The sequence below is a fragment of the Maniola hyperantus genome, chromosome 24, assembly GCF_902806685.2.
Source record: "Maniola hyperantus chromosome 24, iAphHyp1.2, whole genome shotgun sequence".
In the NCBI taxonomy this organism is placed as follows: Eukaryota; Metazoa; Arthropoda; class Insecta; order Lepidoptera; family Nymphalidae; genus Maniola; species Maniola hyperantus.
The window spans coordinates 4,260,866-4,391,639 of record NC_048559.1 but is presented as its reverse complement, the minus strand read 5'-3'; the positions used below and the strand labels follow the sequence as shown (position 1 = coordinate 4,391,639).

Sequence of the window (130,774 nt, the reverse complement as noted above, 5' to 3'; positions counted from 1 at the left end):
TGATATTAATTTTAGTAACTAATAATGGTGGTATCAGATGGCGGCTAATTTCTGTCTTTCATTCGGCATCTTTCACTCAAACGAAACGTTTGGAATTAGAATGCCTATTATAGTTCCTTAATCTAAGACGGAGGTTACAGCCAACGGGACGCTAATCCCGTTGGCACCCTTGGATTACGGAGCCCTAAAAATGATCCTGATGACATTCCGCCACGAAAAATGAAGTTTGTTCCGTAGAAAAATTTCAAAAATTGTTCTATGGAACAAATTAGGATAAAATTCTCATTTTTCCGAGGACGTCAAGTTCTATAGAACAAAACAAAATAAACAAACTTTTCTTTTTTCGTGGCGGAATGTCATCATATAAATTGCTTTGGTAAAGTAAAGTATATATCATTGAGTGGCAAAGTTGGCTAGTTTGACGGTAACTATACCATTTAGGACATCTTATTTAGGAAGATGTAATAAGCTTTTAACCCTAAAAATGTAATCCAAGCGAAGTCGCGGGCACAAGCTAGTAAAGCTATAAAATAAAACCAAATTGCTTTTATTATTACGTTTATTAAACTTGTTTACAATTTTATAGTGCGATTTAAATGCCGCTTGAAGTGATTCACTATTGTTTTATACTGGAATGAAAGTTACTGTTAGTGTAGGACTTACAAATCTCCGAGTTTCCGATATAAATACAAACTAGACAATACAAGATACAACTATTATAAATTAAAATTAACCGGCAATCCCAGCGATGGCTTCCGAAGCGAAATATTTAACATCAACATCCGGATCTACATTCAGTTTCTCCAAAATGGGTTTGACTTGTGGCTGGATTACAGCTGGGTCGAGGAATGGTGCCATTTTTTGTAAAGTTTTGGCAACATTGAACCGTACGTTGGCAACATTGTCATCAGCCATAGACAAAACTGTCGGCAGAAGTACTCGAGTAGTTATATCCTTTCCACAAACTTCAGATAGCACGTTAATGCAGAACAGGTACGTCATTCGGTGTAGGTAATTTTGTTCACGGGACATGGCTAATACTTTGGGTATGACATTCGTTTCTGCCCAGGGTGCTCCGTACTGTTCCACGAGCTTCTTCAAATTCAACGTAGCCGCTTCACGGATGGCATAAACGTGGTCAATTAACCAGGACATGCATAGCCCTGTGAGTTTCTCGTCGAAGAATTCCTGGCCCAATTGTCCGGCTAGTAAAGGCATGTGTTCGATAATGGCAAGGCGCACTCGCCATTTTGTGTCTTCAGCTAATTCCACAATGGCCGGGAGAAGAGATTGTACTAATTGTTGGATTCCGATCACTTCGTTCACGCATTCCAGGTTGGAAATAATGTTTAGGCGGACTTCAGGGCACTCGTCTTTGAGTTGTGTCAGAAATAATGGCAGGAGGTGTTCGATAGTGTTCTGTCGTCCAACAATGGGGCTGAGTCCCATAATAACGGATGCAAGGGCGGATTTGACGTGTTGGTTGGGATCACACACTAGATCTTTGATTTGGGGTAGAATCATGTTCATGATTATGTGCTCTTGGTGTGCTTTGTCCAAATTCATGCAGAAGTCTTTCACCTGTAAACAAAGTAATGATTTGGTTAATGTTTTTAGGGTCCTGTAACTCTAGACAAGAAAAGGATCTCTTATAGGATCACCTTATAGGAACACTTCTAAAAAGATGGCGGGAGCGGCGGCTAGAAATTTGACATGCAAAATTTAAAAGCATTTTTATTGCACTTATTGATCGAATAATTTTTTTGTAATTTTTTTGTAGTTTATTATCGATAACTTTAGGATCAAATTAAGACATTTCAAAAAAGGGTGAAATACCCTATTGACTGTTTTTCGTTCAAACATAAATTACTTATTTTTAGTTTCAAAAACTAAAAGGTCTTTTTTGTAGCCGATACCATTTGCGCGCCACCTACTGTACTTTGATGGTACTGTGTCCGAAATCTTAATGCAAGTGGCAACACCAACTGCACAAATTTTCAACTTGAAGTCCGAGCTTAGGTTAGGTAACAAATTAGCAGACATTATTTTTTATTTTTATCTTCTTTCTTTTCTTATTTTAGTTGTTTATAGTCACCATGTTGGTTTTGTCAACTCACCTTACCAGCTGCAGCGGCGCGTACTTCCGCCTCAGTGTCCTTTAGAAGTGCTTGGAAGATTTGTGCGAGGTCAGAACGAGCCAGCTCTGGACCCACAGCTTGCTGAAGCTCAACAAATCTGTAAACAAAGAAATTGACAATTGAAATGATTGTATCGTTACATGCAAAAGGTAATGGTACTGATTCTGAGTACAACTCAATTCTTAAGTATTCGCAATTCGCATCCTCTTCTTACTAAGGTAATATGAAAAGGACTACTGAGATGCCTGAGAGTTCTCCATTAATGTTCACAAAGGTGTGTGAAATCTGCCAATTCACATTTGGCCAGCTTGGTAGACTGTGTGAAGTGGTAGGTGGCCTGCAAACCCCTGCTAATTCTAAGTAGTAAGCTGGCAATGGGCTGTCATGATGATGACTCACTTGTCAGCAACCATGTATCGCACTCGCCACGAGGTGTCTCCAACTCGGGCGCGTACTGTGGGCATCACAAGATGTTCCATATCTTCAGATTAGATTAGATATAGATTAATCTTTCTCATCCTGGAAAAGTAGATAGTACTCACTTGTCAGCAACCATGTATCGCACTCGCCAGGAGGTGTCTCCGGCTCGGGCGTGTACTGTGGGCATCACAAGATGTTCCATATCTTCAGATTAGATTAGATATAGATTAATCTTTCTCATCCTGGAAAAGTAGATAGTACTCACTTGTCAGCAACCATGTATCGCACTCGCCAGGAGGTGTCTCCGGCTCGGGCGCGTACTGTGGGCATCACAAGTTGCTCCATATCCTCAGGCGGTAGCAGCGCGGCCACCGCGGCACATGCCTCCGCCGCCAGAAGACGTACTGAATCTTGCTCATCCTGGAAAAATTATAACACAACTTTATTTTGAGTAAAAACGAATATAACGCAAGTAATATGTAAAGGGGTATGATTAGGGGTATGAAATAAGGGTACTGATTTGTAACCACATATTCACGGTTTTCGGATTTTTCCCCTTGCGTGTGCTATAAAACCTACCTATCTGCCAAATTTCATGATTCTAGGTCAACGGGAAGTACCCTATAGCTTTCTTGACAGACAGACAGACAGTACGGACAGATGAACGGATGGACAACAAAATGAAGTTTACCTGTGCCAAGTTAACGAACATGGGTATGAGGTCACTCTTGACGTACTCCACCTCGACGACGCGCGCGAACTCGCCCAGCTTGAAGGCGGCCGCGCGCCGCACCATGGGAGTGTCATCTTGACACAGCGAGCGGAAGTGTTCCCGCAGTTCTGCCTTCACCGGGGCCGACACGCGCGGGTAGCACACGCTGAAACAAATTATTACAATTTTTCTTAAAAAATACTAGCTTATGGTCGCGACTCCGTCCGTGTGGATTACACAAATTTCAAATCCCTATTTCACCCCCTTAGGGGTTGAATTTTCAAAAATCCTTTCTTAGCGGATGCCTACGTCATAATAGCTATATGCATGCCAAATTTCAGCCCGATCCATCCAGTAGTTTGAGCTGTGCATTGATAGATCAGTCAGTCAGTCAGTCAGTCACCTTGATTTATATATTTAGATCTATAATATACTAACCTGAATAGCCCACACGCAGACGCCCTAGATGTAAACCAGTCGCCTCCAGCAAGACGCTGCACTAATGGCACAAAATGCTGTTCCAACGCTTGGGGAGAATGATGTGCAGCCACTGCCCGGAGGGATGCCACAGCTTTGTCCCTTACTACCGTCTCCTCAACTGTGGCCAGGGACTCCAGGGGTGGGAGCAGGCAGTGTGCGTATTCACCACCACCAACCAGATTGATGAAGTTACCTGTAGGTTTAATCAGTACCCTTATTATAAATGCGAAAGTGTGTTTGTTTGTTGGTTTGTTGGTTTATTGGTTTGTCCTTCAATCACGTCGCAACGGTGCAACAGATTGACGTGATTTTTTATAGATAAAAACTACTACTACTATTTTAATACTATTTTACTTTGACCTTATTTTTATTTTGAACTAATCTTGCTTTATAAAAAAATTCTAGTCTACATTCTCATAATATAATATATGTATAAGCATGAATAATATTTAATATGTAGTAATAATAATTTAATAATTTTAATCCTATTCTTATTGTATTCTAAATTGTAACCTTTTATTGTTTCTTTAATATTTATCATTTTATTGTAAGTACCTAAAATTATATTTGCAATACCCTGACAGGGTCTCATGTACTGCTTATATTTAGCTTTAAGCACCCACCATCAATTAATGTAAATGTACATGAAAGCAAATAAATAAATCTTATCTTATCTTATCTTAAAGACCTGGAGAGTGACATTGGCTTCTTTTTATCCCAGAAAATCAAAGAGTTCCCACGGGATTTTTAAAAACTTAATTCCACGCGGACGAAGTCACAGGCATCAGCTAGTAAATAAATAAACAAAAATATTTTTATTCAACTAAAAATTTTACAAGAACTTTTGAATCGTCAAATGCATCTACCACTGGTTCTGAATGCCTTTCCTACTGAGAAGAACCAACAAGAAACTCGGCGGTTGCTCTTTTCAAAGGTTTTATATACTATACTAGCAGTTGCCCGAAACTTCGTTCACGTAAAATTTCTGGTTTCTCATGAGACCTGAAATTTTCCCCATGCCTACGTCATAATAGCTATCTGCATACCAAATTTAAGCCCAATCCGTCCAGTAGTTTGAGCTGTGCATTGATAGATCAGTCGACTGACTGATCAGTCAGTCAGTCACCATTTCCTTTTATATGTTTAGGTTACTATGGAGTTAGCAGTAGCTTATGCTCTTAATTTCATTCATGTGGTTTTGTTTTTGCAAATTCCAAGTATAAAACCAATACCTTCAGCAAAGGTTACCTCAATTTTTTACCTATCAATTTAGTATGTGTACACAACTGAATTACAATCACTAAGTGGAAATTAGCTTCTTATATTAGTACAAAATCTGATCCAATAATTAATAGAATATAATGGCCTAAACATGCTACAGATTTTTAGTTTTTAGCTCTAACACTATTTTAATAAAGACTTAAGCCTGAAAATGATATGATGATAAAGACTTAAGTCTGAAACTAGCTACAAAGACAACACAGTAGGCTAGGCTTATTTTTAGCCTGTAGCTATATTATGAGCTAATTTCATTAACTGGTCCAATAGCATTTCATTTGCAATAAATCTATTACTAAATCAGAATATTAATCTTAGTTCCGTATTTTGGGACCAATTCGTCATCGACATTCGTTCAGGGAAAATATCCACAAGGCTCTTACCAAGTTGTTCAGCAAGTGCAAGCAACACTTCATCTTCATCGTAAATCGTTTCCGTCAAGAAGGGAATAAGCTCAGAGCGGGTTCTCTCGACACCTAAAGCCAGCGCAATAGTCGATAGCTTCTTGATGGAAATCAACCTTAGCTGAACATCCTCATTCTTTAGCTCGTCGATGAGTACCGCAATGGGGTACAATGACTCATCCGTCCCGGAGTCGCTGGCTGCCATCCTTAACTATTTACTGCGTGTCTCACGAATTTACCAAATAATCACGTTTTACACCACAATTTTGTCTAATTTTTGTAAATTCATACGCATTTAACAGCAAAATGGAAGCCTTTTTGATGGTTCTTTAAGATTTGTCTATTGTCTATGGTAATAAGGTATAGTAAAGTGACACCTAATTTACTTACCTATTTCATATCGATATTAATTATCGATAAAACATCATTGACATTTTAAGTGGACGTTATACAGTAGCACCTTGATTCACATTTTCAATATTTTACAAACTTATTTCTGTTATTATTGTATTTTCAAAAGAATTGAACTCTGCAAACATAATAATTTATCATATTATTAATAGGGCAAGTGTTTAGTTTTACGGTATATAATAGTGACGTCAGCCGCACTAGACTGAAGTTTTGAGCTGATGGTATATTTTTATTTCGCTGACGTCAAAATGACGTCATTTCGATTTTAATGAGACATGGTTCCAGCATAATAGCAATTTGCGGAATTTATACCTACTTGATTTTTATAAAATAATGTTAAAATATAACAATCATTTCTATCAACCTAATGAAACTATTTATTTCTATAAATTATTTATAGTTCGTACAAAAGGACTCCTCACACAACTCCTCTACGGGTCTCTATGGGTCAATAACTATGTCAAAAGTGCGGTTTACCTTTAAAATTAGTTTTGTGATGAAAGACACAAAAAGTTAAAATACGCGTCATATTATATTGTTTCAACTTTAAATCGATGACTATCAATGTCAACATCGATTATTGAAATCGGTTACCAAAACTTTAGCAGCCACAGTGTTCTGTGGCTGTTTACTATAAGGTTACCATGAAGTATAGATCTATGGTATAGATTAGTATTAGTGTGACCAGTCATAAAATTTTAACACTAAGTCATTCTTTTTAGGGTTCCGTACCTCAAAAGGAAAAACGGAACCCTTATATGATCACTTTGTTGTCTGGTTGTCAGTCTGTCAAGAAACCTGCAGGGTTGGTACTTTCTGTTGACCTAGAATCATGAAATTTGGCAGGTAGGTAGGTCTTATAGCAGACATAAGGGGAAAAATCTGAAAACCGTGATTTTTTTATTACATCACACAAAAAAAATTAAATTGTGGTCATTTTTTTTTTTTTTTTATTTATTTATTAAATTAACTAACGGCTACTTACACTAATACATTTTTAAAAAAAATTAAATTCTGAAAATATTACTTACTAAGTGCAGTCGCCAATTATAAGTTAATACAACATTTACAAACATATGAGACAAAATAAAAAACAAACATCAATAAGATTACAGATAATACTTCCTACTCAAGAACTAATAATTAGTATTTTCAATTTTCAAAGTAAGATAGGTACTATATCAAGTGGGGTATTATATAAAAGGGCTTCGCCTGTGCATTCTACAGATTTGAACGGATTTTTATTTATTTTTATGCATCATAGTTTTTTGATTTATCGTGCAAAATGTCGAAAAAATACGACTGTAGTACGAAACCCTCGGTGTGCGAGCCTGACTCGCACTTGGCTGGTTTTTTTCTCAAACTCAAAGTCAAATTATTTATTCAGAATAGGTAAAATTTTACGCTTACTGATGGTCAAAATTTTAATTTGTAAGATGACAATTAATTTTAATTTGTAATGTGATAATTAAAACGTACTTAAAACTAAAGCTACGAGGGTTCCAAACGCGCCGTCTGGGAAGAGCCCACAGCAAACTTTTTACCGACAATGTTTTTACACAAGTTCAAAGTTGCATACAGAAATAAAGGCAAAAAGGTTTTATAATTTTGTCAAAGAATTATTATCGTTATCGCTTCTAATAACTATTGTATTTTTAATTATTTGACATAATTTATAGCTGTCAACACAAGAGAACTTTTTTACACAATTTTTTAATGTTTTATTTTGATTAGGGTTTTATTGTTTAAAAGTTTAATTGATGGGCGATAATGATGACCTTACCGCCGCTATTGCACATGTCGCGCTGTGCTGTGTGGCCGGGGATGGAATGGCCCGAACGCATGTTAAGAGTTTCACACATCCGGGCATGCACGCCAATTTCTTCATACACGGAATACTTGGGTTCTTGCACTATCAAAGTAAGACTAGAAAAAATACATTAGTTCTTCCTGTTTTGTGTGCCGCTAATTCTGCCTGCGTGTGTAGAATGTACCCATAGAATTCATCGTTATTTTGTTTTGCAGGCGGAAAATTCAACACAGATTTCAAGGGAGCCTACGTAATTAGTACTAACGCGACAAGATATCTAGCGTTGCCGTGTCTAATGGCGGATCTGTACCGCGGGGACCAAGGCGTGAGCTCGCTACATCTTGTCTCTGGTCTGATTCCATTCGCGATGTCATTGGCGGGGCACGAGCACCTGCAACTGGGCAATTTGATGATCGCTTGCAACATTGTCTCCCTGTGTGTGTACTCCCAACAACACGACAGGGTTTGGGGTTGGTATACAGCCGGTGCCGGGGTGCTAACGTATTTTTGCACCCCTGATGGGCCTAAGAAAGTTGTTTATCCATTATTGCTTATGTTGACGGAGTACTGTGCGTACAGATTGTTCCATGTAGACTTTAATGTGAGCAGTGGCCCTTCTGGCCCCAGGCGGTGAAATAAATATATTATTTTGAGTCGTTTTCTGTTGTATTATTTATCTAACTAGGTACCTAACGGTGCCTGTCCACTGAAGTGGAGTGGAGCAGACCAGAGCGGAGATGTGTTAAGCACGCCAATCAAATATATTTAAGGTTATAAATATAGGTGCAAGTTTCCGGCTGTACTGACGTAAACTCGGACGTAGGTATAAAGCCTGTGAAAAATAACCCCGGATGGGTTCGAAATAGTTGGGCTCACGTCGAATAACCACGTGAATACAGCCGGAAATTATATTTATAATGAAAATTACGATAATTTAAACGTTAAAATTATCAAGATAATTAGATTGATTGCATTTTCCCAGTAGGTAGTTGCAGTTGCCTCGCTGGACTATATATAGGTATATTTAAGATTTAACTCTGATTGATCCACTGAACATGTCATTTCCGCTGCTCTACGTTTCAGTGGACAGGCACCCTAATAATAAAATTAGTCATTCTTGCATTGTATAATGAAAAAGCTAAGACCCTCCTTTCCCGTGGATAATACGTGCACAGGGTTAGGCATTTAGTGGCAGGTCATGACGTTATAGGTAGTAGGTACATTAATTTTGAATTACTACAACTAGACAAGCACTGCTTACTAAGCAGCGTGTTTTATGCCTTGGGTTATATCGTCGGAATGACTGTCTTGGAAAAAACTTACGAAAATACGACAGGTTGAGATGGCAATCGGGGACGTCCCGCACACCCGCACCTCGTCCGCACTGGGTTAGCACAGTGGGTGTAAGGGTGTACGGGGCGTTCCCTCCCCGATTGCAATCTCGATCTGTCGAGGTGTTTTTTTACCCACCTACCTATTAGGATAATTAAAAAATTATCTTATCTTACACTCCGGGTTTTGATATCTAAAATTACGCGTCGCGCGCCCACGCATTTTTCCAATTTGAAAAAACTTAATATTGAAAATGGTCTAAGATTTGAATTTAAAATATTAGATATCTATCTCAACGGAAATACACGGAAGTATTTTTCCTACAAGCGTTTAATATAGCTAAGCATTGGCTTTATTGGTGAACCCTGCAACACAGCGCGATATTGTTTCCGTCAGCTGCAGTTTATAGTTAATCTAGTTGCACTAACCGACATTTTCCGAGTGGTATGCTCGTGCAGTTGTAACAAGTTTGCTTTATAACTTGTAAAATAAATGTTTTATGTTCTCTCATAACTACTAAAATTGGAAAAGAAAAAAAACACTTTTAAGCAGTGATTACACCTGTAAGTTTTACTCACGAATGTAGCTTACGTAATTATTTGACAACACATTTACTAAAGCAAATGTACATAATATGAGAGTGTTTACAGTTATATTAGTAGGTAAATCATAAGCTAACCATGTAAGTTACTTACGTGAGTAAAACTTACAGGTGTATCCGCGGCCTAAGCATCTATAAATATCATAAGGAGAATATCGTGAGCAAGCCTGCCTGCCTGAGAGTTCTCCACAATGTTCTCAAAGGTATATGAAGTCTGCCAATCTGAACTTGGCCATTCTGAAAATGAGTGGGCATGGAGCGCACTTCAATACACTACTCGAGGCGGACTGTATACAAGTTTCTTGTAAAAGGATCGAGAGTGCAAAATAAAGGCGTTTGTCTACAAAGACAGGATAACTAAATCCTGAAGACGAAAATTTCATTTAAGTTTTAGAATCTTCAATCAGACTGACGACATTCTAGACACAGTTAAGACTAATGCAGACTGTTGTAGCGCAATTAATACATCAAAGCTTTGAAGCTAGATTTAGACCGTACGTCTCTGTCCTTAGCTAAAAGAAAACGAGCTTAAGGTGGAAGTCACGGAATACTTAGATGACATGATAATTTTTTTCTTATAATCTGATGCTATGTCGGGCCTTAGTAAATGAATTTTCTTGTACTTACTAATTTTGATTTACTGAGTACTTAACCCATTTTATAAGTTTTAAACTACTTGTAAATTCACCTCTAAATAATTTTAAAAGTAATGGCATTTTTTCCTGTTCTATTTATTCGGTAGATGTCGTAAAGCTATTACTGTGCAGGCCGGATTAATTACGGATTTTCTCGCACTGTGAAAAGTAAAAAAAATTAAGGTACTGTTTGAAAAAATTCCAGCTGAAAATCCACACTTCCATAAATCCATACTAATATTATAAATGAATAAGTTTGTCTGTCTGTCTGTCTGCTAGATTTTCACGGTCAATCCATTTAAACGATTTTGACGTGGAACAGAGATAGCTTGGGATGCAAGTATGGGCTACTTTTGTCCCGGAAAATCAACAATCACTTGTGTGGACCCTAACGGATGTCCCTTGTCTTTAATTAGCTACCTACCTACTTACATCAATTTTATCTCATAATTTTGTCTCTACAGTGCGTGCGTACCCTCGGTCAACGCTTGATCATTATTCTAATCCTAAACTCTATTTCGAAGTAGGCGTAATATGATAATTAACAAACCATACGTGCCACTTGCTTTATGTGCCATTCACGCATTAACCCTGATTCCTGCGGCTCTTTGGTTCTGGGGCGTGAATTTAAGGGTCTTGTTTACCCAAAACTTTCTAGCACAATATTTGGATCTTGGCTGAACTACGTAGTTCGCGTTAAGGCTGAAACAAATAGAACGTGCGACGGGAATGTGTAAAAAGTGCCTTCTAGAAGTTTCTATCTAGGTATATTATCTTATCACTAAGTAGGTACATAATAATAATATTTTAAAGTCCCTCACCTTGCTGACATGTTTGTTCGGGCTAATCTCAGAAAATACTGTACAGATTTTTTCACGTTTTTACCAATACAAAGAGGGATTATCTAAATAAATATAGGCTATTTTAACTATTATTTACGGACATTTTGCGAATATGAGCTACCTGTAGGATGATAATTGTGAATTAAGTCGGAAAAAAATCGCTTCATCAGAGAGCTTCCGTAGCGTGCACTGCGTAAGTTATAGTTAAAGTTATACGAAAACAATGATCTGTAGTGGAATAGTTCCACAATAGATCTTTGTTTGTTAGTGAAGCCTTGTTATTTAGTTAGTGATGAGTGCTAGTTGTTACAATATTAACGATGCTTTATTTCTTGTCTACAATATTATAAGGAAACGTCTCTGCTTTCCGCTTTCCTGGACAAATACAGGATTCGGACTTCGGGCTAGACGTTAATGAATCAGTAAGTGAGTCAGGACTTTCCTTTTCATTGTACTTAACTGACTGACCTAGCTCTATAAAGTTAAGATTTTGCAAGTTAACATGGTAACTAAGTAATATGTAACATGTCTTTACAATGTAGACTCCCACTGAGAAAGGATTTTTAGAAATTCCACTCGACGTCTAGAATCTAAATGCGTCCAGCCATGCATTTCCAGGCGAGCGCCACTGCGTTGCCGAAACGCGATGTGTTTAACTCAGACTAGTGTAACGCATGTTTAGCGACAAGGGAAATGGGGCGTCATTTATTAGAGGTGCTTACAAATTACAATCAACCTAAAGAGCCACGACCTTAGTTGTGTAGTTAAATGGAGACTGCAAACAATACAGTTTATTTTGAATCTCTCCCTAGTCCCTATGTATGGAACACGTACACGTAGAACATATTATATGTTGAGGAAAGAAATCGGAGAAACGTCGTGATTTAACATAATATTAATTAAGGTACCTAATCCATACTAATATTATAAATGCAAAAGTGTGTCTATCTGCTAGCTTTTCACGGCCCAACAGTTTAACCGATTTTGATGGAATTTGGTACAGAGTTAGCTTACATCCCGGGGAAGAGTTCTCACGGGAATTTCAAAGGGCCTATCCGTTTGACCGATTTATATGAAATTTAGTACAGAGATGGATTGCATCCCGGATTGACATAGGTAACTTTTATCCCGGAAAATTAAAGAGTTCCCACGGGATTTTTAAAAAACCTTAGTCTATGCGGACAAAGTCGCGAGCATCTTCTAGTGATAATATAAGTCAAAGATTACTCCTGTAAGTTTTACTCACGAAAGTAGTTTACGTAATTATTTAACAATATATTTACTAAAGCAAATATACAAGTCGTCGGTTTGTAATTACATCGAAATCCTAACGCAATTTTTAGTCTGCGTGCCCGGATCTCCCGTAGAGCCTAGAAAAGTCCGACATCGTAACCACTAGGCTATCACCGCTCTAAATAATTGAGACTAGATTTAATAAAGACTCTTTCTGTAGTACTTAACAACGAGAAAAGCGAGCGGTGTCGCTTTCACCAGATGGCGCTACCCGTCGACCCATTACTGCACCCGATACTCTAGTTTTTTGCCGATATCAATTTCCGATATTGATTCTTGCGGTTTCAGCTCTTATGCTGGTTTTTTTTTGTAACTGGCTTTACGGTTCTATTTAGTAGTGCATTTGGAATTGTTGGTTATTTAAGAATTTAATTAAAAACTAATTATGTAGGTACCTACTTATTTATCATTATCATTATAAGCCGATAGACAACCACTGCTGAACATAGGTCTCTTGAAGGGACTTCCACACGCCACATCGTCTTGCGCTGCCTGAATCCAGCGGCTCCATACAACTAGTGTGATCTTGTACGTCCACATAATCGGGGGTCCTCCAACTCAAGTCTTCCAAGCAAGCTATCTCTGTACTCAGTATAGAGATGATACCCACAACTTCGTCCAAAATTAGGTTTTTTAAAAATTCCGTAGGAGCTCTTTTATTTTCCGGGATACAAAGTAGCCTATTGTGAAGACTTGCATCCCTGAGGGATGGCCTCCAGAGATAACTTATCTCTGTAATATAGGTTAAACGGATGGGCCGTGAAAAGCTAGCAGACAGGCAGACAAGTAGGTACTCTTTACTCGAATTATTTATTTACCTACCTACATTATGTCCCTTGATAGAGTTATAAGGGAGTGTTTCATTCAAAGGAACACTTAATGTATAAACAAAGCAATGGGGCCAACCAACCGTTTCGTGAGAGGTCCTAATGCACTCCGCGGGGAGCCCGTCGCGCCACGTGACACAATCACATTACGTAATGCTTTGTATATTGCTTTCAAATAAATGAAACTGGCGAAGAGAGCGGGGAACGTCGGAAAACGTATTCTGTATTTTGCAGAAAAGACGCAGGAAAAATCAGGAAGTTCTTGCAGTAGCCTTCCCGAGAGGTACGTGTAGGTAGGTAAGCTCTACGCATCGATATAAATGACAAGATATGCCCAAGCGAACAAAATTTTTCACGGTTTTAGAACCAAATAAATCAGCACCACCTCTTAAGAGGTTAAGGTTAACGGGTTGTTCATTAGTACCTATTTAAATAGGTACTAATGAACAACCCGTTTGAAAACCAAAAATCACTGAGGTTGCATTGGTGCTAAAGCACCACTGAGTCGGTACCATTCTATTTGTTCAATAGCCCTGTCCATACGAAGTAATATATAAGTCAATGTTTGTCTATAGTACACGACAGGTCGAGGTGGCAATCGGGGTAAGGACGCCCCGCACACCCGCACAGCCTCCGCGCTAACTCGCTGCGGGATAGCACAGGTGACGTGCGGATGTGCGGGGCGTCACCTCATACCCCGATTACCATTTCGACCTGTCGCGTATAAGTGATCAAATCAGAAATAAGGAGATCGGTATAACCAACATAGCTAAACGGGTTGCGAAGCTGAAGTGACAATGTGCAGGGCACATAGTTCGAAAAGCTGATAGACGTTGGCGTCCCAAGGTGCTGGATTGACAACAATGCGCCACATATAGTTTAACTGGTTTAACACTTGATGCGCGGCGTTGGCACTTGGCATGCCATTTCGTTATTCGTAGCGTAAGTCCGAAGTCGGTATAGTTATGTTCACACTACTTCACACACTACATTATTTTATAACGCTAGGCATGTGCGCCTATGGGTATTGATGTACTGACTTGACGGAGGTGCTGGACCTGTCGCCCGATTGTGTAAGAAAAACGTATTCATCGTAATCGTAATCGACAACAAATTCTGACACTTATTGGTTAAATTCGCTGTTCATACTTTTCCACAACCAATCAAGGGCCAAATTTTCTTAGCAGATGTCTATTGTCTAGGTCAAAATAGCTAGGTATTCTACGTGCTAAACAGCTCGATACGTCCAGTAATTTGAGCTATGCGTTGATAGATCAGTCAGTCATTTTAGTCTTTTCCTTTTACATTATTAAGATGATGTAAATACTAACCCAGGTTCGGATAGAAAGTTCTAGTGAGATGAGTTAGCAAGGGTCTCAGGAGCTGCGTTAAACCAGCTAGAGGTCGTCGCGCGTTCGATTTATTTCAGTCTTTACACTCAAACCCTTTCGATCATTTGTTATTCCTGACAGCCCATTAGGTGCAATATGCTCCGAGATGGGAAGCCATTATTTTTCAATCGATTGCTTCTTAGAGATTGACAATGCACGGCATAATATACAGTAGGCACCTACGCGGCCGAAAGTAATGTACATCGACCCTTAGAAGGAGATAGCAAATTTGTAGAGCAATGTCTCAGTCGTTGAGACCGACAAAACATCATACCTATAGGTATGAATGACAGAGACAACGCTCTACAAAGCCAAAATGTCATTCTAAAGGCCGATGTACATTACTGTAAGTCGGTATTACTGGATACTGTGATGTGACTCCAGTCTCCATCTGTAGGAAATTCTTGTACTTTGACATGGACGGTACAATGTCAGAAATGTTCACGTAAGTAGGCCGGCAAACGCATTGGCGGTTCTTCTTTCTGGTACTGCAAATCTTCATGGGCGGCGGTAATCACTTAAAATTCAGGTGACCCGCCTGCTTGTTTACTCGCTATTTTTATTTAAAAAAAAGTGTCAATAATACAGTTAAAATTCAGTCGAATCGCAAACGCATAGATAACGAATGAACGAACGAAAATACCTACAGATTACCTATAATGGTTTTAACGTTAAATATCAGAAGTGAGTTAAGATCAGAATACCTACCCACTCTTCTTCATAGTACATAAGGACGCATCTAAAACTACGCGACAGGTCGAGATGGCAATCGGGAAGAGAATGCCCTGCACACGCAGAAAACATCACCTCCAATCATTTCAAAAGCTTGACCCGGAATAATATGACGAGTATTTCTTTGTGCGGAACACAACAAAGAGTTGCGAAGAAAAATTCTATACGGTTGAGGAAATTTATTAGAAATATTCCTCGTCCTCTGGGCATCTTTATTAAAAACCATAAGAAGCCTTTGTTTAGACGCAAGGATAATATTGAAGTTATTGGCGCGCGGTCACTGAAGAAAGAATTTTCTACGCCGTAGTAGTTTCATGAAAGATTGTAGAATCCATACTTATTTTTATTTTTTATTTTTTTAATAGATATAGCGAGCAAACGAGCAGGCGGGTCACCTGATGTTAAGTGATTACCGCCGCCCATGAACATTTGCAGCACCAGAGGAGCCGCCGATGCGTTGCCGGCCTTTTAGGAATTTGTTGGTCCGCCCCTTGAATAACCCCATGTTATAATCTAGTGGGAACACCGCCGATACTCATACTACTCATATTATGTATACACGAAAATGTCTTTGTTTCTTAGTGTATTGGTTATTGGAAGTCCTTCGACAGAGCAACGGAATTCAACGGATCGAGGTGATATTTTGCATGACTATAGTTAAAGACCTGGAGCGTAACGTGGGCTACTTTTTATCCCGTAAAATCAGAGAGTTCCTACGTGATTTCAAAGCCTAAATCCCTGCACATGACTTCGTGGGCATCCACTAGTATTATAAATGCGAAAGTGTGTCTTCTGTTTGTCATAATTTATCATTTCACAGTCCCTCCTATTTTGTTTAAACGCAAGGATAATACTGAAGTTATTGGCGCGGTCACTGAAGAGTGAAGTTTCTACGTCCTAGTAGTTTCATGAAAGATTGTAGCAATCCAACCTTACTTAATATTATAAGTCTGCCTGTAAGTTTGTCAGTTACCTTTCACGGCTCATCCGATTTTGTTCAGACACAAACGTCAAACATAATATTGAAATCTTTGCCATTTGGCGTGATCATGATCACTGAAAAATGAATTTTCTACGTCCTAATAGTTTTAAAATAAAAGATATCGTAGGAATCTATCACACTTATCTACTTATCTAAATATATAAAAGGAAAAGGTGACTGACTGATCTATCAACGCACAGCTCAAACTACTGGACGGATCAGACTGCAATTTGGCATGCAGATAGCTATTATGACGTAGGCATCCGCTAAGAAAGGATTTTTGAAAATTCAATAATAAGGGGTTTGAAATTTGTGTAGTCCACGCGGACGAAGTGGATTTAGGTTTTTAAAAATCCTGTGGGAACTCTTTAATTTTCCGGGATAAAAAGTAGCCTATGTCCTTCCCCGGGATGCAAGCTACTTATCTCTGTACTAAATTTCGTCAAAATCGGTTAAACGGTTGAGCCGTGAAAAGCTTGCAGACAGACAGACAGACAGACAGACTGACAGACACACTTTCGCATTTATAATATTAGTATGGATTCCATACTAATTTATAAATGCGAAAGTGTGTCTGTCAGTCTGTCTGTCTTGGAATTATGGATGTACCTATACTGAACACAAAACCGTAATATCTATCATCAAAACTGTTTTTATTAAAAATCTATTACTATTCATAACTTTTCATTCCCAGTCGTGTTATGTCGACAAGTGAATCGTTAAACTCATGTGAATTGTGAACTATAAAATTCTTCTACAAATATTCGTGGAACCATTTATTGTTGTGGGGTCGTAAAACTACCGTGAAATGAGTTGTAAGTAAATTGTCTAGTTTAGAAGTACTTTAAATACTTCTACGTCGTAAATGTCTCGGCGAATTATGTGAGAATTGGCGAGCCTTTGAATCGTGATCATCGTTTTAAATCAGTTCGAATGGTATGGATGACTTTAGATAGACACGGAAAAACCCAAAGGATTTTTTTTTTGTTTAGACAGGATTTTGAAAACGGTCAAGAGCAACAATAAGTACGATAATATTATTTACTTAACAAATTATAGGCTTTTAAATTGAAAAATCGTAAATATCCAGCTTTTTCTATTTCTCTAAGAACCTTGCTTTTTTTACTGCATTTATTCCTTACAACATACCCAACACATAATTATATCGATACCTCACGTGCGTGGGCACCTATCATCCCTAAATCTGCAAGTATAGGAAAAGGTGACAAATAGGCAATTTAAAAAAGTCCCTGCCTCCAAGTTTAGAACTTCATACATAATAATTTGCAGATAACGAACAACGGTCATAAACATGTCACAAAAGATAACCTGCCCGGCATATCACCTGGAATTATGAAGAAACAGTGAAATGATTCTGTGCAAATATCAGATGTTGGTTCTGTAGAAAATTGCTTTGGGTAGTATGACGATAATACGTCACACACGTTCTGATCTCATCTACAGAGAGGTACGCGATCAAATCAGAAATGAGGAGATCCGTAGGAGAACTAGAGTAACCGACATAGTGGCAATGGGAGGTAGCTCAACGGGTTGCGAAGCTGAAGTAGCAATGGACAGGGCACATAGTTCGTAAAACCGATAGACGTTGGGGTCTCAAGGTGCTGGAATGGCGACCTTACACCGGAAGACGCAGCGTTGAAAGACCCCTCACTAGGTGGACGGACGACATCAGACGAGTCGCAGGGAGCTGCTGGATCCAGGCGGCGCAAGACCGTGGCGTGTGGAAGTTTCCTACAAGAGACCTATGTCCAACAGTGGACGTTTATCTGTTGATGACAAAATTACGTATGATTCAAGTTTTAATAAATGGCTCTACCTACGCTAGGTCTTAGAAAATAAGTTGAATTGACTCGAGACACAAACTTATTTATTTTACGCGGGGAATCCTAATATGAGAGAAAAAGGTAAATCCAAGGTAATTGCCCTAAGAAATGATAAGTTACGCTATATTCATTTCAATTTTAATCAAAACTCACACAATGTATGCGTTCTTTCACTCGTCTTTTTGATAAAAACAGCATTTTAGCCAAAGACGAATTTTTCAATAAAGATAATGGTGAAATTTTCGAAAAGTTGGTTAGGTAGGTTGGTACTTATAAATTAGGTGATCTTCTAATATGAGATCGATAGCAAATTACCTATATCAAAGGTTTTCAAATATTGTAGACTCTTTCTACTGATTTTACTTTCTAGCTCTTACTAAAACACGATTTTACAATGATGTTCATGTCTAGTTTGTTTGTTTTTGATTTCAATCTTATTTTATCTGGTACCTACCGAAATAGTTATAGATAAACAGTTAATATAGGCCTATACACAGTCAGTTATAGAACATAGAATTCGCTAGCTCGCTAGCTATTATTATAATGAATATCATGAGTTTATTACAAAGGATAGAGTATATCATGACCTACGTCCTACGCAGAAAACTAATATGCATCTATGTGTCTATATGAACGTTACAAGGTTTCGTACCGGAACGCTATGACATACTGAATTTCATACTAGCTGATGCCCGCGATTTCGTACGCGTGGATTTAGGTTTTCAAAAATCCCGTGGGAACTCTTTGATTTCCCGGGATAAAAAGTACGTCACCCTCCAGGTCTTTAATGTAAAAATCACGTCGATCCGTTGCTCCGTTGCGACGTGATTGAAGGGCAAACCAACAAACAAAAACATTTCCGCATTTATAATGAGGGTACTGATTCATCATAATAGGTAATCAGACTCTATAAAAAAACTTGGTAGTGCAGTGCTCTCTAAATGGTAAATATTCAAAATTCATGTTTGCACTGAAGTGGTAATGAGAGAAAACCGCATCAATTTTTGTATAGTATTTTTGAGATGTATGAGTAGATTTTAGAATGTAATAGTAAAGCCCTTTCATTATGATACACCACTTAGTATAGTAATCTTACTTTAAAAGTTTAAAATACCAATATTTGTTCATGAACACATTTTAATTTTTTTCTTGTGATATAACCGCAAATTAACGATTTTCGGATTTTACTTGACGTGCTATATAAGACCTACGTAACTGCCAAATTTCACGATTCTATGTCAACAGGACCCTATAGGTTTTCTTGACAGACTCGACAGATAGACGGACAGACAGACGACGAAGTGATCCTATAAGGGTTTCTTTTTTCCTTTTGAGGTACGGAACCCTAAAAAGAAAATATAAGTAGGTATCTACATAACTATCTATCTATTATTATAGTAAGAACCAGATCAAGTCTAATGAATCGGATCTAAAACTGTCTATCAAAGGAACTGTCTACGACCACAATCACAAACACCATTGAGCCAAATCTGTGTTTGAACTAAATCGGGAAACTAGAATAATATGAAAGAACGTCTATTAAGGAATTCCGAACCCATTAAAGACACAAAGAAAACGGTAACAAAGCTCCATAAACATTATCATGCTTATCGAAAGAAGAGTTATAAACGCGGATACGTCATTACTTGTCGACGCCAACGCGGAACGCCAACGGCCAAATGAATAATTCAATCCGTCCACTATAGCAATTACCGCGAAACGTTTTGTAAACGATAACATAAGTACAAGATTTAGGGAATATCATCACAGAATTCTGAATCATATTTAAAACCAAGCGTTGTTTATATCAAACTAGATTATTCCCGCGACTTCGTTTGCGTGGATTACATAAATTTCAAACCCCTGTTTTACCCCCTTAGGGGTTGAATTTTCAAAAATCTTTTCTTAGCGGATGTCTACGTTACAAATAGCTATCTGCATGCCAAATTTCAGCTCAATCCGTCCCACTAAGTAGAAAAGTGATCCGTCCAGTAGGTACATTGAGCTGTGCGTTGATAGATCTGTCAGTCAGTCAGTCAGCTTTTGCTTTTATATACCTATAATATAGATATAGATTATATCACAAAATTCAATTATAAGTCCGTAAAAAGATGAATAAATTAAGCGTAAAAGTTAGGTATTTCATGAGAAAAATGCTGATTTATGTTCAAGTGATTACTTTAGAGTTTAGACGAGTGATTGATTTAAGGTAGGCAAGTAAAAGTTTTGGAATTGATACAGCGAGTTACCAAACTGAAAGTTTGCTGTTATAAAAGGGTGAAATTTAAGGAATAGGTACCTAAGTAACAAGATTTCCGAACGAAAGTGGCGTAAGGCGAATAATATTATTTTAGAGATGGTTAAAATTATTATGTCACTGTAACAAGTATTTCCTGAATAGTAAAATCTAATATTATCTTGCTATGAGACACTTTTAATGATGAACTTAATGATTTGATATCACTACCCATATTATAAATGCGAAAGTGTGTTTGTTTGTTGGTTTGTCCTTCAAAGTTCAAACACGTCGCAACGGAGCAACGGATCGACGTGATTTTTTGCATGGGTATATTTTAAGACCTGGAGAGTGACATAGGCTACTTTTTATCCCGGAAAATCAGAGGGCTCCCCCGGGATTATTAAAAAACCTAATTCCACGCGGATGAAGTCGTGGGCATCAGCTAGTGATAAATAAATAAATAATAAGCAGACCGCCCGTGGGCAAACGACCACGATGGTCGATCTTATGCTCTGAAAAGTAATCTAAAGTCTTAGACTTTGACTTGTGAGTGATAAAGTTCCAAGGCACGGCACACATTACTGAACGTGGAAAACTCAGGTCTATAATAAGAGAGAAGAGAAGATAAGTGAGATCTATAAAGCACACTCTGACTTAGCTTAGACTTAAGACAGAGTTAAAACGAGACAGGGCTATATCACTCACATAAATCTGTTTCGTTTAACTCAATCTTAAGTCTGAGCAAAGTCAAAGTGCGCTCTATAGATCTCTGCCAGAAGTCTTCTAGTAGTAAAATTGGCGCCAAAAGGGAAGTTAAAGGTTACAAAATTGTTAAAGATGGTAGAAGTAATAAAAAAGTAGTTGTGCCATAGAATTAATTATACACGCCGATAAATTGTGTGACAATGACGAACTTCGGTAATAAAAGTAAGCGTAAATTCCAGTAAACGGGTTAAGAGTCTTCCTTGTTAAATTACTCGTAAAACTCTGCAACAATTAACAACTGTGTTGTGCTAGTTAGGTAAGAACATTTTATTTATTAATACATCAATTCTTAATTAGCGAAATAGTGATGAATTATTTTGGGAGTCCCGAAAAGTATATATATTTCTGCTTACATTATAACTTAACATGAGAAATGAGAATAGGTACTAATGTAATGTACCTTAAGCCCTAAATAAATTTTAATTGACGATTCAATAAATTTTAATGGAGAACCTAAAAGACAACAACAGAGCTGTTTATCTTTTAGTTTCGTTTTCCTTTGTTTTTACTCGTCTATGCCTATATCCTTCCCCAATGCTTATGTCCTTCCCCGGGATGTAAACTAACTCTGTACCAAATTTCATCAAAATCGGTTGAACTGTTGGGCCTTGAAAAGCTAGCAGACAGACAGACAGACACACTTTCGCATTTATAATATTAGTATGGATATGGAGGATCGACTCGTGAACCCATTATCCTTGTCAAAACGACATAAATATCGACAGAAAGTAGAGAATAAATCTACACATGAAATCAAAATTATTGGATTACCATCTGACCGTGGAACGTAGTTTGATTCCTTTTGAAAAACTGTCCATCTATCCCTCGAGACCCTTAAATAAAGTCCTAACTCAATAACAGTTGGCCCGTATTTTACTTACAAAATTTTCTATATTTCCACTTTTCTCGAGTTTACCAATTGATCTCTGCCACCTATTACAAAATTCGACGTCCCATACACAGAATTTAATGATGTGATGAGAGCCCGGCGGTCAATTAGGTCAGTAGGGTCCAGTTTTAGGTTAGTTTTGTGATAAAATATTATACAATTTTGCAAGGTACCTATATTAAATCTCTTATTAGAATATTTTTACACGACTGCGCAAAAAAGTAGTCTAATGTTTTCAGGGTTCAAGTATGTTGGTTTCTTTATTCCACCATAAATTCTAAACGTCTGAACAGATTTAATTTTAGATATACCTAGGGTTTTGTTAGAATCCTCATAATTATTATCCCGAGTGACACTGGCTATAAATTTAAAAAATTCTACTTAAATGGCGCCGTTTTCAAATGTGAAATATGTTACTTTTTAGTTGGTTTTTTGACAAGGCAGTCGTGTATTTTTATTTTTAATTTAAATACGACTCACGTAGACTTCAGCTTAGACTATGAGTTTCTAAATTGATGCGTGTTGGTCACTTTTCTCTAACCAGTTTTAGCTGTGTATTAAAAAGTTTGTGTGCTACTTAGGAATTTAACTGGAATAGAATAGGAGTTAGTGGAAAATGTTGCGGTGGTATCGGAGCAACTGCAATGTGCGATAGTATGGATATAGTAGATGTACAGTACGCGGCAGAAAACAATGTACATCGACCTTTAGAATGATGATATTTCAGCTTTGTAGGGCGTTGTATCTGTCACTCATACCTATATGACGTTTCGGTCTCAACGACAGAGACAATGCTCTACAAATCCGTAATCTCCTTGTAAAGGTCGATGTACATTATTTTGTGCCGCGTACTGTATGAGGATGTCTGACGTAGATGGCGGTCAATAAGCGCTGAGCTCTACAGTTAGCTTATTGTTACAAACAACGCGGTTTGCTTCAGACAGTACGATGGATGTGGTTGACAATTTATTGACTCAAAAATATAGAAATATACCTTTAGGTCTAATATCCCGCATTAGAAATATCTAACTTTATCTGTTATTTAATCGTGATAAAGAATATATGCTAGATAATTTATAGATTGATACATCGCGAACAAGTTGCCTAGCGAAATCACGACACGCACGATCCTTTGCGCAAAAAAATAAGCCAGCCTTTCGTCACCAGATGAGGCTATTAATGAAATTTTAAAAATATATGTATAGCAGACATTATATGCCGCATTTGATTTCCAAGTCACTTCGCACATCTCGTTCTAATAGTAGTATAGGGCCATTACTTTGGTCGTTCGAAACAACTGACGCACGGCGCGTCGATCAATGAAAGCTTAATTTATTGTAGCACTAGCAAATGCTAGAAGACTTTTTACGAACTTTGAACACTCTGTGAACTTAACCTCTATTTAAATTGCAAGATACAACAAGATTTCTACCAGTCAGGTAAATTAAATACCGCATTAGACTTAAGGGTCACTTCGCACATCTCGTTCTAAACAACCTAGTGGCACACAGTAGTATCGTGCCCCATTACTTTGATCGTTCGAAACAACTGACGCACGGCGCGTCGATCGATGAAAGCTTACTTTATTGCACTACCAACAGATGCTAGGGGCTTAGCGCGACAGTGTTCTGAATGAATAAGCCTGCCGATTCCTACATTTCCTACTATTCATTGAACAAAAGAAAAGCGATAGCGAATATTTTCCGCGTATTTTTCAGCTATGACACAGGCACTCTAAATGTGTGAAATAAGCTCTAAATGCTGTTTTTATGCACTTGTATCGTAACTAAGTAGGTACCTATAGCTATTCAGTAACAACAATTATTATTCATTTTATCAATATGAGGATATCCGTTGCGCTATTTGATAAAATAATTATTTATATATCTACTTATAGGTGGAATCCTATTATTCTAAAATTAAATTTACTAACTGTTGGTCTTTATCATTTCAATGTTTTTTTTACTATGGTTCGTCTTGACCTTCGCAAGAACTTCTCCAAAAACTAGGTGTCTATACAAAAAAAGTTCCGACATAAGTAAAAACTTAAAAAACTATGAAATAATAGTGGTTTTTTTGGATTCCTAAATTTATTATTTAAATTTTAATTAAACCAACATTAGGCTGGTTTCTAATATAGTTTTCGTCATCCTATTCAGATTAATAGGGACATGACGAGACGATGGTGTAGTATTAAAAGTGATTTTTTGTAGACTTTACAATTAAAATTATCTATGTTAGTGTCGAAACACTTTTACATTGCGACAAAATTGTCTAAAAGAAAAGATATTTGTTTTCGATAAGAAAAATAGCCCTAGTTCTAAAAAACCTTGCTGGTGTTCCTGCTTTACAGATGTAAAGCTGTAATTAAAGTAGGTATAGCTGTTTAAGTTCTGTATCTTATAGATATGCCAGTTGAATTAAGATTAGAAACAAAAGTAGAGTGAACTATTAGAGTGAGACGACTCGAGGCTTGTCTTTGAATCGACGTCCTATTAACGTAGACGCTTATACCTGAAATTTTGTAACGATGTAAGACAACAAGGTTTATCCCAATCGAGTTATTTTGACGCCTTGAAGCAGATCAAGCCTCGCATTTCGCGTGCTTTTTCAAATTTTTGTCCCAACTAGAAACTGTCATGAACTGTGACAAAAGCTAGTCGTAATGTAAACGCATTTCGAGTTCAAGGTCCCGGAAGATCAGATGTCGTCCATCATCCAGACAGATGGCTAAAAGGTTCATATCAAAGGGAAAACGATACGGGCCGAGTATACCTACTCCGGTTTTTCCTTTCCTACATTATTATGAATCACTCCTTGATGTTACTTATTTATTATGTTTAATGCTATTCTATTTGCTTAGGAAGTTGATATCCTACTTGGGTATCAAAGAAGAAAATAAATTATTTGGGACGTATGGTACACGATTGAGGCCATCCCTAATCTATATAATCGTAATCTAAATATATAAAAAGAAAAGGTGACTGACTGACTGATCTATCAACGCACAGCTCAAACTACTAAAGGGATCGGGCTGAAAGGCATGCAGATAGCTATTATGACGTAGGCATCCGCTAAGAAAGGATTTTTGAAAATTCAACCCTTAAGGGGGTGGAATATAGATTTGAAATTTGTGTAGTCCACGAAGATGAAGTCGCGTGTATAAGCTAGCAATATATAAAAGGAAAAGCTCAAAGGAGGATCTCAACGCACAACTCAAACCATTGGACGGATCAGGCTGAAATTTGGTATACAGATAACTGTAATAACGTAGACATCCGCTAAGAAAGGATTTTTGAAAATTCAGAAGTAGGAGGGGTAGGGGTTTGGCAATTGTTTAGTCCACGCGGACGAAGTCGCAGGCGTAAACTCGTACTTATTATAAAATTGTTAAAGTTTGTTTGTTCATTTATTTTGCAAGTATTGCCCAGAATACCACAGTATCAACAGAGATACAATTTTGCTAGTTATAAAGCTTACTGGATCTAACTTTGAACAAAATTGATCCACTTTTAGAATTCGAGATTACTAATAGGCTTGACTTGACTCAAACACGCAGAAGAAAAGCAAGAGAAAATCCTTATTATTTTCAATAATGAGTATTTATTACTAAGATATCTTTAAACAGAGGAAAAACGTAATTTAAGAGCCACTATCTTAATGTGAGCTTAAAACATTCAAAAGGTATTAAGTAGTTATACTAGCCAGTGCGTGCCAGACCTTCGTTATTTTATAAAAGCTGAAAGTTTCTCTGCGTATTGTCCCCAACACAGAGTGGAGACTATGGAGTTTGGATCATGGTCGCTTTGGGAGAAAACAATAAAATTTTAAACTTTAAGGGCGTCTGGCAAAGGGCGTGATTTCTAATACTATTCCGAAGAAACAAAAAAAAAAATAGACTTAATGCTTTGACGTAAGATTTTTTACACCTTTATTAACTGTTATCTCCCAAAGCCACCAAGATCCAAACTTCATAGTCGCTGATCGTTCCTACTTACCTGTGTTGGGGTCCAATGCGTAGATAAACTTTCAGCTTTTATAAAATAACGAAGGTCTGGCACGCGCTGGCTCTCTAGAACGCAAAGCTGCCTGGATTTAGATAAAGAGTAAGAGTTCAAACTCCTAGGAGATCTGATTGCATCCATCATTCGGACATGCGGTTAAAATGTTCATATCAAACAGACAGAAACGAGTGTATCAAAAGGAGGAACGATGCGGGCTTTGCCCCTACCTATTTCTTTACAACTGAATTATAAGAATGATTAATATTATCATGTAGGCAATGCAAGAGTAAGCAAGGCAAATTAGGCACGTAATAAGTACATCTAAACGACTCTCATAACATACACATAACGGCATAACGTCATAACTATATGACGTTATGCCGGTCTTCTGCCGCGTACTGTACTGAGGTATTAGTATTTTGGTTCTAATTTGTTAATATTGGATATTTACAACTTGATTTACGGTTTTGGCCTCATATGTATACTTAGGTACCTACTACGTCAGTTTCCAGTTTCCAGTGTTTGTTTACGTAAATCCGCAGTTCCTCATAAACAGTAGATAAATTATTTAATTACTATTGGAATAGGTAATATATCAAAAATATTTGACTTGAGCCTATAAATCATGATTATTTGGTGCAAAAATCCGATTAAAAAAAAACAAAAATATACTTTAAAGCCAACGCGAACGATTTTATGACATGTCAAGACCACCACCAGTATATAAACACTAGCTTATGCTCACGACTTCGTCCGTGTGGACTACATTTTCAAACCCCCATTTAACCCACTTATGAGTGGAATTTCGAAAAATCCTTTCTTAGTGGATACCTACTCTTTACAAAGAACTCACACTCCGAATTTCATGTCTCTAGGATAAGCGGTTTAGGCTGTACGTTGATATCTTAAGTCAGGACTTTGAACTATAAGAATATTTGATATATTGTAAAGTCAAGAATGCCCGTGTCTACACGCGTGTCTTCTCTTAGCTCTATGTAAAACCTCAAATAATATTAAAATTACTTTAACACTGGCAATAAATCGTTGCAGTATCTTAATAGATAAATCAGACATGTTTTTCAGTTAAGCTTTTAATCCTGCGGCTTGGATAGGTGCAGTAAATCAAATTAATATTAGGCGTAATAATATCATGAGGTCGAAAAGTTAGAAAAAGGCCGTTTTCTAAATAGTTTATCGTAGCTTTGGTGGAAATAGACAGTTTTATAGCTTAACCGCTTAGCTATATCCACGAATCTCCCAAACCCATAAATCTGATGGAAAGGCAGCTTAAGACTGACTGACTAACATAACGAGGTATACTGACACTGATAAGATCACTGGGTCTAAAAAGTTGAGATTTTGCTTTACGAAACTCTCCACTGAGAAAGGATTTTGGAAATTACTAAATAATAATATTAAATACATATCAAAAATTGCGTAACCGGCAGGAATCGAACCTGCATCTTCTGGGTTCGCGCCCGATGCCTTGACCACTCGGCCACGGTCTCGCTTACTGCCAGTGACGAAATTGGTGATATGTATCCTGCCGGTTACGCAATTTTTGAGATGTATTTAAAATTATTTAGTAATTTCCTTGAAGTGTAGGTAAAACACTAAAAATTTAAAAAATATGGATTTTGTAAAATTCAATTTGCAAAGCCCGGGAGAGATGGCTAACCAGTTTCCGATATAATAATTATACAAACTGTTGAAATACATTCGGCATTTAACGGATAGATGTAGGTAATAAAATCAATGCATATTGTATAATAGTAAGTAGATCATATAAACAGATAAATCAGCCGTGTTTCTTGATTCAGCTTTTAATCCCGCACACTAATAGTAAATAGAACGCCTGCTGTAAATTATGTTTTACGAGCACCGTTCATTATACCCGCGGTAATTTAGTGAAGCATAATGGTTGGATTATTTTTGGTAACATATTAGAGGTGCAGATAGGGTTGCCAGGCGTCCGGATAAAGCCGGACATAGGTAGGCTTTTTGATTGCGTGTCCGGCCAAAATAAACGGTGTCCGGCTTGTCCGGCTTTTGTTAGGCTTTTTACATTTCGCAAACGAGCGTAGCCGAGCGCAGGCGAGTCGACTGTCGGTCGCTCCCGCAGGCGGCAGTGCCGCCTGACAACAAGGTTTATGACAATAATAAAAAAAGCATGATTTTACATACAATTTTTTTGTCGTACCTATTAATTCTCAGACACAAAATCCTCAATAATGTAGGGTGTCCGGCCTTTCTACCCAAATGTCCGGCCAAACTGGCTGGTCTGTCCGGCTATTAGGTTTGGCGACCTGGCAACCCTAGGTGCAGACATAGTATGACAATTATTAAAAATATTACAATAAAATTTAAAGCTAGCCTTATCTAATTACTGGGTATACAAATCATGCAGTGCCAAGAATACTGGCTGCATTTCCGCACAGGACAGCCACGCTGATCCGTTGCGCAAAAATGAGTCAGCCCTTAATCGCGGGTAGCCCGCATCTATCTAAGATTGCATCATCACTTACCACCAGATGAAATTGCAGTCAAGGACTAACTTGTATCTGATTAAAAATAAATAAAAATCAAACAGGACAAAAATGTAACTCTCGATAAGACAGCCATACTTGCCCCGCGTGACGTTTTCAGCCATTTCTGACAATTTATATTTTTTGTAGTAGGTACCTAGTCCAAAGTATGACCTTAGGAATTTTCTCATACAGCGTGCTGCGTGTTTGCTAAATCATATAAGTAACATGACAAATGAGGTATCAATCAATCAATCAATCAGCCTGTTTGCACCCACTGCTGGACATAGGCCTTCCCAAGAGCGCGCCACCACACACGATCCGCTGCCTTCCTCATCCACCCACATCCCGCTACCTTCTTAATGTCCAGAGAGTATGAGGTCGTCCCACACTGCGCTTGCCGATACGCGGTCTCCACTCCAGAAGACGTCTGCCCCAGCGGCAGAATCGGACGAACTCCGCAACGAGGAAATCCGTCGGAGAACCAAAGTGACTGAGATAGCTCAACGAATTAGCCAGCTGAAGTAGCAATGGGCAGGCCACGTCTGCCGCAGAATGAGGTATATGAAGTCCCAAATAGTGCCAAATAAATATTATTTCATTATCACAAACGTTCAATTCAAACCGTCCTTCGAGTTCACAAAAGTTTTTTATGGGATTGAAATAAAAGTTAGTAGGCATGGTTTCGAAACGAATAGCTCATATTTACTTTGAACAGCCGATTGATTCCTGTTAGGCAATATTGATATTTGATTCAGCCAAGGTCTTGTGACGTTATCGTATTCCACCAACGGACCTAAGCACATACTTTGCCATATTTTTGGAAAGGATTAAAGGCTTGAACACATTCAAAGCGTGACGCCAACTGCAAGAAAAGAGTCCGAGTTCCGTCTTGTTAGTTATTTAAACTAACAAATGAAGACCTGATAGGCAGATCTTCTAATTTTGTTTGGTTCAGAGAAGGAACAATTAAAACAACGTACTTTTCAGCGGAGCGTGTGTGTGAGTAAGTGAGTTTCAGTAACTATTTCTGACCATAGATAATATTTAGGCACAATCTACATGATAGTTCCGATAGGCCGCGAACGCACTGTCAACTTAATAAGAAGCGTTGACACGTCTCAAAAGATGATTTTCTTGTGTAATTGGAAATGCAAAATTTTGCAATAAAATTGTGCATTCAAATTCAAAATCTGATTGAAATGAAAACTATTTTTTTTTCCTGTAGTATTAGGGCATCATGTGCTACTTATGATAATAATAAATATTATCAGGACAATAGTACCGGTCAGGAAAGCAGCTTCTACTGGGAAGAGCCGGCAAGAAACTCAGTAATTGCTCTTTTAGAAAAAAAAGCCAGCCAAGTGCGAGTCAGACTCGCGCACCAAGGGTTCCGTACTACAATCGTATTTTTAAATATTTTGCACGATAAATCGAAAAGTATTATGCATAAAAATAAATAAAAATCATATGATACGTACCTCACTTGGTATATCAAGGAATTACAGTCTAAACGCAGTACGTCTGTCTAGACCCTTAGGACGAAAGTTAGACACAGTGTCGGCGTTCGTTGGTATAAGGCATTCAAAATAAACTGGCGTGATTCCACTTGAGACCGTCATTAACAATAACAATAGGATTAAGTCGTGGCGGATGAATTCAAAAGTATCAACACTATGAGGTTGAAACGGCTCCTTTAAAAATGAATGGGCTCTATGAGCGTTTGGTTTATTACACCTATTGTTTACGTGGCATGTCGAATGTAACGTGTGTGTGGAAACACGCCAGTTTATTTTGAATGCACTATACAAGCGGACGTTATTGGATCAGTAAATAGTAGGCTAACCGGCAGACGTATTAAAATATAAGATTTCGTCATATTTGGATAGTGTCGCGTGGCCCTTTGATGGGCGAAGGTCTGTTTGTGTTGTTGGGAAATGAGATTTCAGTATCAGCTGTGTTTTTGATCTCTGTTTGAGTAAGTATTACTCAATGGCCGGGGAATTGGGGCAATCGTTACTTACTTAAGCTACAAAAGTATTAGGGCAGGAAATGGAATATAGCGAAGCTTTATATTTTGAAGCTACTTAGCTAATGTCTGATATTCGGCGTTCCGAACCAGTGGTAAATTAAAACTACCTGACTATTCATAAACACTTGTAAAAAGTTTACATGAATAAAAAAACATTCTATTCTATTCTATTCTATATGTATTGCAACGGAGGAATATACTCACTTAGTATCCCTTATCTATACAACGTTAGTTTTAGTATACGCAAAACCTGAAAGTTATTTGTTTAGAATCAGTAACCGAATCGATTGCAATCACTTTTACCGATTTAACCCGGGAAGTGTTTCCTTTCCACAAATACAAAGCGGAGTAGTAGTAGAGAAGTGTTCAGCTAATAACAATATCTCTACTTAATTAAAATGAAGTCGCTTCCCGCTCTGTCTGTATGCATGAACGCGTAGATCTTTTAAACTACGCAACGGATTTTAATGAGGTTTTCACCAATAGATAGAATGATTCAAGAGGAAGGTTTATAAGCATTGTTTGATTCTCAAAAAGTTAGAGATCCTTAGGGAAATTGAAATAATGTAAATTAGGTCGGAAAAAATTCTCTCATTTGAGTTTCCGAGGCGTGCGCTGCCTAAATGGTCAAAGTTACACGAAACATTATAGACTAAAATTGTTTCGTTTGATTTTATGATTTTCAAATGTGATCTAAAACAAAGCCTTACTTTCGAAGGTGTTTTTACTGGCATACTATTAATTCTTATAAAAATAAAATAGTTGATCATCTGAAGTATTCAATTAGGACCAAAATTGCCCTTTACATAATTTAATTTAGAATAATATCTTAGGAGATATCACAAAATTAAAATAATATGAAATATCGTAAAATTAAAACTAACGTGCAACGAAACGAGACGGAGGCAGCGGCGCGCGGCGCGGGCGGTGGTCGCATTTATAATATTAGTATGGAAGTATGGATTATTATTAATCATTCCTCACTGACACCACATTAGTATATCTACATTGCACCCATACGAAGCCGGGGCGGGTCGCTAGTGACGTTATAATTTTATAACGCATACGTATAAATATAACATTAGAATTTCCTCAAGAGCAATGAGAAATGTTTAAAGCGTCCACAAAAGAGCGCTTCTTTACAAGTTGTGGGCGAATTTCCCAGAAAAATAAAGCAATTTAGTGAACTCGGTTTTCGGGGTTTGTTCCTACAATAAAAGTCGACACACCGGGTTACTGGTATTATGAAATGACAAATAACACGACCTTACGAATACGCGGTTAGAATAAACATGGTTAAATATTTCTCTTCTCAGGAATATCTTTGTCGTGTTACTGTGTACAAACTACCTACTTACCTATAGTTACTTGCTCATAGATTCAGCTTAAGGTGCCATAACGAAACTGATTTTAGAAAAAACATCGGGCGAATCACGAATGGGCGGCGTATCCAACACATATTCGATTTTTAGTTAACTCTACCAAAATAATCATTACAAAGAGATTACAAAGATTTAGTCTTGAATGACATGACGGACAGACAGACAGACAGACATCGAAGTGATACGGAACCCTAAATATCTAGATATTTGGGGTAGTTTTCGAATTTTTTCTATGTCGTGTTTTTTGCGGGTTTTTTTAATACCCAAAAACACATATTCAAATCTCGAAGTTACTGTGGGTATGAAAACTTTCTAAATGAAAGCTTCCTGCTAAAGTTGTACAATTTTCAATATGACGCCTTAAATTCTCAGCAAGGAAATACCTATAGGTAGAACATAGATATTCCTACTTCAATGAGCTGGAATATAGCAAACATGGTTTATATAAAAAAAGGCTTTAATATTTAGGTTACGGTAGCGTTGAGCTATTTTTCCCATAAATTATAATTTGAGCCGTTCATAGAATGTTGGAGTCGAAAAAATTATCACGGAAATATATTATCTTACCCTGCTTAAAGCAGTTTTCATTGCGTTTTACTTATAGGGATACGAAAAAAAATTGTATTATTATAACGACTCGATTTATACCATTTTGTTCCTTAGAAAAGTTTCAGTGTAACATTCGGTGCGGTTTCTCCAGAAAATTCTCCCACGAAGATTGTCACAATAATTTCCTTGTAACACATCCATTGACGCTTCTACAAGCTTTATTATTATTCTTCACTATACCCACCCAGCAATAGTAGGGCAAATATAGTGTACTTTTTGTGGATATTAACATTATTATTATGATAATAGGAGCATATTATTGTGTATTGTCAGCGCACTTGTCGCTCGGTTTGACTTTATGGTTTGGGACTTATCTTATTTTATTTTAGGTAAACAGAACGAAGATATTTTGGGCTTTTTTATGTCGTTTTTACGAGAAAAAAGGGATATAAAGAAGTTAGGTAGATATTTTTCTGGTTAATGATGAGACATTTTCTTAATAAAACTGATGTAGGTAGTCTTTTCGATTTTGATGAAGTTTTCTTTGTACCGCTATTTGAATAAGTACCATTTCCTGTATAATCCATAATAGTAATATAAATCCGTGTGTCTGTCTGTCCGTCTGTCTCTGTCCGTTTGTCTGTCTGTCTGCTAGCCTTTCAAGGCCCATCTGTTCAACCGATTTTGACGAAATTTGGTACAGCGATAGCTTGCATCCCGGGGAAGGACATAAACATACTTTTTATCCCGGAATATCAAAGGGTTCCCACGGGATTTATAAAAAACTAAATCCACGTGGACGAAGTCGCGGGCATCATCTAGTAGGTATTTACATAAATTCAAATTAAAAACTCAATCACTCTGCTTAAATAAACTGTAATATTACAAACTTGATTATGGAAGTTTGGTGAAAAAAATGCCATTTGATTGGTTTTATTTTACTATAGATACCTATCCAGAAGCTAGATTATCTTTGAGAACATTATGGAGAACTTTCAGGCATGCAGGTTTCCTCACGATATTGTCCTTCACTGTTAAGGCAAGTGATACTAATGCACATAGCTCCGAAAAGTTAGAGGTGCGTGCCCGGGTTCGAACCCTGACCTATATATATATATATATATATATATTAGGAGGCGGACGTCCTAACCACTGGGCTTTTGGATTGGATTGACAATTGGAAGCATTACAAAGCATCAATCACAAGTGTCATAATCCAGGGACAGGTTATCAGTTAGTTTCCCGGCTCCTAATATCCTCGGTCGAACGAGAATAGCAAATCAAATCAGTATTTGTCACACGCCAGACTCGGAATATTAGATTTACATACAATCCGATATGGATCCCGGAAGCTAGCGAATCGAAAGGAAATTCGGCACATATGTTCAGTCTTCGGAATTTTGCTGAGATTACCAGTTGTAAAATTCCATAATTTAAGTTTCTTTGGCATTTTTTTTACATACCAGCGCTTGGCTGCAATCAGACCTGGTGGCAATGATGCAGCCTAAGATGGAGTGCTCATGCCAGAAGATGCCTATTCACTCTTGTCTTGAAGGTACCCATATTATAATTGAAAGGGAAAACTGATGCTGGAAGGGTGTTCCAAATCTTAGCGGTTCGAATTAGAAATGAGGAGGCAAATCGCTTATCCGTGTAATTTCACCTACGTACGGGTGCAGACCTTGGCGATGCCTTGCGGTACGATAGTAGAAAGGTGAAGGAGGAACCAGGTAAATGTGACATGGCCAAATGCTTTTGCTAGATTATTGTTACAGTTGGTTACTGTTAAAAGAACTACCGATTCCCTTATCTGTGTGTAACCTATATATAGGGTATTTTACTTTTTGTAACCTCACAGATAAGGTAATCTGTGAGGTTATAAAAAGTTCGCTAGAATTGACCCTCCCGACGAAAAGATGACCCTAAGCACGTCCATTACGACCTCGACGCGATCAAATCATGACCGACGACGTCTTCCTTCTTCTAGAGCAATATAAATATATAACCTCTGCACAGCGTCTTCACCGGCGAAAACGAGGTTTCTGATTTGTAAATTGTACCTTCACCCGGACGTGGACTACGCTACGGTCGTGGGGACGTACGGACTAATCAACGTCTCACCGTCATCCTAAGCCGTGGTCCACGGAATCACCTTTAGGAATACGTCGCCCCCGATCTCTATAACTATTTCTTCAAGCTCTAGGGCTCAACCCCAGGCAGATCTTCACGATCGCTGCCAAAAAACGTACATACATCTCAAACCGTTGGGTATAGACTCTCTAAACTTGTTTATAAAGTTGGTTTACTACTAAGAAAGTAATTTTAGAAATGCCACCTGAGCGAAGCCGGGACGGGTCAGCTAGTATTTAACATTTTACTTTATTCAGATACAAGCTAGCCCTTGACTGCAATCTCACCTGGTGATAAGTGATGATGCAGTCTAAGATGGAAGCGGACTAACCTGGAAGGGGTATGGCAGTTTTTATTAAATTCTTAACCCCTTTGTTTCTATACGGCATCGTACTGGAACGCTAAATCGTGGGTACTAGCCACGGCCGAAGCCTCCCAACGGACTAGAGAGAGAGAGATTTTTTTAAATAAAAATGGCGAGCAAACGAGCAGGCGGGTCACCTGATGTTAAGTGATTACCGCCGCTCATGAACATTTGCAGTACCAGAGGAACCACCAATGCGTTGCCGGCCTTTCACGAATTTGTTGGTCCGCCTCTTGAATAACCCCTTGAATGATTTAGGAATTATGAATTACAAACCCCTGCCGAGAATCGAACCTGGGTCCCACTGGGACCACTGCGCCAGGGAGGTCGTATGTAGCTAACATAGGAACTATAAATAGTTTGGCCACTTAGCCGACATCAAAGGCGGGCGGTTCTGCGTAGCGCACGTGCCGATGCGCAGTAAATGGAGTGTGGGATGCTGCATCTATTATCAAGAGTGCTCTACATGCTCCATGGCCCGTGGACAGACTCCGTGGTAGAAAATATGTTGGAAATTACTTAACAGATTTAAAAGCGGAACAGGCGGTCTTTTGAAAATCCCTTGGGAGCTATTTGATTTTTAAAAAGTATCCGGAATTTTAGCTATCTCTGTACCAAATTCAAATAGATACTCTTCGCGACTTTTTTGGAGTGCAGTTAGACTAAAAAATCCCGTGAAAATCCCCGAAATCCCGCTTTAAATTTTCGGGACAAAAAGTAGCCTAGATGTCCTTTCGTGGAATGCAAGCTATCCTTTTTAGCTAGCAGACAGACAGACATATTTTCGAATTTATAAAATTACTCTGGATAATAAAGTTTGCTTTTGTTTGTTTGTCCTTCTGTCTGTTCGTTACCTAGTTAGATATGAGAATAATTTGAAAATTAGTTTCATAGGTAGGGACATGCGGCTTAGTTGCGACAGCGTCAAGAGACCTATGTCCAGCAGTGGACGTATATCGGTTGATGATGATGATGATGATATGAACTCCATTATGTGATTATTGGAACAAGTGGTTGCAATAAGTGATTGCATGACGCAGAGAGAGAAACTCAGTTTCACATGCATTAACGTAATCGATTCCCATGTTCTGGTATTGAATACCTACCCTACATCAAACCCATATCAAATACAGTATTACAATGAATTCACGTGTTATGATGTGTGTGATATGTTACCGTGTGATTTTGCCTTCGTCTATATTCAGAACTATGCTTGGGAGTTTCTCTACGTGATCAAATCAAAAATGAGGAGATCCGTAGGAGAACTAGGGTAACCGACATAGCTCAACGGGTTACGAAGCTAAAGTGGCAGTGAGCAGGGCACATAGTTCGTAAAACCGATAGACGTTGGGGTCCCAAGGTGCTGGAATGGCGACCTCGCACCGCAAGCCGCAGCGTTGGAAGACCCCCCACTAGGTGGACGAACGACATCAGACGAGTCGCAGGGAGCCGCTGGATTCAGGCGGCGTAAGACCGTGGCGTGTGGAAGTCCCTGCAGGAGACCTATGTCCAGCAGTGGACGTCTATCGGTTGATGATGATGATGATGATATTCAGAACGTGGATTTGGGTTTTTAAAAACCCCGTCGGAATTTTTTATTTTCCAGGACAAAAAATAACCTATCCGTAGTAGCCCGTCCCCGTGATGCAAGATAAGTACCTAGGTATATCAGTACCAAATTTCGTAAAACCTTTAAACGCATGATTCTTTAAGAATCCCTAAAGATTTGAGAATGCAATTTCTTACAGCATCAGGGCTGAGGAGTTGGAATCCAATTTTTTTTGAAACAATGTCGCAAAGTTTCTCTATCTATTAAAAAAACTCAAATCGGTTCAGAAATCTCGGTGATTTCGGTGTATATAGGTAATTAGAAAAACTCCTCCTTTTTTGAAAGTCAGTTAATGATTGATTAATTGTTTACTTGTCTGTGAAAGTCCCGTCAAAATAGGTTCAGCCGTTCCGAAGATTAGCCCGTTCAAACAGACAGAATTTTAAAAACGTGTTCTGATTCAGATTTGGTACAGTTCAAATTACAATATTATCACGAGACGTCATAATAATATCTCCAGCTGTGGACGTCTATCAGTGAATTGATGACGCTGAAGACTTATAGGCACGTATGTCATATAGTCCGAGAGGTCGAGATGGCAATCGGGGTATGAGGCGGGGGGGACGCCCCGCACACCCGTACGTCACCGGTGCTCGCCCGCACCGGGTTAGCGCGGGGGCTGTGTGTGCGGGGCGTCGCCTCCCCGATTGCCACCTCGACCTGTCGCGTACTACACATAAATTATTGTGCCTCATATAAAGCTTTAGTTCCTCAAAGTTTGCAATATAAAAATGGTGGAAAGCTGTGCACAGATGTTTCCTAATGGGGTAGGCGCTATTAAAAAACTATTAACCTCAATACAGTTTGGGGACATTGTTCGGATATTTTGTTTGTTTGGGTAAAGTAATATTAAGATGTGGTACCTAACTACCTATATATAGTGTATACTTGTATTTAGTAGTTAGGTACCTAATGATGATGTATGGTAACTTAAATAAGAATTTATTAAATTTTATGAGTGTCTGGCAGGGGGTTGCCACGACACTAAGTATCTGGCAATGCATGACGTAATTTTCTAATACCTACTATTTCGAAGATAATATAAAAAAAAAAACTAGCTGATGCCTGTGACTTCGTCGGCGTAGATTTACATTTTTTCAAAATCCCGCGGGAACTCTTTGATTTTCCGGGATAAAAAGTAGCCTATGTGTTAATCCAGGGTATAATCTATCACCATTCCAAATTTCAGCCAAATCCGTCCAGTAGTTTTTGCGTGGTTGAGTAACAAACATCCAAACATCCACACTTTCACATTTATAATAGGTATTATTAGGAATTAGGATTACACTTTATAGTTTGACGAAAGTATTTAGACGTCTTTGTTACGTGTTATCTGCCAAAGCCACAATGGTCCAAACTTCATGGTCGCTGATCGTTCATCCCTGTGTTAGAGACAAAACACAGAGAAACTTTCAGCTTTTCTAAAATAACGAATGTCCGGCCCTCGTGGGCTTTTAGTCCGTAAGTAAAAATGTACCTACAACTAAATAAATATTATTTAAGTTACTTTACTACTTAAAACATAATAGGTACGGTATTGTGTCAAATTGTTTCATTCGCTGGCTTTCCTTGATTTGATTGGTTCCCTTGAACTACCCATCTTCTACTAGAAATACCTTCAGTACTGTAACGAACTAATCAATGTTGTTTACATGAACATACAACCATTTGCAATAGCAAACTCTTGTTTGTCTCGAAGCATCCCGTCCCGAAGTTTAGGCTTTAGCGTCCCTATTTTTTGTTTGTTTGCAACTTGTTAGTAGATGGTACTTGTTAGTTAAGGCTAAAACAAAAACACACCCAAGACCAAATGCGACATAATATCTTTCTCGTGGCTTTCGAAAAACGTCCGTGAGAAAGTTAATTCATCCTTGTGGACTAGGTACACAATTTCCAAACCTCTATTTTATCCCCTTTCTAAAAGCATGTCTATACTATGTCTATGTAAGTAAATGATTTTATTTATTAAGATAATGCCCCGTGAATCCCTTGAGAACTCTTTAATTTTCCGAGATAAAAAATTGTCTATGTCTCTGCGGTGCAAGCCTTGTGCAAGCTATCTCTGTACGTCAAAATATTGAAAAAGATGGGCCGTGAAAAGCTAGCAGATAGGCAGACATAGTTTCGCATTTATAATATGAATGAATATTTTTCACACAATAACTTACACTACGGCGCATGTTCATTGGGTTGTGTGGTCTCCTGTCGTCTCAGAATACATAATAGTGCTGTCGTGCAGTTGCTATCGTGTAACGCTTTCGTCGCACGGTCTGTTTCGGTCCTTAGCCTTGGTAGCACTGACTGGTAGCCTATAGGCATAGCTATTAAAAACAGATTAGCCTCCACGCTGTTGGGAACTGTTTAGGATCCTTTTTCGGATATTTGTTTTGCCAATGTCTTTTCTAGGTCAAATGTTGATTAAACACCTGGGAATCGTTCCAAAGGAAAAGGACCTCTATAGGCCTCTTCACGTCCTTGTTACGTCCGTAACGTTGTTGGTAACAACATATTATTGATACCCATACTAAAATAAACAAAATAAAAGCTTTTTACCTCATCATCAAGATCAACCCATTGCTGGCCCACTACTGAGTATGGCTCTCTTCTCAAAATGAGAAAGATTTAAGAAGAGTTCAAATAACCATATGAGCTTAATTTGAGGTAGTTATTTCGAAATTACAGACAGACACTTCAATTTTATTTATATAGATAGATAGTGACATAAAAAGTGTATCGGCCAGATTTATTAATAAACCTAATTTTATTTTCCTTGCCGCCCAATGTCGTGGGAATTCCGCTGGTTTCCTGAAACACTGATAAACTTCATACAATTAACATTGACCTATACTCAGAACGTTTAATGAATGGCGTGACTCATGTTAACGTCATGACGTTTCTTGGGTGATGATGCTGTTTTCCTACATTTCGACAACTTTTGGCAGATCACTTATTCCTAGAAAAAAATCGTCAATATCATCTCAACCGGCAGTTAAGGAAACTTGTAAGAAAACGTTAAAGCTTCACCTACACTGGCAGGCGTCAAATGTTACCTATATTTGACGCTAGGTAGGCTATGAAATAACTAGGTAGGGGTGACGTGAATCCAAAGGACTACACAAATTACAAACCCCTATTTTACCCCCTTAGGGGAGAAATTTTCAAAAATCCTTTCTTAGCGGGTATCTACGTCATAATAGCGATCTGCATGCCAAATTTCAGCCTAATCCGTCCAGTAGTTTGAGCTGTGCGTCTGCGTTGATACATCAGTCAGTCAGTCACGTTTTCCTATTATATATTTAGACAAACAATTTGGAACGTAGGACACTGAATTTATGACCTAGCGTAAACCTTTTCAAAAATTATTAAAAAACAAAACTTTTTTGGACAGCCCTGCTGTTTATCAGTACCATTAATTAGTTCGCGCCTGTTTTCGCGGTTGTGATCAAAGGAAACTACTGCAAACTGATGTCAAACTCTACTGTAAAATTGGCAATATGCGTGCAAATGAATAGTGAACTATTAGTATCTATTAGATATATTATCTCTCACCCGGCTATACGTCACGTGAGTATAGGCGAGATATTATAATGGAAATCATTCACGATAGTTTATACGCTAAAATACCTAGTAGATAGGCGGCAGATCGAGATGGCAATCGGGGTATGAGGCGGGGGACGCCCCGCACACCCGCATGTCACCCGCGCTCACACGCACCGGGGTTGTGCGGGCCTCCAAACTAGTGGTAATTTATGTATACCTAGATGACAGATGTAAATTATAGATGCGTCAAGGCAAAATTACACTTCGTTTGTCCTTAAAGCCAATAATATCAAATTATCTTTTATATATAAAATTCAAAGACCTGACTGACTGACTGACTGATTTATATATGCCTATAGCCTAAGCCGGTGGTCCTAAAGATATTCTTTGTAAAGAGTAAATATCCAGTAAGAAAGGATTTTTCGAAATCCCACCCCTAAGTGGGTTAAATCGGGGTTGTATGAAAGTCCGTCATTTTTTCAAGTTATTTCCATGAAATAATTTGGATTTTCGGTCACAAATGAAGAAATACGTGTTTCAGGATTTTTGAAAATTCAACCCTCACGTCGGTTTTCTGAATTCCACCCGAGCGAAGCCGGGGCGGGTCAGCTAGTAATTAGGTATTTATTAGATTATGAGTATAAATTGATTAACAATGAGCTGTTATAGGTACCTATTGTTATTACTATGGTTTTGTATCTAGTGTCTGTTCTGAATGACAACGGCTTTGTACTGTATCGGGTATATAATCTGCTGTATCTCCACTCGCCTATTGAGTGTAAATTGGATTAATTGGCAAATCCTATTTGCCAATCCAGATGTGATGCTTCAAATACATTGTCTGTGCTAAGGTCTGTAGATTGCATTATGTAAAACCAATGACATTGTCCTTACTAAGTAATATTATAAACTAGCTGCTGCCCGCGACTTCGTCTGCGGATCGCGGGAACCGTCTATTCCTGTCTTTTGATTTAGACAAAGATAAAGACTTTCATGTCTTATCGTATAGTATTCTTGATAAAAAAGTTCCTAAGCGATTTAAAAAAATCTAAATCAAGCCCCTTGTTGCTAATAGTACAACTTTGATAGGTACCTATAGTACGCGACAGGTCGAGATGGCAATCGAGGTATGAGGCGGTTGGACGCCCCGCTCACCCGCGCTGGCCCGCACCGGGTTAGCAAGGAGGCTGTACGAGTGTGCGGGGCGTTCCCTCCCCGATTGCTATCAATGCTATCTCGACCTGTTGCGTACTATGTATTAATAGGTGAGTTACGAAGTACAATACGCGGCCGAAAGTAATGTACATACATCTTTAGAAGGAGATAGCAGATTTGTAGAGCACTGTCACTGTCGTTCAGACCGACAAAACGTCATATAGGTATGAGTGACAGAGACAACGCTCTACAAAGCCGAAAGGCACATCACTTTCGGCCGCGTACAGCTGTTCTTACTTTGCGGATGTTCTTCTTAATTGAATTGCATATTCGCTACTTGTATCAGCACCCACATGCGAAACCAAGACATATTGTTATTAAGCTTATTTAAAAGTTTATCTTCTTACTAAACAAAAACATGCTAAGTTATTTGCTACCCAAACAATGCCATGGTTCGTTTATTGCTGCAGTTACGAAATAAATTCTTTGTTCTCTTCCACTGAAATTTAAATAAATATTTTATAGCTAGAGTAGTTCCCACAAAGGTCTAAAAAACCATAAAGGTGATTTAGATACCCTCCATCATATCTATTACACTATTTCATCTCGCGTTTTGTCTCCAGATTTTTTATTGCTGTTTTCAAACGACTTTATGAAGAAATTCTTGTGATAAATAAAAGTTGTATGCATGTTCACGCGAACAAAAAAGAGTAGGACACGGTACAACCCAGCACTTTGTAAACAACACTGAACTTTTAATCTATATCTATAGATTCTATACTATACTAATAAATAAAATAATTTGGCTGGTTTTTTCTGTATAAAATAACCAAATTACCCAGTGTAACTCCCGTAAATGATCTTTTGGCTTTTATTGTTTTCTTAATTGTACAAAATGATTTACGAAGTACATGTAAACGGCTGGATCAAATTGGCTTTCAGCCGTGGATTAAGGTAATGACCGAGAGTGGCTACAAATAGCCACAATTAATAACACTTAATCATGTCCGAGCCAGAACACCTACACTTTTGTGGAACGTGTCTTTTCACGCTTGACTCACAACAAAATCCAGAGGCCTACCGCTGTAGTTTGACAGCTACAATAGCTAGAGTTTCAGGATCGCAACCACTCACTAACTGACATTAGAGCCCGTTTCTATATTCAACCTATCTGTAGTCTCTCGATGTTACTTAGTAATTTATTAGAAACGTTATTAGGTCAAAAAATACCACACCTACAAGATGCCTAGCTATCTATGGTTTTATCGACAGATTATATATAGGAATCCGACGTTAGTCTGTAGGCACTAGTGACTATAGGAATCCGATGTTAGAGTAGGCACTAGGCGCACATAAACGGTTATATTATGATCGGCTATTAAATAACTGCCTCGATTCATTATACGGTATGATTATTTTCTACATGGGGTTATTAAAGGAGCGGATCAACGAATTCCTGAAAGGCCGGCAACGCATTTGTGGTTCCACTGGTGGTGCAAATGGTTATGGGCGGCTGTAATCACTTAACATTAGGTGACCCTTGCTCGTTTGTTCGATATTTTTTATTTAAAAAAATGTATGAGTGCGCGCACACAACAGTAAACTGCTGCACTTAAAGGTCCAAACGCACTTACGCTGCGCTACGCGACGCGGCAGCAGCGCCTTGCTTCATAAAAACTCATGGTTCATTATCACCGACATGAATTCACCACGCCGCGTCGCGCAGCATCGCTCAAGTGCGCTTTGCTTCATACAAACTCTTAGCAATTATATTTGACGTGCCGCGTCGCGTTGTGTACCACAGCATAAGTGCGTTCAGTTTTGCATGGAAAATCGAGGCGGCTGTTTGAGCAGCCGTCATTTTAACCGCCCGTGCGTGCCTCCTCCAAATCATGACAAGCAAGAGTTTATACAGTTCTACATTCTGGTGGGAACGTTTCATTTCACGCTTGACCGGCAATGGAATACATTCATTCCATTCTGATAAATAAAAAATATTTCTCCTTTTATGGTTGACAGCTGGTTTCCACTTCACTGCAACAATGACAGCTCACCGAGCCTTGACTTACGAGGGGTTTATACGTAGTGCACTCTATACAAACGTAGTTTGGCTCTCACCACTACCTTACTATAATATGAATGCGAAATTGTGTTTGTTTGTTGGTTTATTGGTTTGTCCTTGAATCACGTCGCAATGGTGCTCCATTGCGACGTGATTGAAGGACGGTTCGACGTGATTTCTTGCATAGGTGTAACTAGTCCCAGGGCTGCAAGCTATATCTGTATCAAATTTCGTCAAAATCGGATGAACGGATGGGCTGTGAAAGGCTAGCAGACAGACATACACATTTCCGCATTTAAAAAAATAATCTTTATTTAACAAAAACAAGTTATATTGGCGTCGTTTACTAATGGTCTCTACACTAGGTTAAACCTGTGACATGGATTATTATATTATTATGCATTAATTATATATAATAATATTTGATTTATAATATTAGTATGGATCTGAGCGGTGAAAATCTGGTACCTATGAAATAAGTACCATCTCCGTGTTCCTCTTGCTCATAAAAACAGCATACTTGGTAAATAATCGTTATACTTCATAGCATTTCCCTAAAGTAATTTATGAAAATGGCCACCAAATATAAGAACATCAATAAATAGCGATAATCGGGTTTCCAAAATTGGATTTCGTATTTACGTTTCGTTCCATACCATTGCGATTTAATTTACTATTCAATTATATAAAACCTCTTTGGTCTGCCACGAAGCCGACCGAGCAAAGAGATTGAATTTTTGTGGAAGAAAATTTAAAATGAGTTTAATATGTGGTTTAATATTAAAACAAGCGCCAAATAAAATAAAGAATTTTTATTTTACTTATTATTCTCGGTGTTCTTAAATCTCTAACGCTGAGTTGTTCGAATCAAATTCAAAAATTTAACTCGAGATTCAACTAATTTAATCACAAGAGTTCTATTGTCATTGGTCATGTCTACTGTCTAATGATTAAATTAGTTTTATCTCTACGAATTTGTTTGAATTTCTTTTGAACAATTTAGCGTACAAATAATAATACTGTACTCTAAAAACAACTAGAGACCCCATTGTTTTTTTAATTATTATTATTGACCACAATTACACCTGACGGTATAATTTGTAGGTAGGTATAATACTTTTCCTTAAGTATTTAATAGATATTTTACATTTGATCTACAAAAAGTAACTTTATATGTATTTTTTTTAAATTCATTATAGGCAAACGCTTGACCGCAATCACACCTGATGGAAAGTGATGATGCAGCCTAAGATGGGACGCGTTTACCTAGAAGATGCCTATTCACTCTTGTTTTAAAGATACCCGGGTTGTAGTTGGTAGGAAACACATATCGTGTAAGAGTATTCCAACCTTAGCCATGCGTATGATGAATGATGACGCAAAACGTTTTAAACGTTTTATTTATGTAGGTTCTTAATTTTGAAACAATAATACCTACTTAATATGTATTTGCATTCGATCTATAGAAACCAAAGAATAAGACGTGTATTACGCAGAATCGTAAAAACCTTTGCCCTTATTGAATAAATAAATAAATAAACTTAGGTACCGCATTTGTCACAGGACATGCGTCCATTCATAAACTCAGAAGCGCTTTCCTCCGCCCTCGAATCATGTCCGAAATATGAAAATTTGCTTTACAAGCCTTTTTTCAAGCAATTCAGTATTTCAATTTTCAGTAGCCGCGCGACGAGCGCCGAGTTAGGACGTGTTTTGAGATTATGCTTGACGCTGCTATTTTCCCGCGCTAAAGTTTCCGATCCAACATAAATGTTATAGTGACTTATAAAATTCTATTAAAGTTCTCTAATAAAGTGTTTATTTACTACAGACTTTTATAAGTGGCGTGTTTGAGTACCGCGTGGATTAATTTTTTATATGCGTAAGTAACCATTTTCTTTTCCTTAATTTTTTTTTCAAAGATAACAATAAAACTCGTATTGTCACATTACGAGAGATAAAAGAAAGGTTTTATTAATTGCAACATAATTTCAAACGGCTGAGAGAAATTTATGGCATATAAAATTTATTTATATGAGCTTTTGAGAACTTTTATGTCCGTCTATATCAATCGCGCTGTCAGCTTTAAGTTATAGGTATTAAATAAACCGATTTGTTTTGGAATATTTATGTCTTGTATGTTTCATCGGTTTATTTATTATGCTCTTATATTTTTCAGTTAATAATATACAAGCAAAGTCCCGCAATATTTCTCTCGTAATGACTAATGTCCCATGTAGTGTGTTTAAATGTAAAAGTTCGATAAAAATAATAATTTTAAGTAAAATTGCTTGGATGCCCGCGACTTTATCTGCGAGGATTTAGGTTGAAAAAATCCCGGGGGAAATCTTTGATTTTTCCGGGATAAAGGTAGTCTTTCCTGCCTGAGAGTTCTCCATATTCGTAATGTTCTCAAAGGTGTGTGAAGGCTGCCAATGCGCATTTGATCAGCGTGGTAGACTAGGGCCAAACCGCTTCTCATTCTGAGAGGAAACCCCTTGGCAGACTTCACACACCTTTGAGAACATCCTAACCATGTTTTCATCACGGTTAATAAAGCAAGTGATATTATAACTCCGAAAAGTTCGGCATTGAACCGCCGATCTCCCAAATAGAAAACCGACGTATTAGGCTATTAACCTAGTGGTTACCTACTTACTATACAATTACAGATAGTTAGTTACCTAGTTGTATAAGCTGTGATAGCCTAGTGGTTAGGACGTCCGCCTTCTAATCGGAGGTCGGGGTCTCGATCCCGGGCACGCCAACTCTAACTTTTCGGAGTTATGTGCGTTTTAATTAATTAAATATCACTTGCTTTAACGGTGAAGGAAAAAATCGTGAGGAAACCTGCATGCCTGAGACTTCTCCATAATGTTCTCAAAAGTGTGTGAAGTCTATCAATCCGCACATGGCCAGCGTGGTAGACTATGGCCAAGACCCTCCTCACTCTGAGAGGAGACCCGTGCTCTGTAGTGAGCCGGCGATGGGTTGATCATGCTGATGATGACCTAGTTGTAGGTAAGTAACCACATAATAGGCTACTTGACTCATATCTAATTTCGTCCAATAAATGATTATTTATTATAGTATTTTGCTTAAGACAACGAAATATATCAATAACAATTATTAAAAACGCAGGATGGATATATAAATCCAATTTAAAAAAATACAGTTTTTATTTTTATTTGAAACGCAGAAAACGCTGTCAGCCATGATGTGACGTCATTAAATATGTAAACAAAGAAATGTCATCCCGATGTGACGCAGGGACTAACGTAGTATCCATATTATATATAAAATTTAGAGTCGTGACTAACTTATATATCAACGCACAGCCTAAACATCTAAACAGCTGATCCTAGATACATGAAATTTGGTGGGTGTGTTCTTTGTAGGTAAAGAGAAGGTATCCACTAGGAAAGGATTTTTTGAAATTCCACCTCTGAGTGGGTTAAATGGAGGTTTGAAATTTATGAAGTCCACGCGGGCGAAGTCACGAGCATAAGCTAGTTTTTATATATTTCTAAAAACTCATAGTAAACGTAAAAAATTATCGTTTTCTCTTTATAAATTGAATAAGTTATTAAGTAAGACTTACAACAAAGTGATCTTTGCAAAAATAAATTTGGGTTGAAGTCGTTAGTCATATAGGATCCCTTTAAGCAAGTCTTCGCGTGTTACGTATATTTATTTCACTGGGCACTCTAATCCACAACTTTCCTGTGGTCTTTATCGATGCGTTTTTTACATTCTCGGATGATGCAATAACGATAATTACTATATTTTTCATGTAAACTAGTATAATAGAAGTCATGTTTATTAACTTTGGGAGGTTATGCTGTTGTTTACAAATGCATGACGTCAGAGCACAGATAATCTATCGGCCAAACATGGCCGACAGTGTTTTCACCTGTCTAAGAAAAATATATTTTTAAATTAAAGTTTTATGGTTTTTAGGGCGCAAAAAAATATAGTGTTAATTTTTTTGATATTATAGGACAAATATTAACCATTTAAGACCAACTTTAAAAAAGTGTCAACTAGCCTATTTACTTAATAAACCTTCAACCTTTAAATGTAATCTACTTACGTAGGTACCTACTTACTTTCTTCACTGTGATGGTCAGTGTGTGAATTGTATTTAGATATCCATAGTCCGTGACAGGTCGAGATGGCAATCGGGGTATGAGGCGGGGAGAGGGGGGGGGGGGCGCCCCGCACACCGCATGTCACCAGCACTTGCCCGCACCGGGCGTTCCCTCCCCGATTGCCATTTTAACCTGTTACGGTACTAGATAGATACTATAGTTTTAACTTTAATGTCAATGTCCTTGTATTATGACTACTTAGGCATTTGACCTCTATAAATAAACTTAGTTATACTTAAGTAAGGACTAGCGATCAAGTTATTAACATATAAACAGTTGTTTTTGGTCATAGGTTTATGTCACGGCCATAATATTACGAAACTAATATCAAATTCGCGATTCTCATAGATTTGGTAACAATATTACCAAATATTAGGTCGCGAGTGCCAAAGCGGTCTAACCCACACATTATTTATAATGGAGTTATGAACATTTATGTACGTGTCCTTGAATTCACTTATTTTGATGCGAAATAAGCTATCCTTTATAGCTTTTCTAGCCATTCTAAATACTATCTGTCCCGGCTTTACTCACGTGTGTAGTTGACGTTAGCCCGACTAGTTTCGAACCCATACGGGGTCCTTTTTCAAGGGAGTCAAAACCGCGGCGCGTGCGCGAACGGACTCCCTTGAAAAAGGACCCCGTATGGGTTCGAAACTAGTCGGGCTAACGTCGACTACACACGTGAGTAAAGCCGGGACAGATAGTATTTAGAATGGAAATCACTCACGGTAGTTTAAACGCTAAAATAGCTTCTCTAGCATATTCAACAGAGGTCTTACTACCAAAAGCTACTACTAGAGATCTACCTATGTATTTAACACGTTTTAATTTTTCTATGTGAAAAGTAACAAAAGTAGTTTTGGCACTAGTCTACCACGCTGACTAAGTGCGAATTGGCAGACTTCATACATCTTTGAGAACATTATGGAGAACTCTCAGGCATGCAGTTTCCCTCACGATGTTTTCTTTCAGCGTTAAGACAAGTGATATTTAATTGGGTCTTGGACTGAAGTAAAAAAATAGAGTTTTTTTGTATAGCGCTAGTTTATGGGGCTAGAAGAATTGTTAAAGAGAATAATTTAAAAAATCATAATTTTTATTTATTTTGAACAAGAACGTCACACTGTACTGAAGGTGAATAATGACGTTACAATCCGTAAACGACAATTTTTTTCAAATTTTTACATAAAATAGAGTAATTTCTTCGGTATTACTACAGTCCAAGACCATGTTGGTTAAAATGCACATAAGTCCGAAAACACAAAAATCTATACCTACTTATGATATTTCTAATAAAATATGCCAAAGCAATAATTAGAGTTAAACCACTTTAGCTACGAGTGTATTGCCATCATATTTAATGATAAATTAATTTATATGGTTTGGTAATAGCCACTTATAGTAATTTATCTATAAATTCAAATTCAAATTCAAATTCAAATTTCTTTATTGCGAATATGGGTAAACAGTGCAGATATTACAAAACAAAAAGGTACAGCCAAATTCTGCCTATTAGCATGCAATATGTTATGACTTATGATATACCGAACAACGTGTACATAGTTTTGATAAAATTAGTCAAATTAAATACTTAGTCACAAAAAAATACAAATTTAAATGATAATGTTACAAAATATGTGTTATACTTTTTAATACAAAAACAAAAATACCAAACTTATTCTAGAACATAAAAATTACAAATCGAAAATATCATCTAAACCACCGCAACGAGGCAGGGTGCCCAGAACGCTGGCAGCGTTACCTCGTTGAATGGCCAGACTAATATGCTGACCGAAGTAACTGCCAGCCCTCCGGTCCCCCGTGGATTCCGCGAGACGGGATGAAAGGTCCTTAAAAAAGGATCTAGCATCCTCGCCCCACGAACCCATGGTCTCCACCCCAAAAGGCACGAATATGAAACTATTTTCTATATTCTCATATTTGCGCCTCTTGGCCCTTTCTGCCTTAGTAGCCGCCGCTCCGGCCGCCACGGAGGTCGCCTGTACGTGTGACAGCGCCAGTGTATCCACACACGTGGCATCCCACACAAGCGACCTACCTTGCTTCCACGGGACAAGAGTCATACCGTCTCTTGCCATCGCTACGTGCCAAACCATTTGGTTCCAATACTGCAGGCACATTAGCCGTGACAAGAGACCTACGTATGACTCCGTTCAAGGAAGCATGACGGGAAAAACGACCGGCACTTTTGGCACAAGCAAGACCGTGGTGACCATATGCGTCCACTGCCTCGCCACAATGACAAAGATGTGGCTGTTGAATCCTAGCGCCAAGCCGAAGACCAACCGCGATAGTAAGTGTAAGGTGGTCTAAAAGAGTGCCTATATGTTTCGAAGGGAGAGCTTGAAGCCAATAGCTCGATTCTCTCGTAGACACTGCGAGGAGACGCGCGCGATCTCTTGCAGAAGTTGATGAATTTATCAACTCCTGCTAGAGATCTATATATTTATCTATACTTAAGTACTTATCCATGCCCATATCCATACATAAATGCGAAAGTGTAACTCTCTGTCTGTCTGCTAGCCTCTCACGGCTCATCCGTTCAACCGATTTTGATGAAATTTTGTATAGAGAGCTTGCATTTTGGAGAAGGACTTAGGTTAGATAAGTACTTTTTATCCCGGAAAGTCAAAGAGTTTCACGGGATTTTTAAAAACCCGAAACTCACGCAAAGTGGCGGGCATCATCGACCTAGGACGGTACCAAATAACTTTTTAAAATATCCAATATAGGTTATATACCACGATTAATTTTTGTTTTTATTTGTCGATATTTCAACCCAATTGCACGGGTCGTGGTCACGACCGACGGGACTGCGGTGCTGCGAGAAATGAAGTCAGTCCCGTCTTGACCACGACACGTGCAATTGGGTTGAAATATTGACAAATAAAAATAAAAATTAATGGTGGTGTGTACCCGTTATATACATTAAAACGAAATAAGCTTAAAATCATTAGTTATCCAATATAGGAATGTATATCTTGCAATAACTATTAAGTACTATTGAATATTCAGACTCACGCCATCTTAAACAAATTGTACTAAATAATATTATATTTGACTTTTATCAATTCACATTTCTCAGAGGAGCTGAAATTGTTGAGTATCAATATTTTTATATCGGCGTCTAAACGGCGAAAGAGATTTGTCATAACATAACTGTTATCTGACAAACGATATTGAGATCTTAAAACAGCGGTTCCCAAAGTTAGTTCACTGAAAGTGAGTTGTTGTAATGTAAACAACTGGTTGTATCTGGGCAAGGACAGGGAGAAGTGGAAGAGGTTGGAGGAGGCCTTTACCCGCAATGGGGCTCATGTTCCATAAATAAATACAAAAATTTGCGTTCACTTACTAACCATACTAATCTAGGAAAATAAGTAAAATGTACTAACTAACAAAACTAATCTACTATGTAATTAACTAAGGAACACGAGAATAAATGGCTTTTTTAAATATTTATTTTATCAAACAACTTTTCAAAAAATCAAAGCTAATGTATAGATAGTTCAATCCACGAAGACGCGCCGCACTATTTTTCGTGCGCATTAAAGCATTTGTAGCATTTGTCATGTTTTTCGAAAAGCAATCTTGAAACAAAGCAAATAAGTCCAAATTCTACTGTGTGACATAATATTATTATGGATCTCTTCACTCGTCCACCATCGGAGACGCTTAATTGTACCATAATCATATTATGTCATCCAAACCACAAAATGTCATGTAAAATTTCATCTCAATCGGACAGTTATTCGATAATTGATTATTGCGTTAAATATTAGGGTTACTGGAATTATTGGCCTAAAAATAAGTTATCAATTTCGACGGAACAACAACATACGAACAAAGTAAACTAATAAAAAGCTTTTGAAAATAGCTTTTTTACTACATGCCTTTGATTTTAATAGATGTCAGATAACTTTTCAGAACTGTTCTCTATAAAACCCATTTCATTCGATACCCATATCAAATGAAATTGCCAGAGCCTAAAGCCTTGAGGATAATTTACAAAAACGGATTTTATTAGAATTTTACAAAATTGTCAATTTGTGACAAAGCTATGTGAGACATCACCATCATGTTACAAAATACATATTTGGCGAAATTCGTTGTGTGATGGAACAATAAACAGAAAAGATGAATTTCTACTTTGTACGAGTACTTAGATTTTTTTTATTTTTGTCAATATTTAGGGAATCAAGCAGTAGGTACCTACTCGACCTTATTTATATATGAACTAAAACAGTATAAGATTTTATAGTAAAAGATTTCACGTTTTGCATCCTGGATGTGTTATTATAATATCTAGACGAGTTCTTATAAGTTTAATTTAAAATGTCTACGAAAATATATTTAGAGGTTGCTAAATCCAAAGGCGAAGTTTGAGAGCCGCTGTGTCAGACTAATAATATCGAGAATGTTGTTTGAGATAGGATGCTGCGTGAGACATCTCTGTGATTTACGTGTACAACTGTGGAAAATTCGCACGACTTTTAAGGCGTTGAACCTACAGTCGAAGGTCCAGAGTTCTGCATTTTGCATTCATTGTTTAATTTTTTTTTATCCATACTAAAATCCATACTTAATATTACAAATGCGAAAGTGTGTCTATCTGTCTGTTAGCCTTTCACGACCCATCCCTTCAACCGATTTTGACCAATTTGGTACAGAGATAGCTTGCATCCCGGGGCCCCGGAAAATTTTATCCCAAAAAATCAAAGTGTTCCCACGGGATTTTTAAAAACCTAAATCCACAGATCAAGTCGCGGGCATCATCTAGTATTTAATAAGTGTTCTCAAATATAGGTCTCCCGCTCAGCATCGGCAAGCTGCAGTGCTGGTATTCATTGGGCCCATAAAGTAACCTATAAGAAAGACTGCGGAACGCAGAGTTCTGAACTTTAGACCGCTGGCTGTGGGATCGACGCCTTAAGGCAATTCGCGCGATTTCCAACAACCCCTCCACATAATGCGCTTTTACTTTTGAGTGTAGTTTTTTGATAAATGTTTTTAGGGTTCCGTACCTCAAAAGGAAAAACGAACCATTATAGGATCACGTCGTTGTCTGTCTGTCTGTCCGTTTGTCCGTTTGTCATGTCTGTCAAGAAAACCTATAGGTTAATTCCCGTTGACCTAGAATCATGAAATTTGGCAGGTAGGTAGGTGTTATAGTACAAACCGAAAACCGGTCCCGTAATTTGTGATTACGTCACAAAAAAAAATTAAAATGTGTTTATGAACAAAATATAATTAGTATTTTCAGTTTTCATAGTAAGATAACTATACCAAGTGGGTTAATATGAAAGGGCTGTACCTGTACATTTTCAAACAGTTTTTTATTTGGTTTTATGCATAATAGTTTTTGATTTATCGTGCAAAATTTCGAAAAAATACGACTGTAATACGGAACCCCCGGGACGCGAGTCTTACTCTCACTTGGCCGGTTTTTATTATTTTTTCGGAACATTAGTCACAGAAAGCAAACACGATTGAATTTTGCAGAAACTGCACGACGGGGACGATTTACGAGTATTTATGTAAAATAATACTACATAGCTGTTTTTAAGAATGTATAATTCAATTCAATTCAATTCAACTCAATTTCTTTATTTTGCAGAAACATATTAATTTACATAAAGTATTTACATAAGGTCTTACAGAGTTAAACGGTAGATATGTTTCGCCTAGCAGAAGGCATGCAAAAGTTAAAAGTAAAAACAACACAATTCCTAAACCACCTACTCTAGTAAGAATATTAAAGAAAATTACAATAATCTATATATATAAAAGGAAAAGGTGACTGACTGACTGACTGACTGACTGACTGACTGACTGACTGACTGACTGACTGACTGATCTATCAACGCACAGCTCAAACTACTGGACGGATCGGGCTGAAATTCGGCATGCAGATAGCTATTATGACGTAGGCATCCGCTAAGAAAGGATTTTTGAAAATTCAACTCCTAAGGGGGTGAAATAGGGGTTTGAAATTTTGTAGTCCACGCGGACGAAGTCGCGAGCATAAGCTAGTTATACTTAAGTAAGATTGCATATTGTTAAAATAATCTAAAACAAGTCTGAAAAAATTACAATTTAGAAAATTTATTATGATTAATCATCAAAGTACTCGTTTATGGAATACATAATAGCATTTCGTCGGAATCTTTTTTTTACATGATGTGCTTCAATATATGCAGTTAGGTATACCACATATCCACACTCTGTGGTTATACTAAGAGATCTATCTGCGAGTTCTTTTGGTAACTTATTATAGATTCTAGGTGCCATAATTTATTATACTTTCCCAAATTTCGCATAAATTATTTTTGAGCATTGTATATTAAAACATTAAATATACAGATACCTACATTGTCTACTAGTTGACCCGCCACGGCTTCGTATGGGTGGGCTTACCTATTCTATAGACAAAATACTTATTATATGATTGTGTTACATAATATAAATGTTGTGTTATGTATGGTTAGTTTTTTTGGTGCCGTCAGCACTAGACTGAAATTTCGAGCTGATGGTATATTTTTACTTAAATATTCGTCAAATGACGTCATTTCGATGTTAATGAGACATGGTTCCCGCGCAATAGCAATTTGCGGGACTTATAAAGTATAGAATCTTAAGTTAATATGTAGGTATCCTATAATCCTACCAGAGCGTAGTAGGTAGATAGTAGATACATACTGACCGTATGAACTCTAGTCCAGCTCAATTGTGTGTATTTATAGGTGCAATAGACGCCGGCACGTCCTGTCGAGAACCACTATTAAATTCTAGGGAGATTTATTTATCGACATACTAACGTTACGCTCAATTGAGATGTATAGACTTTTAACTGAATAAAACTATCGCCAGTTATTTGCAACTCCTTCTCGCGTGCTCTCTAAACAATTTAGCTAGGTTTAATTCTTTGATTTTTCAGTATTAAAAGTAGTCACTAGGTCTTAAACAGTCTATTTATAACCACGCAAAACATCAAGTCGATCCGTTTGTCCGTTGCGAGGTGATTGAAGCACAAACCAACAAAGAAACACTTTCGCATTTATAATAATATGGGTAATAAATAATGATGTGCGAAATTTTAATTTTACAGGAGAACGTGACAAAGATAATTATATATTGTTTTAATTAAAACGTAAACAACTTATACCAGTATACGTTAGATTTCTATATGTATTTTTAGTTTTGTGACCTAAGCTGATAATAATTGAGGTAATTAATTATTAATTAATTCTTTATTATCAAATCCATCAAAAAGTCAAAATAGGTATCTAATTGTGAAATAACTCACTATACGTAGGAGTCATCGAAATAAAAGCTTGTCTTCACTACCCCTATTATAAATGTGATATTTACTAATCTATACTTCGATCGATAATCGATACTTTTTACCTATCCCGGAAAATCAAACCATGGAATTTTTAAAAACCTAATTCCACGCGGACGAAGTCGCGGACATCAGCTAGTAAAAAAGATTTTTTTAATTGAGGATATTTCTTATTACAAATAGGACGCCATTGAAGCGGCTGATATTTTCAAAACAATATAACGTTAACAATAGGGCCTTGTTAAAATGTTTTGAAGGCGCCTAAACTATTCAGATATTTTTCTGAGGCATTCCAGAAATGAAATACTGCCGTTGTCCGTATTTTTTATTAAACCAAGAAAGAAGGGATATCCATCAAAAATATATTAGGGCAGTGACGTGGCCTGAAAACTAACAGTTTAGACGAAATTAATTAATTATTATTCATCACGTAGACGGGACTGTTAACAGAGTTAGCCTAAATTAAGTGCAATTAAACCGAAATTTTGACTACGAGTCTGTTCGTTTGTTACGCGAGAGGTTCTAAAGGCACAGAATATACATAGTTTATATTAGCTAGAGGTTGTAGGGTAGAGGCGGTAGAGGTTTCTAGTAAGTAACTTTTGTTTTATTCGGGAGATAAAGGGGTTCGCATTCTTAATTTATGAATTCATTGATTTAGAATTTAGATGTTTCTATTATTTATATCTTAATCTCTCTAAGGCCATGATGCCGTACCAATTATTATTCAAATGTATTCTTTTTTAAGAAAATAAAGTCTTTAAAAACCTAAACCTAAATGGTCCGGGTTGGCATACGGTTTGACCAAGAGTATACAGGATTTTGACTCTTATGTTTAACGATTATATAAATCTGATGTTAGTGATGATAAATTGGACCATGCTCTAATAGACACGGGAAATCAAAAGATCTTCAAAGTCGGTCACCCAACCAGTTGTCTACCTACTTGGTTAAACCTTACCTACTTACCGTTAACGACTGATGTCTGTGCGTTATTTCAACCAGGTCACACATCCCAAATTTTTATTATTTACCCATCTATAGTCCGCGAAAGGTTGAGATGGCAATCGGGGAGGGAATGCCCCGCAGATCCGCACAGCCTCCGCGTTAACCAGGTGCGGGCGAGCGCGGGTGACGTGCGGGTGTGCTGGGCGTCCCCCCGCCTCATAGTCATACCCCGATTGCCATTTCGACCTGTCATGTACTATATCTGCGCATGAAATGGCACAATTAGTTAGACGTGCAATTTTAAAGTAGAAAGGCTATCTACGCATAGTAAAAGGGATGATTTGTTGCAATAAAAAGTCATAAAACCACAAGTTCAATTTAGTGGGAACATTTAATACAAGTTTTTAGTTTCGACAATTTAGTTTTATGTACTTATACCGTATTTCGTGTGCATCCAACTTTAACATGAAAAAGTTTGTAACTGAAAATGAATTGTCTATGCTCCGTGAAATTCACCATTTTTGTTCGTAACCTACTTCTTACCTACTTTTTAAGTTCTTGATGTTGTACATGCAGAAGTTTATGGTTTGTATGCATGGTGAACATAAGTTGAATATAGGCAAATGGCTGAAGGGATTAAAATACTCGTATGTTCGGCAAAAAATAATGAACCGACTTTAAAAGCATTGAAAAAGTATTAAATAATTTTTAAATTATGTACTTACTTCAAATCAATTACTATGGACGCACTTAGTCCAATGACTAAGAGCCTAAGAGCAGACCTTCGTTATTTTATAAAAGCTGAAAGTTTCCCTTTGTATTAACCTCAACACTGGGAGGAACGTTTGTTTAGATGTATGTTTGGATTATGGTGGCTTTGGGAGATAACAGGTAATAAAAGGCGTAATTTTTTTTTACCTAAAGTATAAAGTATAATTTTTTTATATTTGCTTCGGTATTAAAAATCACTTCATGCATTGCCAGACACTTACTGTAGTGGCAACCTCCTGCCAGACACCCTTAAACTTTTTAAACATTTAGTGTCTCGCAGAGGATTGCCATGATACTAAGTGTCTGGCAATTCATAACGTGATTTCTAATACTATTCTGTTGTTTAGAAGTTTTTAATTGAATACACAAGCAAACGTGGATTGCGAATTTGTTTCACACTGCTTATATTTTATTGAATAAATAAGAGCTATATGGATGGAATACAGAAAACCATCTTTCGAATGTATTTTATGACTGACCTCAAATATATCAAACGCGTATGCTGAAAGAATAAGCCGGGAAGTTGAAATAGAATCTAAATTGGTTTTGTTTGATTTTAAAACAACATCTTTCTAGACGGGCGCGGCTGAAAACTAGATATTGGACTGTGAAAGAATTATTACCTCTCTCTCATACCTACTACGTACATTTTTGTTCTGAATACTCGATCTTCTTTTGTGATGTGTTTAATAGTTTTGAAGTGTCGATCATGATTTATGACGTAGGTACTATCTTCTTTTTAACCGACTTCAAAAAAGGAGGAGGTGCTCAATTCGTCGGAATCTTTTTTTATTTTTTATGTAGGTATGTTCCCCGATTATTCAAAGACGCCTAGACCGATTTTGAAAATTCTTTTTTTATTTGAAAGGGTATACTTCCAAGATGGTCCCATATAAATTTGGTGAAGATCTGATGAACATCTTCGAAGATAGATAATAGAACTCCTCAATGGATAAGAGTAAATTGCTCGCGATCAGTGTAATAGCTTAGGTACACTCTATAATTTTTAGGATAGTGTTTTACCTACATTTCTTTACTTTTATGTATTTAAAATTATTTAGACTTTGAAATCGTATAAAAAAACAATTTTTTGTATTCAAATAAATTATAGTTAAGTAATTAGGGATTTTTTAGAATGTAACTAGATTTTAGTACCTAATTTACTTAGCATGTACACGTTTTGGATTAGTCTGTGTGTATATTGTTTAAACTGAAAATAAAAATAAAAAGCGATAACTTTTTGATGTCTGACACCACTTTATACAAGAATGTTCACGTTGACGACGTCACAAATTGCCGAATGTTGTAAATGTTAAAATGGGCCGGACCATCAACTTTAGTTGAGACAGTCCGTCCGTTGTCTGTCTGTCATGAACCATAACTCCACATCATAATTGCCACTCTAACAACAAATAATAATAAATATCTAGTAAGTACAAAATATTGTACGATGTAGGTACGGAACCAAGTCCAACTCGCACTGCGAGAAAGCCGCAACAAAGCTTTGTCGCACTGATTGTGCTTGAGCTGCAGCTGCTATAGCTAGAAAATCCAAATTGAGCTCTTTTATGAAATAAAAGCTATAAGTTTGGACTCTTTGTACAAGTAGGTAGAGCCCAAGCGTATTTTACTTTCAAAGCCAGAATTCTTGTCTGCAAAAAAAATTGAGAGCTAGCGCAACCTGCCTACTTGAAATCTTATTTAATGTTCATGTCAATGTCATGAAAATCTCTCCGGAAAATGTCTCGTAATGTTTTTTAAAAAGAAAATGAAACTAAATCTATTTGGTGAATGCCGTTTGTTACGCGAAATTTGGTTTTTTATTAGGGTTACGTACCTACCTCAAAAGGAAAAACGAAACCCTTGAAATTTGGTAGGTACTGTCTTATAGTGCACGTAAGGGGAAAAATCCGAAAACCGTGAATTTGTGGTTCACATCACAAAAAAAAGACGTGTTCATGAACAAATAAGATAGATACCTATACCAAGTGGGTCATCATATTATGAAAGGGCTTTACCTGTACATTTAAAAACAGATTTTTATTTTTATGCATTAGGATAGTTTTTGATTTATCGTGCAAAATGTCGAAAAAATACGACTCCAGTACGGATCCCTCGGTGCGCGTGTCTGACTCGCACATGGCTGGTTTTTTATTTTTTATATATTATATAAATAATATTCAGTTTCGACGAAAAACTGGTTTTGTGTTTCCTTCTGAAACTTTTATGTGGAAGCAGTTTTACACTGGAGCCGCGCTGTTTATAGCGAATAATAAAATTCACTATATTTATTTTATACAATCTGCTATTTTAGGTTTCCGGCTCTCAATATTTGTTCAAGTTTCTCCTAACTAAACTATAGTCCAAACCGCAACATGAAAGCTGTACCCAGCTGTATAGAAGCGCTATTGTGTAATTTATATGTAACAATAGAGAACGGCCAAGAAACATCCCGTTGAACGTATGTTAGTGCCAAAGCACACACGATACTTTTAGTATCAGCGATCAGCGATTTGACGTTTGTATTGACTCAGCATTCATTGACACAGTTCACGACAGTTAGGGAACTTGTAACAAAATGCCAAAAACCGGCCAAGTGCGAGTCAGGCTCGCGCAACGAGGGTTTCGCACTACAGTCTTATTTTTTCGACATTTTGCACGATAATTCAAAAACTATGATGCACAAAAATAAATAAATATCAGCTGTTTTAGAATACACAGGTAGTTATCCTACATCTAAAATTTAAAATACTAATTATTAGTTCACGACCACAACTTTTTTTGTGTGATATAACCATAAATTCACGGTTTTCAGATTTTTCTCCTAATGTCTGCTATAATACCTACCTACCTGCCAAATTTCATGAGTCCAAGTCAACGAGAAGTAGCCTGTAAGTTTCTTGACAGGCCGAAAGACAGACAGACAGACAGACGGACATACAACAAAGTGATCCTATAAGGGTTCCGTTTTTCATTTTGAGGCACGGAACCCTAAAAACGATTAAATCGCTGATCGTCGATGCTATAAAATCTTGTGTGCGTTGGGCTACCTACTTCATCTTTTAACAGTAATTGTTTAGAGAAATGTTTTTGAAATATCCGGGTTAGAGATTAAACACAATCCAAGGTCTAAAAATAGATTGAAAATTACAAAGACTAATTAGTTAAGTGAATAGTTGCCGGTCTTCTTTCAAAGGATTGATGTCGTTAAATCTTTTTTTTGTTCTTTAGTTCTTGTCTGAGACTTCTCCTTTATTTTTAGGATTCCGTGTCTCCAGAGAATATTAAAGAAATTGTGTATTACAGCTTTTAGTGTAATTTCATGTAAGTAGGTAGTTATTACAGTTTCTAGTAGTTGTTTTGGACTCTCTGCAATCGCACGTAGCAAAGCTTAAGGGCTGAAGCATACTCATAACGCAATCACGTCAAAACCACGCGAAAAAGTTATCAACATCGGTTTAGAATTTGTCGATTACAAACAACAAAGGTTTCTACTTTACAATAGTATAGTATAGACCAGCAACAATTTTGCAGCCCTACATAATAAACAGCTATTTCCGGAATACACGTTGCATGGCGTTTATTAAGTCTTGGACGATATTCCCGGATTAACTTGACGTGTTTCAAGTTGATACAGTTGAACATCAAGAAAAGTAGATTGTAGGTAGGTACTAGGTACTTACATTTCCTTTCAACGTTACAAAAGTGTGTACGAGCTAATAATATAACCATTAATGTTACCACTCTTATCAATGCATTTATGCATTTCCTTCCAAAAACAAACATTACAGGCCTTCAGGAGGATAATTTGCGTCGTTAATCCTCACATTAAAGAACATTTTTCTTTGGAGTTTCCAACAAATTAACACTAAAAACATTGCATTTTGGACCTTAGCGGATACGGGCTAGAGTACATATTTTAAAATTCGGGATTAAAAAAACAAATTATGTGCATCCAAAGTAGCGCTAAGCGTCATTTTCTTGTGACAATTTGTTCAAATTAGCATGAATGCACAGTGCAATTTAAAACGTATACGTAACGTGTTAAGGTAGCTTTTCTGTTTTAGTGTGCTATTAAACCAGCTTCAGTAATAATCTGTAGAATGACGGCGAAGTATTTCGATAAGGAATTGCAGCTGAAGTTTCTTGTTCAGCGACATAGTTAGCGATATGCGTGGAAAAGTTATGACTTACGTTACTTAAGTGTTTCCTTTGAAATAATGAAGTATTCGAACTCGCATGTTCGAGGTATTTGATCAGTCTATAATACTTGTGTATTGATCTTATATTTACATAGACTACTCGTGGTTTGTAGGTAGGTACTGAACTTAGACTTCACATAAAAACTTTTCCTTCGAGCACATTTTTTTCTGTGATAAATGATAATCCACTGTTATTAGAATTATGTTTTATTTTAAAAGACTGAAATTATAAATTTTTTTTTTAAAATTAGTTTTGTGCTTTGCCTAAAATGTCATTTATTTATCATAGATAAAATATGACATGTCTGTCTGGATTGATTAATAAAAAAAATTCATTTGCACCCTCTTTAATTTTTATGGCTGACCTTTTATATTTTCTAATTCAAGTCATTATTACAGAAGTTAAAGAGCTCTGACAGGCCAACAGACTGAGTTGATTCAGCCAAGTAGATTTCTAGTCGGAATAGAATCTAAACACAATTATGATGTGCTCTAGTTACTAGCTAGATCTAGAGTTTGACTACTAATTTAATTTAAAAAAAAAGTTAAAATGAATTAAATACCATCTACCTATTTTATCTGCGGACGCAGATCAACGCTTTCATCTAATACTATTAAATATCATCTTGAACGCAAATCTCAAACGGATTTGCATCACTCAAATTCGAATTAGGTTTTCGTTTAAGGATCAAGGAATTCTTGAGTTGATCACAAATCTCATAAAGAAAATAAAGAAAAATCTTTTACCAGATTAAAAACGGATGGTCAAATAAGACTGATCGATTTTGTTCTTTATTTCAATTCAATTAGGATTTATCTTAAAAGTACAATGTTGGAAGAAATCTCATCGAGTTCAAAATTTTTAATGAAAGTTATGTAATGAAAAAGTCTTACCCTCTAACAAATAGACGTGGAATAGCGTTGGAATAGTAATACCCTGTTTTGTTTCCTTCAAATGTCAAGTTACTGATGACAGAGAAAGACAAAATAAAGTATAACCACAGAGTATAACTATTCCTCAATTGTTAGGCAGTTAAAGTTTTAATGACAGCTGGTTTAATTTAGGAAAAGCATTCCTTTAAATTGGCTCAGGACTTTGATTTTGATGAAAAACTGACACTAAGCGTTTCCTATGGTAATAGTTATTCGAGGGGCCCTAGTTTCAACTTTCAAGTTATATACTTAATAAGAAGTACGCGACAGGTTGAGATGGCTATCGGGGTATGAGGCGGGGACGCCCCGCGCACCAACGACCAAGGACGTCATGCAATGCAAGCATGTTGCATGACGTCACTAAGCCAGGTTCGCAAATATTTCCGACGGGTTGTAGGTAGTATTATCACTACCACTATTATAAATGCGAAAGTGTGTTTGTTTGTTGGTTTGTTGGTTGGTCCTTCAATCACGTCGCAACGAAGCAACGGATCGACGTGATTTTTTGCATGGGTATAGTCAAAGACCTGGAGGGTGGCATAGGCTACTTTTTATCCCGGAAAATTAAAGAGTTCCCACGAGATTTTCAAAAACCTAAATCCACGCGGACGAAGTCGCGGGCATCAGCAAGTAATACTATAAATGCGAAAGTGCGAAAACCATATAGATTAAGAAGATTATTTTTCCATAAGTAAAAAGCTAATTTTTTACGCTACGCTTTTCTACGCTTACCTCTATAAGTAGAGGTAAGCGAGACAGCGAAAAAATTATTGAATAAGAAGTTTAAAAAATCTTTGCATCGACAGAGTATTTTGTTCCTAACATTTCTAAATTCCACTTTTGCCTCCCGACATAATATTTCAATACTCAAAAGTGTTAGTGTCTGGCCGGTAGTTCCAAACGGATTTGCATCCGCTAAACTCTATTATTGGATTCTTTCGCAGGATCAATGGATTCTGGCACTCATCATAATATTATTACTTATCACTGGTAGATGGCTGGTATTTTTTATGCAAAATTCTTGCAGAAAATGCTTAGTTTTGACATTTTTGACATGATAAAATTAAATTTTTTCTACCAGCTCGATTCTTTCTTTAAAGAAGACTGACTTAAGTATTTTTCATTTGATTATTATTATTCGACATCGTCATCTATTCAACCAAAAAATGTTCTTATTATCCACAAACTACCTGATCATAGGAATCTTTTCGAGATTTCTTCTAAACTCCTCAAGTAGACAATTATTAAATTAAATTAAGTAGGCAACTATTTATTTAACCGTTGAGCTATCAAAGCTCAACGGTTAAAAGAGCGGACTGAAAACCGAAAGGTCACCGGTTCAACCCCACCCATTGCACTATTGTCGTACCTACTCCTAGCACAAGCTTTACGCTTAATTGGAGGGACAAGGTGAATGTTAGTTAGCATGATAAACTTGGCTAATATTCTTTGAAAAAAATAAATATTCGTTTTAGCCTACAAGGCTTTAATAAAAGCTTATTGCAATTATTTACGAGCCATAAAGTAAGTGGGTTTGCCGTTTGTAGATCAAAGAACGCTTAGATGTCCTTAGTTAACTCCCTTTATCTAACTTTTGGCTCCCACAGCGGCAATAAATTTGAGATGCCAATTTAACACTCAATATTCCTGCGAGTCTTTTACTGCTAACTGTACGCTTAGTATAAGATTTTATGTCTCACCAAAGTTGCTAGAATTCGAGAGTCGAAACACAATAACGTCAAAGTAAAAAGTCTTGTATTGAAGTCAAAAATTCAATGCCACTGATTTTAATTTCACAACGTTTCCGCTTGGGGCGCTAGCTGTAGATGTATAGACAAACTTGAGCATTAAAACAGGGCAATTAAGATCCAGTTTACTATAATGCGGAAGTATTTCGACACTCGAATACTATCAACGTTGGTGACACATAAAATCTCGTAGGTACTAAGCGTCCTGGCTCTTGCTGTAAGTTACAGAAAACCATACATTTTCCCTTTCACCAGAAAAAGGCATTTTCACTAATTGATAACAATTAATTTTAATAGGGTTTAAGGTAATATCAATATCATAACAAAGCTTTGAAGTATGAATAAAATCAGGCAAAATTAAGCAAAACTCAAAATAACGTTTTTCAGTTCCTTTCGTACAGATTTGCTTTTTGAAAAAAAATATGTCAAAGTAGCTTACGCTCGCGACTTTGCTAGCGTGGACAAACCCCAATTTTATCCCCAAAGGGTTGAATTTTCAAAAAAGACTTTCACGATGTCTACGTCATAATATTTATCTGCATGCCAAATTTCAGCTCAATCCATGCTGTGCGTTGATAGATCAGTACCCGTAGTACAAGATTTTACGTCTCACCAAACCAAACCAAATTCGAGAGACGAAATACTTCCGCGTTACAGTAAACTGGATCTTAAACGCCTTGTTTTAAAGCTCAAGTTTGTCTACACTTCTACAGCCAGCGCTCCAAGCGGAAACATTGCGAAATTAAAATCAGTGGCATTGAATATTTGACTTCAATTCAAGGCTGTTTAGGTCCATTTTACTGTAACGCGGAAATATTTCGACTATCGAATTTGGTTTCGTTTGGTGAGACGTAAAATCTTGTACTACGGGTACAGTCAGACAGTCACCTTTTCCTTTTATATATCCATTTAGATATAATAGATTATCCTTGTGATCTAGTAAATCGATCTTATAATAATTTTACGAGATTATTAGCGAAGACTAATTGCAGATCATTATGAGGCAAACAGCACGCTACATCGTGACTAGTGACCGACTTTAGAAAACCTTACTTTTTAGGGTTCCGTATCTGAAGGATGCCATCGAGACCCTATTAATAAGGCTCCGCTGTCCGTCCGTCTATCCGTCTGTCAGATATCTGGATCTCGTGAACCGTAATCAGTACCCATATTGTAAAAGTAAAATTGTGTTAGCTCACTAAATTATTTCAAATGGTACAAAATAGAAAACGTTATGCAAAGATACAAATCATTGCAACAGTAGGTACGGGTACGTTGCAGTTATTATTATTAGAACAAAAATATTAAGTCCAGAAATTAATTGCAACAAGAATTTTCACTACCGTAAACCGTTGTCAAGCAAGTTTAGATTATATTCTGAAGGAAATAGGAATAGTGTTGTATGGCGCGAATATTTATATCAAGTGTGCTGCACAAGTGCATTATTTGTGGTATGCTGAAATTTTCATGTGAATACGAGACATCTCGGAAAGTCTAAGATTTTGCCTACATCAAGTCGGAATGGCAAGCGGGGTATGAGACTCACTTATTATGAGTAACACATGATATCTAATTTTAAATAACCCGAAAATAATTAACCTAAATTATTTTATGTACCTAAACCGGAAGTTACAATAGAGAAGAAGACCGAGTTAGTTATGCACGGTATCAAGCAGCGTAGGATCTCGTACCTGGGCCATATTATTTTGCAACACGATAGGTACCGCCTGCGTAGACAATTATGATGGGTAAAATAGCTGAAAAAAGAGGGGTGGGAAGAAGGAAGAAGTGTTGGCTACGTTACATCTGGGAGTGGACTGGCATAAAAACAGTCGGAGAACTATTCCGCCTAGCCATTGGACTAGGAGAAGTTTAAACAACTGACTGCTGACCTTCAGTAATGGAGAGGCACTAGAAGAAGAAGAAGAAGAAGAAGAAGAAGAAGAAGAAGAAGAAGAAAGTTACAATAATTAAATAAGTAGCTACCTATTATTGTAAACCTTGCAAATAATTAGCCTGAAAAATGAATATCCCTTCTTAATAACAGATGAAGTCGCAGGTGTTTGCAGGGTTAGTAGAAAGTACAGAGTTCAAAAGAGTTCATTCATCATGATCAACCCATCACCGGCTCACTACAGAGCGCGGGTCTCCTCTCAGAGTGAGAAGGGTTTTGGCCATAGTCTACCACGCTGGCCATGTGCAAATTGGTAGACTTCACACACATGCAGGTTTCCTCACGATGATTTCCTTCACCGTTAAAGCAAGTGATATTTAATTAATTAAAACGCACATAATTCCGAAAAGTTAGAGGTGCGTTCCCGGGATCGAACCCCCGACCTCCGACTAGAAGGCGGACGTCCTAACCACTAGGCTATCACTGCTTGTGTTAGTTCATTAGGTACTAATATTATATTAACCAGATGAAACACAACTGCGTTGGCGGCAAGGTATAGCTGAAGCCCTTTATGCATAACGAAGTTATGTAAATGTGTTTTAAGGTTAGAATTTAGAACAATATTCATTTGATTAAGTGTAAGGCTGCTTTTCCACCAGAGATGTGCTAAGCAGCATGTTGAAGTCAAAGCTAAGCTACGAAACTGTGTGATCGTTTCCACTAATGCTAAAGGGCTTATTTCACCTTCCTAAATAAGACGTCCTAAATGGTATAGTTACCGTCAAACTAGCCAACTTTGCTACTCAACGATACTTTGCCCAAAAAGCAATTTATAAAAATCAACGTGGGCAATGTTGGCTACAAGTCCAGATTATACTTTGCCCGCCATCAAAATCAAACAAATGTTAATATATAAAATAAAAATTATATAGCGAATTCGCTTGTATCGAATTCCCGGCAGTCGGGAATTTGATAATTTCTAAATTTCCTCTGGTCTGGCCTGTTGGGAGGCTTCGGCCGTGGCTAATTGTCACTCTACCAGCAAAGCCATGCCGCCAAACGATTTTAGGGTTCCAGTACGATGCCGTGTAGAAACCAAAGGGGTTTAATAAAAACTGCCATATCCGTTCTAGGTTAGCCCGCTTCCATCTTCAGAATGCATCATCATTTACCACTAGGTGAGATTTAAGTCAAGGGCTAACCTGAATTAAAAAAAAACACATCACGCATCTCGCTCTTGAGTATGTTCCACCCGTAAATGTTGATTGCAATAGCATGCTCTCACGTTTGACTTGGATCGACCATGGATGGAGAGCACTCTTAATTAAAAATGTAGGTAGGTATTTCCAAATTGAATTCCACTTTGAGCCTTTTACCAATTTTATTCCCTCCAATTGTAGATGTTTAACTATCGACTGGCACGGCCGTACGATGGCAGTTTAATTAATTATAGAGAGAGAGATCCAGCGCGTTCCAGACCTCAGCTATTTTATAAAATCTGAAAGTTTCTCTGCGTATTGCCCCCAACACTGAGAGTAACGATCAGCGACTATGAAGTTTGGATCATGGTGGCTTTGGGAAATAACAAAACTTTTAAACTGTAAGGGTGTCTGGCAGGGGGTTGCCACGACACTAAGTATCTGGCAATGTATGACGTGATTTCTGATACTAACCCGAAGAAAAAACAATAGACTTTACTTTGAAGTAAGATTTTTTACACATTTATTACCCGTTATCTCCTAAAGTCACCATGATCCAAACTTCATACTTACTGAAGGTTCCTTCCTGTGCTGGGGACAATACGCAGAGACACTTTAAGCTTTTATGAAATGACGAAGGTCTAGCACGCGCTGGCTCTTAGTCAATTATAACCATTTAGCGGCTTACGGAATGCTCGTACTTTAGTGTGAAACATGTAGCTATGCCCGTTTTACTTTCTCCCGTTTTTATATTTTAAATTTTTCTGACTGAGCGAACACATTTACCTACAAATGCAAGTGTAGATAACAGTTTTCATGCAAATTCTAGGTCGCGTGGAACATGGCTAGCAATGTAAAAATACCTACCGCTCGTTTCAACTCGACTATTCTTTTTAGTGTTTGAATTCTGAGTGAAAACGTAGAATCGGTTGACGACGATAATGATGATGCATTTAATGGAAATCTACATATTATATTTAACGTTAAACAATGGAAAACCAGCCTTTGTGGGAAAGAAAACGTTAAATAATGGAAAGCCGGCATATAGTCCGCGACAGGTTGTGATGCCAAACGGGGTATGAGGCGGGGGAACGTACACGCGCCCGTCACCCGCACCGGGTTAGCGCGGGGGCTGTGTGGGTGTGCGGGTGTTTTTCTCCCCGATTGCTACCTGGACCTGTCGCGTACTATAATGTGAGAAAGAAATAGCCGACTCTAAGGTACCTATCTGAGAATTTGTAAATAGAAACCTTTAATTTGGCTCGTCTTGGCGGGGGCACGGCCGTGCCCCCCGATTTGACAAAATGATGAAGTCTCCATGCAAATTGATTAATGTAAACATAATAGACATCGCATGAAAGGAGTCTTCTGCGAAGCGGCGACATTGGTAGTTTGATATTTGGCTAGATTAGTGTTCGACATCAAAGGCTTGGATAGATGCCAACTTGTCACAGCAGAGGGGTAAAGAGACTGTCGAGCCCGAATTTAATAGTTCTGATGAGGGTCCGTACAAAATGTACTCGAGAATTTAGCTAAGCCTTTTAAGTTATTTTCCACTATAGTAAATATGCTTGGATTTTCTCTACGTGATCAAATCAGAAATGAGGAGATCCGTAGGAGAACTAGAGTAACCGACATAGCTCTCAACGGGTTGCGAAATTATTTTAATATTGTCACTATTGAATTACAGGATTACTATCAAAAAAATTTCAACAAAAAATTGTGGTTCATTTATATACGTTAGAAACAAATATGGGCCCCCAATTGATCCCTGCGGTACTCCCAATGGGCTCATTACGGAACCCCGAAATGACTTTATCGTGACCTTTACGATGATTAATATTACAAGATCTGTCATACGTACATAGAGATAGTAATCAAATGCTGTGTTGTTAACTAATAGTTTCGCGAGGGAATATTTATTTCGCTTACAAAGTACTTACCTACTTCCAAGACTTTATGACGTTTTAACAGGATGTTTGTCAGGAAACGCCGATTATCTCGAGATGGCGAGATTAACGTGAATTATTGTGCTCTTAAAACACTTTCTGTCACATGAATCAAAATAACTAGATCTCTCAGCAGACAGGTACTTATGTATTCAGTTTATTAGGCTGCTAACGGGGACAACGGGACTACATCTGATTCTACCAAGGCGAGGTTGCGAAGCAATAGATTTTTTTTTAATTTATAGACTAGTGCTTGATTGCGATGAGACTGGCTGTGGCAAGTGATGATGCAGCCTAAGATGGAGCACGCTTGCTTTCTAGCGCGTCAGTCTACCGAATGTAATGCATCAAGCTGGTACCTACTTGGCAGAGCCATCTCAGAAATGGCTGCAGTACTCTATGCACGATCAAACTTGAGCTTGGTACAAGGTAAAAAGCTGTTCCGGCGTGAAGTACCGTTTGATGGTACAACCATAATTATATACTCGTAAGTGTTATATAGGTAGGTATAACGACATCATATAGGTACTTAACCCATGCGCAAACACTTCCCTGCCAGTATCAACCAAAGACATTTTTACATGATGCTCACTATAACATATCTACTCATTATTTGCTACATATAACATATCATCATAATGAGGAACTGGGAAACAAAATGGCGTAGTTACCTAATTTTACGAAATTAAATTTAAGTAGGAGCAAAAAAGTAAATTTTAATTTTTAGCACAATTTTAAGCCGTTTTCTTGGAAATGAGTTCATTTGTATTCAGTGATCCGAAAACATCCGGATTAGAAAAAGTCAAAGCTCAAGTGTCTGGATTTGAAGATATGAAAAAATTGCTTGCGGAATTGCATGAAAAGGCGCTGAAAACTGTGTAACAAATGTTGAGAATACAGTATTTGACAACTAGTCAAATCAGTAACTTTTTATCAAATGTCAAAACGCACGCTTAGTATGCGACATTCTATGAAATACCGGCATGTGACGTAACAATCATTTGACGTAACAATCATTTGACGTACTTTTATTAGTTTAAGCGATAATTTAAAATGGTTATTATTCTTAAAACTAACGACTCTCTATCTAATAACTCCTAAGAAATAATTTATTTTTGACATAGGCATCATCCCAATTGTAACAATTTCCGTGGTTCACGTTTAACGACGTATGGGCAGTGGGCATGTATGGGGTTATTGGTAGAGTGATAAAAAACAATTTACACCAGCCCATTAACCCACATGCCTGACGTCAGTGCCTCTAATTCTTCCGTTCACATAAAATCGGCATGATATGCCGATTTAAAATATAGGACAGACTGCTGATAACGGTATTTACATTACTAGATACAATACAGATATACCTACGCCATACATTTAACAAATACTTACAAAAAAAAAAACGTTTATTTTTCAATCATCTAGTTACACACATACATGGATTTGATCTTGAACAAATTTGCGTGCTTGTCGACATAAGCATAAACAATATTAAAAATGGTACAAGATTAAGAACTGGCTATCCTAGCTAGATTATTAGTTCTGGAAAGAAATCGAAGAAAATGATTTTTTTACTTTACTTTTTTTTTACTTTTTCTACTTTAGTCACGTGATCGTAAACGACTGTGATTGACCGAATGGTTGATAACGTCAACTGCTTGTAAACTCGTAGGCTGTGCTCGTAGTCTCAACAGTACCCGTAGTACAAGATTTTACGTCTCACCAAACGAAACCAAATTCGAGAGTCGAAATACTTCCGCGTTACAGTAAAATGGACCTAAACAGCCTTGAATTGAAGTCAAATATTCAATGCCACTGATTTTAATTTCGCAATGTTTCCGCTTGGAGCGCTGGCTGTAGAAGTGTAGACAAACTTGAGCTTTAAAACAAGGCGTTTAAGATCCAGTTTACTGTAACGCGGAAGTATTTCGACTCTCTAATTTGGTTTGGTTTGGTGAGACGTAAAATCTTGTACTACGGGTACAGTAGTCAACAGCTAAAGTTTACGAACAGGTGACGTCACGATGACGTATGAGGCGGTATTGTCAGGAAAGCATTTTTATGGGATATTTAAATACTTACTTAATTTTTTATGTTTTCTTTTTTTCTTGTAATAAACCTATGTAATGGAACGTAAAATAGTGGGGTGACTCCCTGTAAACTTTACTTTACTAGAATGCAAATGAAGCCATAGGTACATGGCTTCGTATACCTATAGGAATTCCTAAAATAATAACTTTTTTATTTTTTATTATTTACACTGATTACTAAGGCCAAATAAAAGAGTTTTTCACTGTGAATTTTTTTATTCCATCTCCTTCATAATTCATGCAATAAAGGGTTAACGGAATGACAACAACTACGAACAAGTCAACCTAATAATATGAACTCTTTCGACATGAAGATGACTATAATTTTCCTAGTTGTAATTGAAAGCTCTAATTTTCGAGGCAACTAGGTACCTATTTGAACTCTACCAAAGATGTAATCACGACATTTTTTACCAGTGTTCCTTTTCCTAATAAATTATGTAGCTTAACTCCAATAGCTCTTCGAGCCTCGATAGCTCAACGGTTAAAGGAGCGGACTGAAAACCGAAAGGTCGCCGGTTCAAATCCCACCCGTTGCACTATTGTCATACCTACTCCTAGCACAAGCTTTACGCTTGATTGGAGGGGAAAGGGGAATATTAGTCAGGAATTAGCTTAGCTAATATTCTTTAAAAAAATTTGGCTACGAACATTCGTAGCCAAATAAAAGACTAGCATATATTCGTACTTATTAAGAGAGATTTTGGTTACTTTTTATCCAGATTTTATTTATTTTAATTTGATTTATCGTGTAAAATGACGAAAAAATACGACTGTAGTACGGAGCCCTCGGTGCGCGAGTCTGACTGGCACTTGACCGGTTTTTTGAAAAGAAATCAGTATGGTGGTTGTTGGGGCCATTACAAATGTGAAATGATTTTCCTCAATAATAATTATTTGTTACTAGCTGATGCCCGCGACTACGTACGCGTGGATTTAGATTTTCAAAAATCCCATAGGAACCCTTTGATTTTCCGGGATAAAAAGTAGCCTATATCACTCTCCAGATCTTCAACTATATCCATGCAAAAAATCAGGTCGATCCGTTGCGGCGTGATTGAAGCACAAACCAACAAACCAATAAACCAACAAACCAAGAAACAAAAACACTTTCACATTTATAATATGGGTAGTGAATAGTGATATAATATGGGTAGTGATCTTGAGATTTTATTTAAACAAACCAAAAGAAATCACGAGAAAAAATCACAGAAAAAAGCTAGTAGATAACAATGATTAAAAAAAGAAATGGACTTGCGCCAAAAGACATTAATTGGCCGCACTTCCGTAAACTACACCAAAGAATAGCACTTTATCTTAAAACAAAACGTTAATAAATAATGTTTTAGCAAAAAAAAAAACAGAAAATCCGCGCACGATTTCAAGCACTTGACAGACGGACAGACGACATTATTAGTTGCGGGGAAGTGTAATGGAGCTAGAAGCACAGCTATAAACAACCAAAGATACACAGTTCCACAGAAATGTAGCATCTTAAAAGTGATCTACCTGACTGATCTATCTAACTGACCTTTGACAATATTGTATCTATATAAGCTTTATATAAGTTTCATGTTAGCGTTATTGTTATGCTATGCCTCATGCAGTATATTTGCCTCATTTTGTAGTTTTAGTGACCTAATGGGGCCGATTCTCTAGTACACAATCTCTAAACTAAACTAAATTAACAGGTCTAAATCTAGTGCTTTCCTTTTCCGCAAGCAACATTATGAAAGGGATAGCAATAGATTTAGACGTTATATTTTAGTTTAGTTTAGAGATTGTGTACAAAGGAATTAGCCACAATATCTTTCAAACCCGCAATGTATAGCGTGCAAAATTCGGGTCAATGAAAATCCCGCCTACGACGCGGTATTGACTTCGAGTGGCCTACTTACGGAACGTTCGTTGACCTATAGCCTATAGCGTCAGTCAGATGTTTTATTTGCAAAATATCGTGAAATTTTACAAAATATAGGTTTTTTTCCCGCGTTTTTTGTGGTATCATATTACTGATCATAAGTGGCGTGCACAGGGTTTGAAGCCAGGGTAGGCATTAGTTAGGTAGGAACCTGTTTACTGGCAGGTCATCATGAACTACTGGGTAAGCAGTGCATTTATGCCTCTATGACCTGCACGCCACTGCTGATCATCATCAGTACTATCACCCGTCTTCGTTTTTGCCAGCGTTCTGGTTACACCCTGTATAAGTATATCATTGGTGCTAGAAGAGAATATAATTAACGTCATTGAGAGCAGATGTCTACGCATCTTGGCATGCTGTTGTCAGTTAATAATTACTTGTTATTTTGAGATTAAACTTTTATAAAGGGTCACCCGCGGTTGAGGACAGATTTAGAGTTTATTACAGGTGGTTAGAACGAAAATAGTCTATCGCCAACTTTATTAATAGAGATTGATAGCACAGATAGGGTGTGAAAAGTTGTTGCTTATCATTTCAATCAGTACCCTTATTATATCAGTATACCCTTATTATAAATGCGAAAGTGTGTTTGTTTATTGGTTTATTGGTTTGTTGGGTTGTCCTTCAATCACGTCGCAACGGCGCAACGGATCGACGTGATTTTATACGTGCATGGGTTTGGGTATAGTTAAAGATCTGAACGCCTAACATGCGCACCGCGAGAAAATTTTGTCTACGCATTTACTCGTCTTATTTGTATGAAAAAACACGAGATAATGCGTAGACAACATTTCGCGGTGCGCATGTTAGACCAACTGGAGAGTGATATGGGCTACTTTTTATCCCGGGAAATCAAAGAGTTCCCCTGGGATTTTAAAAACCTAAATCCATGCGAATGAAGTCGCGGGCATCAGCTAGTTTCGAATAAGAAAATAATAAAGAAGACGCTTGGTAAAAACTAATAAAAACTTTGAATATCTATTTTCCCACTAGCTGATTCCCATACGACTTAGTCCGCGTGGATTTAGGGTTTTAAAAAAGCCGCGGGAACTCTTTCATTTTCCGGGACAGAAAGTAGGCTATGTCACTTTCCAGGCCTTTAACTAAATCCATGCAAAAAATCACGTCGATCCGTTGTTCCATTGCGGCGTGATTGTAGGACAAACCAACAAACAAACACACTTTGGCATTTATAATAATATGGGTAGGAATGTGAATAATATGGGTAGGATAATATCATCATCATCATGATCAACCCATCGCCGACTGACTACAGAGCACGGGTCTCAAAGTGAGAAGGGTTTTGGCCATAGGTAGTCTACTACGCTGGCCATGTGCGGATTGGTAGACTTCATACAACTATGAGAACATTATAGAGAACTCTCAGGCATGCAGGTTTGCTTTTCCTTCACCGTTAATATTTTAACTACTTAAAAAACGCACATAACTCCGAAAAGTGAGAGGTGCGTGACTGGGATCGAACCCCCGACTTCCGATTGGAAGGCGGACGTCCTAACCACTAGGCTACCACAGCTTCAGCAGGACAATATGGATAGGATTATTACATACACTGTACTGTGTATAGTGTATATACGGTATACCCAATGTTACAGGTGTTAAGTACATTTTGAGACAATATTTTGAGCCAATGCACTTTGTCTGCACCTGTTTTTTTTCTTTTTAACAAAGTATATTAGCCATGTTAAATGACTAATATTCCCCTTTCCTCTCCAACTAAGCGTCAGGCTTGTGCTAGGAGTAGGTACGACAGTAGTGCAACGGGTGGGGTTTGAACCGTCGACCTTTCGGTTTTCAGTCCACTCCTTTACCGGTTAAGCTATTGAGGCTCTAGGCAATGCACACCAATGTTTTAGAACTTGGGGTATATTAGCCGTAGTATACGAGTAGCGGTATTCGTTGGCCAAGTGCATTTGGCCAATGTGTCCAAGGCCCTTATCGGGCTTGAAATGAGGCCTGTCAGTTGTCGTCACATAATAATGATGCCTCGCCTCATTTGCATCCCGATAACACTAGCGGGTGTTTTGGCAACGGAGCCAAATCGCGAAGTACAGTGCCTCTACAATGAACAAAAGATGGCAATTTACTTGTCAGCCTGCAATTTGCATAAGCATGCCTATAAGTACCTATAAATAGGGCACTCGGTTGAAAGATTGCAATAGGAATGAGTGATACAGGAATTAATAAAGTTCAAAAGTAAAACCCGACTATGATCAAAGTCAAAGTCAAATAATTTATTCAAAAATAGCTGATGCCCGCGACTTCGTCCGCGTGGAATTAGGTTTTTTAAAAATCCCGTGGAAACTTTTTGATTTTCTGGGATAAAAAGTAACCTATGTCACTTTTTGCTGTATATTTAGCCAGAAATTTTAAAATAAATCTCTCATTTCCTGACGTTTTTATTAACAAAACGCACTCTCTAATTTCGATAGTTTGCTCTAGCATAAATTTGAAATTTATGGTTACCTTTTATTTTTTTCTTTGTTTTAAGTTTATTGCTTTAGTTTTGAGAACGCCATATCTTCGTGTATCACACGGTCATAAATTAGGTGTTTTATGGGTGACCATCTCACTATACCCATGCAAAAATCACGTCAATCCGTTGCACCGTTCCGACGTGATTGAAGGACAAACCAACAAACAAACACACTTTCGCATAAGGGTACTGATAGGTAATAAATTACACTTTTTGATGGTCTGTTATTGGATTTGTAAGATAAAGTGGTGATAATTACTACGCGGACCTAGGAGGGTTCCAAACGCGCCCAGGTCTGACAAACAAATGATCCAAATTTCATAGTCGCTGATCGTTCCTCCCTGTGTTGGGCAATACGCAGGGAAAGTTTCAGCTTTTATAAAATAACGAAGGTCTGGCACGCGCTGGCTCTTAGTCCACTCGTCTGCGCTGGCCGTCAATTAGTGTTACCGTAGACTTTATAGACATTAAAGGCACCATTCACAGGACAGAGCCATTGAATAAACAAAAAGCACCGACTCATTGGTGCTTTAGCACCAATGCAACCTCAGTGACGTCTGGATTTCAAACGGGTCGTTCATTAGTATCTAAGAGGTGGCGCTGATTTATTTTGTTCCAAAACCGTGAAAAATTTTGTTCGCTTGGGCATATCTTGTCATTTATATCGATGAAAGGCACCGTTTGAGAGTTTCACAAGTCACTTTCGTTCACGAAACCGTCAAAGTTTTGCTCTTCGGGTGATACCAATAAAATTAATTGGTATTTGGTCTTTAAATAATGACGACAAGCAACATTTCCAAGGCGATAACACTTTGACTGATGTCTTGGCAACGCAGTCGATCGCGACCGATCGCTACTAGAATTATGTACTAAGAGATAATTTATTTGTCACGCTCAATGAGAGAAATGCTATTTGTAGGTTTTTCTTTATGTCAATGACTAATCTAATTTAGGAGTAGTTGTGTTATTTTTGATACTTTTTAGGGGTCCGTACCCAAAGAGTAAAAACAGAGCCCTTCTGTCCGCGTGTCACAAGTCCTTAGCTCGCAGACGAAATCTAATTATACAAAACGAAAAGGCGACTGACTGACTGACTGACTGATCTATCAACGCACAGCTCAAACTGCTGGACGGATCAGGCTAAGATTTAGCATACAGATAGCTATGATGACGTACGCATCCGCTAAGAAAGGATTTTTGAAAAATCAACCCCTAAGGGGGTAAAATAGGTGTTCGAAATTTGTGTAGTCCACGCGGACGAAGTCGCGGGCGTGGATAGCGCAAAAGCTACATCAATCATAGCTTTTTTGGGAGACGCGGACGAGGCGCGGGCATCACAACATCTTTACCACTCGAAACTTCTGCTGGTACAAACGCACTTTATAAACAGAGTCTAGACTTATTTTAATGGTTCCGTACCTCAAAAGGAAAAACGGAACCCTTATAGGATCACTTTGTTGTCTGACTGTCTGTCGGTCTGTCAAGAAACCTGCAAGGTAGGTAGGTACTACCCGTTGACCTAGAATCATGAAATTTGGCAGGTAGGTAGGTCTTATAGCAGACATCTGGAAAAATCTGAAAACCGTGAATTTTTGGTTACGTGGTTAGATAAGTCGGATATCAAGTGGGGTATCATATGAAAGGGCTTCATCTGTGGATTCTAAAACAGATTTTATTTATTTTTATGAATCATAGTTTTTGATTTATCGTGCAAAATGTTGAAAAAATACGACTGTACTACGGAACCCTCGGTGCGCGTTCCTGACTCGCACTTGGACGGTATTTTTATCTATTTTGGTAATCTCACTAACGGGAAAATATTTGATTCGTGCCATTTTCGTTTACTGAAATAATAAGGAAGGCTATCACATAAGCAAACAGAAAACATAGTTTATTCTTCTACACGCACTCGAAAGTAAGTAGGTTATAAAAAGCGACCTTCACTACTAGAGAGAGGGAGCAAGCGCGTGCTAGACCTTCGTTATTTTATAAAAGCAGAAAGTTTCTCTACGTATTGTCCCCAACACGGGCAGTGGCGTAGCTACCTAGGGGCTAGGCGGGGCAGTGCCCCGGGGCCCTAAAGCTCAGGGGGCCCTCGAATCCTTACCAGAAATTCTCGATCGAACTAAATTTTGAAAATTTCTCCCATTTACAAAATAAATATTATAATTCGAAAGTTACTAGGGAATTCCGCTAAATTCTCCGCTAAAAATAAATCTGTCTCGTTTTAACTCAATATTAACTCTGAGCAAAGTCAAAGTGCGCTCTATAGATCTCAGCGTTAGTGTCGTGCAGCCCCCTGCCAGAGACACCCTTAAAGTTTAAAATAACGAAGGTCTGGCACGCTTTGGCTCTTAGTCCATACGTTTTTCTACTGAACCTAATAAATGTAAGCTCAACGTATATTGAAAAACAATGAAATAATCGTAATATTGATTCGGTCTAAGCGCGCATGTTATGGCCTAAGTGCGTTACTGTGTTTGTTCAGTTTATTGTATCTACCTCATAAACCACCCTACGTAAGTAACTGTTAAGCTTTTATTTTAGACTAGCTTATGCCTGCGACTTCGGCCGCGTGGACTACACAAATTTCAACCTCCTATTTCACTCCCTTAGAGGTTGAATAAAATCCTTTCTTAGCGGACGCCTACGTTATATTAGCTATCTGCATGCCAAATTTCAGCCCGATCCGTAGAGTAGTTAGAGCTGTGCGTTGATAGATCAGTCAGTCAGTGAGTCACCTTTTCTTCACAAATTTCACAACTTCACAAATTTCACACACTAACGGCGGTTACGCACTCATCCGATCCGAGTCCGTGAAAATACGTTCCATTTTGTTATGACATACTTAAGATGTCGTAGAAATTTTTATATCCGTATTTTCACGGATTCGGATCTGATGAGTGCGTGATCGCTGTTATTCTTCACTAATCTATTAGTAGGTGCCAAAACCACCAAGCTTACTTTACTACAACCACCAAATTTACTTACATTGACATACTCAATATCATGATTCTAACCTCAAAACTGACAGAATTTCATAGAAACTTCAGACCCCTATGTCGTATCGTATACCTATATGACGATTTATCGGTCTCAACGATAGAGACAATGCTCTACAAATCCGCTATCTCCTTCTAAAGGTCGATGTACATTTCCTGTACTGTACTTACTTATCTCTAGCAAATTAAATCTAGACCGAATTACTTTTAAGAAAGCTCTAGCTCTGATTAATGTTATCGAAAAGAATGTTAGTGATACTCAGAGGCTACTTAACCAACGAGGGAATAAATAAAACAGACCCTCACTTTTAGCCCTCACTAATAAACAACGAGTGCCCATATAGACTAAGAACCTGTGAGGGCCAGACCTTCGTTATTTTATAAAAGCTGGAAGTTTCTCTGCGCGTTGTCCCCAACACAGGGAGGAACGATCAGCGACTATGAAGTTTGGATCATGATGGCTTTGGGAGATAACAGGTAACAAAGACGTACAGTAGCCGGCAAGAAATGTTGTTGATCGACCTTTAGAATGAAATTTCGGCTTTGTAGAGCGTTGTCTCTGTCACTCATACCTATGTGACGTTATGTCGGTCTCAACGACAGAGACAACACTCTACGAAACCGCTATCTCTTTCTAAAGGTGGATGTACAAAATTTTCTGCCGCGTACTGTAAGACTGTCTGGCAGGGGGTTGCCACAATACCTACTGAGTGTCTGGCCATGCACGACGTGATTTCTAAAACTATTCCGAAGAAAATATAAAAAATAGACTTTATATTTTGACCATTTAATGATTTTACCTATACGTCTTTGTTACCTGTTATCTGCCAAAGCCTCCATGATCCAAACTACAGAGTCGCTAATCGTTTTCCCTGTGTAGAGGACAATACGCAGAGAAACTTTCAGAATTTTTATAAAATAACGACAGTCATGGCTCTCACGGGCTCGTAGTCCAATACAGTGAAGGCTTCGCGAAATTTTACGTTTACTACGTCCATCAAACGTAGGGATTTGTATAATGTTACGGCTCTTGTTAGTAGATACTGCAGTTAATGTTCTTTGTTGGATTGTTGGGGTCAATAAGGGTAAAAAGATTTAACCTATGCTCTAAGAACCGTCTATTCCAGTCTGTTAGACTGTTAGTTACATTGATTAAATTACTACTACAATAAATAACACTTAGTTTATTTGTATAAACTCAGTAATGGATGATGTTAAGTTACCAGGACTGGCTGTTTTAATGTTAGCAGTACCAGTCAGCTAACTGTTTCAAAATCTTTTATAGAGGATTCATAATAATATTATGGGTGTAGATAAAGTCCTGTATGCAACTGTTGATAATTAGGTATTAAAACACTCAAGTCATACTATTTAGTAAACCGACTTTCGTGTTTTAATGCCCCTCTTTATAAAACAGTTGCATAAATAACTATCACTGGTGAGCTTAATAAACCGATCCAATTGTTGTTATTTAAATGAGCCCGCCCATTGTACTGAACTTTGAAAGAGTATTTAAATCACGTCCAATAGTTTATGGTCACTTTTGGCTATAAAAAACCTGTCAGGTGCGAGTCGGACTCGCACACGAAGGATTCTGCGCCATCGCACAATATATACCAACTTTTAATCTATTTTTTCCATGGCGGCCAGTTTGCAATTCGCCATTTTGGTTGTATTATTGATTGTTATAGCGGCAATAGAAATATACACTTTGTATTACGGTTACTGATACACTCCATTACGGTTCATGAGATAAGTAGTATACAGCCCGCTGACAGACAGATGAACAGACGGACGGACAGCGCAGGCTTAGTAAAACGGTCCCATTGGCAATCTTCGAGGAACCCTATATTACATGTACAGTACCAGGCAATAAATATTGTAAATCGACCTTTAGAAAGAGGAAAGTAAGACTGTTTCGTAGAGTGTTGTCCGTGCGTTGAGACCGACAAAATGTCACATAGGTATGAGTGACAGAGACAACGCTCTACGAAGCCGAAATGTCTTTCTAAAGGTCGATGTACAATAATTCCTGCCGGCTACTGTACTTACTTCCAAATTATGAATCTCCTCGTTTTGAAGTCGGTTAATACGCTGTTGATATTAATATATTTTACAACGGCGTGTCTGTCGTAAAGTTGTCGAGTTCCAGGCCATACAATAAAACTCAATTTGAGCTGCATCAGGTCATCCCGAGAGGAATCCAAGCTTAATTACATTTAAATCTAATCCGGATTCTTTCGCAGGCGCAATGTGTTTCACTTTGCGCGACGCTGGATAGTTTTAATTAAACACTTATGTACCGAGCACAATGTACATTTACATGGGTCACACGTATTTAAATCGCTAAGGTATAATGAGGATAATTACTTGCAGGGACTATTGCAAGAAATAAGAGTAATTTTTACGTAAGAGGTCTACTTACTTAAAACTTAGGTCTACATTATACAAGTATTTTCATTGCAAGAACTCAAATCCGAAAAGTGAGCTTGGGTACATAAAAACCGGCCAAGTGCTAGTCAGGCTCGCGCAATGAGGGTTCCGTACTACAGTCGTATTTTTTTCGACATTTTGCACGATAATTCAAAAACTATGATGCATAAAAATAAATAAAAATCTGTTTTAGAATGTACAGGTGAAGACCTTTCATATGATACCCCACTTGATATAGTCACTCACTTCTAAAGTTGAAAATACTAATTATTAGTTCATGACCACAATTTAATTTTTTTTGTGTGATCTAAACGGTTTTCAGATTTTTCCCCAAATGTCAGCTATAAGATCTACCTACCTGCCAAATTTCATGATTCTAGGTCAACGGGAAGTACCCTGTAGGTTTCTTGACAGACAGACGGACAGACAGACAGACAGACAACAAAGTGATCCTATAAGGGTTCCGTTTTTCCTTTTGAGGTACGGAACCCTAATTATTTTGGTAAAGAATTTGCTTATAAATTGCTTTTTGGGCAAAGTATCATTGAATGGCAAAGTTGGCTAGTTTGAAGGTGATACGCATTTAGGACGTTAGGATTTAGAAATGTGGAATAAGCTCCTTTTAGGCATCACTTGCCACCGGGTCTGATTGCAGCCAAGCGCTAGTCTATAAATTAAAAAAAATGTAGTCTATATGGAGACGTATTGTTAAGTGTGCCACAACAATGTCAATAGCTGATATAGATTCTGCTGATCGTGTATCGTTAAAATACAATGCTATTTTTTTTGCTGACAGTGCATTGACCTACTAAAGGGCCGAACTCCCGCTGGTGCACGAATAGAGTAAACTGGGAAAATAACATTGTTGCAGTATTAACATGGTGACTGTGACAACATTAGATGTGTCATGTAATATTAGCAGAAATTGATGCTAGAAAGTACCGAAGTACCTAAATTACGTAATTTAACTAATACTAATAATACTTATAAACAACACTAGGTTTCATACGTAAACTAAATGTTAGTAATGTATTAAACATCAATTTAGCAGACAGATCGATAATTAGCAAATTATTAATTTGTTTCTAAGACATGATAAATGTTACTTGTAATAATTTTTGCTTTTATCCTACATCTAAGGTTGAAAGGTTACTTTAGACCTCTTAGTTTTGAAAGTGCGCTAATTTTTTTTAAATAATAAGGTGTAACCTAATATAGCTATTTAAAAATCGGGAAATTGCAAGTTGGATTCGCATACAAAGGGTTCCATAATGGTTCTGCACCATCATACAAGAAATAACAATTTATAATTTTTTTTTGTGATGTAATCACAAATTCACAGTTTTCAGATTTTCCCCTTTACTATAGTGCTATAAGGGTCGATTTATACTAGCAGCGGATTGAAGCGAATTTCTAAAATTTAACACAGCATATTGACTTCTATCCTAACCACGTAAACACAAACTTCTTGCCCAGATGAAAAATTCGCGGGAATTCGGGCAAACTCGACCGAATTTTATTTCAGTTTATTTCTCAGTTGAAATCGGTGCTTTACATTGTGGAGATAGAGGTCAATATGCTGTGTTGAATTTTAGATTAATTCGCTTCGATTCGCTTCCAGTGTAAATTGACCCTAAGACATTTTTACATTGCTACCTGCCACATTTCATGATTCTAGGTCAACGGGAAGTATCCTACAGGTTTTGATTCCTCGGTCTTGACCGACACGACAAGCAGGCTGATAGATAACGGAATGATCTTATAAGGTTCCTTTTTATCTCTGCAGATGCGAGACCCTAAAAAAATAAGATTTGAACCTAAACATCTCTTTCAGTTTGTCCCTTTTCATCGTTGAGCTTTATTGTACCAATTTCTTTGTCAGCATCCCTTCATAGTTTCGGTAACACCCTCGATGATCGTATTTAGATCCCCTGGTCGACCCCCTAACCGCACATCAGTGGGACACCGACCCTTTATTTAATTGACTCACGTACCGTTAGCAACATAAAACACAAGAATATTATGAAAGTCAAAATCAGCACCCATATTATAAATGTGAAAGTGTGGATGTTTCGATGTTTAGATGTTTGATACTCAATCAAAAAAAAACGGCTGAACGGATTTGGATGAAATTTGGAATGGAGATAGATTATACCCTGGATTAACACTTTTTATCCCGGAAAATCAAAGAGTTACAACAAATACAAATACAAACATCAACCTAAAAAAAGTAACAACTGTTTTTAATGCTCTAACTAGTGCCGTAAATTTTCACCTCGTTTATTTTCTTTATCTACCACTAATTACCTATAAAATAACTAGAAGCTAGAAAGTGAAATTACTGTATACTAAAATCGTCTATTTACTACTTACAGACGATAAAAAACGTGTGTGTAAAACAGTAGATACGAGAGAAAACCAGTAGGCAAGCGTAAATCAACACTAGCTTTTATGATAGCAATAAATATTTAGCAAACCCATATACCTACTTGTCCTCATGGTAAAACGTTTTACGATTTATTTGCACGCTAAAAGCATCTTTTTGATGACTTACTGACGCAATGTTCAAGTATAGACTATAGTTCACATAGCTACTGGTCATGAACCCTTCACACCACCACCTAATAACAATCCGGTGAACTCCCAGATTCGACTCCGACTTTTGTAAGATTACGAATTCAACTCCTAGGAGTCTTCTTAGGTTTAACGATAATTATCAGACTAGCTGATGCCCACGACTTCGTCCGCGTGGATTTAGGTTTTTTTAATAATTCTTTGATTTTCCGGGATGAAAAGTAGCATATGTAACTCTCCAGGTCTTTAACTATACCTACCCATGCAAAAAATCACGTCGATCCGATTCGCCGTTGCGATGTGATTGAAGGACAAACCAACAAACAAACTTTCGCATTTATAATATGGGTAGTGATATGGACAAAATATGGGTAGGAATGTGTTGTCTGTTAAAATCTACCTACTTATAAACATTAATGATTTTAAGCCCTAACATGCTCATCGAAGCACAAATGGTGAATTGAGACCTCCATGACATTATCAGTCACAGATAGATAATATGCTACTGGACCTCACCAATAATTGTCACTATTCTGCTCTCAACGCACAATGGAAGATCTCAAGTTCGATTTTCAATGGAGAACTTTCTTTTGTGTTTATAAAAAAATGATTGTCAAGGTAACTGCGAAAAAAAGCTACATCCTGTACCTATCTTTATTTAAATACGTTTGTAATTGTAACATACGAAGTTGGCGTGCATTTAGGTTTTTAAAAATCTCATGAAGCTATAATTTTCCGGGACAAAAAATCCTATGTTAATCTGCAAATCTATCTTGCTCTGCCTTTTTCTAAGAGCAGTTCAGTGGCGGAGCTGTGAAAAAGTAACAGACAGACAATTTCGCATTTATATTATTAGTACCTAGGTACCGTACGGATCGGTATGGAAGTATGGAATGGGTGAAATATTTCTATCCAATTTTTTTTTTTTAAATAGATATAGCGAGCAAACGGGCAGGCGGGTCACCTGATGTTAAGTGATTACCGCCCATGAACATTTGCAGCACCAGAGGAGCCGCCGATGCGTTGCCGGCCTTTTAGGAATTTGTTGGTCCGCCCCTTGAATAACCCCATGTTATAATCTAGTGGGAACACCGTCGATGGGAGTTGGTTCCACAGTTTCCAAAATTCCATATTTGTACCTCAATAGTTCAAAGAGCCACCATAAACTACAGATTGCCTAAATTCTAAGATAAGCTCCCTGTACCATTTAGTACTTATGAACACGTGAACGATACGGTATGTACGATAACGAGTGGCATGGGAAGTAGCGAGGACAGGACACTGTTGCGGCAGCACTGTTGCGGCAGCAGTACTGCTGCATGCAGCGTGGTTCGGAATCATACCTTCATGCAGCCACACTACGTTTCTGCCTCCTTTCCTCGATCGATACCATCGATTTTACATCGATGGTAGTATGTCTCTACAGATTTTGTCGAACTATGTCCAACTAATTTCGATGCCATTCGTATTATTATGAGTATCGTTCACGATAGTGTAACTCTGAAAGTATTGCAATTTGCCTTATTAATCTGAGTTCTGTGACTTATGAATGTACCCATTATATTAATTTTTAGGGCTGATTTTTCAAATACCTAATGAATTTTGACATTATTTAAACAGATACCTATCCTATACTAAAACTGTCAATATTTCTGCTGGCGATTAAAAAATTGGCTCTAATGTGTTTTATGAGTGTCGTGACGTAGTCGTGTGGTGTAAAGAGCAGTAACTACTGGATCATAAATCACGAAGGTAAACAGTGTAGTTGATAGATTGGCACAAATATTGGCCGAATTTATGGGGCTTTTTGTAAAGGGGTCACTTGACATGTTTATGTCCAGCGGGGCTTTACTGTTATTGACTGATCTTCGGGAGGTTAAGGGTCTGATCATATAAAAAGCGTGGCAAAACCTTTAGTAATAAAAAAAAATCGATTAATATGTATGGTATAGTATAGATATGGATTAGTATGGAATGGATTTATTTTTAACTAAATATACTATTTTATTTATTTATTTATTATATTTACTATTTTATTTTATTTTTAACTAATGGATAGTAGACACCGGTTACTTAGCTGGTTGCTTTTGTAATACGATTGAAAAGTCACCGAGTATAATTTCTTGTTACAACTTCTCAGCTTCCTACAGTTTTAAGTTGTGTGTGACCAAGCCTTTATTAACTGATCTCCATAAGGTTAAGGACTTCGATCTTCGTACAACTTTCTTTTCACTAAACACACTGTTCGGTTTCAACTTTTTATCTTTTACAAAAAATCTCTATAACGATCAAAGTTTAGTGTTTAGCAAGACAGTCTGGAGGACAAAATAAAGGATGTTTCTTTTTAAATGCAGCTTATGCTTGACTGCGCAATTATCTGATGATTCTGAAATGATAATTTATTACTCAGTTTAAGGCATAACGCACACTGACAGAGTTGAGTGGTGCCGCGGTGCGGTGTCTTTATTAAAAACATGTCTTTATTTGTCTGGTGGGAGGCTTCGGCCGTGGCTAGTTACCACCCTAACGGCAAAGCCGTACCGCCAAGCGATTTAGCGTTTTAGTACGATGCCGTGTAGAAACCAAAGGGGCATGGGCTTATTAAAAACTGCCATACCCGTTCCAGGTTAGCCCGCTACCATCTTAGACTGCATAGTCACTTACCACTAGGTGAGATTGCAGTCAAGGGCTAACCTGTATCTGAAAAAAAAAAAAACCAAGACAAGAAACTAAGCTTTATAAGTTTCCACTCCACTCAGCCTGTAGTAGTACAGAATTTTGTGTCCCACTGTCAAAATCGGCTAATCAAGAGAACACGTCAAATAGTTGCATGATCGACAGTCGCTATACACATGACTATATATAAGCGTCGGCGAGTGTGCCCAAGAACTTTTTCACCTGGTTCCTCCTTCATCTTTCTTCTATCGAACGGCAAGGCAAATAGTAGAAATTCCACAGATAGGTACGAAGCAATTTGCCTCCTCGTTGCTAATTCGAACTACCTACATCCTATACTAGGACAAATGGAACGCTTTCCGGCATTAGTTTTTCCCTCCTCCTGTAATATGGGCACCTTTAAGTCAAGAGTGAATAGGCATTTTCTAGGCAAGTGCGCTCTATTTTGGTAAGGCTGCATCATCACTTGCCGGTAGATCTGCCCCCCAATTGTGTAAGAATAACCATTTCATGGCTATCGCAATCGTCAAGAAATTCTGCCCTTTGATTGGCTGTGAAAAAATGTAAGCAGCGAATCAACCAATCAAAGGGCAGAATTTCTTGACGATTGCGATAGCCATGAAATGGTTATTCTTACACAATTGGGGGGCTGATTGAAGCCAAGCGCTAGTAAAAAGAAGTCACGCTCAACTATTATTATTATTGAGTGTATAGAGATTCAAAGGATAGATTACAAAATGAACACAGATCATCATCATCACCATCATGATCAACCCATCGCCGGCTCACTGCAGAACACGGGTCTCCTCTCAGAGTGAGAAGGGTTTGGCTATAGTCTACCACGCTGGCCATGTTGCACACAGATCGCAGAACCCTAATTATAGAACTTTACACCTCTAGCATTGGGTTCGACACTTCAGACAATCGTAGATCTTCGTAGAAAGAAATAACTTTTAAAACAATGGTATTGTCAAAAGTAATTTTAGCGACATCTTTTGTTAAAGCAGTTTCAATGGTTTTTAATAAAAAATTACGAATAACAATCAATCTTACAACTTCTATTGAAATATTATTCTACCACCCAGCGAATTCTTTGTTTCCTCCAAAAGAAATAATTGACAGCAATTTGATATCAAAATATTATCATGTCATTCCAGAAGATCATACTTTGTTACCTACATATTCTATTAACAAAAACACTTACTTAATTCATTAAAAGTGCAGGAAACCCAGTATCACAAATCATTAAGGTTTTAAGAAGTATTTTTAGGTTTTCGTGAGATCTTAAACGTCTTTGTGAGATCTTTGCACAACCTAATGTAAACCTTATTATAGGTTTAGAAAATACAGAGACGTATATTTCAGTTTTGTAGAATAGCACAAAATATGTTGATAAACTTAATTTTCCGATGTTTCTAACCCCTGTCGTTTTTTGTTCCAGATCACCGAAAGAATAATTGATGTCAGAACCAAAGCCAAACTAAAGTGCCAAAGAAGCGGAAAAAAATGTGAAACTCACATGTCCACCCACACATTAAAACGCACATGATTTCAATAGCAAACTTCACGCACACGAATACCCACACACCGATACAGTACAACACTACCACATACAAAAATGTCACACAAAGCCCGCGGGATAGCACGGACTTGTTCGAAAAGTTCGAATACCAGAATGGAACGTACAACAATTCGAACTCGACTTTCGAGATGTCGAACAATTTTACGGAGTACGCAGAGATTCCATATTATATAAAGGCGACTTCGATGACCTTTTGCATAGTTATAATGTGTTTGGGCGTCATTGGAAACGTGATGGTGCCTATAGTGATATTAAAGACTAAAGACATGAGGAACTCCACGAACATATTCCTGGTGAACCTGAGCATCGCTGATCTGATGGTGCTGCTGGTGTGCACCACTACGACGCTGGTGGAGGTCAACTCTAAGCCTGAAACTTGGGTGCTTGGAAAGGAACTATGTAAGTTATACATTATTCTTTTAACCAATCAATGACGTCAATTATTGTGACGTTTTTCTCTAAACTAAAATAGTCTGCATCTATTTCTTTTTAATACCTATTGCTAAAAAGGACGGATGAATTTTAATTTCAAAGACTGTTTTTATTGCACTCTATCTACTCAGGCTCACGACTGATACCTAAAGTCACGTGGTTTGACAGTTCTACTAAACTAGGGTTGTCTGTCCTTTTCTTATTACATTGGTAAGAAAAAGGTGCGAATACTCTAAAATTTAGCGCTAAGCCATCCTGTTACTTTTTTATCAGACACAATGGAGGTGATCATCGGAACTAATGAATCGATTCTGAAAGTTCTTTCACTGATAGACATTATCCCCGACTGCTATAGGCTATAATTTATTTTATCACGCGGACGAAGTCACGGGCAAAAGTTAGTGCGCAATGCAGTCTTGCTAGCGAGACGATCGACTAGATAACCATGAGGATGATTCGCGAACTCAGTGTCTAATGAATGATAGCCATCGAGCTCATTCGACATTTATTTTAATCCATTGAAGGTTTTCTTAGAAAAAATATTTTAATATCACTCAATAAAGTAGCAATGTAAAACCAACCAATGTCAAATGAGCTCAGTTGCTATCATTCAGTGTTGAGTTAGTGAATCACCCCGGCGCTTTAGCACTTTAGCAAGCTAAAGTGAAACGATAACCGCCTTTAGGTCAAAGACATAATATCTTTGACGTAAACGCGTTGATGTTTTGTTACCACATTATTATGCGTCAGTGTGCTAAAAGCGTAACGTACAGAGTATACCTATCTGTACCTACTGAGTCTACTCATCTTCACATCATAAAATACAGGACTCCGATATTCTTCTGCCAAAGAAACACCAATTGAAATCCATGAAAATGAATGATGTCAAATGAAAATCCATTAAGGCTGCTCAGTGCTCATGCTTTTCCGAAAACCGTGAATTTGTGGTTACATCACAAAAAAAATGTTCACGAATAAATAATTAGTATTTTCACTTTTCAAAGTAAGATAACTAGGTATACGTACATTCTAAAACAGATGTTTATTTATTTTATGCATAGTAAATAGTCTTTGATTTACCTATCATGCCGAAATGTCTAAATGTCGAAAAAAATACCCGAGTAGGTACGGAACCCTCGGTGCGGAAGTCTGACTAGCACTTGGCCGGTTTTTTTTATATTTGCTTCGGAATATTATTAAAAATCACGGCATTCATTGCCAGACACAGTGTCGTGGCAACCTTGTTTCTGCTCTATGTGGCAACCCCATGCCAGATACCCTTAAACTTTTAAACTTTATAAAATAACGAAGGTCTGGCACGCGCTGGCTCTTAGTCCATCAGGGTTGAGATATGATTTCGAACCGCAGCAACTTGGGTGTCACGATTTTCTTTGATACACTTATGTAAATGTTCATATTTCAATATCGTACAGCTGAAAATAGACAAACTTGCTCACCTACACGTTTTGAATCTAGATTCTAGGTAGACTGTGCTTTCTTGGGAACGGCGTTATCAATGAATTATGAAGTATGTTCAAATCTCAATGACTAAAATTAGGCATTCATCTGTTATTTATAACTCGAAATTCATGGAATAATGTTATTTATAAGTATGGTACTACCTACTTATTTTCTGATATTTCGTGGTAAAGTATTCAAGACACAGGAAACTTATATTTATTTATTGGTGATTTACATTCTATTACTTTTAAGGGTTACGTGCGTAGTCAAACGGGCCGACTGAGGGCGTTTGTGCATTTATCCGTTTTCGGTTCGAATCCGTGATTCTTCGAAGTGGCCGTCATACAAATACTTATTCATTCGATTCATATTTTTATTAGTATGGAAGTATGGATTAGTTTAGATTTTGTTGTCCTACTTACGGACTTCTTAGCTTGAGAGTTGATAGGGTAGCTCTTGTAGTAGGTACCAATGAAGGAATAAATTCCATCTCATCAAAGCCGTCTTTAACCTATTGGATGCCTTGGGCACATTAGAATAACGGGGCCCCTATGATCTTGACAGAGTAGGTAAAAACAAGAAGGCTTGGATATAAGTCAGTCTTGACTAGTTAACAATCTTTATGGTCCTATGTTTGAGAGGGCCTTTTTGACCTTTGATTTTATATAAATAAATATTAAATAGGTTTTTCGGTAATTAAATATCGGTCGGTCGTTTATAGTTTGGTGATTTGGTGGCAGCGACTAGTGGGCCCCTATCGATCGTGGGCCCTGGGTGCCCAGTGGGAAAAAGGGTCCTGCATCTCATACCTCATACCTATAATAAAAAGAAAAATTTGACTCACTCATTAACTGACAAAATGGTATCGCTCCCGCGGGCTGTTGCTAGTGTTTAGGTAGACATAAATAAAACTTGTAATGGTACGGAACCTTCTAGATTGGTCGTAATCCACGCACTTAACGCCTTGTTTTAATTCACAACGCTATAAGTCGTAAGTTCGATTCCTTTCAGCATACTAATTTATATGTGGTATGATTCCAAATGTTGTGGTAATACCCTAAATGCTCCTAAATTATGTGAGAGACTTGTCAGGTGTAAGGTTGACGATCCTTAGTTTTGCTAGTTTAAATAATATATAAAACGAAAAGTTGACTGACTGACTGACTGACTGATCTATCAACGCAAAGCACAAACTATTGGACGGATCGGGCTGAAATTTGGCATGCAGACATCCGCTAAGAAAGGATTTTTGAAAATTCAACCCCTAAGAGGCTAAAATAGGGGTTCGAAATTAGTGTAGACCACGCGGGCGAAGTCGCGAGCATAAGCTAGTTTACATATATCGATACTCTGAGCACTCCAAGCACATTTAGCATGTCGGTGACGCGACCTTGAAGTTTTTACCTATCCCAAAATCGCCCAAAAATAAGTTTTCACTTTGTGACGTCAATTGCACCACATCAACTGCAATAAGTAAAGAATAACAATATTACATATTTCTAAGTACCTACCTACCTATTTGTTCGCGTTCCAAATACTCTAGGTATAGTAAGCGACAGGTCGAGATTGCAATCGGGGTATGAGGCGGGCAGACGCCCCGTACACCCGCACATCACCCGCGCTCGCCCGCATCGGGTTAGCGCGGGGGCTGTGCGGGTGTTCGCGGCGTTACCGCCCTGGTTGCCATCTGGACCTGTCGCGTACTACGAGTATATAATAGGACTCGTATGTTGATGTACTTAGTAACTATAGTAGCAGCATTGTTTACATTGTGAATTGCATTAGTTTTGGATAATGCAGCTTCAAAGATTATACAAAGGTACAGACGAGAAAATAGGCATTAAACACTACTTACTTGTTATATTATGACATAATACTATGTTACATCTATGTTATTTAAGAATATTGGCATTCAATTGATTTATTCACGTGCAAGCGGAAATCTCGAAGTGCAAAATTCTTTTATTTATGTTAGTTGGTCCCACAAATTGCTATTGCGCTGCAGCCTGCAACCATGTGTCACTTACATCGAAATGACGTCATTTTGATGTCAGCCGAAATATAAATATACCATCAGCTTGAAACTTCAGTCTAGTGCTGACGTCACTAAAATGGCGGCCACGCGCATTAGCAATTTGCGCGACTTATAGCTAGTCGCTTCCTCGTTGGCATTGGGACAAGTGCCTAAGACATATTTTGTAAAATTAGATTACTCTTTGACGGTCCACGCGCCTTGCCAAAACAATTTGGTAGCCACTCGCGAAATTTAATATCGCAGACTGAGAGGTTCGAAATCAAAATGGACGAAATTTTCGCTCATTATTCGCATAGTTTCACAAATGAAATGAGACAGTTGGTGTTGGTTTGCTTTTTGACCTAAATTTTATCATCAATTAGATAAAAGCAGGCGTTCTTCACGGAAGTCCATTACACACAGAAGAGATGGCTGGTATTATTGCTACTTTGAAATAATTATTATTTAGTGTTTTTTTTTTCACAGTGATTTGACAGATTACTTTTCAAGAAAAGTGATTTTTCATTTTTCATTTATCGAGCTTACAGCCGTTTGCTACATTAATTATTTATCTAATTATCAAGAACAATAGCGCTGATATATCACAGGTTAATTTTCACGTGGTGTGTGCGAAGTGAATTTTCCCACTTACGATTTAAGTGCGAAAATTAGTTTTCCGTGAAACTTAGCAAGCGATTGCTTGCTATAGACAGACCAGAAATATTAAAAAAACTTGCTCTGGGGGCGCCAATAGTAGGTATATGGTCTATGGCCACTAAGACGTATATGGTCTTGTATAAATTAGTTTCATGGGGTTTCCGAAATATGGCGAGGTATTTTATTTTTCTACTCAGGCGATACAAGTGTTCTCGCTTGTGTGCTCTTAGCTAAAACACTAAAGAGGGATTAAAATATAGGTATTAATTTTACGATTTGAGATTTTGCTTTGTGATTTTTCACAGTGTTATATATGAAAAGGCTTTTCACATGATTTTCAACATGCTAGCTGTGAAACAGTTCATCTAATTCACAAGAACCATCAAGCTTATTTTTAAAAGCATCCATTATTTTTACTTGTTCGTATATTGTCTTTCGGTCGGAATTGGTAAACTATTTTTCGGCTACTTCCTATTTTCCGAGTGAGTCAAATTTTCAAGACCGTACCTTCAAAATTTCAACTCAAACGATTTGAATGACAAAAGATGATTATGGTCCATTAAGCGTATTTGATGATGGAGGTGGGAGGGATTTAGGTTTTTAAAAAACCCGTGGGAACTCTTTAATTTTTCGAGATAAAAAGTAGCCTATGTGAAGGATATAGGCTACTTTTTACGGCCCGAGATGTAAGCTAACTCCATACCAAATTTCATAAAAAGCGGAGAGACAGACAGACACACTTTCGAATTTACAATATTAGTATGGATGATCGTAAACGGTGCACTCGGAACTTCCCAGAACTTTTTTTAAGTACATTACGAACGTATTGTAAGTAAAAATTCGTTAAAACTTTATTACTCTTAATTGGGTCGAAATATTTCCTGATTATTCAATGGAATAGCAACTCTATGTATCGGGAATACAGGTGATAATTAATGCATTTTATGTTCATCCGTTGTTCTTTGGTGCAATGTCAACGCACAGTCAATGCGATTGTTGAGTTGTGTGGGCGCAGTGAAGGCGATTTGATAAGCGAAACGGATAATTACGCCTCTAGATGACGCCACTATGATGAAATAATATAATTGTACTAGCTGATGCCCGCAACATCGTCCGCGCGGATTAAGGTTTTTAAAAATCCCGTGGGAATTCTTTGATTTTCCAAGGAAAAAGTAGTCATTCATTCTCCAGGTATTCAACTATACCCATCCAAAAAATTGTTGCTCAAATTGCTCCGTTGCGACGTGATTGAAGGACAAACCGACAAACAAACCCACTTTCGCATTTAATGGTCCACGAAGCTCCGCCTGAGAGTGAGCCCTAGGGCTTGAAGAAATAATTTGTGAGGGGTGGAAGGGGGGGGGGGGGGGGCACGTAGGATCACGTTGGGATGGCTGGATTTGTTGGACTGGCGAAGACGCTGTAATAAGGTTGAGTTGTGTAGCCCTACGAGATAGGGAGCATTGCATTGTCGGTCATGATGGTAATCCATTAAAATAAAAACATTAATGCCAATTAAAAAAGGCAACACTTATGCTTTAAAATATAATAATTATAGGTATTAAACAGCTTTCACAACTCTTAAAAAGCTTTGGTGAGTAAAAAGCGTGGGTAGTAAAGTACCTAATTACCAACGGGAAATTAAAACATTTTAATTATTATTTACTTAACAACTTCAGTGTTGATTATAAAGCCATTAGCGTTGTTTAGTAATATATTGCTTGCGCGAATATTTTTATTTCTTTTATTTCCAAATAAGTTTTAAAAATTGAACGCTCTTAAAAAAATAATAAGGTAACGGGACAATCTTTTTAAATGTAGGTAAGTACACTCTTAAGCCTTTTTTAGGGTTCCGTACCTCAAAAAAAAGGAACCCTTATAGGATCACTTTGTTGTCTGTCTGTCTGTCCGTCAAGAAACCTATAGGGTAGTATTCTGTTGACCTAGAATCATGTTTGGCAGGAAGGTAGGTCTTATAGCAGACATGAGAGGGATAATCTGAAAACCGTGAATTTGTGGTTGACATCACAAGAAAAAATTAAAATGAAAAAAAATCAACTTTCAAAGTAAGATTACTAATATCAAGTGGGGTATTATATCTTAGGGCTTTACTTGTACATTCTAAAACAGATTTTTACCTATTTTTTGACATAATAGTTTTTGATTTATCGTGCAAAATGTCGATAAAATACGATTGTAGTACGGCACCCTCAGTGCGCGAGTCTGACTCGCACTTTGATAATTTATGATTTTATTTGCTTTCAATAATTAAAAGTATATGGAACATCGTAAAACGCTGATTTCATGGCCTTTCAAATTAAATTACATCGAAATTATTGGCGAGTGAATGACGGAATGAAATCGATGTATCGGAAACGATTTCGAAATTACTTTTTTCTTACGGGTAATAAAACTAATAATAGGGTTCTGATCACTGAAATGAACATACACAAGTAGGTACGCTGGAAGAGGTGTGCCATACGAAATGACAGTTATTTTTTGTGCTGATTCGAAGCTAAGTATATTTATCTTGTACACGGACGTTACTTAGAGTAGATATAAACGAATAGTATAATAACAAATGTCTCATCAGTAACATTTAGTTTCGAGTGTGCTCACATGATGCTCACTGCTGCTATCAGCACCAAAGTGACAAAAATGAAGTTTTTTCAAAAAGAGGCTGGCAATCGCAAGTCCAGCGTATTTGTATTAGTAGGGGTCAGTTTTCTCATCTTTTTCTTTTTATTGCCGGTGTCCGATTAATATTTTTATTCGAATTCAAAAACTTCCCAGTAGTGTATTTTAAATATATATCGTAAGTAAGGACTCATCAATTATATATCAATTTGAGTTCATTTTAGTAGTTCAGCAGTTTTAAGATAATACCTAATCTAATTATTAGGTAGGTAGTGGTACCTAATGATTGCTTTAACGGTGAAGAAAAACATCGTGAGGAAACCTGCATGCCTGAAAGTTCTCCATAATTTTCTCAAAGGTGTGTGCAGTCTACCAATCCGCAAATGGCCAGCGTAGCGTGGTAGACTACGGCCAAAACCCTTCTTACTCTGAGAGGAGACCCGTGCTCTGTAGTGAGCCGGCGATGGGTTAATCATGATGATGATGATAATGATGATGAATAGAGTAAAATTTTAGTTATTACCTACTAGAGAAGTCAAGTCACTTAAAAAGTTTTCAATTGTAATGAGAAAAGTTAGTAAGTAAGTATACTTAGTATAATGTCCTAGTCTTTGACAAATTTTTACAAGTTATTGCTTTGATTAAGGTTATTCGACGTCGTCGGCCTCCTAGTCGAGTGGTCCGGGGTTCGATCCCGGGCTTGTAACTTTTCGGAGTAATGTGTGCAACTAAGTAGTATCACTTGCTTAGCTTATGCCCGCGACTGCGTCCGCGTGGACTGCACAAATTTTAAACTCCTGTTTTACTTCTTTAGAAATTAAATTTTCAAAAATCCTTTCTTAGCGGTAGTCTGCATCATAATAGCTCTGCATGCCAAATTTCAGCCCGATCCGTCCGCGTTGATAGATCAGTCAGTCAGTCAACCAGTCAGTCAGTTTTTCCTTTTATATATTATTTAGTTGAAGAAATACGTGTTTCAGAATTTATAGAAATTTCACCCCCAAATGCATTAAACAGTGGATGAAAGTTTGTATTCAAGTTCGTAATTTTTCAAGATACCTATATGAAAATTGGTATTAATTGGATTTTCGTGCAAAAATGAAAACTACCTAGTAGGTACGTGTTTCAGGAATTCTTTGGAAATTCCATCCCCTTGCCGATTTTCAAAAGTTCTATTCGAGCGAAGCCGGGGCAGATCAGCTAGTTAACATTAAATCCTACACATTTATCCTACTACATAAAATATTATAAATGTGTAAGTGTGGATGTTTGGATATTTGTTACTCAATCACGCAAAAACTACTGGACGGATTTGGCTGAAATTTGGAACGGAGATAGATTATACCCTGGATTAACACAAGGGCTACTTTTTATCCCGGAAAATCAAAGAGTTACCGCGGGATTTTGAAAAATGTAAATCCACTCGGACGAAGTCGCGGGCATCAGCTATTAGAGTAATAAATCTCTGCGACGAGGTGTGCAAGTCAATTTGAGTGTAAAAGATTAACCTAAGCCCGGAATTACCCTTCATTCATTAAGGGATTTGGCAAAGCCCTTTACAGCCGGGAAGGGAGTCATTACGCTGCTCCGCGAAATTTGAAAGGAATTACATTAGCTTTTAAAATGGAAAGTTTATATAGACGTAAACTCATGTGTAGCAGAGCTTTTTTTTTTATTCGGTCAACTATGGGCCTCAGCCCTCATAAGAAAGTTCAGTCACTCAGCGGGCGATGGAGTGAACTATGGAGCTCGGAGCTTCGGAGTTTCTCTCGTGATCAAAGCAGAAATGAGGATATCCGTAGGAGAACTAGAGTAACCGACAAGCTCAACAGGTTGCGAAGCTGAAGTGGCAATGGGCAGGGCACATAGTTCTGAAAACCGATAGACGTTGGGGTCTCAAGGTGCTGGAATAGCGACCTCTAACCGGAAGGCGCAGCGTTTGAAGACCCCCACTAGGTGAACGGACGACATCAGACGAGTCGCAGGGAGCTGCTGGATTCAGGCTTCGCAAGATCGTGGCGTGTGAAAGTCCCTACAATAGACCTATTTCCAGCAGTGGATCTCCATGATCCATCGGTTGATGATGATGATGAGTAAGGGGTGATAGGAGTAGTGATTTGCGTGTTTATAGGTCCAGCCGTGATTCTTAATTTCTTTGTGTGATATTATTGAAATTGCGATCTTATTTTGCGTGGGTGACGTGACACAGGGGTTTACTAAACTTTTGATAACTTTGGCAAACTCCCTTGAGGAACAAAATGGTTAAATTAATTACAGTTTCTTGCTTTTATGGAAAAAATGATTTTATAACATCGTTTATTTTCATAAAATTAGCTTATTTAGTTACATCTTTGTACTTTATAAAGTTTACGCGTGGGTGACACGGCTAACCTGTTGAAAAGTTTTAGATAAAATTCTGTGTCGCAAACAGTTGCCAATAATGAATTATACAATGCATAAAAACCGTGATAGCCTAGTCGACGACATCTGGCTCCTATTCGGGAGGTCAGGGGTTGGATCCCGATGCGTGCGCCTCCCGACCCGGGGACCCAACGGGCGACAACTGCAGACTTCGCGCACGTCGCCTGCGTCCCATCCTCCGCCTCGTCCACTGTACCTTCTGCTAGTCATAGGGACACGCGGAGAAACTTCCCCCTGCCAGGCCATTAGTCATGACTAACAATATCCCCGAAGATAGATTATTAGCCATGTTACCAGGGTGCACCGGCCCGAATTCTGCTCTTCCCCTCGGATGCCCGATGCATTCAAAAGGGACCAGCAGCACCCAGGCACACTGGGAGGTTACCTGGCTGGCACCCCGCTTTGTACTGAGCCTGCTATGGGTTGATCATGATGTTAATATTATTGCTCAACCCTGGTCCACATTAGGCCGCAATTCACCATTCACCACTGGATTATTCTTATTCCAATCCAATCCAGTCCATCAGCCTGTTTGCGTCCACTGCTGGACGCAAATATACTGGACGTAAAATATACTGGATAAAAATACTGGACGCAATAGCTGATAGGCCTTCTTCGCTCTGGGCTGGTTTCCGCACTTAAACGTTTCCGTCTGTTGTGCGTGCGTAGATAGGCCTTTCCAAGAGCACGCCACCACCTTCTTTAGGTCATCGGTCCAGCAGGCTGGAGCTGTTGTTCTTATCGTGATAGTGAAATTGCGATATTATTTTACTTTGCCTGGGCTTGTATGCCGTGGGTGGATGGGAGTTTATAACAAAACTTTTGATAAGTTTGGTTAAGTCCTGTTTCGCAAAGACTTATTAAACTAAGTTTCAAAACTTCATATTCAAAACCTCTCTACACGCTGCATCGTATTTCTCATTTCCGAGGGGCGTGACCCGTCTCCAATCTCTATAAATCACAAAAGTAATTATTTCATTTCATTTCATTTCATAATGAAAATAATTTTTATTCATTTCATATAGGTTTTCTTAGAATCATAATGCGGTGGGCTCCTAGGTTTGCGAGAGGTCGAATTAGCAATCGGGGTGGGGACGCCCCGCACATCCCCCGCGCTAACCTGGTGCGGGATAACGCCAGTGACTTGCGGGTGTGCGGGGCATCTCCCCGCTTCATACCCTTGCGGTTACTCATCCTCATCATAGGTACAGTACGCGGCAGAAAGCAACGAACATCGGCCTTTAGAATGACATTTCGGCTTTGTAGAGCGGTGTCACTCATTGTCCTCATACCTATATGACGTTTTGTCGGTCTCAACGACAGAGACAATGCTCTACAAATCAGCTAGCTCCTTCTAAAGGTCGATGTACATTATTTTCTGCCGCGTACTGTACTCCGTTAAATCTGAACCGATTTTGATAATATTCATTATTTTTTTATTTAAAAGGTGCACTATCAGTTTGGAGTTTGGACCCATTAAAAAAAATGAGTTCTCATTCATTAACTTATAGAAGGCAGTTCTTCTTTCTTATTTAATTGAGTTTAAAGCGTGTTAGAAGTGGGAATAGACTAAGAGCCCGTAAGGGCAAGACCTTCGTTGTTTTATAAAAGCTTAAAGTTTCTATGCGCATTGCCCCCAACACAGGAAGGAACGATCAGCGACTATCAAACTCGGATCATCGTGGCTTTGGCAGATGATAAGTAACAAAGGTGTAAATATTTCGCAAAGTATAATGTGTAATTTTTTTAAGAATAATACTTCACACGTCATGCATTGCCAGACACTTAACTACTTTGTTTTTATATTATTTTTCCTTCATGTTAGTTTTGCAATATCTTTATAATAGGGATGTGAATTAATGAACGTGAAAAAACTTATCACTAAAAATTTTATATTTACAAAAAATATACGCCGTCCAAATAAGTAATATCTTACGTACTTAACTTGATCTAGGTAAACCTCATAGTCACTGATCATAGACATTCCGCTTTTATAAAATTACTAGCTTATGCCCACGACTTCTTCCGCGTGGAATACACAAATTTTAAACCCCTATTTCATCCCCTTATGGTTTGAATTTTCAAAAATCCTTTCTTAGCGGATGCCTACATCATAATAGCTACCTGCATGCTAAATTTTAGCCCGATCCGTCCAGTAATTTGAGCTGTGCGTTGATAGATCAGTCAGTCACCTTTTCCTTTTATATATTTAGACGAAGGTCTAGCCCTCACAGGCTCTCTCTCTTTTACGCAAAAACTATTGGACGGGATAGGCTACTTTTTATCCCAAAATATCAAAGAGTTCCCGCGGGGATTTAGAAAAACGTGAACGAAGTCGCGGCATCAGCTAGTTTTTATATATTTTCTTCAGAGTAGTATTATAAATCACGTATTCATTGCCAGGCACTTATAAGTCATCATCATCATCATCATCACTTATAAGTACTTGACTTGATCTAGGTAAACTTTACTGTCGCTGATCGTTCCTCCTAGTGCTGGAGACAATGTACAGACACTTTCAGCTTTTATAAAAAAACGAAGGCCTTGCCCTAACAGGCTCTCTCTCTTGCATGGCAATAGAACAACGAATAAAGTAGGTAACCTGCCGCATTATGTTTCAATTCTCTCTTTCAGCGATTGCGGCTACAAAATTGCTAATGAGATCTCGGTCTCGTTTTCATTCATTAGTGCCTGGGCTCCAGTTTGCGGACACATTTTACAGGAAAACTCTGTTAAGCTTCTATGTTTGCTAAATTCGTTTAACTTTCCTGAACATCGCATTTAATTTATTTGGTACATACATCACACTTTAATATTATAAAGGCGAAAGTTTGTGTGTATGTGTGTGTGTATGTTTGTTACTGTTTCACGCAAAAACTATTAGACGGGTTTGACTGAAATTTGGAATGGGGATAGACTATACCCTGGATTAACACGTAGGCCACTTTTTATCCCGGAAAATCATAGAGTTTCCGAGGGATTTAGAGAAACGTAAATCTAAGTAAGTCTATGTTTGCTAATTTCGTTTAACTTTGCTAAACATCGCGTTTAATTTATTTGATACAAAATTTGGGTCTAGGCATTGAAGTTGTGTTTTCGTTGTGGCCTCTTCTCAGACCTGGGCGCGTTTGGAACCCTCGTGGCTTTAGTTTTGAGTTTACGTAATTATCACAACTAGGTATATCATCTATCAACCGACTATCAAAAAGAGTAGGTACCCCTACAATAGTACCTGTTTTGAATAAATGATTTGAATTTCGATTTTTCTGTAAAAGTTTAAAAACCGTTGATAGCCTAGTGGTTAAGACGTTGCCCTTCTAGTCGGGGGTCCGGGGTTGGATCTCAGTCACGCACCTCTGACTTTTTGGATTTATGCGCGTTTTAAGCAATTAAAATATCACTTGCTTTGACGGTGAATAAATAGGTACATCGTGAGGAAACTGCTGCCTGAAAGTTCTCCATATCTAATGTTCTTAAATGATCATGATGATTATCATAAATGCGAAAGTGAGTTTGTTAGTTTATTGGTTTACTCTTAAATCACCCTGCAAAAGAGCGACGAATCAATGTCATTTTTTGCATGACTACCTATAATAGGCTTTTATAAAGGACTTTTATCCCGGAAAATCAAAGAGTTCCCGCGGGATTGTTACAAGCATAAATTCACGCGGCCAAAGTGGCGGGCATCAGCTAGCGAATATAGATTCGTTTAATATCGTAATCGAAAACCAGAAAATGATTTCATACGTTCGTGTATTTCCAATCATGGACTTTGTTTCCAGCGTTATTCGTATTAGGTACGTGCAGCAATAAACAAAATCGGCGCACATTTTTCAAAGGCTGTCAATTATATTTTCCGTGCAAGGAAAACATCTTGTTTTATTCAGATTATCTATCCGACGGGGGAAACAATATTTTACTGAGAAAAACCGCTCTTTTACACAAATACTGAATACATTTTCGTAATAGCCTTGAATCAGATTTATGGGACAAAAATAATTACATTGACGAAAAATTTAATCTAGATTGTTATTATAATTGGTTTGGGTCTTCCAAATAAAGCCTATAGAAATTGTGGGAAAGTATATTATCGCTACCGATGCCCTACACAATAATATATTCGTAAACCAGCCGAAAACTAGACACAGTTTAAAGTTATCATAGCCATTAAGATTATCGATACATACGGGCAAAATTTATAGGACACCGAATACAGTTAAAATCCCATTTTATGATAGTGGTCACATGCTGAAATTAACACATTTCGCAACTAAATTGAAACTAGAAACTTTCTACTCGTGTATAGAATATGTAGTATTTATACTTAGATGGTTGATTTTATTTTTGTTTGCAAAAAAACTATAACGATTTGTTAATCTATTCAAAATCAATGACTTGGTTAAATAATTAAATTGCCAATTGGTCGTACTACTTACAAGAATGTAAGTAAGCTTCCTCGTTTCTAATACGTACAGCTACGCGACAGAAATTAATGTACCTCAAAGATTTTGGAGAGCATTGTCTTTGTCGTTGAGACCGACTAAACGTCTGACTGACTGACTGACTGACTAATCTATCCAGTATCAACGCACAGCTCAACCGTAACCGTAGCTACTAAGCTACGGGATCGCGCCCGATGCGACGCTCTAACTACTAAGTCAGAGCGTTTTAAGAATTTTGGATTTGTATGTATTTAAAATAATTTAGATCGTGATATTATTCTTATTTGTTTCAGGTTTGGCAGTCCCGTTCGTCGAGCTAACAGTTGCGCACGCGTCTGTGTTGACCATCTTAGCGATAAGCTTCGAGCGCTATTACGCCATCTGCGAGCCTTTGCGAGCCGGCTATGTTTGTACGAAGACAAGAGCAACACTAATATGTGCCCTTGCGTGGTTCTTCGCTGCCTTGTTCACTAGGTTAGTGTACAACAAGTCTGAAGGTATGGTAGACTAAAAATACTGCTTTCAAGCACTTGTTCATCTTCTGGGAACCACCACGGACCGGCTTTACCAAAATTCGAGCATTTATATTATGCGCACTTGCGTGGTTCTTCGCCGCCTTGTTTACTAGGTTCGTGTACAACAAGTGCAAAGGTATGGCATGACTCAAAAGTTTCAGACGGTAGTGCATTATTTATGAACTATCACGGCTGTTTGCATCGAGAAACATGCTGCATTTTAAATTTTTATTATGACCTTGAGATGTCCTTGACTGCTTGAATTTGAGGTTAGTATGTCCATAACTCCAGTTTTAAAAGAACAAGAGACCAATTTTTATCAGATTTCGAGAGCTACTCTACGTCGTAGATTTTCGCTTCTACGTCTACGAAATAGGTAGGATCGTAGCACGTACTACGCCAAATTACGAAGTAGATGCCACGCGTTGTTTGCTGCTTGACTTTCTTTCTACTTTCTTTAGTAACTTCTGAAATATCGAAGTAATGTATTGAATTACTTCTTCAAGAAATTACTATTAAATACCAATCTTTTCAAGAAGTAATTGAATAGTACGATGCGTACGGTGCATTGATGCGTAGTGAATAAAATATGATACCCCCGACTTTATCCACGTGGATTTATGTTTTTGATTTTCCGAGATAAAAAATAGCTTATATAGTAATCCCCGGAATGCAAAATATCTTCATACCAAATTTTGTAAAAATCGCTAAGAGGGATGGGCCGTGAAAAGCTAGCAGACAGACACACTTTCGCATTTTTTTATAATATAAGTTTGAAGTATGGATTAGAATTCGCTATGGTTATAACTCCAATAGGTAGGTACCTATTTTAAGCAATTGACTCGTAGTTTAAGATTTAATCCAAGATTTGGTAAGAGGCTCTTCAATAAATTGATCAACTATTCGATCAACAGGTGAGTACCTAGGCATTTTGCGTTTTATTGTAAGTACGTCTTCAAAAAAGTTACGTCACATCTAGACGTATTAGCTTTCTGTGTGACGTCAGTGGAAACCGGGAACCTCAAACTTGATCATACACTGCCTTACAATCCGTGTATGAGAACTTGTCTCATAAGCAACATATGACTTGCTAGGTACAAATGCTTAATATTCTATAAATGCTTGACATTATCTACCCGCGGCTGGTTTATCAGAGCTACCAAGAACATAATTGACTGCTAAACGTAGCTACTATAACTTAAGAAGTATGTTTTAAGAGCGGTATAAGTCCCGCAAATTGCTAATGCGCGTGGCCGCCATTTTAGTGACGTCAGCACTAGACTGAAGTTTCGAGCTGATGGTATATTTCTATTTCGATGTCAATGAGACATGGTCCCAGCGCAATAGCAATTTGCGGGATTTATATTTAGTAAGGCATTATTAAAACTCTGGTCGTAGCTTCAATCTTGCCTTATTAAACCACCTATATCTGCGCGTCATGAACGAAGGATGCGGGACCCGATGCGGGAGTGTCCACGACGCTAACACACGAGCTAATCTATTCGCGCACACCTAAGCGACTGTTTTTTTTTATATTTCTAGGCCATCTGCAATCAGTCATTTAAAGTGGACTTTAATCAGATATACCGGTAACAGTCGCGTATTTTTATTTATTTATTAGTATAAAATAATATGTTATTTTTATTCAGTGTCACAAAAACCACACGAAAGTGTGCCGTTAAATATCGTGATAGGCGTCAAGCGCTAGTCTATAAATTAAAAAGCATACAGTTCCTTTTTAAACTTCTAGGTTCTAGAATGGAATATTTTAGGCGTGCAATGTGTGTATTACAGCCAACAGGCTTCAGTAAGGGAATATAAATTACGTTTTTAATTTGGACTTTACGTGGCTAGTACCTATTCCGTTTTGAGAGCTATTTAATTCAAGCTAGTTTATTCAACACCCTTCGGCGGTGTTCCCATTAGATCACAACATGGGGTTCAATTCTAGGGGCGGACCAACAAATTCCTGAAAGGCTGGCAACCCATTGGTGGTTCCTCTGGTGCTGCAAATGTTCATGGGCGGCGGTAATCACTTATATGAGGTAACATCAGGTGACTAGCCTGCTCGTTTGCTCGCCATTTTTATCATCAATCAATCAATACTTATAATAAAACTGTATCAATCATCAATACTTATAATAAAACTGTAACAGGTCAAATTCTGTACATTGAAGATATTTTGAAAATCTTTTTTCGAGGGCACTCTATAATCGATACTGAACCCAAAACTGTAATTTTTTTCATTTTTGTCTGTCTGTCTGTCTGTCTGTCTGTACCACGGCCGCGCATCACGCTGAAACTACTGAATGGATTCCAATGAAACTTAGTACGATTTGAGGTCATACTATGAGGAAGAATATAGGATACTTTTTATCCCGAAATTCAGCATGGTTCCCGTAGGAGAGGGGATGAAAGTTAAAATGTATACTGAGTTGTAATTCATTAACGCGTAGTCCGATTTCATTCATTCTTTTTTTGTTAGAAAGGGGATATTTTAAAGATTGTTCCGTAAATATTTCAAGGTCATCGGTTTTTAACCGACTGTCAAAAAGGAGGTGGTTCTTTTTTCTACATCGATTTTTTCGAGGTTTCTGGACCGATTTGCAATTTTTTTTTTAAATCAACAAAAAAAGTTTTCGTGGTGGTCACATAAAAATTTTTGGATTCAACTCCTCAATCCTGATGCTGCAAAGTACTAAAGTCCTACATCGTGGGGATTTTAGAATTTCTGATAGTGAATTTATATTTTAGGTATCAAGCAACGGCTTCACGATGACACTCCCAGTCCGAAATACTCTAACCTGATGATGCAGGGTACAGCACTCCAAAACCATAAAGATTCAGGAACTGTTCCTGGTGAAATAATATTGTAAATGCCAAGCATAGACTATGTTATTGAATTCCAAGTCTCAACTCTTCAATCCTGATGCTGCTGGTGAATTGATATTTTAGGTACCAAGCAATAACTACTTACACTAACAAGCTTAAAATAAAATAAAAACGTTAAAAAACCGACTTCCAAAGACACTACAAAGTAAAAAATAACTTTTGTTTCTACACGTGTATGAATGTATGAAGTCGGGCGAGCATAATACAAGAAACTAGAAATCAAAGCGTGAAGCTCGCCCGTCTTCGACATATTATATACACGTGTAGAAATAAAAGTTATTTTTTACTTTGTAGTGTTTTTGGACGTCGGTTTTTTTAATATTTTTATTTTTGTAGTTTAGGAATTACAGACATTACAATCATCAATTAGGTACATTTAACTTGAAACCCGGAATGTACAGGAATCTTTAAACGTACAGCTCAGCTTAAGCTGGCGTGTGCGATTTATCGAACTTATCTAGGCATAGACGAATAGACATACGGTCTATGATCACGGCATCGTACCAGAACGCTAAATCGCATAGCGGCACGACTTCGCCAGTGGGGTGGTAATTAGCCACGGCCGAAGCCAGACCAGACCAGACCAGAGGAAATTTAGAATTTATAAAATTCGTAACTGACACTGCCGGGAATCGAACCTGGACCTTCCATTGATAAGACTACAACATTACCGTGCTACAGCGCTTACCACTGTGCCAGGGAGGTAGTCAAAATTAGAATTAATAGGTAGGTACACTACCAAGCAACGACTAGATATAGTACGCGACAGGTCGAGATGGCAATTGGGTTATGAGGCTTGGGGACGCGAACGCCACGCACACCCCCACACCGGCTTAGCGCATACCCACCCCGATTGCCATCTCGACCTATCGCGTTCTATACATGATCAAACTTCAAGTGCCAACTTCTCAACCATCATCTTCATGATGACGGGTAGCTACTGTAATTCTAGATTTGAATCAGCTATTTTAGAAATAAACATAAAAAAAAAAAAAAAAAGATCTCGACAAATTGAGAACCTCCTCCTTTTTTGAAGTCGGTTAAAAATAAAATAAAATAAAAATCTTTTTTATTCGAATAAACTTTTACAAGTACTTACGAATAGTCGGATGCTCTTTTCAAAGAATAGTCGATGTTGAATTGGTATAAAAGTTACGCTTAGTATAAACTATGGCTTACGTACCTACCAAGCAACGACTTCATGATTCAACTCCATATTCCAAATCTTCAACCCTGATGATGCAGGGTATTGCATTCCTAAGCCACTGTTGATTGTGAAATAATATTGTAGATGCCAAACATATATACCATTATTGAACTTCAAGTTCCAACTCTTCAATACTGATGCTGCAGGGTACTGCACTCCTAATCTATGGGTTTTTAGGAACTGTTGATGGTGAATTAATAGTGTACCATTTACTATTGCACCAAACCACGACTACATGATTGAACTCCGTTTACAAAAATCCACGCACTCCATCGAAATCTTATTCTATTCCAAACTTATTCGCCAGCGAGACAAGAGTGGAGAAGACGGATAGGGACGTGTGAGGGATGCAACGGATCAACGTGATTTTTTACATCATCATCAGCCTGCGGACGTCCACTGCTGGACTGCCTTCCCTAAAGAGCGCCACCACACCCGGTCTTCAGCCTTCCTCATCCAGCCACTTCCCGCCAGCCTCTTTATATCGTCGGTCCATCGTGCTGGAGGGCGTCCCACACTATGCTTGCCTACCTACGCGGTCTCCACTCAAGGACTTTCCGGCTCGAACGGCCATCACCTCTACGACAGGCATGACCTGCCTTCTTTTATCCCGGAAAATAAAAGAGTTCCCATGGGCTTTTGAAAACCTATATCCACGCGGACGAAGTCGCGGGCATCAGCTAGTTTTTTAAAAATAAAATTGTTACGTTAAAGGAAAATGAAATGTAAAACGCAGTTATGACTTTGCCCATTTGCCCATTTTTATGCTTTTGAATCATTAACTAGTTTAATTTACCACTGGTTCGGAATTCCAAAAATAATCCTGGATATTTAAATAACAACAATCCTGGATAAGAGCAGTGTATTCCCTATGTATCTAATCAAGAGACGGCAACAACAAAATCCAAGTAGTTTTCCGAGAAATCAAGAGCAAAGTTAAACTGAGTTGCCAACTTGGGGCCGAATTGCGACACATGTTGTACGCGACAGGTCGAGATAGCAATCGGGAAGGGAACGCCCCGAACACCCGCACAGCCCCCGCGCTGATCCGGTGCGAGCGAGCGCGGGTAACGTGCGGGTGTGCTGGGCGTTTCCCCGCCTCATACCCCTATTGCCATCTCGACCTGTCGCGGACTATAAGTTTATCGGCGTCTACATCGAGCGCAAGTTCTGTTGGTTGCATCCACAAAATGTTTAACATTCAATTGCGGTGGGACTATATCCTGGTATTTACTTACTTAAAGAAGTAAGGTTATTTCAACTCAAATCCAGCATCGGTACTTATGCGAGGAACACCTTGTCTGTTCTGTCCGTACTGTAGGTTAGGCGGTTTTTAATACCTACTAAAAAATTTAAGTATTCATTCCTTTTGATGTGAAATCAATGAACAGGCATTCCGTGAAGTTAATTAAGTGAGCCGCAAAATATGTATATATTTATACTTTATTATACCTACCTTGAAACGCTCACTATTTTGACTAGGTATCTATAGTACGCAACAGGTTGAGATAGCAATCGGGGTATGAGACGGGGGGACACCCCGCACACCCGCCTGTCACCTGTGCTATTCCGCACTGGGTTAGCGCGGGGGCTGTGCGGGTGTGCGAGGCGTCCCCACCCCGATTGCTATCTCGATCGGTCTCGTACTGTATCATCATCATCATCAACCATCAAAATCAAAACTTAAACTCGTATAATTGGTTTAGTTTGCAGAACAAACTAGCTTCAATAGCCATCTTATGCTAATATTACAATAGAACAGCACTTCTATAATATTCTTAGCAATGCAATAACGGTGTTACCCCGAAAATACCTTTGTCGTCTACAAAAACACGAGCAAAGAACCGAAATAAAGAGTATTATACAGCTATTTTAATAATGTACGACTTTATTTTGATATTAAACACTGATATTGTTTAATATAAAGTCGTAGGTATATGTAAAACGTAATTTATTCTCAAAACATTTAATACAGTGGACGGAGTGCCTTACGTGGATAAAAATTATTTGCACCTAACTTTTGCGTGATTTTTCATATCTTTATCTATGACTGGCTTAATGTTTGCGACTTCGTCCGCGTGGACTACATAAATTTCAACCCCCCATTTAACCCACTTAGGGGTGGAATTTCGAAAAATCCTTTCTTAGTAGATACCTACTCTAGAAAAAACACACTCTCCAAATTCATGTCTCTAGCGGCCAGCGGTTTAGGCTGTGTGTTGATGTGGTGTTGATATATTATTATATAAGTCAGTCCGTCAGTCAGGATTTTGAATTTTATATATACAGTTATTGTAGGCACAAAATTGACTATATTATGAACTTTTTGGTTTGGACCTGGATTGAGGATTGCCTAGGTCAACCATGATGTGCCGACATTTCGGCTTTCGGTTTGAGTATAACATATAATATACTCGTACGTATATGTTAAAAAAGGATGTTCTCAATTACGTAGACCTCCATTAAGTAAGGATTTTAAGGAATTTTACACTAGCGAAACCGGGCGGCTAATATAATCAAGCGTAGGTAATCAGGGCTTTAATTTCACCTCTTTGAAATCAGTTAAATCTCAGGGGTTCAATCCCGAGCACGCACCTCTGATTTTTCGGAGTAATATGCGTTTTAAGTAATTAAATGCGTGCGCCTATAACGAATAAAAAAAAACCAATTTGTTTTAACGGTTTTAAGGGAAACATCGTGCGGAAACCTGCACGCCTGAGAGTTTTCCATATATTATAGTGTTCTCAAAGGTGTGTGAAATCTGCCAATCCGCACTTCTATGGTCAAATCCTTTCTCACTCTGAGAGGAGGCCTGTATTGAGCCGGTGATGGTTTGATCACGATGCATTGAGATAATATCTTCTTATATTGTCACATTACCACTTATGGAGTTTAATAAAATGGCTTCTTGTAAGTAGGTACAGTACGCGGCAGAAAGTAAAGTACATCGACCTTTAGAAGGAGATAGCGGATTTGTAGAGCATTGTCTCTGTCATTGACACCGACAAAACGTCATATAGGTATGAGTGACAGAGACAACGCTCTACAAAGCCGAAGTGTCATCCTAAAGGCCGATGTACATTACATTCTGCCGCGTACTATACCATAATCTTGCTGAAAACTATATTACCTATGCAAGCAATAAAAAAAAAGGCGTGATAGAATTGGTAATTCGTTGACTTTATAATTGCGTCTAGAAATTGCTTAAAGTCTAGTCTAGATATTTATATTACGAGAAACTTTGGACACAATTTCACCATTTAATTTTTGGAATATGAAACTGAAACACCAAAGTAAACAAAAACAACCGTTCAATTGTTATTCAAACATTTCCAGTTGTTATTCAAATATTTCCAATTCGTGCGGCCGTTCGTCTGCTTATTCAGTATCAATAGCAATTACCAATGTAAATAAAAGTTATTTTTCGATTGACATCTGTCACAAATGTCAGAAGTATGTCATCGACTAAAATGAAGAGAAAATTAATAAATCAACTAGGTTTGTGTTTTTTTTACTCGTTTAGTGTTCCTTACTCGCAAGTAAAAACGGAACACTGATGCAATGAGGAAGTTTCTAGCAAACGTTCGAATTTTCATAGATGGCGCTAAATTACTAACACCACTAAAAACGAAAAATAATACTTACCTATATCTATATGATCTATGCTTTAATGTTTAGGTCGTGTCAATCAATGACATAGATGAAGAGTAACAGCTATAAACAGCTATAGAAATAATCACGTCTTGACAGGTGTGAGAGGCATTTTTAAGCGATTGAGTGATATTCTGAAGTAATATTTTTGAATCCTCTTTTGCAAAATAATTGTCTACTTTAATAATAAACTCACGAGCACGACTATTAATTATTTTCCTACTCATCTTTAACCCAAAAAGGAAACAACAACTAAAACAAATTCACAAAACACTTAACAACAATAACAAACAAAAACGAAATAAATTGTGTGAATTATGCAATCATTCAAAACACGATACGCGTACTCTACCGACAGTTTTGTCAACGGTACTGCAAGTTGCTCACAAATTTTGAACCCCTATTTTACATGTTTCTAAAAGCATGTAAAATAGGGATTCAAAATTTGTGTTGTCCACGCGGACGAAGTCGCGGGTATAAGCTAGTAACATAACATAACTTTGAAGTTCGAACCGTAGCATGTTGCCAGTGACGACATTACGGCTCTATGCATCATCACTTACTACCAGGTAAGATGGCAGTCAAGCGCTAACTTTTAAAAAGGTATTCTTATCTCAAGTCAAGATAATCAAATCGTCGACGAAATAATGTGATACGTATAAGAAACCAAATAAACTGATAAAGCTCAATGAGTCGCGAAGCTCAAGGTGCTGGAATGGCCACCTGGTGAAGAACCTTCTATATAAGTTGAATTTAAAAAAAATCTTTCTTAGAGTCCCCACAGACCACAAACTTTTTATCGGCCGATTGTTTGGTCGGTTTCTTAATCAGTATGAAGATGGAATCGTTATAATTTGCGCACTTACATACATCTTCATACTGATTAAGAAACCGACCAAACTATCGGCCGATAAACAGTTTGTGGTCTGCGGGGACTCTTAGCGGATATCTACGTCATAATAGCTATCTGCATGCCAGATTTCAGCCCGATTTTAGAATAACCACGTGGGTTTATATACTCGTGATTCAATTTATTCCCATTATTTAAAGTCTTAATGTTACTTAGAATAGTATAAAGAAAAACAAAACAAAACACCTTTGTCCTACGCGTATGTCTTACTATATTTTGTTGGGGTCTAATACAGGATTCTTATTGGAGAACCCTTTTTGGGGTCACTATAAATCTATTAAAGTTAACATCGGGTGACCGAGAATTTTATTACGAAATCAGGACTACGGACAGCAACTAACAAGAACTATCTTTATAATTATACAGACTCTTAACAATGCTATATGTATAACGCGTAAAATGTAACTCCTCACGCGCCATTTTAACTTTTTGTGTCGAATTTCATGTCAAAAGTACGATTTTATTCCTTATTTTAAAGGTGAACCGTACTTTTGACACGACAGTTGACTAATAGAGTTAAAATTGCGCGTAAGGAGTCATTTTGTATCGAGTATAGCTAAACGGTTGGGGTTGAAACAGCTGTGATTGTTCCAAATCTGTTTTTCAAAGCTTTGTTTATTGTAAACAAACAAACCAGGCTATTATAATGTAGGATGTTGGTTTAGGTCTACATAATAATAAAACTCTGTTGCGGTAACTAAGCTCGTAGGAATAGTACTAGATAATAGATGATAGGTAGGAGGACTAAGGTTTTAAAAATCCGTGGCAACTCTTTGATTTTTCGGGATAAAAAGTGGGTCACTATCCAGGTCTTTAACTATATCCATGGAAATCACGTCGATCCTTTGCACAAACAATGACACTATCATATTTCTACCTGGGAGCCACGAGTTTTATCATTCCATTCCATCAGCCTGTATGCGTTCACTGCTAAACAAAGGCCTTTCCAAGAGCGGGTCACCAAACACGATTCTCCGCCTTCCTCATCCACCTGCTCCCCTCACCTTCTTCAGGTCATCGGTCCAGCGGGCTGGTGGTCATCCTACACTGCGCTTACCGGTACGTGGTCTCCACTCCAGAACATGCCCCATCGGCCGTCGGTTCTGCGACAGACATGACCTGCCCATTGCCACTAAAATTGCCACGGAACTCTAAAACTGGTAGCGATCACAATGGTGAAAGCACTGCTAATATTATTAGGACTGGTCTCAAAGTTTCTCAGCATGGTAACCCTATTGGGCAAACCTTTATCGGAGTTTGAAAGCTGCAATAAACGCGAAACGAAACATTGAATGTCGGCCTTACAAATAAACTACTGTTCCGCAGAATCTCTAATACATACTCTTTATTCATACAGAGTAGAAACGTTGTAGATGTTATTTGAATATTATTTTATACAAAAGCAGTATTAATTTACCGTCAGTTAAAGTTAAGTAACGAGGGTCCTTATATTCATCATCTGCATCTCAACTCATCACCGGCCCATTACTGAGCACAGGTCTCCTCTCAAAATGAGAAGGGTCTTAGTCCTCCACGCCAGCCAAGCGCGGATGAGCATACTTCACACATTTTTGAGAGCATTATGGAGAGCTCTCGGGCATGCAGGTTTCCTCACGATGTTTTCCTTTCACGTTAAAACAAGTGATATTTTATTTGCTTCAGACATAACTCTGAAAGAATTATTATATATTAACTATTTATGTATCTATTATTTATTTTATAGATAGCTTATAAAGTTATATATAACTTACTAGATGACGCTCGCGACTTTGTGGTTGATTTAGGTTTTTAAAAATCCCGTGGGAATTATTTAATTTTCCGGGATAAAAAGTAGCCTTTGTCCGTCCCCGGGATGTAAGCTAACTCTGTAACCATCAAATTCGGTTAAACTGTTGGGCCGTGAAAAGCTAGCAGACAGACATACAGACAGGACACATTTATAATTATTATGGAAGTATGGATGACAAACACCTAGATTTAGATTTTTAGGTAGAGATTTCTAAACAAAACTTACGATTACTATTATCCATGCTAATATTATAAATACGAAAAACACTTTCGTATTTATAATATTAGTATATTCGTATTTTTTAATAAACTTTTCTGACTTTGACTTTTGAGTACTCTGTATCTAACAAGTCACTATATACTATAGTTATATACTTAGTTACTAGTTACGGACGTCTGAGATATTGTTTCCGTTTTCAAGTAATAGATAGCAAGGCGTTAGGGGCAATATCCCTCTCGTGAGGGAGTTTTGCGCCATATTGTGGTCAACGATATTAGATTTTCAATCAGTTGAGACAAAAACGACTAGGCAAATGAATATAGATTTGGTTCTTGCTTTTTCCTTCGAGCTGTGAAGATAGGCTTACCTTAACTGCAGCTTTGTTAAGCTACGATTAAGTTTTTAAAGTAAGGTTACAATACCATAAGTTAAATTTAAACATCTTAAAAATGTAGCTTTTTTGCATAAGTTAGTATTGACTTCGGTAAGTATTCAGAAAAAAATTGCTCAAAAGTCTCGACCAAATTTTTTGACAAAAATCATAGTTAGGTAAAATTAAAAAGCAAATAAATGAAAGAAGGCTGTTACTTTGTTCAATAATATTATGACTTCATAAAGTTGTATTTACTCGTATTTTGTAAGTAGTAATTACCCGTTTTACGATAAAACTATTAATTCATGAACCATTTACACTTTTATGTTAATTTTACATTGAAAAGTGCAATATTAAATAAGTGTTCATTTTACACTTTTACGTTAAAGTGTTTCGGATTTGGTTTCTATAAGGCTTTAGACGTTAAAAAAAGAATAGAACCCTTTGTAAAACAAGGTTCGTACATATTTCAAATTATATATAGCTGTTATGTACGAAACGCTTTCAATGTTTTTAAGCACATTATGTAAGCTTTTCCGCACAATTCTTTCACTTTCATATTTTTTTTCATTTTATATTAATAGGCTAGGAGCCAGCGCGTGCCAGACCTTCGTTATTTTATAAAAGATAAAGAAAACACAGGGAGGAACGATCAGCAGCTATGAAATTGGGATCATGGTAACTTAGGGAGACAACAGGTAATGAAGGTGTAAAAAATCTTACGTCATAGTATAAAGTTTTTTTTAATATTTTATTCGGAATAGTATTAGAAATCACACATGCATTGGCAGACACTTAGTGACGTTGCAACCGCCTGTCAGACACCCTTAAAGGGTGTCTGGCAGGGGGTTGCCACCATATTATACAGGGCATTATATATTATACCTATGCATGACGTGATTTCTAATACTATTCCGAAGAAATATGACAAACTTTATAGTTTGACGTAAGATTTTTTACACATTTATTACCTGTTATCTCCCAAAGCCACCATGATCCATACTTCATAGTCGCTGATCGTTCCTCCCTGTGCTGGGGATAATACGCAGGGAGACTTGCAGCTTTTATAGAATAACGAAGTTCTGGCACGCGCTGGCTCTTTCTATAAATATTATACACTTTTACTTTATAATAAGCACATTTATATAATGTCCCTTTTACCTAAAGGTTTCGCAGGTGTTTTATTTGTTTGCGATCCTGATATCGTTTTATTACACAATATACTTAGCTTATAGCACTTATATTTCTTAGCATTGCTAGGATAGAGGGCTTTGGAATAAGAACTATAATAATTAATATTATTGCAATAAAAAAGTGGTCTAATCTTTTCCCAAATTTACCTTTTTTAAATACAACTGGTAATTTTTACCGGTATTTTCGAACTCCTTTTTATATTATTTTAATTAAGTTTATTAGGACTACTGAGTTTGCATGTACATATTTTATATTTTACACCTATGCTACGACACAACAAATTTAAAGTCTTCTTACAAAAAGCACAAAAAAAGGGTTTTGGCTTATAATAATAATAATATAGTGTGGTTTATCTGTATTATAGTAGGTACTTATGTATAATTCTATATAACGTTAGTTTTAGTACACGCATATACCTGAAAGTAGTGTGTTCAGAATCAGTAACAGAATCAATTGCAATCATTTTTATAACGTGCTATATTTTGACCAAAAAAAACTTTACAATCCTGCAAGTTTGGATACCTAGTTGAATGACCGCGTGCACCAGCTGATTCAAGCCGCGCAAGCGGGAGCGCGCACGATTGACGCTAGCCATCCCGTTCGCTCACAGCCGTTCGCTTGGGGTGACTATGTTTTTGCGACAACAACGACTCAAAACAATAGCTTAGAACTTCGTAAATATTCATTAAATATTTTTGAATTTTGTATAATATATATTATTCTGTAAAAATGGTAGACACCTGTTTCGGTTTTTGCGTTAACTAAAACTAACGTTGTAACGGACACTTGTCATAATATCTCTGCCAGGTTAGCAGTTCCCAGGACTCCAGTATGAAATATGGTTGACTAGATTTACATAAATGTGAATCCAACACTCCTCATTTTAGTTCTTTCTAAAAAAACATGGGTCTAACGTTATTTAATATTTAAATAGCTTATGCCCGCGACTTCTTCCGCATGGACTACACAAATTTCAAACTCCTATTTTACCACCTTAAGGATTGAATGCGCAAAAATCTTTGATTAGCGGATGTCTACGTCATAATAGCTATATGAGTGCCTTTCAGCCCAATCCGTCCATTAGTTTGAGCTGTGCGTTGATAGATAAGGCAATCAGTAAGTCAGCTTTTTTATCTAAATATATATAAGGAAAAGCTGACTGACTGACTGACATCAACGCAAATTCCAAACCCATGTAGCTAAAAGCTGTAACTTTGCACAGATTTCCTTTTTAATGTAGACAAGGAATAAGGCTGTTTTTTTAAAATCCCACGAGAACAAAACTGCCGATGGTGGCTCAAATCATATTATAATACGTATAATTCATATTATTATCTGCCAAAACCCACCACCGCCACTGCTATAGATTGATAGATTAGACCTCAATATCGAAATGTACATTGTAACTAATATTAAATTTTGGAATGCAATTTACAAAGATTATTATCATTTATTTTCTCTTCTTTTTCAGCCCAATTCTGGGAATAGTTGAGCTCCACACCGTGACAAGATCAGATGGCACCTTCTACCAGTGTCTCACGCAGGCAGTCACCATTTGGCAAAACACGTTCTTCGTGATGACCATCATCTTCCTTTACCTTCTACCCCTAGTTATCCTCATTGTCCTCTATACTATTATCGCTAAGAATCTTATAACAGCTGCATCTAAAGTAGTTCTAAATAAAACAGTAGACCCTTACAACGCTAGAGCGAGAAAACAAGTTATTTTGATGCTTGGTACTGTAGTCCTGTGCTTCTTTCTTTGTCTAATGCCATACAGAGTACTCGTTCTTTGGATTATAATTTCTCCTTCTGAAATATCCGAAAATGTCAGTCCAGAAAAATGGTACAACTTGCTTTACTTTTCTAGAATTATGCTGTACATAAATTCGGCTATAAACCCTATTTTATACAATTTAATGTCGTCTAAATTTCGTATCGGTTTTTGTAAAGTGTGCATTTGTTATAAGAGATCGTCGGAAAGAACGCAAAACAGACGAGTACGGAGAACCGTAACAAACGGCTCGACAACTAGTAGCAGCCTATCACGAACTACGAATAGTTTAAAGAAGCTATTCACACATAGAAGCAGTTTAGATAAAAGCGATACAGAATATGAAAGCAAAGAGAGCAAAGATGATGGAACGGCGAAGACGAATCACTTCCTGAACAGAATGTTCCCGAATAAAAGGTTTATAAGGCAACAATCGGCTCCGGTTTGCTCGAACCCGAAAACGAAAGTGATAAACCGAATGAAAAGCGAAGGAAGCATGCTCGAAGTGTCGGATGTTTTAGGTGATCGTACAAATAAAGAGTCTAGAGGTGATACGGCAAAGTTTATCGGACATTCCAATATTAGCGCAAGAGATAGACCGGATATTGAACTCGAACAATCTAATCGCAACCACGGATCGCTGAGGCGGAGTGTTTTAATAAACAGCGCCAAAGCGAAAAGCTTGGAGGGTGACCCTAATAAAAAGTTTGTTTCTTACCAAAAGATTAAAGTAGATTGCGTTGTTGGCTTCCAGAAGTCTAAGAGTGTAGATTATGATTTTCCAGAGAGTTTTGTGTGATGGATATAGTTTGTATAAAAAAAATTGTAATGAAAGTTGACTCATAAAACTGTCGCAAGTCACCAACTTGGTGGTCTTGTTTGTGAGTTTTTGTATAAGATATGTTAGCAATTTGTCATTCCTAGACCGAATCGTGTAGAAGTTTGAAAAGTTTTACGTATCTTGGATTTCATATAAAAAAGAAATTGTTTAAATTGTAAAGAAACAGTATTTTTCTTTTTGAAAAACCGTCACTATATAGAGGTTTGATATAATATTGTTGTTGAGTTAGAAAATATTCTTAATAATCTATTAATATGTGCAAACCCTCTACAGTTACATTGCACACCTATAAGTGTTTTATGAGTAAATATTTATTCTTAGATAAAAAATTGTGAGTATCTCATGAGCCTAATCATGCATTAGCCTAACTGAATATACAAATTATATAAAAAGTTATTAATTAAAAACTGTTTAATTTTCTATGATACTTAACTTTATAACAAAATTAACTTCCTTTTTGATGCAATTTTACATGGAATGTTATCCATACTGATAATATTATAAATGCGAAAGTGTGTCTGTCTGTCTGTCTGCTAGCTTTTCACGGCCCAAAAATTTAACCGATTTTGATGAAATTTGGTAGGTACAGAGATAGCTTACATTCCGGGAAAGCACATAGGCTACTTTTGGTCACGGAAAATTAAAGAGTTCCCACGCGGACGAAGTCGCGGGCATCATCTAGTTCAGTATAAAACCAGTATTTATATCATTAGTTTTCACAAAATTGCAGGACTATCTACTTCTATAATGCATTAACATAGCTGATCACACATTACAATAATTTTGAGTCTCGTTTCACACGGCATCAACACCGCACGTTTTTTGCAGGATAAATCGTATTGGATACATAGCGGCGCATACATTGACATTGGAACCGTTCACACTGTTAAAACTGTGTACGTTTTTTTTGCAGTAGGTAGGTACAAACAACGTGTGAATACTTAATGTATGCGCCACTTCTTCCTGTTCATCTTTCTTCCTGGGTTTCTTTTTTTGGGTAGCCGTCCGTTGTACCTGAGACCTCTGTTACGGCTCCCTTTCGGATCACCCCAGCCAGTCACTCCAAAATCCTAGCAGGCAACGCAGGTCGGCGAGGAATGTATGCGCCACTTCGTATTTGGTAAAGTTCCTGCAAAAAAGTGCAAATGCCGTGTGAACGTGGTCTAAGCCTGAGATCTATAGAGCGCACTTTGACTTTGCTCAGATTTAAGATTGAGTTAAAACGAGACAGATTTATGTGAAAGATATAGCTTTGTCTCGTTTTAAATCAGTCTTAAGTCTAAGCAAAGTCAGAGTGCGCTTTACAGATCTCACCCTTAGTTCAACTAGGATCGACCTTGCCCCTCTGACAAAGTTCGCTTAATTTGAGGCAGCCATAACAAACTTTTGATTTATAGACAGTCAATAATGATTTAACACTTTCAGACGGAATTTCTAAGTCTTTGCAATGTTTTGAGACACTTCAAAGCTAACTTGGAATAGCCTAGCTTTTAAAGTTTAAGTTTTAGAATGTTAACATTTCTTTTAACAACATAAAGATTTACTGCTATTACTAGTTAAAAATTACATTTTCCTTTATTTATATTATGACGAAAAAATGTGGGTTCAAAGCTTGAATTTGCAAGTTCTTATGGCCTGTTCACATTATTCGAGTGGTATTCCGCATGTGAGAAAACCTGCATAACTGAGAGTTCTGCATATTGTTTTCAAAAGTGTGTGAAGTATGTCAATCCGCACTTGGCCAGCGAGCTGAACTATGTCATACGGATCTCCTCTCGGAATGAAAAAACCATTCGTGTTATGAGAGGAGACCCGTATTCAATTGTGGGCTGGCGATGAGTTGAGACGAGCGATGCTTCCAGGCTTCAGCTCAACAGAGTAATCCTACGTGTAATATGTTAAGGTAATGTATGGTATATTGAATGAATGCAGTGATTACTGGATTGGTAGTCTATTTTTTTTAATTGCTTAACATGTCCAATGTGACGCGACTGGAATAAATCGCTAATTTCGTTTCATTTCGGTGTATAGTGTTTGCACACGCACGTACATTTTTAACTGAATAGCAGGTAATTTTTTTTATTGCAGGACTAGCTTATACCCGCGAGTTCGTCCACGTGGACTACACAAATTTTAAACCCTTGTTTTACTCCCTTAGGGGTTGAATTTTCAATAATCTTTTCTTAACGGATGCCTACGTCATAAAAGCTGTTTGTATGCCAAATTTCCGCCTGATCTGTCCAGTGATTTGAGCTGTGCGTTGATAGATCAGTCAGTCAGTCAATCAGTCAGCCTGTTTTAAGCAAGCAAAATTATAAGTTGGTACAATTTGGCAGCCTTATCGCTACCTAGGCGAATCTCCCCGCAGAACTGGAACAAGTTTACTGGATCCAGCGACTGTAATAATGTGAATTAGCCTTTAGCATTTATGAAGCTTAGTAACTTTCATCTCGCTTGTGATATAAAAGCAAGCACTTAAAATCACATTATGCTAATATTGGTTTTGAAGCTTGTTTTTTGACGCCTTTGATGTTACCAGTACGTATAGTACGCGACAGGTCGAGATGGCAAGCGGGAAAGTAACGCCCCGGACACCCGCACAGCCCCCGCGCTATCGCGGTGCGGAATAGCGCGGGTGACGTGCGGGTGTGCGGGGCGTTACCTTCCCGCCTCATACCCCGATCGCCATCTCGACCTGGCGCGTACTATATCTACCTACGTAGTATGAAATTTTATTTACTTCTTAAAAGTAAACCGACTTAATAATTTGCTCGTATTATTCGGTTAGGTATAAAATTTGTTTTTTTTAACTTTTTTAGGGTCTCGTATGCGAAGTGTGCTAATGAGAACCTATTACTATAAGCCTCCGCTGACCGTCCGTCCGTCCGTCCGTCCGTAGAGAGTTAAAAATTTAACAGTACCTATGTCTATTTCTACTGCCGCTTTAACAATAAATAATACAAAATTTAAAATGGCTGCCAAAAATATAAAAAAATGTTATTTCTTGTACGATGGTACGGAACCCTTCCTGTGCGAGTCCGACTCGTACTTGACCGATTTTTTTTACGTACGTTTATTTTTTTGTGTCAAAATAACAATTCAATTCACTTCAAATTTCTTTATTGCGAACTAGCTGACCCAGCGAACTTCGTTCCGCCTAACAGTCGATTCAAATTTTTTAATTTTTTTTAAAATATCAATTCACTATCAGAAATTCTAAAATCCCCACGATTTAGGACTTCAGTAGTTTGCAGCATCAGGATTGAGGAGTTAGGATCCGAAGTTCAATGATGTAGCCTATGCTTGGTACCTAAAATAATTTTGCATCATCCGCAGTTCCTGAAACATTATAGTTTAGGAGTGCTGTACCCTACATCATCAGGGTTGAGAAGTTGAGACTTGAAGTCTGAGAATAAAGTCGTTGCTTGGTACCTACAATATGAATTCACTATGAACACTTCCTGAATCTTGATAACTCAGGCGGGCAGTAACCCTGCAGCATCAGGATTAAGGAGTTGAATCCAGAATTTTTTATGTGACCACCACGAAAACTTTTTTTGTTGATTTAAAAAAAAAATTTGCAAATCGGTCCAGAAACCTCGAAAAAATCGATGTAGAAAAAAGAACCACCTCAGTTTTGACAGTCGGTTAAAAACCGATTACCTTGAAATATTTACGGAACAATTTTTAAAATATCCCCTTTCTAACAAAAAAAGAATGAATGAAATCGGACTACGCGTTAATGAATTACAACTCAGTATACATTTTAACTTTCATCCCCTCTCCTACGGGAACCATGCTGAATTTCGGGATAAAAAGTATCCTATATTCTTCCTCATAGTATGACCTCAAATCGTACCAAGTTTCATTGGAATCCATTCAGTAGTTTCAGCGTGATGCGCGGCCGTGATACAGACAGACAGATAGACAGACAGACAGACAGACAGACATAAATGAAAAAAATTACAGTTTTGTGTTCAGTATCGATTATAGAGTGCCCTCGAAAAAAAATTTTCAAAATATCTTCAATGTACAGAATTTGACCTGTTACAGTTTTATTATAAGTATATCTTCAATGTACAGAATTTGACCTGTTACAGTTTTATTATAAGTATTGATATTGATATGGGTAAACAGTGAAGATGTTACAAACCAAATTCTGCCTATTAAAAATAAAATAATATGATATGATATACCTACCTAACAACGTGTAGGTACATAGTTTTGATAAAATTAGTCACATTAAATACCTACTTAGTCACAAAAAAATACAAATACAACTACAGTCATATTATTATTAGGTATATCACGTTGTTTTCAACTCTATACCTAAATCCATTCTTACTTGATTTATTCCAGAAAAACATTAATTTAATTCTGATTCCTGACAGAATAGAATAATGATAATTATGATTTATGAATACTGATGAATTATTTCCGATGGCAAATCGTTTTCGTGCAAGACCTATATAGACCTTAATGTCACTTGGCTGTTACTTATTGCTTACCATTATACAATTGTGATGGCCCTACAGGGCTTGCGCAAACGGAACACATGACACCAGTATCGTAAGCGATAAGCGGTGGATTACAGTTTTCATATTATTTGTATGTCACCCGGCAGGTCCTCAACTATAATCATGCGAAAAATCACGTTGATCCCTGTTGCGGCGTGATTGAAGGGCAAACCAACAAACAAGCGCACTTTCGCATTTTTTATTTATTGTTAATTTTTGTAACCAAGTTTATAAGAAAATGCTGTTTACTTGTAAATGTTCACTACATTTAGTAAATTTTTAAAATATTTCATGTATTAGTGTAAGTAGCCGTAATTAAACCAAAAATATAAATAATATGGGTCGCGATGGAATTTCTGCATACCTATACTTGCCGTCAAATAAAAAAAGCTAACCTCAAGAGCAGTGTTTTTCATTAGGTAATTTAATTACGAGTTTTACCTGCGCAGTGGGTGTTTTATGCGAGTGCAGTTTATCGATCTATTTTAGTGGTAAGAAGTGAGGCGCCATGGTGACGTAGCTTTATATCGCCGCGCAATCGCTCTTCAGTCACCAATGTATGAGCAATGCAATGCAACCATATAATACCCTTGCGCAGATACATACCCACCACTATCTCCAAAAGCCTTTTTATGTGACGCCAGCCATGACAGATCCTGGCACTGGTAGACCCGTGCCAGTCTTAGATTAGAAGCCTGCCATTTAAAAGCCGCATTTGACGGGCGCCATCTCCACGGGAGAGGAAATCGCGACGAGACGAGTTCCCCTTCCAACTAAGCGCAAAGCTTGTACTAGGAGTAAGTACGACAGTAGTGCAGCGGGTGGGGTTTGAACTGCTGACCTTTCAGATTTTAGTCCGCTCCTTTAACCGTTGAGCTATTGAGGGTCTTGAAATTGGCCTAGAGTTGTATCGAATTTGGTGACATGGCGAGACTGTCGCCGTGATTACCTCGTCTGTGGAGATGGCGCCTGCGGATCGCCATCCATGTGGCGTGTGGCCCGTTTGCGCCAAGCCTTTTATTTCAATAGCAATAAACAGCAAAATAACAATATAACCGACGCAAAACGTGGCATAAATATGGCGAGCGCGTAATATAACTCGTAACCGTAAGCGCGTAATTGTCAACAACAATGGGATATAAGAGTATTGTTCGATGGCGGCGGTATTGAGCCTTTTATTCGGAAATTATCGAATAATAATGGGTTAAATAGTGGTTCACGCTACATTGGACCGAGATGAATCGCCGAATTTTTCACTAGTTCATTTAGGATTCCAAACCAGTGATAGACCACTCAGTCACTTTATGATTCGAAAGCTCACTGAAAATTTTATTAGACTAAAAACTTTTCTATTCTAGTGCACTTCTTATAATCTACTGGATAATTTCTAAATTTCTGGTCTGGTCTTGTGGGAGGTTTCAGTCGTGGCTATAGTTACCATACCACCCTACCGGTAAAGCCGTGCCGCCGAGCGAGTTAGCGTTTCGGTACGATGCCGTGTAGAAACCAAAGAGTTTAATAAAAACTGCCATACACATTCCAGGTTAGCCCGCATCCATCTTAGATTGCATTATCAGTTACCACCAGGTGAGATTGCAATCAAGGGCTACCTTGTATCTGAAAAAATAAATAAAAACTGTTTACGCGTGGATTTAGGTTTTTAAAAATCCCGTGGGAATTCTTTAGGTAATTTTCCAGGATAAAAAGTAGTATATGTCTGTCTCCGGGATACTATTTCTATAGCAAGTAGATAATGCACGCAACTTAGTTCGTGTGGATTTATGTTTTTAAAAATCCCGTGGAAATCGTCGCTATACTTATGTCAAAAACGGCTACATATTATTAGAAACTGAAACTGGTGTCTAGTTTCAGTTATATCCTCAACTTGAGCAACAAATACCTACTAAAATTAGATAAATATCATAAAGAAACGAAATTACTTATTTCATTTTTAATGGGTATCAGATTTTTAACACAACTTAACAATAATGTTAATAGATGGCGTTGTTAACATTATAAAACTATCGGGAATTATGGTATACCGCGAGGTCTTAGTTCGGGGTGAAACACTAGTAATACTAGTAAGTATGTATGAAAAAAGAACTTAAATTCACATATTATTTCTCTAAGTACCTACATATTCTGTTACAAATAACTATTATTTTTAAAAATGCATTAAGGAATCCTACATTTGACACACAATCTAGACTTTCAGCGTCACCTGTAACAACACAGCACACACGTCATTAGGGCCTGTGCACACGAGGAAAAGACAGCCTTTACCTTTTCATATGTTTTTTGTGGAAGTCCATGCAAGAGACCTACGTCCAGCAGTGGACATCTATCGGTTAATGATGATGATGATGATGAACCCGTCAACAGAATGTCACAGATTATAGAAACCGTTTGCTCGATTGCATTAGAATGACAGCTACAATGACACGATCGCAATCACCTCTGATTGGTTGACGCTCGCTCACTGCATTGTTGCAACAAGGATACCATAGATTCAGCCAGCCAATTACAGCAATTAAGATTGTAAAAATGATTGATGCAGTTTTTCCGCAATCGACCAGCCGGTTACGAATTCTAGAAACCGGACCCATTTCACATGTCATGTGTATTCAAGCCTTTAGCTGTAGCTCACCGTATATTTTCCCGATGTATTTTTAGTGCAACCCACGCAAAGCCCGGAGCCGAGCATTAATACTGTGAGAACATTGAGATCGAGATAGGTCAGTTCATTGTATCCAGTTTAAATAATTAGGAAGTTTCCAGGCAACGTTCGAGAAAATTTTCATAGATGCTTTAATGTTAAGGTCGTGTCAATCAATGACATAGAGTAGACGAAGAGTAAGAGCTAGCGTGCACTGCAATTTTCCTTACGTTTCTTCCCCACAAAATCCTGAAAAATGAACTATAATAGAAGTAATTAATTTATTTCGCATCCGATTTCAATTTAAAAAAATAAAGCATAGATGATATAGATATAGGTATTATTTTTCATCTTTAGTGGTGGAAGTTTTCAGCGCCATCTATGAAAATTTTCTCGAACCTTGCCTGGAAACCTCCTCATTGGGATGATGACTATGTCAAAAATAAATTATTTCTTAGGAGCTATGAAATAGAGGGTCGAGTATTACAGGTCCATGAGAGGGTCTTCCAAAATTCGTAAAATCCACGTACGCTGTTAGTTTTAAGTTTGTTAACCATTTTAAATTATCAATTTAGGTAACTAAAAAAGTACGCAAAATTACGTCAAATTTGTATGACGTCACAACTGAGAATTTCATACAAGCTCCCATACTAACCGAGTGTTTTGACGTTTGATAAAAAGTCGCTGATTTGACTAGTAGTCATCATCCCTATTGTATTTACGTGGCTATACCCTATCCACGGAAAGAAGTTGCGCTCTCACTGTTACGTAATCCCATACCAAAAATCACAGGCAGAGGTAGACAGAGCCAAAAATCTCAGTCGGTGCTAACTATTTTGAGAAGCTTTTGAGTCACCAATCAATCACAAACGAAGCTATGTTTTCTAATTGAATTTCGAATGTTTCTTGAAAACATGTTTGGTTTGGAATCAAAAAGGCCTGGCCTGAAGTTTTCTCATTCTGACGTTAGCCGTTGGTATTATTATAATTCCCTATAACCTAAACTAAATACCTAAAACGTGTATTTCGATACTCAACTAAAATTGCTTGTAACAATAGTTCGCACACAGAAAAACTGGTAAAAGTTCAATAATTGAAATGAAAATAAATTTTCCGCGACTTTCATTTAATAAACAGTCGAGTTTCCCAAAACAACGGTTTATTTATTTTGTGTAACATCTACAGACCGAAGTAACTCGACACTGTAAGTGATTTCTCTTCGCTAAAAGATCATTTCCATTAACCTCTAATGAACTCGCGGTATTTGTAATTCTGATTTTTCTCCTGTTTTACATAATATACGCCCTTATTCAATCGGTGTAAAAGGAAAGTGTAATAAAATACGTTGTAGCTTAGAAAAGCTCAAGTTGCGATGTTACTCCTTTTACTCCATATATTTCAGTCTTTTTTGTATAGTTACTTATGTAAAAGCGGTTAAGCACTGCATCCGATCCGAATTCGAATCCGAAAATCCGGATATTAAAAACTCGGACCAAATTCGGATATTGCTTACACACTCTGAATCCGAGGTAATGCGAAAGCTTTCGTACAAACAGTATTACAGTAGTACCCGGCAGGAAATATTGTACATCGATCTATAGAAAGAGATAGACGGTTTCGTAGAGCGTTGTCTCTGTCATTGAGACCGACAAAACGTCACATAGGTATGAGTGACAGAGACAACGCTCTACAAAACCAAAATCTCATTCTAAAGGTCAATGTATAATATTTCTTGCCGGCTACTGTACTGCTCGGCTACTTTGGCCCGAATATTTCTTCCGAATCGGAGACTCACGGATGACGGAAGTCGGATCTAGTGCGTAGTGCCATACAAATAGTTCTACGACTACATCGGAACGTATTTTCACGCATTCGGATCGGATGCAGTGTGTAACCGCTTTTAGTGTAGGTACGGTACGACCATGTTATTTTTATATAGTGAAGATTTTATGAAGGCCTTCGCAACTGACAGCTTTAAATCACTCGCAATACGTCTAAAATCTAAATAGTTCTGTATTTTTCAACCACCTACCTATATATTTTATTTAATAAAAATATCGAGCAAATGGACAAGCGTGTCACCTGATATTAAGTGATTACCGCCGCCCATGGACATTTGCAGCATCGAAGGATCCGCCAATGCGTTGCCGCCCTTTTAAGAATTTGTTGGTTTTTTGCATGGATGATGTTAAAGATTTGGCGAGTGACTTAAGCTACTTTTTATCCCGGAAAATCAAAGAACTCCGATGGGATTTTAAAAAATACACGTTGCGAGAATTAGCTAGTAGTAATATAATCATAGTAGGTAGTCAGTTATTGAAGTCAGTGTATTTTTCACCGAGAGAAGATCCAATTTTTTTCAAAATGTCAAAGATTCGTTTATTCCACAGCAGCTTACCAAACAATTGAAAAATCAGCTTTTAATCCTTTTAATTATTATCCTTCAGCGTAGCTTTAGCTTAGCTATATATATTGGGTCAAAACAAAATTACAAAGTGACCTCTAGCTTTACCAAATTGTTTACACTTATCAATATTTTAATTGTTTGCATCTCTTCTTTTACAGCCCAATTCTGGGAGTTGCCACTTACACCCACGAGCGGTACCACGACGGCACCGAGGTCCCCGTCTGCCTCATGCAAGCCGACACCTTCTGGTCTGGACTGTTCTTTATCCTTATAATAGCTATCTTCTTCATCATCCCCCTAGGAGTACTCCTTGTGCTCTACAGTATCATCGCCAAGAATCTTATGGAGAACCCGGTCATAATAGCCCAAAACACCAAAAACACTAACAACACTGGTAATGTTGTAAGATACAGAAAACAGGTAATCCTTATGCTCGGTACAGTTGTCCTATCCTTCTTTATATGCCTCCTCCCTTTCAAAGCTTTGACTTTATGGATCATTGTATTTCCACCTGAGACAATACTGTCGTTAGGCATAGACGGTTATTATATACTTCTATATTTTTGTAGAGTAATGTTGTATTTAAATTCAGCCATTAATCCAATATTGTACAATTTAATGTCGTCTAAGTTTAGGGAAGGATTTGTAAAGTTGTTAAGGATAAATAAACTAATGAGATGCGGTAGAAACTTAAGGGAGAACATGCAGAGAAGGGATACGTTCAATACCACAACTTCAACTGGTTTTTCGAGCAGTCAGAATACGTCCGACTCATTTTGGAGAAGATACAGCAATAGAGCGTCATCCCAAAAATATTTCTTCAACAGAGATAGCAAGAAAATAAAAGAAGTAAAAGAGGTATTCGATACAAAAGTGCAGCAGGTTAAAGTAGGTGAAATCATTAATGTGGAAAACACGAGGCGTAATAGTATGAAAATTATAGCAGCGATGAATGAACTGAATGATGATTTGAGTGATGTAATCAAAGAGGATAGCGATAATCGTAATAGTATTAAGGCTGTAACTGTTAACGGTCGCAACGATGTGCAAGTCGATGTACATAATAACTGCACTGACAACGATGATAATGTCAGTTTAACGGAGAACAATAAGCAAATACAAATATTAAATTTAGACGTTAAGACCAATAATGTATATTCTGTAACGTTAGACGTTAGCGAGCGGTGTGATAAAAACAGGTTTGTCTGTGTGCCAGCGCAAGAGAGTAAAAATATATTTGTATACGACTTTAAAAGTAACGAAAGTTTCGTCTAGATGTACTCAGTATTTTGTATAAAGGGGACTTACTTTTACCACAGGGAGTCGGCCCAATACCACGCATTATTGAAAATCACACTACTAACACCTGCCACCAAGAAAAAGAAGATGTACCTAGTACGTGACAGGTCGAGATGGTAATCGGGGAGGGAACGCTCCGCACACCCTCACAGCTCTCACGCTAACCTGGTGCGGGCTAGCGCGGTTGACGTGCGGGTGTGCGGGGCGTCCCCCCGTCTCATACCCCGATTGTCATCACGACCTGTCGCATACTATAGTGTATATGAGGGGCTGGTATGGAAGTCGTGACTGCAATAATTGCAATAGTTTGATTGATTGATGCTGCAATGCAACTGTACATTTTTAGCTAATATCCAAAAAATATTAGCCAATCAGAGGTGATTGCAATCGTCACATATTTTAGCTGCTAAACTTTGGGTCGTGTGGTAAAAGTGTGTTTCCAACATTATTGTAATTCAGTGGTGAGTTCATGGCATTTGTGCCAATAAAATCAATGCATTTAGGCACTTGTCCCACCACCGACGAGGAAGCGACTAGCTATCGACTATTTTCTCGCTTAGAGTGATTCCGTGTCATTTGAGATTGATAGGGTAAGTCCGGATGGATATTAATAGTTAATCACTGATAGGTACTGTCGGCGAGAACTCTCTCTACCAGTATGTCGCAGCGACAAGAGGTACCAAAGAAAAGACTCGCTCAGCGATGCTCTCTTGATGTTCTAAACATTTGGATACGCTGTTATTAATGGAAGATTAAATGTCTCGGGCGGCTATCATAGCGGCCTGCGCGAGTAATTGCCTGCACTCGCACACTCGCTCAGCCCAGCGAGAAAACTATTTCAACTATACACTCGCTTTTCGTTGCTCGCCAACTCGTTTCTAGTTTTTAGCTAGACGCCTTTCTCGCTAATCGTCGGCGGTGGGACATTGTGCCTTAGTTAATCATAGAGCAAATTATCGAAATATACGTTGTAAGTTCCTATAGATTCCAATTTTTATACATCGATGTATTTACCTATATTTAGTATAGTATTATGACAAATACCGACAATCAATAATGTAGAAAATTATGTAGAGAAATTAATAGGTTATTACTTATTTGTAATTAAAGATAATAATAATAAAATAATTTAATTTGTCCAAAGTTATAAAGACAATGTAATCAACACTGCCTTCTTTATGTGCTATGTTAAATACATGTTAAAGATTTTTATTAAAACCTTTGTTTTCATTTACCCGACCAATCACAGGAAGCGGAGAAGAAATTAAATGAATAAACATAAACCTTCTAGATTAAGTAAACAGTAAGTATATGTAATTCTACGGTCCATATTTTAACAGTGGACTTATTCGCTCTACTGCTGTAGGTTCGAAACCCACAGCTCCAGAGTGTCTATTATCACTTACCACTAGGTGAGATCGGAGTCAAGGAGAACGTCTTGTATCAGAATATAAAAAATACAGTGAGTATCTAAAGTAGCACGAAACTTATATTCAACATGACTATAAATTGGATATAAACTTCGGACATGCTTTAACATATTGAGTACTTACGTTTTATCTCCCGCTAGCTACTTACATGTTGCAATATTTGAATTTCAACTTTTAGGTGCGACACGATTGCACATTATGAGTTTTAATTTAACGTAATGTTTAACCTACATATATAATTGTTTGGGTTCAACCCTGACGATGCAGGGTGCAGCACTCAAACAATAGTGATTCAGGAACTGCGGATGGTGCAATGACAGCTTATTGTTCGAATCGAATTCTATTCACGTTGATGAGATGTAAAATTTCATACTAAGCACACAGGCTTCAACGATTAAATCGGAGCGTGCAAATAAGCTAGAAAATGGGCCTCATTAAGTCAAACCCACGAGCATGTCGATACAATCTTAATGTGTAGTGTACCTACTTAGCTGGAACTTAAAAGCTTAAATACCGATTGAGGCTTACGATAAGTATAAAGTAAGTACAATATAATTGTTGCAATTCTCATTTTTTCTTCAATGCGTTATAGATTAACATGAAAACAGCCTTGCAATATAGATGAAGAGGTAGTGGATGATTTATCCAAAGTATATTTTTTAATTTATAAACTACCGCTTGACAGACACACTTTCGCATTTATAATATTAGTATGGATATGGATTTGTTGTTATAGTGGCAGTTCTGTGAAAATTTCAACTCTACCTATTACGGTTCACGAGATACAGCCCGCTGACAGACAGACGGACGGACGGACGGTTGGACGAACGGATGGACGGAGGCTCCGTAATGGATCGTACAGATGGATGGATGTATGGAAAGGCCACAGTCCAGCCACCACTAGTAAAAAATTACATTTTGTAGGTACCTAAAACATGAACGTTTTGTCTCTCTTGTTGATAACCCTTATAAAATGACGTGGATAGTAGATTCTGTTTATTTTGCGCTTCCTACAGCCTTTATTAAATGCAGTTTGGGAACAATCCGTCAACGTCAGGCAAGACAAACAATGTTAGCGAAATTACCATTTTCTTGGTTACAATGGTGATTTTTGCTTTATGGTGCACTTACATAGGCAATTTTTAGGTTTCCGAAATCCTGAAAAGGAAAAAAGGAATCCTTATAGGATCACTTCGTTGTCTGTTTCTGTCTGTCGTGTCTATCAAGAAACCTATAAGGTACTTCCTGTTGACCTAGAATCATGAAATTCAGCAGGTAGGTTACTATAGGTCTTATAGCACATGTAAGGGGGAAAATCCGAAAACTGTGAATTTGTGGTCACATCACAAAAAAAGTTAAAACGTGTTCATATACAAATAATGAAAATTAAAATTTTCAAAGTAACCATACCTAGTGGGGTAGGTATCATATGAAAGGGCTTTACCGGTACATTCTAAAACTGATTTTTATTTATTTTTATGCATACCCGAGTACGGAACCCTTGGTGTGCAAGTCTGACTCGCAGTAGGCCGGTTTTTTTGAGCAATTCAAGTTCGGCAAAACGTATGGATCGATCTAGAGCAATAAGTGGAGCAATCTGGAGTAATTATTTCACATAACATTTCTGAAATTTTCGTTAATCGTGACGTCATAATTGACGAAATTGCCTGGAATTGCGCAATTTCAATTGCCCGTGGAAGCGTACCTTTAGGTATACAAGCCT

At 37.7% G+C, this 130,774-nt stretch overlaps 3 protein-coding genes across 5 annotated transcripts; 2 read left to right on the top strand and 1 right to left on the bottom strand.

The window, feature by feature from the left end:
- Positions 1-544: 544 nt before the first annotated feature.
- Positions 545-5,781, bottom strand: Pp2A-29B (Protein phosphatase PP2A regulatory subunit A). Its single transcript, XM_034981491.2, has 6 exons — positions 5,412-5,781; positions 3,709-3,943; positions 3,250-3,436; positions 2,824-2,978; positions 2,118-2,235; positions 545-1,581 (listed from the first exon to the last, which is right to left on the bottom strand). Exons 1-6 carry the CDS (start codon positions 5,635-5,637, stop codon positions 730-732), a joined length of 1,773 nt encoding a protein of 590 aa, XP_034837382.1. The 5' UTR covers positions 5,638-5,781; the 3' UTR covers positions 545-729.
- Positions 5,782-7,594: 1,813 nt separating this feature from the next.
- LOC117993405 (uncharacterized) lies at positions 7,595-8,293 on the top strand. Its single transcript, XM_034981198.2, has 2 exons — positions 7,595-7,763; positions 7,869-8,293. Exons 1-2 carry the CDS (start codon positions 7,604-7,606, stop codon positions 8,285-8,287), a joined length of 579 nt encoding a protein of 192 aa, XP_034837089.1. The 5' UTR covers positions 7,595-7,603; the 3' UTR covers positions 8,288-8,293.
- Positions 8,294-45,070: 36,777 nt separating this feature from the next.
- ETHR (ecdysis triggering hormone receptor) lies at positions 45,071-128,178 on the top strand. Of its 3 annotated transcripts, none has more exons than XM_069506891.1 (4): positions 45,071-45,259; positions 87,173-87,712; positions 101,671-101,851; positions 126,481-128,178. In XM_069506891.1, the coding sequence occupies exons 2-4, from the start codon at positions 87,277-87,279 to the stop codon at positions 127,595-127,597; spliced, it is 1,734 nt and encodes a 577-aa protein (XP_069362992.1). In that variant the 5' UTR covers positions 45,071-45,259; positions 87,173-87,276; the 3' UTR covers positions 127,598-128,178. The 3 variants fall into 3 exon arrangements, with proteins under 3 accessions (XP_069362992.1, XP_069362994.1, XP_069362993.1); XM_069506893.1 differs by lacking the exon at positions 126,481-128,178 and adding an exon at positions 115,599-117,105; XM_069506892.1 differs by lacking the exon at positions 45,071-45,259 and adding an exon at positions 54,711-54,779.
- Positions 128,179-130,774: the final 2,596 nt, after the last annotated feature.

Coding starts and splice junctions, on each gene's coding strand:
- Pp2A-29B (XM_034981491.2), bottom strand. CDS start 5,637: ATGGCAGCCAGCGACTCCGGGACGGATGAGTCATTGTACCCCATTGCG. Junction 3,437..3,708: donor TCTGCGTGTGGGCTATTCAG/GTTAGTATATTA, acceptor AATTTGTTTCAG/CGTGTGCTACCCGCGCGTGT. Junction 1,582..2,117: donor GCGCCGCTGCAGCTGGTAAG/GTGAGTTGACAA, acceptor CTTTGTTTACAG/GTGAAAGACTTCTGCATGAA.
- LOC117993405 (XM_034981198.2), top strand. CDS start 7,604: ATGGGCGATAATGATGACCTTACCGCCGCTATTGCACATGTCGCGCTG. Junction 7,764..7,868: donor TGGGTTCTTGCACTATCAAA/GTAAGACTAGAA, acceptor TTTGTTTTGCAG/GCGGAAAATTCAACACAGAT.
- ETHR (XM_069506891.1), top strand. CDS start 87,277: ATGATTTCAATAGCAAACTTCACGCACACGAATACCCACACACCGATA. Junction 87,713..101,670: donor GGTGCTTGGAAAGGAACTAT/GTAAGTTATACA, acceptor TATTTGTTTCAG/GTTTGGCAGTCCCGTTCGTC. Junction 101,852..126,480: donor TTCGCTGCCTTGTTCACTAG/GTTAGTGTACAA, acceptor CTTCTTTTACAG/CCCAATTCTGGGAGTTGCCA.